Source organism: Rissa tridactyla, chromosome 14, assembly GCF_028500815.1.
Source record: "Rissa tridactyla isolate bRisTri1 chromosome 14, bRisTri1.patW.cur.20221130, whole genome shotgun sequence".
NCBI classification, from domain to species: domain Eukaryota; kingdom Metazoa; phylum Chordata; class Aves; order Charadriiformes; family Laridae; genus Rissa; species Rissa tridactyla.
Window position 1 is genome coordinate 3,271,348 of NC_071479.1, and position 142,796 is coordinate 3,414,143.

The 142,796-nt window shown below is 44.3% G+C and overlaps 3 protein-coding genes across 9 annotated transcripts; all 3 read left to right on the forward strand.

Moving 5' to 3' along the window:
• The first annotated feature begins 972 nt into the window (after nucleotides 1–972).
• Nucleotides 973–45,735, forward strand: CCDC187 (coiled-coil domain containing 187). Of its 7 annotated transcripts, XM_054220179.1 has the most exons (33): nucleotides 973–1,277; nucleotides 1,637–1,720; nucleotides 2,040–2,083; nucleotides 2,895–2,988; nucleotides 4,098–4,167; nucleotides 4,616–5,244; nucleotides 6,610–6,762; nucleotides 9,847–9,975; nucleotides 10,454–11,199; nucleotides 11,567–11,658; nucleotides 12,137–12,813; nucleotides 13,644–13,743; nucleotides 18,534–18,724; nucleotides 25,739–25,845; nucleotides 26,259–26,363; nucleotides 27,281–27,384; nucleotides 28,063–28,196; nucleotides 28,734–28,879; nucleotides 29,004–29,191; nucleotides 29,771–29,858; nucleotides 30,683–30,802; nucleotides 30,954–31,132; nucleotides 34,165–34,349; nucleotides 34,910–35,022; nucleotides 35,550–35,718; nucleotides 36,669–36,790; nucleotides 37,046–37,170; nucleotides 37,749–37,828; nucleotides 38,280–41,179; nucleotides 42,102–42,443; nucleotides 43,148–43,291; nucleotides 43,752–43,877; nucleotides 44,181–45,735. In XM_054220179.1, the coding sequence occupies exons 2-33, from the start codon at nucleotides 1,678–1,680 to the stop codon at nucleotides 44,334–44,336; spliced, it is 8,601 nt and encodes a 2,866-aa protein (XP_054076154.1). In that variant the 5' UTR covers nucleotides 973–1,277; nucleotides 1,637–1,677; the 3' UTR covers nucleotides 44,337–45,735. The 7 variants fall into 7 exon arrangements, with proteins under 7 accessions (XP_054076154.1, XP_054076156.1, XP_054076155.1 ...); XM_054220181.1 differs by lacking the exon at nucleotides 30,683–30,802; XM_054220182.1 differs by lacking the exon at nucleotides 1,637–1,720 and having other exon boundaries at nucleotides 1,204–1,277; nucleotides 2,742–2,988.
• Nucleotides 45,736–48,180: 2,445 nt separating this feature from the next.
• QSOX2 (quiescin sulfhydryl oxidase 2) lies at nucleotides 48,181–72,839 on the forward strand. Its single transcript, XM_054220188.1, has 12 exons — nucleotides 48,181–48,427; nucleotides 53,024–53,124; nucleotides 54,411–54,459; nucleotides 55,608–55,713; nucleotides 55,896–55,986; nucleotides 58,122–58,267; nucleotides 59,257–59,400; nucleotides 61,543–61,672; nucleotides 63,949–64,071; nucleotides 64,680–64,830; nucleotides 68,992–69,180; nucleotides 71,741–72,839. The coding sequence occupies exons 1-12, from the start codon at nucleotides 48,193–48,195 to the stop codon at nucleotides 72,289–72,291; spliced, it is 2,016 nt and encodes a 671-aa protein (XP_054076163.1). The 5' UTR covers nucleotides 48,181–48,192; the 3' UTR covers nucleotides 72,292–72,839.
• Nucleotides 72,840–78,898: 6,059 nt separating this feature from the next.
• LHX3 (LIM homeobox 3) lies at nucleotides 78,899–85,178 on the forward strand. Its single transcript, XM_054220194.1, has 6 exons — nucleotides 78,899–78,968; nucleotides 81,723–81,894; nucleotides 82,123–82,325; nucleotides 82,525–82,676; nucleotides 82,797–82,968; nucleotides 84,760–85,178. Exons 1-6 carry the CDS (start codon nucleotides 78,899–78,901, stop codon nucleotides 85,176–85,178), a joined length of 1,188 nt encoding a protein of 395 aa, XP_054076169.1.
• The last annotated feature ends 57,618 nt before the right edge of the window (nucleotides 85,179–142,796 follow it).

Sequence of the window (142,796 nt, forward strand, 5' to 3'; positions counted from 1 at the left end):
TAGCAAGGGTTTTTCTGCTGCTACCCATTCTGGGTTGTCTTTGACCAAGGTGACAACCACCATTCTTCTGGGTTGTCCTGGCGGAAACTGGGGCCTGGAGCCTCCCAGCACTGCGAGTGCTTCATCTCCTGTCTGTGAGCTGAGTTTGCCCTCTGCTGTTTGCTGAATAGACTGTTCCCTCTGGTTAATCCGAAATGGGAGGGTAAGAACAGCAAGACCTGAAGAACCAGAATGGTCACCCCCAGATTTTAAGAACTTAAGAACTGTGACACTTAAAAAAAGTGACACCCACAAAGGTGGAAAAGCCTTATCTGAGACTTTAGTGTACACTTACTTTATGTTCTCAAGCTTTTCTTTATAATCACAAAGACCAGAACCCTCCCCCCCCCTTTTTTTTTTATTCTTCCCTAAATAAAATCCAATACTTAGAATTTAGCCCCCTGATCTCTTGAGACCAGGGATTTGGGTGTGACAGAGAGTGCTGCTGACAAGAGGATCAAAGGCTGTATGAGCCCACAGAGGAAGGTGCCCTGGGATGACAAGAGGTGCCTGCAATGAGGGGAGGTGCCCTGTGATGAGGACTCAAATAGGTTTGCTTTCTCCCCCTGCTCTGACACCATATTCTCTCTCCATCCCTAAACTGCAGACCTGCTTCCATCTGGCTCCCAGGTTGGTTGCTGCCCTCCACTGCCCTGCCTTCTCTTCTGCAGCCATCCAGCCCCGGGAGCATTCATCGCCAGGATGCCAGACACCCTGGAAAGGACGCAAGGGCTTGTCAAGAAAGCTGCTGGCTTCTTGCCACATGTTTGCAAACTGAGATCAGCCTTCAGGCTCCTCTTGTTGCTGTTTGTTTTCTCCTCTGTTCCTAACAGCCTCTCCCTGTGCTGTCGCTACTGTCGCCCTGCAAAGAGGGGCACAAACAAAGGTGTGGCAGCGGTTGATGTCTGGCTGGGCTGGTGGGACTCTGCTGGACATCCTCCTGTGCCTCCCAGCTCTCATGGGCAGGGTAGGAACTGACCTGGTACTTGTTTCAGAGGAACTTCTGCATTCCCAGCTGGTGCCAGGGAGCTGGTGTCTGCGGGTGGCTCAGCCCAGGGAAGGAGCATCGACTGGGATGTTCAATGCTGAGATCTTTCTCACATCTCCCTTTGGAAGTGGCTTCTGGGACTAGCCACTGTAGAAAGACTGCACAGATCATCTCTAGAGCGCTTCTCTAGGTGCTTTTGTACAGCTCCTAGGTGGACACTTTGTTCCATGCGTGGACAAGGCTTCAAAAGGTAAGTGTTAACCAGGCAGTAACAGGGGGACGTGGGAGGGAGCTGACTTCCTTGACTCTCTGATCATACAGTTGTTGCCTCAAGTGAGCGCGCTGACTCCTGAGCACCCAGGGCAGCTCTTCAGGGTGTATTGACCCAGAGCAGGACATTTACCAACTGTGTCATATCCCTGTCTCTCCCCGAGACTCCCTCACTAGGCTGAGAAAATTAATGATAACAGGTAACATTTGCAAACACCACAGAAATGTAAATTATGAGGGTCTTTATGGGCAATTATAGATGAGAAAAAAAGGCATAAAAATGACCTAGGTTGTTCTCAAAGGGCAGCAATGACTATTCCTTTCACATGGTTATTTCAGACGTGGATATCAAGTAAGCAGAGCCCTAGCACAGCTGAAAGATGGATAACAGTTTTGCATCTGGAGAATCAGATCCTCTATCTGGTATGTGGATAATGAGCCTCCATTTTCCTCTGTACAGTCATAGCAAAGACTTGGATAACTTTATTTTAAACCAAGGATTTATCTCCTGCTGAAAGATTTAGTGCTTAGTTTAATCTGGATTGCATGACTTCAGACACAATGGAACAAATATTTTGAAGTTTGGAGAGTGTTGGACAGTTTTGTAACTGTGCTTGTAGCTCCTACAGCAGCACCAAAATTCCCCATTTCATGCTGCTTTCTAACAGAAACCTCTATTGTCTATAGTGAAGACACATGTGAAGAGATGCTAAAACATATCTTTTATCTCTCGCTTCCACAGATGTGGCCTTGGCTTGGAAGAGTCTTCTGAAAGCCAAAGCAGTGGTACGTGCGGTTCAGGGAACACTTGCTGTCACATATCCTTTATCGCTCTGTATCTGTGCATCTGTGGATCTGTTGCTACCTGTGCATCACCTCCATAGAGTTTTCCTTCATGGATATAATGTAAAGTGATTGTTTGTTCTTTCGCAATGAACATATAACCTCTTTAATCATTTGCTAAATGACAAAGAGAGGATAAAGAGAAAAGCAAGGAACCTTACCAAATTTCACAACACACTTCAAAATTAATGACAAGAACAGCTGAAGGTTTGCCTTGCTTGTGACTGAAGCCCTGAGCAGAATAATAGCTGACACTGAGCTGGGACATCCTCTGAATTCTCCCTGTCTTATTGTCCTCTTCATAGGAAACATAATAATTTTTATAGCAGGCACAGCAGCTGCAATCGTAACAGTGAAATTACTTGCATGAATGCATATTGTCTAAATCATGCAGTGTTGCTTGCGCAGTCAAGGCCTGACACTTGTATCACACTATTTAAGTTACTGTCGGCTGGGGTTACTTCCAGCTTATGCTGTTTTTAAAAACATGAGAGCAGCTCTGGTAAAAACCTGAGGCACACATACATACAAAGTGTAAATAATGGAGAGAGGTGATTTCACCTCTTATCTCCCCAGTCAATTGCATTCTTTCCAACTGTAGGAAATACCACATGGAACATGCTCAGACATGCCAGTATTTACAGAGTAACTAGGAGCTGCAAAATTAATCAGAGACGCAGTGTATGCCAGCAAAAGGCTACCATGGAAAAAAAACATATGTCTCCCTTCAAAAGAAAAATCTGCCTTTTCACAGCTACAAAGGATTGAAAACAAATTTTATCATCAAACGTGGAGTTGTGCCAAATCACAGGCAGCCAGAAGAAAGCTTTGGCATGAAAAAAGCTTTGGTGAGTTCTGAGTTACTGGGAAACTGCTGAGACAGGGGACTGCTTTGGTGCTAGAGGGAAGGGAAGGTGTTAAAAGATGGTGAAAGGTCCTCTTCTATTGAAGAAAGTGTATATTTTCAGCTATCTGCTAATGCTCCCAGAAGAATTTCACAATGCAGAAGGAGTCACACCTTGCTGGAGAAAGTTCAGGCAAAAGCTGCAGCATTAATACCCACCAGCTACAGCAAAGGAAAAGCCACTTGTGCCTGACCTCTGAGGGTTTTTTTTCTAGAGATAACTGAAGTGATGTAAATACAGAATTTTGTTTATTTAATTTTGCACAAAATACATAATATGTTTCAAATCATCTCTAAAAGACAAAGTGGGACAAGAAAAAAGCAGGAAATTGAACGAAATTACACAAGACTTAAAAACTAATAAGACTTCACTTGTTTTTATTTCTGTATCTGCTGGGTATTTTGTTTTGAGATGGTTTATTGTCTGGGAACAGTTTAAGCTGCCAGCCTTTAATATTTATGGGTGCTATTTCCTCTATACGCAGTAGGGCTTTGTACCAGGCTCATGGAGATGGCCCACTGCCTGGACCCCGGTCGCGGTAACAAGGATAGCAAGAGAGGTGTGTTGAGTTGATCTGTTAGAAGATTTTTGCACGTAAATCTTTTCTCTTGCTCCCAAGCCATTTGAAAAAGGGAAGGAAAGATGAGATGAATGTTTGTCACTGGGTTTAAATGACACGGGGCATGACGTGACCTGGTGGAGCACATTTTAACGCCGTGTACTACGGTACTCAAATAGCTGGGACACAGGCTACTAAAGGTAGCGTGGGTTTCTGTGCAAGCTAGTAGCCAAATCCTCAGTCTGCCCCACAGGCCTGGGTGGCATGGAGACAGCGTTCACAGAGATTTTTACACCAAAGTACAAACTCACTTTTCCACCCCAGAACTGCAATGCTGGCAGGCTCGTTACCAAGTGTGAAGGAAATTGTACACAGGTGTCCGAAGAGACAGATTTGGTTGGGGAATAGTCCCCAGTAAAATGAACTGGTTTAATTTAATGGTTAAGGAACCTTTTTGACATTTTGATATTGACATAATTTTGCTACGCTGTAGATGGGGAGAGGAACAGAGATGAAACAGCTATGAATGAGAAAAAGAGCAATGAGATTCCTCCAGCCTGCAGGTAAATAACAATCTTAATGTACAGCACTTGGCGGATGAGGAAGCATAGGCACACATAAAAGGATTTAAAATTCTGGGATGTAGGACTTTAGAAAAAGTTTAGCACCTTACTATTTATTAGAAAAAAAGAAAAAGTCACCAGACAATTTCACCCTCGGAAATGCTGACCAATAAAACAGTGGAACACGCCAATGGCCTGACATCAGTTCTCTGTGTCTGTCTGCCCGTGCTTGTAATAACTCTTATCAGACCATGGTTCGCTTTGTATTTTCCCAATATTATCTGCATTTGCCAAACTCTTGGTAATTGGCAAAACGCTGATCCTGTGGAGACACTGAGATCACCATAGGAGCATGTTCTAGAAATTCAGCTGTCACTCATATTAGCTGTCTATTGAATAATTTAATAATACACTCTACATGTTCAGTCTTGTTTTTCTTTTTCTTAAGAAAGGGAAACTGTGCTGCTCTCTCCCCTGCTTGGTCACAGAGCTGTTTCCTTGAGAGCCCTGCCGTGAGCTCTGGCCCATCCAGAATGACCCCTCTCTCCTCCCGGGGCGACTCCTGCTCAGCACCATGCAGCCCTGCCAGGAGGGAGGCTGAGGATGGTGAAAGCACGGCTGGGACACGATCTCCTGCAAAGAGCCTGTACAGACCAAGATGGGACAATTTCAGGGAGCAGTCAGATTCAAGAGGTCGCGCAGTAGAAAGGGAAAAATCTCCCTGCTGTCTGCATCACCCACCTCGCTCCCCCGCAGGGAGCAGTCTGTTCTCAGCTGTCCCACATGGCAGCCGGAGCAATGCTCCCATGCCCATGGCTGTCCTGCTTCCTACATACCACCTTCCATCAGCCAGCAGGCGCAGTGATCAGAAGCTGGAAGAGTTGTGGAAGAAATCACCCCAAAAGAAGTTAGAACAACTCAAGAAGAGAATCCAGGAGCAGAAGCAAAAGCAGCAAGCGGCCTCTCAGGAGCAGAAGTGCCTGACTTCTGCCTATGCTAAAGAGCCACCACAAAAAAGACCTTTGAAGAGGAAGGTGTGCAAAGTGGCGTCTGCTCCTCCTGCTCCAGCTTACAGAGGTCAGTAGTAGTCTGGCGTCTATGGAGAAAGGCTGAAACTAGCAGTGCTGAATAACTAACCCCACAGCTTCCACCTCACGCTTTGGTTTATGTTAGGCAGCAACCGTGTTCATGTGATAAATTCATTTACTTCTGCAGCCCTTGGGGGAGCCGTAAACCTCCCTGTGCTATACATATCAGCCTGCTTACTGAGTTCACTCCTCCAGTGGATTTACTCCCCAGCACGCACAAATTTGTAAATTTCTTTCCACAAAATAGGAAAGAATTTGCTGCAAATATATTCTTTTCTCCCCTTTCCTCCCTCATTCTTCCTTTTGCCAGATATAAAGCATGAAATGGGAAATAGCAGCACAGTAATTTGGAGAGGCATCACAGGTATTTAACGCAGGAATTCTGTAGTTCAGAGGCATTACAGGGGATTTAAGGGTTCATTCAGTGGAACTAGTGTGGATCTGAAAGCAAATATTATTAGACTTCCTTATCCTGCTTTGCTGCTAAATTTGGGGCTGAAGTACCATTCATCTACAGCTGTCACTTTAGTTTAGGGTGATTTAAGATCTCAGGTTGCTGTGAGTAATACATGGACTCGAAGAGTAAGGGCTGCCTACGGCTAGCCTGACTAGCCTGCCCGCTTGGCAGTCTTTTCAGCCAACGGGGGATTACTGAGGGTATAGTAGACTAGAGCAGACGAGCTGAAAAGCTGTACATAATAAATCTTATTGCTATAATAGCATTAGCATTAATTCATTGGGCACTATGATCCCTGTCACACACCACCAGCTTCCATGGGCTTAGATTTGCTCCAAATCACCTTTTACAACAATGTATGGAAGTATTTTATGGCGCTCACCTTGGGTCTGTGGGAGCAGACATCCGTGCTGCCGTCTCGCCCTTTCAGCTGAATCAGGCAGCAATTTCTGTCATCACTGCGCAGCGTTACCCCTCCTAATACCCAGGAGCCAAAGCCACAATCCCTGCTGAGCCTCTTCTGAACATGCTCGGGGGGAAGGCTAGTTTAGGTTGTTTTTATCCCAGATCATTTTACATAACTGAGTTAGGGAAATACCAGACAAACAGTTCAACTTGCAGAACAGAGGCAGCCTCTGAGGCTGAGGATTAACAGGTCCAGACACTCAGTTCGGATGCAGCTTGTTCAGCTTGTCTGACTGTACTTTACCATTGAAAAAAGTGTCCCAGCTGCTTTGCCAGATATTACCTCTGTCAGATATCTGCAGCCTGGCCTAGGAAGCCTGCTTCTGCTTTGCTTTTTTTCTCTGGGTTTGGTGACAGCAGTCATGTCTGCAGTTTGATTTTAGCTGCATACTAATTCTTTTATGTATTTTTTTTTTCCCCTTCTGATTAAAGACCAAAGAGAGAGAAGCTCAGCACGGAGAATTCAAATGCAAAGCCAGAGGCAGCCTTCACCCAAGTCCTCTGCTCTGGAGAGAACAGTGAAAGATAAATGTAAGGATGAAAATCATGAGAAGTTACACAAATTGATGGACAAAACTACTGGAGGTCAGTGGCATCTGAGCACTCACCTGCCAAAATCTTTAGCTGGTTATTAAAATAATACCAAATCCTAGGATCCGCAGTCAGGGACCAGGGCCTAGTTATACCAAGCAGGAAACAAAGAAAACCATTGAGGGAACAGATAAAAATCAGCATTTGTTCAAAGAGGCGGAAGACGACCACTGCCAGCACAAGGACACAAGGCTTGATGTCTAGGTTAGCTGCTGGTGAATTGTGCTGAGGCCCCCGGATGCGGTGTCAGACTGGCCACCTGATACCACTTTCTGTCACTGAAAAATAAGCCATACGGCCGAGGTGGGAAGAGCTGTCTGTCACTTATTCAGTTCTGTGTTTCCTAATGAATTAAGAGGGCCACCAAAAGGCAGGGATTTCCTGGCCTGCAAAATAGGGACCGAATCAAAGTAGTGAAAAGTCAGATGAATCATCCACAGCCTTACTACAAAGTCAATAGCAGGAACAGGAATCCCAGTCACTAGTTCTCAGTTTACTTTGACTGGTATGTCTAAGTGCAGATTTTCATTCCTGGTGCAATTTTACGCCTTTAACTTTGCATCGGAAATAGTTGCATTCAGGCTTTGTGGGGAGCAAGGCAAGTAGGGGAAGTGCTACGGGCACTGCTCACTCAAAGTGGTTGCATTTTACACTAGCCAAGGTACTAGATATGTAACTTGTGTGAAACAGAAAGAAAAAAATCCAAGCTATCTAATGCTGTGCAGATGAAATTATGACCATAGTGGCATCATGTGCTCTGCTACCTAAGTACTATTTAAAATGCATGAAATATATAATAATTTCCTTCTCCCTCCTTTTTTTTTTTTTTGTTTTAATGGATTGTTTGAAAAATGGCTTGATCTTCCTCTGAGAGTGGGTCATAATAAGACCATGCCACATGAAGCATTCATCATTGTAACTGCCAGTGTCATGGTGTCTTTATTGGCTATTAGTTTCTGTCAGTGAAAGAGCCAAGGCAGGGCTACAAAGAGATGAATGAGGGGCAGAGGTTAGAGCCAGAGTACTCAGGAATTTGATGAATTATAAATTTGCTGTAGTTAACAAAAAATTAAGTCACAACAGCTATAAAATATTCATCTGTTCATAGGTAGGAAAAAACAGGAGGATATTTAAATCAAAAAATTTCCTTCTAGCAAGTGTTTTCATCAGGAATACAGACTGCTCGTGAACTTTAGCATCATAGTTTCTGTAGTTAATAAACACTGTGTAGATAAAAAAAAGATTTAATTGAAATCAGGCAAGATGGTGAAGTGAAGACTGTTAGATCTACATATTAATTTGTCAGTTGCATTCAGAGAAACTAAGACAGCATAGAAATAAATACATCCTGCATTTTTAATACTGCTAAACTAGAAAACAAAGTAATTCAGCAAGGTGTTTCATTAAAAACACTGATGGATCTCAGCTGTCCCAAGTCCAACAAATTTTGGCAATTCCATCCGTGCTTCCTGCTGTCAAACACCAAAGAGCATAGGTCAAGTGAATAATCCCTTTGAAGGCATCCCAACTAAGTCCACGTGATTGTAAGAAGTGATTTCAGCCCTACAGAGAGTGAAGTTATTCCTTGTCTGAAAAACATAATTTCTCTTATGTCATGACCTAAACCGCACGATTAAGATGAGCCTCCAGAACATCTCAGAGTCTGCTGCAAATTCTGCTGACGTAGGTGGCTGTGACTCCTCCAGTGGCTATGGTACGGAGCCCAGGGCTGTTAGCGGAGGCAATGTTGCCTTACAGCTGTTGTTCACAAAGCAAAGGGGAATCTCAGGACAATCCCATTAGCCAGTCAGTCTCTAAAAGTGCTTTGTGTCCAACAGATGATTCTCAGAGGTGCTGCACAGTCAGCTCAGCTCACCGACAGGTTTACTGAACAGAAGCTAGAAAAGCTTGACTCGGTCAGTTGACTGAGTACTGAACCACATCTTTGAACTGAGGATGATACTGACTTAAGAGCAAAATCTTTTATTTAAAATAACAAACTTGAATATTTTTATTGGGAGAGAATTTGGTGGGGAGGATTTCCATGCAAAAACCAAATAAGTACCTGTTTAGTCACCTGCTGCTGGACAACCTGGCCCAGGTTGCCCAGAGAAGTAGTGGATGCCCCATCCCTGGAAGTGGTCAAGACCAGGTTGGACAGGACTTTGAGCGACCTGGTCTACTGGGAGGTATTCCTGCCCATGGCAAGGCGGTTGGAACTAGATGATCTTTAAGGTCCCTTCTAACCTGAACCATTCTATGATTCTGTTTGCAATAAATACATAATTATGCCAGTGCAAGTATTGGCATGCTGTGAATGCAATCTGAAATCATGAAGTAAAACAGTGATAAATATTGTCCATTATGTGACACCACCTATTAAGCAAGAATCATTTGTTTGTGCTGCATACTGTATCATTTATTTTTGCATTATACATTGTCTCTCGTCCTCTGTCATTCATTGATTCTTCCACACTGCATCCTGCTGATTCTCACCAGTTTAAAAATGAATTACTCTAGTGAGTTTGAAGTAATCACAAGGAAAATCACATTTTTGTTATCCCCCTCCCTCCAGTTCTCAAATCTGCTGGTACGCAGTAAGTACCAGCTGTCTGCAGCTGCCGTCATAGAATAAAGCTCTATGACACTCTCAGATCAACGTCCCGACCTCCTCTGAGTGTTCTTGAGAACTCTGGGAGTCAATGGCTTCTGGGTAAAGCTTGTAAGAACTGTGTGAACGTGCTACAACTGTTAAATTATATAAATGTTAATGGTAAAGCCTTAGGAGATCACTGAACCTTCATGTGTTGCCCTCAACTGATTCATGAACCAGCTCTCTGTCAGTCGGTGAATAGACACTAGCAGAGTGACAGCCTCCAAAGTTTGAGCCCTTTAAAAATTTTTTGGTATCAAAGTAGCATCAACTTTTTGTTTCAGCCTGCTCTGACTGAAACTTTTTAGATCTCCCCACACCTTGAGTGTGAATCCTGGAAACTGCCATTAAAAAGATTTATGATAGAGTTACAATTTTCTTTCAAAGAAAATGTGAGGGTTTAATTAACAAATCCTTTGTTTCAGGTGCAAAGTTACCTGGTGCTTCTGCATGGAGAGAAGGTCAGAAGTTAGCGAGAAAGTTGCTTGGTCCACTTCCTACTTTTCCAAATCTGAGGAGCACAGCTGAAGAGCAGACCACAGCAAATACCTTTGGTACAGTTGCCTCTCTACTACACTAGTTGTTTTGGCACACAAAGAAAGAGATACAGCATCAGCATCACGTCCTGCACATAGTAGCACACTCTGCTCTTTAGCTGGGTTGGTTTGCCAGACACAGCTTCCCTGGGTCTACCAACAGCTGAAGCTGGCCACTGTGTTCTCATTGTGCTACACTGACAAGCACAAGAGGTTTATGAGATAAAGGGTTTCACTGCCCATATATATTAAATTCTGAAGGGCCACAAACTGCACATCATTTGTACAAATGGCCATTGCAACTTCAAATTTTGCATTTACGGACCTGTCTTCTCCTTAGGGCGTTGCAGATTTTACAACAGACATACAAGCCTTGGCTACACATGCAAATAGGCCTCAGACCTATAATAGGAAGCAGGTTTTGAGATGCAGGATACAGGAATTGATACATCTCTGAAGTAATAACGCCACTGTTTTTTCAAAATGCTTCCCACAGAACCTGGTAGAGGATTTGTAGCAATGCCAGCAATGGAAAACAGCTCCAGAGAAAAGGGAAATGAACCTGTGGGGAAAAGCCCTGAATTCAAAAGCTATGCGGTGCCCCCCAGCAAGCCTATTGAAAGGGGCAGCAGTGCACCAACCAAGGGTACAAAACAAATACTCAGGAACCTGCATTTGCAAAGCCAGTGTCATGATGATCACAGACGTACCAGGCTCGTGAAAGACATTGCAAAAGGAAAGGTAGAAGTTCTGCAGCGATACCCAGGGATGCATTCTCCTTCATCTGGACCTCGGGGCATAACTCCCTCTGCCTTCAGGGGGGAGAAGGCACAATCTTCATTAATGGAAGATGGAGCCGAGCCCAGCCGCTTAGAAAGCTGCAGCAGGGGAAAAAGCACATCTCAGAGACAGAAAGGCTCAAGCAGCCCTGCAAAGAAAGGGTCTGAGAAAGAAAACCTTAAGCACCCTTCAAAGAGGAGGGTAAACATTAAAAAACCTCACCCCTACAGCCCTGAAATTGTTCAGGAATTTATGCAACGAAAGAATGAAGAAAGAAGGAAAAAAAGACTAGAAAAGAAAAAGTCTTTGGTGCAGGCCATGGAGATGAGAAATAAGAGACTGCAAGAAGTATACAGGAAACAGAAAGAAGCTATTGGAAAGAAAACGTGTTCTGACCAGCTGTGCAAGTTCATTGGGGAAACAGCACCTGCAAAAGAAAGTCCGCAGCCTAAACTTGAGCAAGTAAGTTGTAAAGGAGTGGCAGATTGAAACCCCTCCAATCTTGATTAGTACAGCACCATGTAGGAGATGAAACACTTCATACAAATGCTTTGAAATGCCAGGGAGAAAAAGTTTTATCTGGAAAAATAAAGCAATTAACTTCTAATTATGGCAAGAACTGCTGTGCTCATTAGTAAGGCTGGAACCCTTGACTTCAGGGTCAAAAGCCTGGAAATCTTCATTGCTTGAGCTAAAAGAACAGGTTTGTTGTTTTGTGCACGCAGTTTTCCAGTTACACAAACTGATTATTAAGTGGAACAAAAGCCAAATATTACCCTCATGTTGCCTAGCTATTTAGTGCTTACACTAATGGTCCCTTCTGTCTTAGGAGCAAATCAGTGGTGGAATCCTGGAGAGCAGTTTCATGACCTGTGTGGATAAAACACCATGTACTCTATTAAGTAAAGATCACAGAAGCAGGTACGCAGACATAAAAGGCATCATAGAAAGCCTCTTTCTCAGCACACATTGCAGACTTTTCATACTATTCTGTTGTAAACTATAAAAAAATAGAGTAATGGTCTACTGTACTGTCCTATCTAACCTTAAAATCAGCCTTACCCCAGTTACAGAATGCAGGAGCATCGGAGAGCGCTTTTGAGCGTGGAAGGACAGCGATGCTCTGGCTCTCCAGATTGAGGCAAACTTTTCAGCCTACTTTTAGGCTTTGTATTTTTAAATAATAATAATTCCTTGCCAGCCCCAGGCTGATTCTTCTCTGCATCTGTCAGCAGTTCATGCTCCATCCTGAATCTATCATTTGACAAATGTATCTATAGACGGGGAAATCTGTTTCTTTTTCTTTTGTGAAGCGCTTTAGCTGAGGATACTGGTCTGTGCAGAAAGCTACTGTTACTTTGTCTTCATAAAGTGACATTTCTCCTTTTTGTTTAAACAGGAATCAACTTCTATACATGGCTCAATCCCCTCAAAAAAGAGCAGCATTACCTTCTCCAGCACCACGGGAATCTGAATGCTGGTTTCTCAGTCCTCTGAAATGTGAAGACCTGAGGGACTGCTCTCCCCCAGCTCTGCGTACGCCTCCTCTGAGCTTTTCCCTTCCTCAGAAACATGCAAAATCTTACTCCAAGGACCTGACTTCTGGTCTTTCTCCATACAGAAGTAAACAGGACCGAGTGAAAGCCATACATAGTCTATCCAAGGAACTTGCAGAAAAGATTGAGATGGCAACTAAAAGACTGAATGCAGCAAGCTGGATTAAAGACTCTGCTGACAAAACATCAACAGAGACAACTTTGGACCTTTACAATGAATTATCCTCTGTCCCAAAGCCTGAGACATCCAAGGATGAGCAAGACAGGACAATGACTATACAAATGCTTCTGGACACCCCAGACCCTGATGTGTTACGTGTGTCATCAGATAGAGAATTTCATAGATGGGGCAGGATTAGCCTTGTGGGTAGCACCAAAGGAGCAACAGCCCTGGAGAGAGAGAAGGAAATATCCGTTCCTTTGCCTGGTGGGAGAGCAATGAGCAAAGAACTACCATGGACTCATAATGCAGGACAGAGGCATCTCAACACTGGGAAAGACCTGAGCAACACATTGCAAGGTAGATCACATTGACACGATGCAGCAGTGAGGCTCAGATGCCATAGCCCAAGTCTTTCAAAGCTACAAAGCAGTGTTTAAGCCTGATCTCCCCTTGGCTATTGGAAGTGTTATGTCTTGGAAAATCCCTGAGCAGTAGGTCCTCTAGGCTGTATCCGTACTGCTCAGAGGGAGCAGTCGCTGAAGCCTTGAGTGTTTGCAGGCTTGTTCTCTGCACAGCTCACAAGTTTAATGCCAACAAGAGTCACGGGTGCCCTCAGCAAGCAGCAAAGGCAGCCTAGGGACCCTCTGACAGCAGCAAGTACAAGCGCTGCACCACGTGCTGTTCAGTATCTTCAGATTAGTAGGGCAGAACCATGACATTTCAGCAAATCTCCTCAGATCAGGAGGTTGCCAGAATCTTAGTAGTGACTGACTTCTCTTATATATCTGTTTGATTAGCACTGAAAAGTCTGCCAGTCCCCCTGCGAGAGGAGAGAGAGGACTGAAGTAGAGGCTATCACATTAAGAAGTAATGATCTAACTTAGATAATGATCTAATTACTTTCTTCTCCTCTCATTGCACCTGTGAAACTACATCTCTTCATTTTATCTGTGGCTTTGCCATTGATTTTGGACACATCGCTTCACCTTCTGGTGCCTAGGCTTTCCCAGAAGCAAGAAAGGAATTATAAGCCTAACCCCACATACTTAGAAATCTGTGGATAAAAAGAACTATATGGAAGTTAAGTGCTCACACATAAACAGGCAGAGAATAGATGCCAAAGCTTGGGCCGTTTCATTTCTACAAAGAGCATATTTATTAAATGCCTTCATTTGTCTTTTTAAAAGGTTTTCCTGTGAATAAGGGCTCCGAGGTGGACATAAGCCTATTGCATGAAAAGCCAATAACCAGCCCAGCCTCTCCATCTCACAGATTCCTCACTAGAAGGTAAACAAATTTGGATATATTATTCTCTGCTAAATGCACCACACACACACACGTAGTTAAAATAAATAGCACCAATTCAGCATGGAGCCAGACTGCTCTTTACTCCTTACGAAGCGAATTGCCAAGTAGGCAGATTTTGACACAAGATATACTGAAAGAGGGAACCACCTATTTGTAGAGAGCGGGAAGATCAATAGGAAAGGTTCAGCTGGGGTTTTTTCTGGGCGAGATGAATCTCCCCTGCAGGAGTTTTGCCCTAGATGCAACCCGCCAGCGGCGTGAGGAGACTGGGAGTGGGGGGGGGGGAGGTTCTTTCCGCGTAGCCAAGCCCTGTCCCGCCTGTCCGGGGGAGCTCTGTCTGTCCCCCGCGCTGCGGACCAGGGACAGGCCCCGGGAGGAGGCGGGTCGGGCGGGGGGCAGTGGCGGCGGCGGCGCCGGGACTGTCCGCCAGGTGGCGCCACGAGCCCGCGCCCGCGGAGCCCCGCGGGCCAGCAACGCGTGTTCGGGAAGGGACACGGGGCTCTGCCTCCCTCCCCGCCCCGGTAGAATAAACCCCTCGGTATTTTAACATATGGCATTGGCAGAAGAATGAATTGATTATCTTTACGAGTGCCTAGTTGAATCTCCACTGATCTCTTTTTTTGCAGGGGATTAAAGAGTGATTTAATGAACTGAATACTATAAATTCATTTTTAATAATTGTTTTCACTCACTTTGCTCCAAAAGCGGGTGAAAAATTCTGATTACTGCAGCTCTACTGGTTGTGTGTATGTGGAACAACACCTACTCACGAACATCAAGTTTCCTTGAGCAGGACACATGTCGGAGCATGGTAATGATTATTCAAAATAGGTTTTGAAGCAGGAAGCTGAGAAAAAAGGATTATATTAATGTAGGTTGTTTTCAGTCAGCCTACGTTAATTAAATGTTTAATGTAGATGACAGCCAACAACAGAGAACTCTCTGCGTTTAGCCCGTGTCTTAGAGAGCAAAGACATATTCATGTAACTGCCCCAGGTGGGTCATCTCCGGTGACAGGGAGGACCATGAAGGCACCTGTTAGTTGAGACACAATCACTAACTGCAGACCAGACCCTGCCCCTGTCCAGCCACAGAGAAGGACAAAGCCAGAGTCCCGACAGGGGACACACATCTCTGCAGAGAGGTCTTCCCTGAGAGAGCAAATCCCCTGAGCCCTAGAAGACTAAATATGACCTGGACAGGCATTACCAAGAAAGGACATATGTGCAGCAAACTGGCCACCATGTCCCCAGCTTCCCGTTCAGAGCGAAGGACGAGGTGTCGGTGCTGTGGTCCCTGCCCAGTGGGATGGCGTGGTGCTGCTTCATGGGCAGTTTGCTGGTGCCAGGGACCAAGCTGGCTGTGCCAACCTGCTGCAGTGAGCCTGCAGAGAGCTCTAGTGGGAAGAAGAGCAGTTTTGTTAACTGAAGGCAGGATATAAGGCACAGCATTCATTTTTAAGAAGATTGTTTACAGCTTTACAGTGCAAAGTAAACAAGATGAAAATGAAAATTGGAGAGATAAGTCCAGAAAGCTCAGCTTACCAAAGTTATGAACAGTAATTACCGGAATTACTGAGAGTTAAACCCCTGTTCTTTGTGTGCAACTACCACATTCACAAAGGTTGGGCTGATTTCTTCTCCGAAAGATCAGTTGCAAGTATTCTGGAGCTGTTCTGTCACAGAAGATGGCAAATGTATAAAACATGAGCACTTGGCACTCAGAGTGTGCAGTGAAGAGAGTCAGAGCTGCACATGCACTGCACCTTAGAGAGCGCAGCCCACCAGGCTGAAGAAAACAGCGTTGTCCATTACTCTTGTCGTGATGCGTGCGTGGTTATATGCAACTCTAATTCACAGTAATGCAATGTAGGTGCAGAACCCCTGTGGGCCCCAAAGGGAATAGCTCCTCAGCTGTAATGGACAAGCATCAGACAAAGTAGAAATAAGACAGACTGCACCGATCTCCTGAACAATGCAATTACTGAGAAAGCAAAGCTCCTGTGTGTTTCAGCAGTGGAGTCAAACAAAGTCCTCAGAGCATCACAGAAAAAAACCCACCAATAAAATAAATCACAACCCTGTTGCAAGTGCTGTTTCAAAAGATGAGGAGAGCTAATTGCAGATAAAATACGGCTGTATTTAGAGATTAGAAGTGGAAAGCGTTGCTATGTTGTGAATGGCTCCAGACTCATCTCCTTGTGGGCTGAGGGCTCCCTCTGATGCAGCAGTAGTGACAGTAAGGGGACGATATAAAGGAAAGACCATCCCATGTCTAACCCTTTCTTAGCTACTGGTAAAGTAGATAATACAAAGGTTCAGAGTAAAAGCCTGTCTTTGAATTGTCCTCAGCTTTTACTTGCATATGATCTAGATTTGAATTTTGCACCTAGTCCTGAAGCCTGCGCGCTCACTCACGGGAAGCACAAGTCGCTGAGAGTCCTTCCGCACACAGCAGTGGGCAGCACACACCAGTAAGGACAACTTGAGGGTCCCTTGATCTAGCTATTCCTGAAGTTGTTCCAGTATCAACCGGTTCACATGCCTGCTGAGGGTACACAGCTACGATCTGATCGGGCAGAAAGCCCATGGTAAACGAGCACCAGTGTGTTAAGGAGGTGATTGAGGAAAACACTTTCCAGGGTCATAATTTCTCCTCCTCCAGACACATTTGCACTGTGAGTGCATGAACTGCCTATGGGGGAGTGTTAGTGGGGAGTGAAGGCAGCCTGTCTCTTGGTGAGCATACAAAGCTTTACAGCACTCTGGTAACAGGCGGCGATAGTGCTATGTTTTAGCCCTTGGTAAATCCGTGCCCGTAGAGCTCATCACCAATGTAGCTAGAGCAAGGTTAGAAAATACGATAGTAAAAGCAGCTGAATTGGGTCTATGCTCCGACTTCCACTGTTGCTACCAGCGGTAATGAGTTATGAGTCCACAGTTGCCTACAATAGATACTGTCTTCAAGAGTTCATCTAAACAAAGCCACCTGTTAAAAACTGACTGTTTGCCAGCCTCATTCACAAATACAAAACATCCAGCATTACAAAATTAGCGCTCTTGAACATGATCTTATCCACAGCCAGTTTCGACAGCACAGTTCTGTGTCTACATGTTTAATTATAGCTGCAAAAACAGTGACTCATGTTCATGCAAGAAACCCTGCAGGTGCCTCTTTCCATAAGAAATGTTCCCATTTCATGCACGGCTGCTCTGCAGTCCACAGGGGCAGCTGAGGGAGATTTGTTGCTAATGCAAATGATTCGCTGATGGGAATTCTCCAAACTGCCAGAAAATGTGTATGCAATTTCATCCTTATTTTTGATTCAATTATCTATGTAAGTGGCTTTCTATTACATTCCTGAGAGTCAAAAAGATTGTAATACTTTTGCGTAAATTCAGTTTTGAAAGTGCATGGGGCAGTCTCACAGGCTTAGGCAGTGCAAGCAGCGCCAGGCAGAGGTCTGACGTTCAGAGTTGTTAGATCACAGCTCCTGCTGTGGACCCAGTAGTGCCTTCTCTTTAGCCACTGCAAATCCGAAGAACCTCATCTGGGAATTGTGATGGTTTATGCCCACTGCAGAGCTGGTTGTGTCTGGTGGAGAGTGGTTGCTGGGCACCCCTGTTAACCCCAGTATTTTCTGTAGAATCTGCATTGACTTCCACTGGTGTTGGCAGTGGCCTTTCCTGGAAACAGGCAGGGTTGGATTTGGACCGTGGCATCAGTCTTTTCAAACAGAAGTAGGCATTTCTCAAGAGCCAAAGGAAACAGTGGCATTGACTAAAATACTAACACAACACAAATGCAGAGACAATACTCCATGCATTTGCCCAACAAATATTAGAACTGCTTTTTAAGAAGACCCTGTTACCTATTCTCTTTCTCTCTCATCCACCTTTGCTCCCGCTTTCTGAAGACTACATCCAAGACGCGTTAGTGGAAGCTGTACTAATCGTTTTAGCAGTTTCTGGGTCATGAAAAACAAAGAAAAGCTTATTAATGAGAAAAATGAAATGAGATTTCCCTAAGCTGATTGCTGATAAAAAAAATTTCCATGTTCATTTTTCTGTATAAAAAAGAAAACATCTGTCACCGTTTCAATGTGTCTCAGTGTCCCTGCCTGTGTTTCAGCTGAGGCTTGATCAGTAAATGCCCATTTTCACACCTTCCTTCCTAATCTTTTTAGTTAAGCCCAGATAGTTACAGATCAAAACAAAGTAAAACCAGTTATCTGAGATCTTCATCAGGACTGTGGGACCTGGTGCTGACATTGTTTCGAAATATTAAAGTATATATAACAAATCTAGTTGGGCCATAGCCATGTCCCAGAAACGCTGGAACAGAGACCGGTACTTTGTGTTTCTAAAAAGATTTCAGAAAACTTTGCCAAGGATCAGAGCTAGATTGTGCAACCAAGTCCTAACAATGGCACAGATTGTACAATGCAACCCTCATAAATTAAGCTTCAAATGGCAAGGTTGTTGTTTCTATTTTCTACCAGGTTGAAAAATATGCAGCTCTCTCAGAGAAGTATTTAGAGTAGGTAAAGACGAGTGTTTTATCTTTCCTGACAACATCGAGGTACAAGAAAGGGGATTTTGTACATTGGCAGGTATGACTTTTCAGTGAGTCTTTTGTTTCCATTTAACAAAATTGAATAAATGATAGCTTTGTTAAAATGAAATAACTATTTTTTTGTTCCAAAGATTGTTTATACTCTTGCACAATCTCAAAAACTCTGAGTAATTGTTGTTGTTACCTTGACACAGTCCGCAGAGAGAACTCACAGCTCAGAAGAATCACTACCAGTGTGAGACCATTTTCAAAGTTCAGAACCAAGAGGAAATTGCCAACTGGTCTCCCAGAGAGATCCTGAGGACACCGGACAGCTTCAGGTCACAGCCCTCTGCCACTCTGAGCCCTGGAGCTGAGACTCACCACAGCTTTGAGCAGGACTTTGGTAAGGTGGCATTTCCCAAAACATCAGAGCACGGTGGTTACTCAGTGCCCTCCCGAGGTACTTCTCATGCTATTGCAAAAGAACGAATAGTCCTTCATTGCAAGAGAATCTTTGCTAGTGGTTCTGATTGGGACTGAAAAAAACTTTTAGGGTGAGGGGGAATTTCAAATAGCTGGTTCGTGTTCCAGATTTCAATGGTGAAGAATGAATATATGAAAAATGTCCCCTCAACCTTCATATCCAATTTAACAGATACACCCCACTAAAAAATGCAATAGAAACACTTTGCCTTTTCCATGCAGTGCTGTGCTTGGCTGTCTCACAGGCGTGAATTCACCAGAGTGTCACCTCACAGGTTGCCCCTGTGCTGAGTGACACAGTGACAGCTACAGACAGCCCCCGACAGAACAAACCCCATTCGGACCAGAGCCATTTTCAGCACCTTTCATCTGAAGGTCTCAAGGAGCTTTGCAATTAATTCTTCATAATTACTACATCAGATAAGTGTGGGATATTATCCTACTTGTACAGCAAGACACATCAAGGCACAGAACATTTACAGGCGGTTAACAAAGGATGCAGGCTGAATGGAGAGATCTGCTGGAGGATCCCGCGGGGCTGGCCAAGGCAAGGGTGGGGTGCCGGGCATAACCGCTTCTGCTCAGAACAAATGTTTGCATAGAAACAAGGGAAAGTTTGTGGTCGAAAGGGTTAAAAGGCAAACAGTAGCATGCAGGCCGCCCTGTCTGAAGAGATCTCTGCTTGCTTCCTCCAAACAGTAGCAGATGGTGCATTGTTTTAAGGGCTTTTCCGAGACAAAAGAACAAGATCAGATAACCTTTCCTCAAAGAGGGTACTTACAAAAAGCCTTTGCTCTTATTAAGGATTCTTCATTGTTTTCCCCACAAAATTTTATATGTAACATTGGATTTTGAGGTGGTGGAGAAGCCAACTTTGTTTACTATGCTTCTCCCCATCCCCCAGAGACTAGGAGGGCATCTTACATGATTGGACAGTAAGTCTGTTGTCTGAAGTGTTTACCATAAGCGAAAGACATTGTATTTATTTAATATTAATAACTAAGGGCCCCAATTCTGGAAGGTATCTGGCAAAAAGACCCTGCCATCCACCATTCGCCACGTGAAAAATAGGAACTGCTGCCTGGTATCTATGCCAGGAGAAACCTTTACCTTCTCTGTGCATTTGCAGGAGCTGACAGCGTTTGAGTGAGCTCAAGCGCCAGGTTTGAGTGTGAGCCAGCAGTTCCACTACGGGCCATGTTGCTGCAGATGAGGCACAGAACTGTCACTCTGGAGACAATGTGGTTTTGAAATATGGGTCACAAGTGGATCTGCTCACCACTCTTATCAGGAAAAGGGTATTCAGACGCAAGGCTGTATTGTCTGCTACGATGCATCGCACCAGCAGTTGATTCTGTTCTCTTTCACAGAACACAGAAGTCACCATGCACACGCAGCATAATGATGTGTAATTACACAACTGCTGCGAAATATAAGTATTTACCTTTAAAAGATAAGTGCATCCCCTAACTGCTAATTATTATGCCAAAGACATGAAAAATTTTCTGTAGTAAACACACTTGGCAAAATGAGAAATTTCATCTTCAAACATAATAAAACACAGTATAAGAGGCAGATATTCATAAAATATTTGTAACTACTGCCTGAAGTAAAACAGTGAACCTGTCCCAAACTGTTGAATTTTCTTTTTAGACACAGAGAGTATAAAATCTGGAATTGCAAATGCTATAAGCACATGCTGTGATGAACAGAAATTGTCTCCACAGGGGTCACTGGGAAGTATTTCACATAGCTCTTATATGGATCCCTAATCATGTTAGGCACAAAGCTTGGTATAACCAAGCGAGCTGATGAGGACCTCCTTTGCACATTCTGCTTCTCTCAGAGACACCATTACACAAAGTCCTTCCATCGTTCCTGCCAGACCACCAGGTCTTTTCCACAGGGAGCTGAGAAGATGAGCTGTACTTTCCTTGATACTGCAGCACGCCCTCTGAATACAGCTTACAGTACCCAAGTTTCTGTATCATTATTAAATAAGGGAAGTGATCATCCCCCTGTACTCGGCACTGGTGAGGCCCCACCTCGAGTACTGCGTTCAGTTTTGGGCCCCTCGCTACAAGAGGGACATTGAGGTGTTGGAGCGTGTCCAGAGAAGGGCTACAAAGCTGGTGAGGGGTCTGGAGGACAAACCTTATGAAGAATGACTGAGGGAACTGGGGTTGTTTAGCCTGGAGAAGAGGAGGCTGAGGGTAGACCTTATCACCCTCTACAACTACCTGAAAGGAGGTTGTAGAGAGATGGGGGCTGACCTCTTCTCCCTGGTGACAAGTGATAGGACGAGGGGAAACGGGTTCAAGTTATGTCAGGGGAGGTTTAGATTAGATATTAGGAAACATTTTTTCACTGAAAGGGTTATTAAACATTGGAATAGGCTGCCCAGGGAGGTGGTGGATTCACCATCCCTGGAGGTGTTTAAAAAAAGGGTAGATGGGGCACTGAGGGACATGGTTTAGAAGTGGCTCTTGTCAGGGTAGGCTAAAGGTTGGACTCGATGATCTTAAAGGTCCCTTCCAACCTCAACAATTCTATGATTCTATGATTCTAAGAAAAGTAGGAGATTTTAAAAAAAAACATTTTGCCTGTGCCCCTTCCTACAGCCTTGCAATTGGACTATGAGCCAGATTGGACTAAATAAGCCAGAAAGCTCTTGTTTCCTTTTAGAATTTGAGAAATAACAAGATTTAAGTTGAAATTAATTGTTAAAAATGTATTTTCTACATGTTGAAGCTTAAGAACAGCTACTGGTTTAAAGTAGTTGGCATTTAGAAAGCAAATTAAATGCTCTCCATTATTCTTAAAATGCAGAATCTTAACCTGTATTACAAAGAAAAGATATTCATATGTAACATCTTTCCTTAACTGCTGATTGACACATTTTCTCATGTCACTAGAGGGAGCTGCTTTCTTGCTTGTAGCAGAGGGAGAAATGATTAAATTAGTGGAATCAGTGAAGAAGCGTAACAGCATGTTTTCAGCTAATTGCCCTCTGATTGATGGTTCTGAGATAAGACAGCTCTTCGTGTTTTGCTTCAAAATCCTACACTGTCTTTTGTATTTTACAAAGCTTCTGCCTGGTGCAGCTTCAGTGAGCTCCATCATCAGCCTTCAAACATCTCTGAAGGAGTCTGCAGTGACGGCAGCGTTGAAGCATAGCATGCCTCTTGACTCTGTGACAGGCAATACGAGAATTGCTCTTGAGAATTGCTCTCACTTCCTTTGATAGCAGTTTTCTCCCTCTGAACTAGTTTCTTTCCACACCCACAGATGCTATATTTGCACTGCTCATTAGCTGGCTGATAAATCATCCTATAGCCTATAGCACAAGAAGTCAGGACTTTGTTCCTCTCTGTGCTACTGCCCCACGGGGTGCTGTTACTTGTAAAATACCACTGCAAAGCATGTGCACACCTGTGTACATTTCTTGCTCTGTGGAGTGCAGTGTTGCTTTGCCGTTACAGGCTGGGGCTTTGGTATCCATACTGCAAGGGTAGTGGGTGGAGGGAATTGAGTATAACGGATGAGCGGTAGAAGGAACATTCCATGGACAGTCAGGGTTCTGCTTAGGCCCAGATTCAGGCCCAGCTCTCTCTTGCTCTGCTGCTCTGCATGTGACATTCCGCACGTGGAAGGGTCAGCAGCAGGGTGAGGTATTGCCATGTGCTGCAACATCTGGCTGGAAGCTGAACTCTGGCCAACCCTCCATACTAGAGGATTTAGATATAAACACAAAATATGCAGAGGACAGGAGCAGCGCAGGACACATTAATCCCCTTGTCTAGCAAGCAGCTACTCTTCAATGACAAGTGGGATATCAGTCGTATTTATAGAGGAGAGAAGAAACTGATTCAGCAGGCGCAGAAATACAGATTCTCCAAGGTACTCAAGAATGCGGATAAGCCCATTGATTTTCCTGTTTAAACAAGTGTAGCCTTCAAGTTCAGAGTCTCTTGCTTAGGGATCGCTCTTCTTGCTGAAAAAGGGCTAAACAGCCATCCTCATCGCCTGTACTGCGTATCTCAGTTGTGATCAGGAGTTAGCAAACCTCTTTTCTGCATCTCCATTTACCTGTCACCACCACAGCTCAGTTCTTGCATGCTAACAAAGTACTGAAAAGCCTGAGTGGTATTTCACCTGTCCCTTCCCTTACCTGAAGGGCATCTTAAAATAATAAAGCAATTGAGCTAGCACAGTAATTTTGGAGAGAGGAAGGATTGGGTCAATTCCTTCTGGATCTGTTGCTCCATTCCACAGCAGCCATTCAAGACTTTTTACACCCCATCTTCATACACCTCCTGGCAATAATGTAGTCAAAGTTGTGCTTACATCTAAACTTGCAAGTACAAATTTTTGTAATAACTGGTGTGGACTGATTGCTGACATGGGCAGAAAGAGAAAAAGCTGTCCTTGACTAAAGCAGCAGTAAGTGCTTCTGCCTAGCTTCAAGTGATTAGAAAAATGAGACTTTTAGCCCAGCTTTTTTAATTATATGTCACAGAGATTCTACAGGGCTTTACTGAGATTCTGCAAGTGCAGCGGAAAGTGATTTAATAAATAGCACTTTTTTAAAAAGACTGAGTGTATGTACATTGAAGCTATCTGGGTATGCAGTAGAATGCCATTCATCATAACATAAGAGGACATGAAGTTTAGCCAGATGGTATTTTCTTTAAAGCAGGATTTTGCAACACAAGAAATGTATCTGGAAATAGGCACATTTAGGAAAATTATGTTCAAAAGGAGTGAAAACAGATCAGAACAAACTTTTTATTCACTTTGAGATTGGTACCATTGGTCAGGCTTTGAGTAGAACAACAATAACATCATTCAGTTTGAGGCACAAAGTTAAAATACTTCCCAGTTTTCAACTATATCCTAATAGAATCCCATGCTTCAGAATGGCCCTGGTATTAGTATTAAAAGCTACTCAGACAACATAGCATCAATAAATTTAGATTGTAATTTTTTTTTAATAAAATGACCTTATTTGTTAGTATGGAAGGAGGCATCCTCATCTGACATTTGAAAGTGATGAGCTGTCTGTATACCCGTTGAAGAGCTACTCACTTGTCTTTTTTCTATTACATTCCTTAAAACCAGTAATAAAACTTCCCTGTAGAAACAACACCTCTTTCATCCACAGCATTTTCCTAAATATACCATTTCACAAAATCATCTCTGGTAACTGTAAGTTTTACAGAGTCTGAATCAGTCCTCAAAATTAGAAAGATTGGGGTAAAACTAAAAATCTTTATAAAAGGATGAACTCTTTATTGGGCATGTAATTTCTAGGTAATTCAGTATGGTTTTGCCTTTTGAAACAACCCTCCAGAGCCAGGAGATATGCATTACTGAAATAAAAGATAAGATTTTCTCTTGATCAATCAATCTCTTGATTCTGAAAAGGAGAGGGTTAAGAAAAGCCTCCTATATTAGTACTGTAAGAGGTAAGTGAAATTTTCAATCAAGCTGTTTATAAAAACACAGCAGCATTCTAACAGAAAAATCTGCATCAGGCTTGAAGCATTGACATTTTATTTCACTCACAACCACATAAACACAAAAAGCATCCTGGCATGCCAAGAAGCCCACATCTCCGTTCCTTCCACGTTAAAGATCCCTCAGTATTTAAAGCAAAAACAAACCTTGTGTGCTGTGGGCTTCTCCTGAGGCATGGGGTAATTTGGATTCAGACAATCTGGACAGGGATACAGATTTTATCTCAAGTTTCCAAGTCAAACCTATTTCTATTTATGACCCACACTTCAATTCATTTATGACTCTGGTTGCTGTGACCGTGCCACAGCATAGAGTAAACACGCAACCTGTTTGCATAAGCTTAGCAATTCATCTGAGAAGCTCAAAGCAGCCAAGAACATATCACTGGTAAACATTACATCACCTGTACTGTAAAAGACAGACAGGAGAGTTACAATAAGGAAGTAGCAGTGAAACAGGTACACCTGGAACAAGAATTGTTTTCCCTACTTAAAAGCGAAAGCTTTTTTTTATGGGCTTGTCTCCCCCATGACAAAAGAGAGAAATCAAGCCTGCACCCCCACACAGGGAGAAGCTACAAGATGGAGGGGGCATGTGCGGTGCTGCTAGAGTTCCCAGAGAAGTGACCAAGTGGGGAAGCTTTTCTTGCTTTGTAACTAATGGGTCTGATCCAGTTGGTGCAGCGAAGGAGCAGTGGGGACAAGAGTGGCCATAACCCAGGCTTTGGACTTAGAATGGGAATTGCTCCCCAGTCCTTCTCTTTCCTGGCATAGGACCTCTTGAGTCCTACCTCTTCCTCTCTCCCCAGTACATGTGTGACTTTATGCTAACAGATTTATTGACAAGATGTAAGTAGTGACATTTTCCTTCTTCGGATATGGTAGAAGAAGTAAATGTATGCAGCGAAGTTATTCCAGGAATAAAGGCAGATATCAGATTTAGGAGGCTTCCAAAAACAGGCCCAGAGAGGATTCAAAAGGAAGATGCAGTTAGGAACAACGTACACATCCCCCCTTCCCCTTTTCACAATCCCCTGTTTAAATCTATGTATTAGGGCTCAGGCATGTTTTGAGAGGTACAACCAGACCTGAAACACAGCAGAGCTGAGAAGCAGATGCCCCGGTACCACATTGAAAATATCATGATGCTGTTAGATTATTTACAAGGTGTACTGACCTCAACAGTGACCCAGCAAGCCAGCTCTGGTGTCAAAACACTTAAATCCCCATGGACTTTGACAGTGTAGAAACACATTTTCAAGGCAGCATCCAACTGGAATCTGAAGGAAATCTGCTTCCACTGCCTCCCTCTGGGAAACTCTGATACTTTCTTCAGCTGGCACCTATTAAATGGAGCACGGATGTTAAAATATTTTTAATTAACAAATGGTGACTGTTACCATCTATTTCCTAAGCTTCTGCAGGTGAAGGAGACTCTAGCTGCACAGAACTGGAAGAGAAACACAAGAGCCATCTAGACAATTTGAGGCAAACCTCCCTACTACTGGCTCACAAACTGAAGGTACAGTAAGCAACTTATGAAACGAGCAAAGAACAATTCCAGTTCTACTATCCCAGGAAAAAAGGTGCTAGCTATCCTGGAATCAGGTGTGTTTAGGCTATAATCAGTTGGCATCAGCTGACTCTGCATTAGGTTTATAAACCCCATGTAGGTGTAAAGGAGAGGTGCCAGACTTAATTTGCTATTTGGAGACGCTATTCTAGCACTGGCAGGCAAGAATGCATCGCTGTGCTGCAGCTAAGGCGAGTATTTGTACTGCTTTCCAAAGTAGTCACAGCAGGATGTGAGGCCAGTTGGCTGCATAATACCTGTTCTGCCTCCTCTTGGAGTTTGCTGCCCTTTGCCCCCCAGCTCTGAGAAGTCAGGTGACTTGGTTAAAAATATCACTTATAGCATGTCATTTCCTAATGCAGGTCCATCAGCTCCAGCAGAGGCTTACGGTGCTGAGGGAGAAAGCAAAACTAGAGCTTCAAGAAAGCCAGAGGTGTTTGAACAACCTGCTTCAACACAATTCAGAGGTAAGTTATCATTTCAGGTCCTGTGCTGTTACCTCTGGATTCAGTAAAATGTTCCTCCGATCCCTACTGGGTTGTTTTTTTTTCTCACTTAGAGTCCCTTAATCAAAAGGGATTTTTTAACTGATAAAAAAAATGTAGATCTGGGTAACCTTTTGGAAGTGCCCAGGTGTCTCAGTTAATGGAATCCCTTAGGTGGTCATTTGGACTGTTGATCTGAAATCACTTAGGTACTGCAGCTTTTGGTATCTATGGCTGGTTTTGCTGTAAAATCAAGAGAAGGGTTTTTAAGTCCTCAACAGATAATTACTGTGATGCTTGCTCAGACATGAGAGCCTAGTCAGATGCTAATCTTGACCAAAAAGTATCCTTCCAAAACCAAAAAGTTAGCATGCTGTTTATTTGCGCCTCAGATTCTGAATTCAGCTAGGAGCTGAAGGAGCTCGGTGTCTATTTGTTAGAATATGAATTTAGTCCCACATTCATAAACACAAGCTCAAACCCCATGTGCAATTCCAAGCTCTCGTTATGTTGTTGAGAATATTTGCTTTGGAGGATACTTTAGCTCAATTAATGTCTCTCAGTATGTTTGAACAACTCAGACAGAAGTCATCTCTGTATGGTTTTGTTGGGTTTTTTAAGCCCTTAGGATGAACATGGTACCCTGACTCGCATGAAAACAGCTCTAAATAAGCAACAGTTTGTAAGCTGTTACACGATCTTACATCCATATGCCCACACAGTTATTTCAGTGTGAGTAGTATCCAGCTCATTAGTTAATCCAACTCTTCAGGAGTTATTGGCATATGAAAAGCATTATCTACAATGAAGGGCTTTCCCAAGAGGATGAGGGAAGAAGGCTTAAAATTCTGCCTTTCAAATAGATCATTCAGGTCTATGGACGATTTCTGTGTTTGCAGGAGTGCAGTCGCTCCAAAGGCAGTTGTTATTTTGTGCCAAAGTTGGACCATGCAGAGCAAATGTGGAGAGGACCCCAATCAGAAGGCGACAATGCAGCTGGCAGGTACAGAAGGCAGTATACAATGAGGCGTTTAGCCAGTGTTTTAGCCTGTGGTTTGACTGTACGAATGACTCGCAGCTCTAGAGCATTTGTGCTGTGCATGGTTTCTAAAACTGATGTTCATTTCAAGTCACTTAAGAAGAGCTAATATGGCTGTCGTGATATCTTTAAGACTATGGCCTCACCATTTTACTCATTCAGATACCTGCTGTGAAGTATCCATCTTTGCAGTACAGGCTTTCTACTCTGATTTATGCACAAACCACAGTATAAACACCTTTAACACCTTTGAATGTTCATGCTTTTTTTTTTTCCTTTCTTTTTTTTTTTTTTTTTAAAGGTAGAAGCCCCTTTGAAACCTGTGGGGGAAAACATAATTTTCCTCATTTTGTTTTGCCATCGTATACCTTACTATGAATGGGAAAATTGTATGAGAACATTTTTATGTTCCTTTAAAGTGGCATATATTAAGGACTTGAGGATTGCTTCTAGAATCTTATGGATACAATTACCAGAAATGCGTCTCTGCACAGATAAAACTTTCAATATTGCATAAAAATGAGCATCATGCTAATTTGAAAAAGACTCAGCCTCCACAGAGGGCTTCACTATGAAAGCTGGGAATTGAAATAGTACCTCTGACTGCAATAAGAACATATTTCCTTTCTTTCTTACTGTCAGTAATGAAGAAACACATTCACTGAAGCAATCTGCATTGCAGACAGAAAGAGATCACAGTCCAGTGGATTCCAAAACAGTGGGAGAAAGAAAACCTTGGGGAGGAAGGGATTCGTATTGCTCAGGGCTTCAAGAAGGTGAACACTAAGTTAAAGGATTTGGTGGTATTGGGCAAACAACAACACTTTCTAGCATGACGTGAGAAACAGTGCAGCATCCAGGGGCTGGAACGCATATTCACAAATTTCACTAATTTTCTAATTGATTTTGAAAATTTTGACTTAAATACACAGATTCATTATGCATATTTAAACCATAACAATCTCCCCTTGTACTCCTGACCCTTCTACAGAAAATAATCCTGGCAGTTGAGAGTTATTTAGCCTATTTATAGGCCCTTTCTTTTTACCTGTATATAGGCCCTACCTGTTTACCATGATTTCACTCAAAAGGGGGGTTAGTGTTTATAACTTGCTCCTGTAAGTGGGCGGCTGTGGGGTGACTCTCCTTAGGCTCCTGCTGAGGGCCTGGCCACCAAGCCTTTGCAAAGGTGCCTTGAATTCAGGAATGGATGCTAACTCATCTATGATGGCAACCATTTTTTGGGGGGGTCTTTTTTCCCTTTTATTACAGAGAAATATTTTACTTACAGTGACTTAAAATCTTCTCCTTAGGATCTCTGCCAGTGGAGCACGGGGAGCCACTGCATGACCATCAGACCTTGAATCTGTTGTCACCTCTGATGAATCTGCCCCACGGGGAGACCCGTGCAGGGGACGACTCTGGAGACAGCAGCGAGCGGGCCAGCTCTGACAGCCAGGTAACACCAGCTCTTCTACCAGTGTCTGGTTTTTGTGGGTTTTTTTTTTTGGCTTTTAGTGCCAATGTCAAACTTGTCACCCACATGGCACTTCAATAAACATGATCCTCTGCTCTGTCCCCAGTGGAGTGAAGTCGGCCGGCACTATGGAGACTCCAGCACCTTCTGCTGCTTCAGCTTGGCCATGGTGGAGCAGTGTCTGAGGGGAGAAGAGCTGCGAGCTCGACACCAGGCTGCCCTCTTCAAGCTCCGCAAAAAAGCTCTCCGGGAGAAAGCCAGGGCCGAGCTGGCCTGGCTGGGCCACCAGAAATGGTGAGGGGGACATGTTGTGGGCAGGAGACCACAGGCGTGCCCTGGCTGGGATGGGTCCCTCAGCAGGAGGTGGAAGTGCAGCTGCCTGCTGAGAGGAAGAAAAACTGTCCCCACTCAGGGGGAAAAGAGCAAATAGAAAATCCTTCTCTTACATAGTAAATGCTGGTAAAGCAGGAGAGGAGTCTGCACAGTTTTCCGCTCCCCAGAGTGTGGTCGAGCTCTCTAGCGCAGTCTCCTTCAGGTGTGGTGCGAGCCCCTCCTCAGCGCTGACCGGGCTGAGGTGCCTTCAGGGACAGCGTGAGCCCTCGGTGCAAGGTGTCCCTCAGCGCTGACTGGGCTGGGGCACCATGAGGTACAGTGTGACCCCCCCGGTGCATGGCGTCCCTCATTGAGTACTGAGTCACTGTGTACCGAGTGCTCAGGGAAGTCCGGCTGCCTTGGAGAGGTCCAGGTGAGATGTCCTCCAGGTCTAGCAGAACTTTCTGCAGAACCTTCCATAGCTGCTACTGCTTTAGGAGGAGCTTCTATCTGTGGCATTTAATAATCTGATTGTGATCCCCATCCTTTTCTGGTCTCCAGCTGTCTGGAAAGCCTGCGAGATAGTGAGGGAGCCTCTGCCATGGCCGCAAAGCAGCACAAAATCCTAACGGAGCTGAAACAGGAGCAGGTAATTCTGCAGCAAGAGGAGCTGGAGTTCATCTTATAAACAGTGGGAGGATGCAATGCCGGGAGGTGGCTGGAGCTGCTGGAGCAAGTGGGGTTTGTTTTTTAAAAAAGTCACTGATGTCACTTTGCATGCATTATTCTGTTTTGCTTCTTTGCTTCCTACATTCAGTGAGGTGGTTTTTGTGCCAAAGCCTGTAAATCTAAGAGAAAAGAAAACACCTTTTTTTTAATTCCTGCTGCTCCACTGTTACTGTGGATTTTTCTCTTTGTGCCATAACAAGCAGGTCATATAATGTAGGTTTCCACTGATTTATGCAGATTTATCCTTCTGATGTTCAAATACATTAAATTAATCTGACAGCTAATTTTATAGTCTCAGTTCCCTCACTACTGAGAGGAATGCTGGGCTCATAATTAGACTTGGTAATCAGAAATTTTCTGTCCTACTCCTTATGTAGTACAAAGCCTCTCCTCTACTTCAAGGAATTCTTGTGCAAACCACAAGTGTCTTGTAGTTTTAAATGACCTGAAGATAATTCATTTGCAAAGGTCTCACCTCTGGGAGACACCCCAGCTCCCAAGCAGTGAAATATGCACTTACCTGCCACTAGTTTTCACAGGTAACCCCCAGCCAGCATTAGTGAAAAATAAAATTGCAAAAATTTAAAAAAAAAAAAAAGAGCAACAGAACCCGCACATTGAATTTTCAGCATGTTTTATGAGTAGTATTGCTGTATGTTAAAAAAGACTATACACAATTTTAAGTAGGTCTCTTTTCTGTTATCTTAACACTTCTAGGCTCCTTTCTTTTTCTGCTTTGTGTAGGCAGAAATCCAGCACTTGCAAAACATCTACAGGGCAGCCCATCAAGAAAGAAAGCTTTTATTAAAGCAGCAAAGAGAAATCTTAATGATGCGTCGTTCAACAGCACAACTTCAGGAAAAGGTGCATAACTTGGCTGGGAAGCCAGAGGTTATTAAGTCACAGTCACTAGATGTCTCAGTGGGGTTTTTTGAGTGGATAATAACTGAAGTCATAGCTGGCACTACAGCTAAGGAACACAGGTGAAACCTTATGTATTACCATTTCATTTCAGCTTACAAGGAGCCCAGCAACTGATGAAGGAATAAGGCTGAAGACAGTGGGACTTATTTCTAGCCCGAAGCTATCCTCCTCCTCAGCAGAGCCTACAGCCCACCCAGAAAGGCCTGATCTGTCGGGAAATAGAGAGAGTTGTGTCCGGCTAAAGAATAAAAAAAGCAAGAAATATGAGGAGTAAGTAAAGCTCTTTTCACAATGATAGCTGAAGATAAGAACCAATCCAGTGGAGAAGATAGAAGCAGTTATGTCCTAGATAATTGTGTGAGTTTTAAATACTCCCAAGAGGGAGTTTTATAACAACAAGTTTCAAAAACATCTGTGTTCAAGCATTTGATGCATCAAGATCACTGCTTATCATTCTGACCAATATTGCCTCACTGTTTATTCATGTGTCCTCCATGTGTCCAACCTACCATCTCATGTCCCAAATGGTAAGTTCCTCAGGGCAGGGACCAGCTTATTGTGAGGTATGTGAACAGCATCAAGTAAATCAAGGTGTCTGGATCTGTAGCTGGAGATCCTTTCCATACCACTTACTAAATTCTTCAGGTAGAATACATTCATGACTTCAATCTAACAATAAGAAACGGTGTATTTCTTTCAGATTTTTCCATTGTTTAAACAGGACCCTTATCTGCAGTCACAAATATTAACTTCTTCAATAGAACAAGCTAAATCTGAGCCTTAATCCTGAAATTTAGGGAGTCTGTGTATATGTATATATCTGTCTGTGTCTATATACATACATATAATCATGTAGTACTGTGATTTGGATTTATCATTAGAAGTTGGACAAGTCCGTTTCATGCTGAAAAAAGCCATGTTGATCTGCCATCATAAGCTTATTGCACATGGAAGGGGCTGCACTGTGTAATAAACTATTTAATCCTGCACGCAAAACGTGGGGTAATACTTGTTCCTGAGGCAGTTGTGCTTTCTGTAGAATGGCTCCAAGCTCTTGTATTCAGTGTCACAATCCTCTGTGCTTTAAGAAAGCCAATGCTCGCAGGCTTTATATATTAATTTTAAACTCCACGTTTTCCTGCAAGCAGGTAAACATATTTCACCATGATTATCTGCACTATGAAATGTTAAGCAGTATTATCTAAGTCTGCGGGACTGGGGCCTGTCATTGCAATGTTAGGAACGAATGTGGCTTTAACATCAGGCCTAGGCGAGTGAATTTACACAGCATTAATAACCAGGATATTTTTAAATTATGCCACACAGCTACTAACGATAATTCACATTTTCATGATGGCTTTTAACTACAAACTCAAAACACTCTGGAACTATCTATTAATTAAACTTCAAAATACCCATACCGAATGAGTAGAAATGTATTGATTTAATTGGTGAAATTCCCTCCTTTGTCATCCTCTGGCTCTAATCCTATGCATCACTTAACCCCTCAGAGCAGGTTTGTGTTTCACTTAGCATTTAACCACAGCAGGCTTTTGTACGACACGGGGCTTAATTTTATGCTTAAACTGAAGCACAGAGGTGTAATGTAAAATGCCCACAGCCAGAGGTAATTCAGGAGCTCAGTCAAACTGTTCTGAGAGAGCGCTGGCCTCCTGTTCCCCGGGCGCTGTATCCCCAGCATTCCTGTCTGATTCCAGCTGAGCAGTGCAGATGAGGACACAGCAGTATCCACACTACTCAGAACAGCAGTCTTCCAAAGCAAGCTCAGATGAACAAATATCTAGTTTGCTTCAGAAAAAACCCCCAAATGCAGTTAAAGACAAATATGTATCTATATGAATTAAAAAACCCCCTTCTCATTCAGTGTTACCCAGATCTTCAGCCGCCTGGTGAGTCAGGTTTGTGCATTTACTTAAGTTCCCATAGGGAAAAGCTTTCAAATAAATCCCTGCATGGAACTGATCTATAATTCATGGTGTTATTGATTACAAGTCACAGAAATCTTTAAAAGGTTTCTTGGCTGTGCTTTCACTTCTTATTACTGACAAGCCTGCTCATAGGAGAACTGTGAATATTAACGTCAGTCTAGAGCAGACAGGGCCTGGTGGAACTCGCAATGCACCCCATCTCTGGCTGCTGCTTGATGGTGTATAATCTCTTTGCTCTGTAAGAGTGCAGGGTGGTAACTATGCTATCTATCTACCAATGCAGGTATGTTCATATTTTATAATGATCTGCAAGATAGTTAGTAAGCAAGGCTGTAAGGGGATAGAGAGGGTTGGGAAATACTTCTAAACGTGAAAGCAAACTGAAATAATAAATAAATTTAACAATATGTAGAAAAAGCTGCTGGTTTGCAGTTTTGTTAATGGTTATTAAATAATAGAAACAAGGAATACGAAACATAATTATTACAAATGGACAAGCTTTTAGCTAAGAATTGGGACTATATCTTCTGAATTGGGACACTTACTTTGAAATCTGTAACATTAATGGCGTTGAATACTCTATAGGCCATCTTTTTTTCACATAAAAAATTAATATGGATTTAGCTTCTAGACACTGTCATATTGTTAGTTTTAATCTATTCAAGAATATGTTTAACTTTTTACATTGTTATTGGAGTAAAAAAACCTGCCTACAGACCCAATAAAACCAAATCAAAAAACTTACATGTAGGTTACTGGTTTTTTTTCTGGTCAGAATAACTTAGGCAACTGTGTATTCTAGATCTTGTACCACTAATGGAAAAGTCTGTGAGTATGAATTGTGTTGCCTTGTGCTTTTGCAGTAAGGAGACTGTTTAGAAAGTTCGAAGTCATCATCGCAATCAGTATTTGATGTCCCAAATGTCCATGAAGTTGTAATGCTATATTTAAAGTAGAAAAATTAAAGAAATCTGTTGGAATCTGATAAAGTATCACTGATTGGAAATGGAAGAGGCATACAGGTTCAGATTTTGACCTTAGTTTTGCCTTTTCAGTGCTGATGATTTCTTCAGTCTGCTCTTGTCTATGAAGATTAGAAACCTGATTTACAAAATACAGTATCAAGTGAGAGGGAGGGGAATGGGGAAATAAATACACCATTCAGAGTACTTCTGGCTTTACTAATTTGCTGGTTTATAAACATATGTGCATGGGAGCACTCTGCAGGTACTATCATGCACTACCAGAAGCATTTAATTCATACCTTTATTGACTTCATGTAGATTTGTCATGATTAGCTTGAGAACACAAAAACAACTCCCAGTCATTAATTCCTTGTCTAACTGTTTACAGCCTTTCTACTGAGAACAAGAAAACACTGGTACAATACCAGAAACAGGTAGAGGATTCCACAGGTTTGGAGCAGACCCTGGATGCGCAAGGTCCTGATGCGTCTGAAACTGTGACCAATAACATCTGTGGTGCCACCAGCCAAACCACAGGCTCGGTCTTTATGATTAAAGAATGCATAAACACAGGTACCCAATAAAGAAGACTTCTGCAGCAAACCATGTTTGTGACCACTTTGTCAAACTGAATGATTTAGGGCAAAAATTGAACTCTCTGCTGTTCTTTGCAGCAGTTCAAATGATCTTTTGGAAGAGCACTGTCAAGCTAATTGGCCCATGAGGGAGAACTTGTGACATTGATCTGTTCCTTGGTTACCTCCAGCATGAGTATTTTGTACCAGGATCTGTTCAAGATTAGCAAGAAGAAGGTGTAATAAGGGTGTAAGATGTTTTGTTGAGGTAGTAGCTATGCATAGATGAAGAAAGAGGAAAAGCGTAGAAATTTCTGGAAGTGGGTTTTACAATTGCTACCATGAACTGGATATGTAAGGTGATGATTGAATAAATAAGGTCTTGGTTCTTTTGGCTTCTTTTGATGTGACAAGGAATGTGTAGGGCGAAACTAAGTTACTTAAGCTATAAATATCTTTAAGCCTTTTTGACTGAGCTAAATAAAAAGCTATAGTCAAGTTATTAATGGAAAAAAATGCAGCATTGGAAACGTTGTAACTTAATGTTGTACCTTTCAGAGCTTAATGCTCAGGATCATGTTTTATTACCTCTGGAACATGCAAATTCATCTAGAATGGATGAGCCTATATCCACACCCATTACAAGAGAAAGCAGAAAGTATGCATTTCTGGTAAGGATCACCTCTGGAATTCCATTTCTGCCTACAAGAAATGGTGTCCCAGGTTATATTTGCCTTAAGATAGGGCCAGCATAAGACTCATTTGGTAGTTATGAATATCAAGTAAATATCAGTCTTGTGTGTTGATTATGTGCACTTCAGCTAAAGACTAAATTTAAACATGGGCTGGTTTACCACTGTGTTCCTGCCCCTTCCATTTTTTCTATGCTGTTAACTAGTGACAATGTGTTTAAGCCATCTCCCGTGGGTAAGTTTTGTGCTGCTCCAGGAGAAACTAAACCTGTCCCTGGAGCAGTAAATTTTTATCTGCCCATAGCAGCTGCAGAGACTAGTCTCTTTCCTATTTCCTAAATCAGTGACACGGCCCCAATGCAGGTATATATATGCACAGGAGTCCATATGCACTTACACATCTTAGCGTGAACAGGTAGATTTAATCTCTGATCTCTTAACTATTTTTTGTGCCAGTCCTTTTCTCTGAAGATATTAACTCTTTCTCTTAAATGTTTACATTCTAGGAATCTGTGCTGAACGAAAAGGCATTCATTTCAAACTCAAAGACAGATCCTAAAGACAATGAAGATATTAATCCATGCGACAGCAAGTTCACAGCAAAAGGCTTAGGGATGCTTTCTACTTTGTGTAACTTATGCCTGGTTCAGGCAGAAAATACTCTTCAAGGAACTGGTAAATCATATTTAATGCTATTATGTCCAATCTGTTTCAACCACTTCAATCAAACTTTAATCCAGACAGAAAGAGAGACAATATTCTCATTTATTACCTAAGTGTCTTGCTCACTATACCCAATATATAAATCACTGCTAGGCAAGATGGGGGAGATCTCTCAAAGGTTTATTATGAGATATGATTATACTGCTTCCTCAGAACAAAATCATAACTTATTCTGCTTGTGTCATTAACAATTTACTCTCTTTTGAGGCATTTTTTAAATAATTTAAGGGTGTTCTTTTTAAAAGGACATAGATCAGTTGAAGATAGACTTCAACAGGACATGCTGGAGTTATTTTTGTTTCCAGGTTTTATCCTCAATTCATATTTCTTGCTTTCAGTAGGATGTATGAAAAATAAAACTGGCTGTTTATATGTGAGCCTGTTATATCATTTATATAGTTCTGGGTATGCATAATCTCTGTATTATAAATATTTACATATTGTGGCAATATTTCATATTTGTGTTATTTTTCTAATGAACTAGCTTTCTGCATTTACTCCTAGATACCATATTGAGGGAGACTATAGATTTGTGTAATTACGACGGCATAACGGTGGTCTTAATGACAAAAGTTTGGCATAAACTGCATCTTAACTAGATTCTCAAGCATAGCTTTCAGCATGTGGACATCAAATTGCCTGAAGTAAATCCTGTCCCTCAGGCAAAGAGAAGTTTTTCCATGGACTTCAGTGGACCGCAATTTCACCATTACTCTTTTGACTTGATTTTTTTATATTTGGCAAGGAGTTTTGTGCTGTCTCATGACCTAGAGCATCAGTTCATAGGCACTGCCATAAACTCCAGTAGCAAGCCTTAGATTCTTGTAGTCATGGCTACTTTGTGTGACTGAGATAAAGAACGCTGTATTTCCCTTCTGTGCTGAATAATCTGTGTATTTCAGGTGATGCTACATTATCCTTAGAAGACCTAGAGAAAGAGTCCCTGATAGTGGAGAAAGTACACAAAGAGCAGAGAAGTCATAAAACTCTGAGAGAAGAGCAGGAGGTCTGCAGTCCGTTTCAGGCACGTGGCAAGCTTATAATTTGTCATAACTGTGTTTTTCTCACGTTAAATTTCAAGAGAAGAAATCTGCGCTATTTGCTGTCATGGAGATACTGTGCTTGGAACTCAGCTTGCAGGCAGAGAAGCTGAAGTTGTGTTGAGGTTTTCTTACACAGTTAAAATATTTCCCTTAAGTCTGGGTAAGTCCAGTAGCAATTCACTGGTATTCTTTAGGTTTCATGTATATTTAGTGATTCTTGATCACAATCTCTGCAGGCTGGAAAAAGGAAGAAAGATCTTTCTTCTGATGATGAAGATGGGGAAAGATCAGCACTGATTTCAGATGAAGCTACATCAGTGAAAACCCAGTTAAGAAAAGAACGGTCATCAGAAGAACAGAGGTACTGTGTCTGTCAAGGCCAAGACCTTCTGTCCTACTTTCCAATTCTTATTGATGTGTCAAACCTTGTCTAGTTTGTTTGATCCACGTGGTTGTAGAAAGAGCATGCAGACCTGAATGGCCTTACCCTGGTACATGTTGTCTTGTAGAACTTTAAAAAACAAAACAACCACAAACAAACCCAACAAACCAAACAAAAAAGACCAATCCCCCCCCCAACAATGCAAATCCCAACAAAACACAAAAAAACCCTTCTTTTTTATAAAAGGGTTTGACATAATACTAGTTATGTTCATCAAACGTTGTCTGCCAAGTTTTCTTAGGCAATGTAATTCTTTGGAGTCAGTTGAAGGGGTGTTGAAATCGGTTTTGGGGGAAAAGCTTGTCTTCAGAAGGTTTTGGGCTAGACAGACACCATCTGAAGTACAAGTTAAAACAAGGCATATAATTCTGCATTACACTGCCTGTAGGTAGCAAATAGACCCAATGAAATTCAATGGTCTAGTCAACATTCTTGAATGACAGTGCGTACTATACACTTCATAATTCCAGTTTAATCTAATTATGTTGTATTTTCAGGGTTAGCACAGACTCTGAGAAAAAATCAGAAATCACACATATAGATGAAAAAGCATCTTCTGAAATCTCTTTGCCAGAAGGTAAGAAATACCTTTTTCCAGTAGGGTTTCTATGGTTATTTAACATACATCTCGAGTATTAGCTCTTCCTGGAGTTAGTCCATAGAGGATAATAGCCTACCTCTTCTACCGTGTAGTGAAGCTACTTATTGGGCTAAAATAATAGACACCTTAATGAAAATCCTGTATCAAACTCTTCTGATCAACTACAATGGACACGATTGTATTTGTTTATTTGCTATGTTACTGAGTTCCTCATCTTTATTTGATAAGTTTATTTATTTTTTAATAATGATATTTCAGATAGTCCTAATCTTGACTGTGTATTTAATGCTATTGTCTTTTGAATGCAATTTACAGCTGAGGATTACTGCATTTGAATCCTAAGTTACCTGTCAGCAACCTCTTTTATAAAATAAAAAGATTTTTCTGAAATGCTGATTTTTTAAAATTTTTTTTTTTAATGTTCCAGTTAAAGAAGTAAAAGTACCTGTCCCTTATGAGATCCATCAGGTGGATGGTAATCAGTGTTTGAAGCATTTGGACCATATTTGTCATGAGGCTTCTGATGAAGAACTAAATTTAACAGCATTTTCCGAAGGATTAGCTTCCACTGAGTCATCGTCCAAGTCAAACAACTTCTCTCTGAGATGTGAAAGTGCCAAATCAGACTCTTCACTCCCAGAATTTCAGAAAGTGTCTGCAGTTTGGGTTGACATCTCAGGAAGCCTGATGTCAGACTCTGAATTAGAGCTGAAAAATGGAGAGGATACAGATGTCAGTATCTCAGAGGAGTTTGTCTATGACAATGGTGTTGTGTTTCCTGATGTTTCAAAAGAGAGGCTAATAGCAATAAGTAATGGAAAGGAAACATTGCCTAGTTACAAACATGATGAACACGAAGCGCCCACAGGTGATAGCACTGAGACTTCATCACACTTCCAGAAATACCCTGGAGATGTTTCAGGTCATGGCTGCAGTGATAATTTATTTTCTTTTGTTCCATCAGACAAAACAAATGCCTCCAAAACTAAGTCAGCACATTGTTCCCAGTCTGATAACTCTGCCAAGGGAATGGATGTGCCACATCTGGATGACTCAGAAAACTACAGTAGAAGTAAAACCCCTTCTCGGGAGATCACAAAACAGGGTAAAGATGCAGTTGCCAGCTTTTCATGCAGTGATGGTATTTATTCACCTAAGATCCATGAACAGCAGAAACCTAGTTCTCCAACTAGCAGCGTGGAAAAGGATGGTGGAATTAACACTTTATTTGTGGATCAAAATAGCAACCTAATGGGGTTTCCACTGACAGGTTCTTTGAAATGTCTAGATTTGGTTACTGACCAGTTTAGTAGCAGTCGTCCACCTGACAAAGCTATTACAAATGATAAATTATTAGCATGTCTATCTTCAAGAAACTTGTCAGTTTCAGGAGCTGAAAATAATCATGTACAGCTTTTGAATGAGAGACTCACATCCACCAAACTTGGTAAGATTGTATCTCTGTCTACGTCCAGGCCAGAAATTTTGAAGGAAGTCCATACAGAAACCAATTCATCAGAGTCTTCACAAAGGATTGCCATGGGAAATCAAAATAACTCAACAACTGAAAGGCAAGCCATAAAGGAAGCGAGGAGGGAACTGTTCTCTTCTGTCTCCTCAAAAATCCAATTGTTTCAAGTAAAGAACTGCTCTTCCAAAGGTGAAGATGATACAATTTTTATCAGTGACGAGGATCTCCCTCCGACTCATGAGGATACCTTGTCAGAAATACTGTCTCCTGTTGATGACGTATTGTCCTATGGAAGTGCTGACTTGCCGTCCTCTAACAAAAAGGATTTGTCATTTCCAAGTGAAGATCTTCCTCCTCCCCTTTTAAGTGCAGATGCAATGAAAAATGATGATCCTAGCTTCAGTATGGATGATTTCCCATCTCCACCAGAACAAATGACAGTCTCAGAGACTAGACAGTGTACGGATGGAGATATATCACTGAAAATGGATGCATTACCCCCATTACCTGATAACACTGTGCCTGAAGAATTTCCCTTGCTCAATCAAGAGATAACTAATGCTTTTTCAACTCAGGATGGTAGTCTCTCAGAACAATCTTTAGTTAAAGATATTTCCAGTGCAAAGGAGGGCTTATTAGAATACCAACAAGGAGAACATGAGACACCTTTGCAGCATTTGGAGTTTCTGCCTGTATCAAATCCTATTTCTTCTGGTCAGACCAGTAAAAGTCCTGACTCCATGATGAAACAATGCAAAACAAACTTAACACTGCCCAAAGCTGAGGAGGACAGTGATGACCCATTAATATCATTTGAAATTGGGGACAGAGTGTTAGTAAAGCAGACCCAACCTGGAACCCTAATGTTCAAAGGACGGACTTGTTTTGATAGTGGCCATTGGGCTGGTGTTGCACTTGACAAAGCTGAAGGTGATCATGCTGGAACTTACAAAGGGGTGAAGTATTTTGAGTGTGCTCAGCACTGTGGTGTCTTTGTCAGGCCTGAGGAGATTTCACACCTGTTGGGGGCTAATGAAAATGCATCCAATTACACTAGGGATGAAGACTCTGACTCCTTCTATGATGATGAATCTTTCAAAGGAGACTGCAAATCCTCTGAAGATGATGAGCAAGGAGGAGGGCTTACAGAGCGGAAAGCAGAAGACACAAACACTGTGGGAGGATCAGAAGTGAAAGAAAACCAGTCTAGGTTACATATTGCCTTGCTGTCTGGAAAAGGGCAAAAGCTTCCACGTTCTGACCAGTGTAAGTGTAATGAATTCCTCCATCAAAATAACTTAATGTGCTTGGGATTGGATAAAGATAAAACAGAACTGACACAAATAAAACAAAGGATACTTGCAGGTGTGCTTCCAATAAGAAGTAAGACCAGTAACACAGATGAGGTAAAACCAAGCAAAAATATTTGTTGCTTGGTAGAGGATCAAAAAATAAATAAACTTGCTGATGATATTGCAAGTGAACTTGCTAAGAAACTTCTGTTTGACACTTTAATTGCATTTTCTGAAACAGCTCAACACAAATATAAAAGTGCCTTTGAAAAAGACATGATGAATTATGGCAAAAGCCTAAGACAAGAAGACAATCAGAAACTGTTTCTCCTCAAAGAAAATTCAGTTGCTCTCTTATCTGAACAACCAGCAAAGGTTTCTGATGTTTTACTGCGTGATTTAGGTATGCTTAGCATTCATGGTTGTCACACAGTAGCAGAAAGAATTGTAACTAAATTTGTAGATGATGCGGTTAAAGAATATAAGAAGATTAAAAGAAAACACGGATCAAAAGCAGACAAGATATTTCACTCATCTTCAGAGACTTCTCCAACCACATTGCCAGTAAGTAAAGTCAAAAAGTTTTTGTCTACTTAAGTGTTGGACCTGAAATTGAGTCTACACAGGCAAGCATTTGTGTTGCCCAGAAGCTCTTTATCGTCCATAAAATTTACATCACGTCAACATTTGGAATCAGATTGCTCACTTAATCTGATCCATTCCTCATTTAAGGAATTATCCTGCAGGCAGTGGATAGCATGGGTATGGGGGGGGCAAAGATGATCCAGGCACAGGGATAAGGACTACAGTTACTCCAAATAAAATAAATGGAACCTTTTTTTCTTGGAACTTGTCAGTTAGTCAAACCGATAAATCTGCACAAACTTCAATTTTTATTAATTTCAGAGCAAACCTGGACAACTGTCAGCTCATCTGCCTAACTCCTTTGCAGCTCGTGGCTGTGGGACCTTCAGCTTTCTTATCCTGTATTAGCTCTGCAGGCAGCTTCTACCAAAGTCAAGACTCAGAGCCGCCAGACTCCCACTTTTCCGTCAGCCCCCTGGGAGACTGGCACCCCAAATGAAATGGAAACTTTTGATGCCTGCTACTTCCAATCCCACGGTGTTTAATTTGTATTTCCCGATGGACTATTTAAGATGTAATATCACAGAAAGTTAAAAAAAAAAATTTTTTTTGCTTTGGGGGGATGGGGAGAGTAGTCACAATTCAGAACAAAAATATTTCACAATGTTAGAAATTCTCATAGATCTCCAAATTTGGCATTCTTTCTAATTCTGAATTCTGCCAAATACAGTTAAAATAGGTATTTTTTGTGACACATAAGTAAGCCTTTCTTTGAGCCCGTGCGTAAGAAGATGGCTTTAAGTATAACCGTAATCAGTTGATAACAATCACAATACATCTAAAAATTGTGTAAAAATATGGAGTATATCACCTGGCTTTTTTTTTTTTCTCTCTACTAAAGTTCCTTGTAAAAATCCTTGATGCTGGTGTTTTTGGAAGCTCTGAAGACTTTGATCAGCCTAATTCTGATCAACATATGCTGGTGAGACAAAGACAAAAGCAATACTTGTACAAATTAGATCAGTGGCGCTCGGCTCCTTGGAAGAAAACTGCGGAAGTTCCTCTTGTGATACCTCATTACAGTTCATATGTTAAGAAATTGTCTGCATATGCTGTAGAAGAATTATGGACCCCAGAAAACATATATTCAAATTTCAGGAGAATCAGTGTGCCAAAGCACTTTGAATGTAATGATCTCCCAGGCAACGATTTGGAAACAGAAAGCAAGAGGATGTATAATCAGGTATTTTCAACACACTAACTGTTATTAAACTTTTCTGGTGTTCTGTAGGCTGACTCATATTAGCTAGTACTCAATATTATTCTAGCTGCTAACACTAAATATTGCTAAAGGAACACCAAAAGAGGTATTGCAAAATATTGCTTCTGATAATTTACTGCAAAATAATTCTACTAGAATAGATGTCTTTGCTGTGATAGAAGCCTTTTGCTAGAGCTCTTTAATCATAAGACCCTGGACACCTAGCCCAGTGTCTGGTTTGGGTCTGTTCAGAAAAAGCCAAGCTTCTTGGAAAGCTGCAGTCTAAAGAGTCCAACTCTTCTGCCTTGGATGTGCTGCTCAGTTTGGACAGATCTTCATGTTCCTCAGCATCCTGAAACTATTGAGTTTCATGAACCTCTGTCTACACAAGGAGATTAAAGGGTCCCATCAGGGCCTCTTGTATAAGCCATCTGTACTTAGTGAGTGTTCACACATTACTAGGAGTCCAATATCTTCTGCTGTACAGGTTTACATGCTCTTTGGGTCATGGTCATCATGACATCAGCTATAGGAACCTCAGTGATGCAGGTGGTGTTAGAAAATTTTGCACTGAGATGCAAACTTCTGCTGTCACCAGTTTAACATCCTTCAGAAGCACTAAGAAAACTCTGGAAAGGGTATCAGCGAGAGATTCACATTATGTTGGTACTGTGGTTTTGTTACAGGTTATATTTGATTTGACCCATGAGTTGCTATGTGCAGAATATCAAGTGGCTACAAATCCAAATACATTTCCATGGATGAAAGAAAATTTGGGATCTTACTGTTCCAGGCATCTTTGCAGAAGAACAGATGTCAATGAGGTCAAGGTACATTCTGGAAATGTAAAGTGTACAATAACAAGAGTCAGTGAAGAGAGCAGATATTGCAATGGCAAAATGAGAAAAATGTGAAATTTGGAAGGATTATGGCAGTGTAACTGAGGTGATTAGAGAAGGAAACAGCATTTTTCTGAAATACTTGCATAAATACAGACTGAGCTAATTAGTCTAAATATTCCAAGTGTATGGAGCTCTGTAGAGGAATGGGAATTAGGCTTCTGAATTCCGCTGGTTATGACTATCTTGGATGTAACGTCTAAAGTAATCTTACGTTTAAAATGTGTTCGTTGGCCAGTATTGATCAGCTACTTCTAGATCAATTCCCTAAACTTTGGGATGCTTCTAGATTTAAAGCTGGATCTTCATGCTGGCACCTGTCACACGTGCAACATTAACAGTGACAGAATTTCTATGAGAACAATTCTTTTCAGCCTTTTTTATTTTGTAGATGTTTGTTCAAGGTGAAATTATTAAAATAATGAACCTGGAAAAGAATGACTTAGAAATGAAAAGAAAATTCCTTAATATGACCAAGTATGGAAACTGTAAAAGAGACAGAGTGGACCTTGTCCTGGTAAGCAGACTTCCAAATGTTAATTTGTTTACTTTCTCTAGGTTTAAACTAGAAATTTTCATGCTTTTGCGAGAATCATGTTTACTTAAAAAAACTTCAGAACTTTAAATTACTGCCTTCCTTTTCAGTACACTTGCAATGATATTCCAGTATTTCCAGTTATTTTGAGTGGTTTAAATTAAATAAATTAAATTTACAATGCATATATAAAGTTGTTGCATTAGGAACAGTGTCCTAGTACCTTACAGAACAGACCCCGCTCTTATTCTTGAAGTAAATGTTCATATCCGTGTTATATTTTAGATTCAGGAGCTCCACAAAGAAGAATCTCAGTGGACTTACTATGATGATGATGAATTAACTGTGAAGATGAGAATGACTGAAGACATATTTGATAGCTTGATCCTCGATACAATCAGAGTTCTTAATAAGATTTATCTGAGAAAAGCCTGTGATTAAAAGTTTTTCCTAAAAGGCCCTAACAGAGCAATTTTAATCTCTGATTTTCTTAAGCAAGAGATGCACCATTTAAGAATTTTAACTCTGAACTTGTAATCAATACCTTGGCCTAATTTATATGTTCATGTTTACAATGAATGAAAGGATGCAAGCAGAGACTTAAGTAGACAGAAAAATATTATTAAAAATATTTGCCTTGTGTTTTGTACTTTGGGAATGCTCATTAAGATCAATATTCTTAGACTGATGTTACCCAGAATCCAGAGGGTGGAATTTTATTCTTGTCTCTTGTTTTTTTGGTCAAGATAGCATTTTATTCGATTATGCCTTTTAAGAGCACAATGTGTTTTAAAATTATATACAAGTCTATACAAACAGAGTTCAAAACAATTTATGTGTAAATTATCTTATTCTTTATTACCATGTTCAGGTTGTGAATCATATTTTGAAAATAATGTTCAGAAAATCGTAGGTGACTGTCTTAAGAACGTAAATGTGCAGACGGAATTAAATCTCATGGAAACTGAGTTGCTGTGGACCTCTGTTGTTTGGAATAAACTCCTCTGACTGGAACAAGTCTAAAACTTTTTCTGATGGGTACAGCAGAGTTACAAAGGTGATTGTGCACCATTTCTCATACACTGCGCACCTGGTTAAAAGTAGCCTGGAGATGGCTTCAGAGATGTGGCACAAGGAATGGTCTTGCCCTGGCAGGATCTAAACCCAGACATTCAGTTTTAATGTCTCTAACTTTATGTAAATGAGAAGAATACTGCTGTAATGCACTTTAAATGGGATACTTTGCTATCAGCAACTCCTGTTTCAGAAAATTAAACATGTGCATGTAATTAGGTTATTTATCATGCCATCCACAGCAGCCCTTTGAATTCTTACAACATCTAAACATAGGGTGCTGAGGGTGTACTTAGCAAAACAGGGGCAATGCATAGTCCTACTGTTTTGTATTGACAAAATTGGAAAAAATCAAGATTTTTAACAAGGAAATAGAAGCATGCCCTGAGCATGCTAATTGTTCTCTATGTATACTGCTGGGGTCTTCCCTATTTTGCATTAAGAGACGAATGATAAATTTTTACTTGTTAGTTTTTTTAAAAATAAATACTATGCAAATATTTCTTACTGTAATTCAGAAACTGTTCATTATTTAATAATTGGATGTAAGTAGATCTGATTTATTCAAATCCCATTCATTCAGGGTGTCTTTCAAATAAAATGAAAAGTAAGACAATTAAGTATAAATTATATATAAACTTATATTTGAAATCACAATATCTACCATCTGGTTTTGGTGGGGAAAATAGAAATACATTTTACCTTTATATTTTTAAATACTTATGGCTTAACTGTTTTCATACTGAATTGTTTTCTGAATAAACAAAATAAATCCTATGTATCATATTTGTATTTATTTTTACTGCAATTCTCATTGATTTCAGATTATATTGTATACACTGCTATTCTCATTAGCAAATGGGAGTAGTTGTTTTGCAGACAGCTCCTGGGGATGTTATAAAGCCCTGTCCTGCTAGCTGCCATATGAACAGAAATAAAAAGGCAACTTCTGCCCTAAGCGCATTAACTGTTGATCTTATCCTGTAAACTATTTTCATGTCCCTTGTGGTACGTTTTCTTAAGTCTCTGACTTTTATCCTCATTGACTAATTAATCCAGATAAGTCATTTGTTCTAAGATTAATGTTTTCTTGCTGTCAGTTTATAGTAGAATTTAACTCGGTTTTTTTTCTCCTGGACTTATAGACAAATAGTTGGATACAATGACGAATCTATATATTGAAGCACTACAGTTTTTCAGTTTATTGTCACTATGGTTTTGCAGAAGCAGCAAGATGCTTGTTGTGCTTGAAATGAAAGCTATTAAAAATATCACTTATATATGTGAATGAATAGAGGAAGGACTCATTTTACGTCATACTGGTGCTGTATGTTGCGCTATATGTTACACTTGAGAAAGATAACGATTATATTTGCAATTAGGTTTGTGAGTGAAGCCTGAACCCTTGCAAGATGCTATATACAGAAGGACACAGCTATAAAGTAAGTACTGCTGATGAGAACAAACTGTGTATACACAGAACATGTCAGACATATTTAATATCCCACACCATTCTGTGTTCAAAACCTTAGATTCTGGCACCCAGATATATTGACCTGTTCAGTCAGTGGCAAGACTTCAATATCGAGATTACTCTCCTTCAAGGTCTAATATTTTGTTTGCCTTGGTTTTGATCAATATTAACCTCCTGGGTCAATAAATCTTGATACTAGCCTCAGGAGGAGTCATTATCTTTCATAGAAAATGATTATTTCTCAGTTAAACCCTACATTTAATTTTCCTGTAATCCATCTCTTTCATCTTCACACATTTAACAACTCTTCTGAATAAAATGCACTCTAAAATATCTTAGGCACTGCAAATTTTAAAATTCTAATTAGCAGCTGCCACAAGATTGTTCAATTCTTTGAAGTGGTTGGACTCTGCTATTGTAACTACCTAATTTTGTTGCTTACAGTACCCAGGAAAAATAGAGACAGAAATCCCCTCAGCTGGGGCGTGATAGAAGCAACCACATAGCTTATAGCTATGGATATGGCTGCAAAAGATAGGCGACTGAAACCACTTCAGATATTAATAGTCAATAAAAGAAGATCAGGAAAAGGCAAAGGTGGCAGAACCTGTTACACAATTCTCAGAGGAGAGGATTTTTTCTGTATATAAAATTCCCACCTTTATACTGCCTATGCATTACTGGCCAGAAACAATGATAACCTAGATTCTAACCTCTGAATTTACACCAGTGGGCCTGAAGTAAGAATTTGGACCCATTCGTTTCCTAGTTATTCTTGAAGGATTAAAAGAAGTAATTATGAGGAACAGAAGCAAGAATTCTCTTTTTGGGGACTTCAGCCTTTCATTACCTGAGTTTTAAGCTCCTCTGAAGTCATCCTCTGGGGATGTTTTCTCCGTTGGTTTTCTACCTCTGTTCATGTAATGAGAATTCTTGAACCTCTATTTACAAATGAAAGGAGACTTTCATGCTGTGGCTGTAGCTATAAAAGGTGCTAAAATCCATTACTAGCGCACAATCAAACTAAATTTACTAAAAGGACAGAGTTTCTAACATCCTCTTCAGAGCTCACAGCATCCTGTCTACAGCCTTTTATCCCATCTTCAGTTTTGAGGAGAAATGGCGCTTTCCTGCCGAGTGATGTACTTTGGGATGAAACAGTTCTCCACCCAAAGGCCGTGCCATTTTAATCTCTTCTCAGTGAGAAGCGTTGTGAAGTTGAAACTTCTGTTTCTATAGCAGATTGCCCTATAAAATCGGCCACCAAGCTGCTGTTTGAACCTCAGTAATTTTACTTTTTTGCTTAGACAGACCCCCTGAGGGCAACGTGGCTGTGTCAAAGAGTTATTGGTGGTGTGTCCGTGTTACCAGGGTTTGGTAACACACTCGGGCGACAAAGGGGGAAGGAGCGAGCGATCGACCACCTCCCTCGCCTTGGGCCGGGGGGGTGGAGGCCATGTCGGCCGGCGGTTCCTTGGGGGGCGGCTGCCAACAGGTGCGTCCCCACTCGGGGGGAAAGGCCGTGTCGCCGCCTATGGCCGGTGTGCCGTTGGCGACAGCGGGCTGTGCCTCCTCGCTTCTCTGGACTAGGGGACCCCACTTCCTTCAGACGGGAACCGGGGCCGGGTCTCCCCCTCAGGCCACCCGGGCGGGACGGGCCGCACTAGGCCGCGTCTCCAGGGCCGGCGCGTTGCTATGGCACCGCCCCGCCCCGCCCCGCCCCTCGCCGCGCGCCGCTGGCGTCCCAACATGGCGGCGGCGGGCGGCAGCGGGCCGCTGGTGCTGGTGGCCCTGCTGCTGGCGGCGGCGGCGGCGCGGCTCTACCGGGCCGGGGAGGACCCGCTGACCGTGCTGGTGGCCGGCTCGGTGCGGCAGGCGCTGCTCAACTCCTCGGCCGCTTGGGTGGTGCAGTTCTACAGCTCGTCCTGCGGCCACTGCATCGCCTTCGCCCCCACCTGGCGGGCCCTGGCGGGGGACGTTAAAGGTGAGGCGCCGCCGCCCCCCTCCGCCGCGGGCTCTCACCGGGCCCCCTGCACCCGGGGAGCGGTCACCGCCGCCGCCCGCCTCTCCACAGCTCTGCCCGGCGTGAGGCCGGGCTGCCGCCGGCCTGATCCGCGGCCTCTCTCTGGGCCGCCGCCGGTCAGTCCCCGGTTGTCGGTAGCGGGACCGGGGCGCCCGTGTGGGCCGCAGCGGGGCCTCGGCGTATGTGGTCACCCGTGGGGCGCTGGGCTCCGGCGGGGCCTCGGCACGCGTGGGTGGCAACGGGGCCTCGGCTGGCGCTGTCACCCGTGGGCTTGGCAGGGCCTTGCCAGGCGTGGGTCGTGCTTGGTGGGTCATCCCTCTTCTGGGGTGGTGGGTGGCTATGAAACGGCCCACAGGGCAAAGCGAGGTGTGGGTGAGAGTAGAAAGTCTCCAAATTAAAACTCTCACAGGAACGCAGGGCTAAAACACCCTCACATGCAGCGGTCCAGCTGCGGATTTGCACTGTGTCTGCAAGGGGACGCACTGAGGCACAGGAGATATGTTTAGACTAAACTCTTTGAGGTAAGGTCTTTATCCTCTGAATGTTTTGTAAAGAGACCAGCCTGTTTTAGAGGCTAAATGAAAAAAAAATATTGTGGTACTGTGGTGGCCATGCATGTGTTTGATTTATATCAAATTCAATGTAGCGTAAATGGACTAGAAGGGGGAAAAGGACCGCCAGAAAATAATACAAAAATAAAACTTAGTGAGAGTCAGATTTTCAGATTTATCAAATGGTGACTTAAAAAGAAGTGATGGCCTCTGCAGTTTGTACTGAGGGAGATTTGCATCGCTGTTCCTTAGTCTGCTCAGGTTTTTTTGCAGGTTCTGAAGTGTTTTATTCTATTTGTAGATCTAAGGTAAGGAAACAAACAGGCCTCTCAGGTCAATACCTTTGGTGGGGAGAAGACCTGAGATCAGATTTGTAGGAAATGTTATGCTTAATGTAGTGGTGCTGAAGGCTTTTAAACTACTCTTAATTTAGCATTTGACATTCATTCCATCCACTTGAATGGAAACAACAGTTCAAATGCTTTCATATGGTTTTGGTTTGAGAGGGAGTGAAGAGCTCTGGCTTTTCTCTGGCGGCGCTGTACGTGAAAAGTATTGACGGTTAACGTTAAATGTAGGTGCAGTATTAGGTATACGTGGTTGTAGATATACGGAAATGGAGGCCTACCCAAAAATAGGTCCTGACAAACTTGTCACATGGTGAGGATTACTAACTGATGAGCAGAAACTCAAAAACCGAGAAACACAGAGCAGTAATGGTTTCAGAGCATTTCAAATGCTCCTTACTTGCATGGTTATTTTGTTTATAAAAGCAGTAGCTTTTTTCTGTTTTCTTTGCATAAGTTTGTGTAGCATTTTCACCTTCTCATTTGGTTTGCTTCTGGCCAAAATAGTATTAGATTTTCTTCTTTTTTGAAGAAAAGTAAGAACAAGGGGGTGTTTGAACACTGCAGAGAAAATCACGAAGAGCCTCAACTAACCAGAGCTTTTGTCAAAATGAGACAGGGGCATGTTTACGTATTACTATAGCAGCATGATACCTTTGTGGGCAATATTTTTTGTAAGTTGTAATGACTTCTTCAAACACTTTTTTTTTTCTCATCTGCAGTCATGATAACTTCAAATGGTGTTACGCACTTGTATTACTCTAACCAGTTAAAGGCCTGTATACTCCTTAATCCATTGAGTTTTTATGGAGGCTTTTACTTAAAAAGGGGATTTTTATGTTTGTGGACATTGGCACTACCAGCAAATACAACTGGCTTCTGGTGTTATTTGTCAGCAAAATGTTTCCATTTTAAAGTTGCATGAATGGCTTTTAGTAGGATACTGAAAACCGTCACACTTTTAGTTGGTAGCTTCATACAAAAAAACCCTCCAAAATGTTTTGTCCACTAGGCTGTCTCAGCATTTATTTTTCAAAAATGTTTACTCATCTGTTAAGATATTACAGCCATCTTTGAGGATGCAGACTCATCTACATCAGAGAACTCCTAGGTCACTGTGGTTGTATTTACTAATTTGGTATAGTCAGTTAAATTGGCGCAACTGCTTTGTCCATAAAAGGCCTGTGTTAAGTTTTATTTCATTTCTCATTTGTTAAGTCTTGGGAATACTATCATTGCAAACTTCATAGCAGAAGGTAATCCTCCTGAAGAACAGGAGCAGTACTTGCTTTTGTGTAATTTACATTTTGAGTTTGATACTCCCTCTCCTCTCTGAAGAGGCTTTAAGCTTAGAGACATTGCTGCTGCATTCCTAATCACACATTTAGTTTTATTAAAGTAGTGTCCAAAGTGGCCATTATAGTTATTTGTACTTTTTCTGTCTTAAAAGATGATTGAATCTGTCCACCAAAATGCCTGTGGGATGGGATTATATGTAGTAATTTTCTGTGTAGAAGTAACAAACCCTTGGAAATCTCATATACAACAACTCTTGAATTAAATGCAGAAGCAATCCACTCCTCTGAATTTGGAACAACTGTTCCAAATCTAGCAATTGTCCTTCCAAATCTAGCAAGAATTATTTCCTTCTAGAAAGTATTCTTTGAACACATTTGGTGGGGAACTGCAGAAACCTTGTCATTACTCGGGAAGCAGCCTATGTGTTAAAATACATAACTCTCAAGTAGCAGGCAGGGAGAGGTTCCTTGTGATCTTGTCTCCCTGACTGAAACTTCACACAGCATTGCATCTGCCTGCTGGAGGGAATACACAAGGTTTATGCAAAGAAAGTATCTTCCTCATAATGCACGGTGACTGGTGTGCTGGAATTCTGTAGCATTTCTTAAGTGGGAGGTTTAACCAACCCGTTGGATTTCCAGGTCGTCCAATACATACATTCCCGTCATTCATTGGAAGCTGTTTAGCATAAAGAGAAATAGTGTTGGTTAATACAGTATCATTCATCTACCCCTTTCATATAGTTTGTGAGTTACTATTTCAAAAGTACTAATGTTAATTTAAAATTTATCAGCATATAAAAAAAAAAACAGCGCAGACCACAGTGCCACTGTAAACTCACACAGTCTAGGCTGTGCACGCCAGCAACTTTGGCATCCTTTAGAAAGGAAAAGCTCTTTTTTTAAGCAGAAGCAAATGCTAAGCAGCACACATCCCAGCTGGTGCTCTTTAACCCAAGTATTTAGCTAGAGATGGGTTTGCATTGTTGCCAGTAGGCTATTTGCATTAGGTTCATAGTGCTTCTATTCATTGCGTGGAGGAGGATCGAGACAGGTGGAAAAAGGAGGACGAGTGGTGAAAGTTGAATGAGATAGATACCCAGAAGCCAAACTTTTCTTTTTTTTTTTTTTTATCTTGCATTTTATTTGATGAAATAGACTGTTGTATCTTTTGTGTTCCTGTGAATACATGCCCATCTGCTCTAGCATACTCGTAGTTACTCCTCGTGCCTGTTCAGTACAACTGAAATTCTCTATCAGCTGCCCCATCCTCCTCCAAAGACAAATAAAGGTCAAGCTAAATTTCAAAAGCCGCTAGGCATGCACCTGTCAATCAGCTTTTGAACTTGATGAAGCTTTCGTGCTCTTTGCTATAAAAGCAAGTTTAATTTTAGTGCTTTTTAAATTTTATTGATACTTTGGAATTGTGGTGTGCCTTCAAATTTTGCTTGCAGCTGTTTTGATTTAGCTTAGCTTTAAAAAGTAACTGTCTAAGGAGTCTCTTGCAGTGGTTCTTCCTTAAAGTGATTGCTGCAGTGGAGCATGGCTCAAAAAGATAAGTTCCTAGCAAAATGAGAAGGAAAAAGCTATAAATGAGTTGAAAACTTTAATAAAAGTTATATAAGGATATTTATAGAAATACTTGAACTCTTGTGGTTATTGCTATGAAACATTTATAAAGGAAACTTAGAGTGATGTTCAAACTCAACTATTTAACACTGGTTAAAACTCAGATATTTTTTGAGGTATACCTAATGTATTCCTGAACAGTACTAAGAGATAAAGACAACTTTCAGTAGACAATATGTGAGTCTTGGGTTGTGTGCAGTTCTGGAACTCTGAGAAGATTGTAAGTTTGGTAAACAGTGAGTCTCCGTTAAAACAGCTATAATACAAGATGCATCAAATTTATGGATTTGTAATTGACAGACATGTGGATGAGTAACTGGTGGATTAATTTTATTCAGTTATACGTATTTTGCTAGGTAATACAATCCAGTATCTTGCAAGTGTTGGGTTGGCCCCTATTTCATCTTCCTGGATTCAATAAAGCGTTTTCGACCCTGGAACTGCTACGTTGTGCGTTGGGATTCTTTTTTATTTAGGTGTACTGAAAATATTGATGCAGATAAGAAAAAAAAAAAACAAAACAGGGAGGTTTTAGTTATTTTAAAAATCAGTAGATTATATTACACTTGAGGATAGAAATGAATAGCAAATGAGAATCGACTGTGGGCATGATTTTTCTGGCATTGGAATCTATCGGAGTACTGCTGTTGACTTCCATGGGCAGCAGGGCAATTTATCAGCTGGGATCCGTGATCACTTCTGCCAAAAATTGAAAGATATCTTTGTTTTCAGACTGGGAATCTGCAATTAGAGTTGGCGTGCTGGATTGTGGGGAAGAAGAGAACTATGAGACATGCAAAGAATATGGTATTCACTATTACCCGACTTTTAGGGTAAGTGGCCTAATATATTGCCTTAGGTGAATAATACATGCTTTATAGTAACTAAAACCCTAACAAAGTTGCTTGCACAGAATGTTACGTGTAACTAGTTGTTCTGTAGCTGGACTTTTTCTTTACTTTTGCTTAGGAAGCTGCAGGGTTGATAAAAGATTAATTCTGTTTCTTCTCACTGAATGCAATAGCTGATGCAGTTATTCATAGCAGTAATTCGCTCCTCAGTTCTAAATCTGAAAAACTCTTCTTGAAAGAAGATACCATTCTAGAAGGAGCTATATTGTTAACATTTATATACACCTAGTTGTAATATATTCAATAGATAATAACAGTTTGTGTAAATATTTTTCAAATTCAAATGTTCATGGTTATTAATAGTGTTTTTAGTTTTGTTATGTGAAAGTAAAGATAATACATTTCAATTGTATCAATTCAATTCAAATCAGCTGATTTCATGACCAATTAAAAATTTACCTGTGATTGATCCTTCACTATTTTTCTAATCAATTTTGTAACTTGCTTAAACTGGCTTTTAAAAGGGATTTTGTTGTTTGCCAAAAGCATCTCCCATTGTTCATTTCCAGGTTTAAGTGCCACTTTTAACTTCCCTGTCTCTGTCAATCTGTACAATCGCATTATTAACCGTGTGAGCAGGATGTCATGGATGGAGAGGGTTGAATATGTGTTTCTTATGACAGGAGAGGGAGCAGGAGACATTTCACTGTAGAATTTGTGATGTTCTACCCTTAATAGAAACCCCACCCTGTGGGTGGTTGTGGTTTTTTTTAATCTTTAAAGTTTTGGGTGTAAATTGGAATGCACTCTTATTTTTTTTATAGCAGAAGGCAGTCAGGCTCCATTTTATATCCTGTTTAACCACTGGAGGGAGTTGAGAAAATCTTAAGTGTTCTAAGTATGTACACAGTTGTTAGTACTGATTTGGTAATCAGTTAATTCATACTTGGGTTAATGTTTGCAGTAATGGATCGATACACAGTATTGAATTATGCATTACAGTATTTTTCTTTTAAATGTTGGCTTTATTGCGTATCAGAGTTTCAACTGGTACATATGAGCCACCCTCACATAGTTGAGAAGCAGGTCTTTGGAACTCACAGGCTAAGAGGGAAAACTGCCTTCTGAACAGATAGATAAAAATGATTTGTAATTACAGCTGTAAAAAGTAAAAACTCTTGAAAGCTGTTTTTGTTTCTAAACTGAGCTTTTGTCTGATATAGTGAGTTCTTTTCAAAGCGATAATACTTTTTTTTTCTCCCACCTAGTACTTCAAAGCATTTACAAAGCAGTTTACTACTGGAGAAAATTACAAAGGTAAGAATATCCTACTGTAAGAAATCCCCCAAAGCAGTTATCCTATCAGCCAGGACTGTGTCATACAATAAGCAAAATCCCTTTGCCTGTCAATTAGTTTAGACAGCTAGAGATGGGATGGACAGTAAATAGTTCTTTAAGATATGATATTACAAGTACTGTATGAAAATGGAATGTCGGGCAAAATTATAGACAGGCAAAACATTTCTTCAAGAAGTTAGTGCTTGCACTCATTTTTTTTAAATGTAGTTCTTAATTTTCACAAATGGCTAGATAATTTTTTAAAATTCCTTTTTTTCCACCACACACCTCATCAGCATGAGATCCAATTTGCTCAGTCTTGACTCTGGTGCTTTTTGATCTGTCAGCCACGTTCCAGGCATCCTGAATCTCATTGGGAGAACCCCTATTCAGATGTTGACTAACTGAAAACAGGCTTATCCTGTGTGTCTGACAGGATCACAGCTTGAGGTGGTTTGTCTGGGGACAAAAGTAATGTTGTCTTTTTCAATGGATTAACGTTTAAAAGGTCAGAGGTCAGAAGAGAGACCACCTGCACCATTAACCCTTCATGTAGGAGCAGATTCTAGTTGTACCTGTTACTTCTTGGCATTTGTGAGAGCTGCTGCTTTTTAATTGATTTGTTTTAAAGAAAATAAAATATTCTCACACTTCAGTTATTTCCTCATATTGTTATGTGGGTTTGTAACCTCACCTGGCCCATTGGGTAAGAATGGTACACCTTTGCAGTTTTTAACGCACGATGAATATATTTATTGCAAAAAAGTACTGAAGTTGCCCACACCAACTATTGTGAAAGTGAGCACAGATTTAGAATGAAGCGTTCTTTGAAGAGAAAATCATCAAGGCAGGCAGATGGTTAGATTTGGAAAAGTCTTGAGCTTTTATTAATTTTGGGGTGGGATGACAGCTTTCAAATGTGATCTCTTCTCAACGTTAAAATGAAATCCTACAGATAAATCCTTGGTCCCTGTTCTTCAGCCAAACAGTATTCTGTTTTTTAAGTTCAAACTTAAAACAAAAACCTGACAGAGAAAAGCATGAGAGTGTATGAAAACCTGCATGTGAATAATTTTTTCCCACTTTTCTGAAGTGCTGTATTTTTTTTGTTAACCTGTACTCAGCAGGAGCAGATCGGGAGCTGCAAACAGTTCGTCAGATGATGATTGACTTCTTACAGAACCATTCCCAAGAGTTGAGACCACCTGCTTGCCCGCCATTGGATCCAGTTTCGTAAGTTCCTTTTTAAAATATGGCTGATGTACACTTACTGTATTAATTAAATAAAATGTAGGAGGTCCTACTAAAGATGAAGTAAGCGTTTTTCCTTATTATCAGTTCTGCTATGAGATCATAAAAGGAAATTCCATCAGTGGCACTCTACCTGTGCTAAATAACTTCTCTTTTCTTAAAAGGTCCAGTGAGATTACTTCTCTCTTTGACAAGAACAACCATCATTATACTGCCATTGTGTTTGAAAGTAATAATTCCTATGTTGGACGAGAGGTAATGTACGATTTATGAATGATATAATGAATATGAATGAATGTTATCATAACACAGCTGAGTTTTGTGTTATTTAGCCAAGCAACAAAATCTCTGATTATATGGCTGAATTAAAGGGCTATAAATGGCAGGTTGTGCGTATTTGAGATATCAGAAAGTCAAGGAATTATATAGGGCTGTTGTATTTAGTCACAAAGAGGAACTTGCTTACAGATGAATGAGATGTCACGTTAACTTCTTCCATTCACATTTTAGTGGAAGATTAATTTATCAATTTGATTGTTAGCACAATTCTCTCGTCTTTCTGTCTGTTCGGAAGATCGCAACAGAAATATTGTCAGATGATGTTATTGTTTTGTTACTGCTAGAGAACCATTCATAATATCGATTCTTCTGGGCAGCTTTTATGATTTCAACTGTTTATAATAATCTAAATCCTCTAGTTCTCTTTCTTCATGTATAGGTTTTAGGAAGTTATATTCTAAATTAAAATGATCGCATAAAATTATTTTCACAGCTCTGAGGCACTGAGGCAGTGGAAGTCTTTGGTTTTTTGCTTCCCCCACTCCCCCCCCCAATAAAATATTTGATTTGGCATCATTTCACCACCTAATGAGCCTGCGGTTAGCTTAGACAACTGTTACTTTTCTCTTCCTGCCAAGATCTAGGATAAGTAAAGAAAATAAATTGCATAATTATCTAGGCATAATCTGTGTAGAAACATCCAATGTCTGTGAAATGTTTCTAATTAGATCTGATGCTGAGATGGCCCAGTTGCATAAGTGGAGGAGGCTGTGCTGCCAAAAGCAAGAATCACTTTGAGAAGCAGGCTGCTTCCAGACATTTGTTTTCTGGAAGCTGCTGTGCTGAAACAAGCGGGCATTACTGAAGAGAAGAAAGGTGATGGTTATAAAGTTCTTTGGCATTTTATCGCACTCACTTTAATTTGATTACCTGGCAGTTACAGGGAAAGACTGAGTGTCATCTGATTAACAGAATGTGGAGTCTGCTTTCAGAAGAAAAAATACTTGCTAATGTTATGTAGTATTTTTGCTTTATAGAATAGTTTAGTGAAATAGAAAATAACATTGTTTTCAAGTTTACAGTATAAGACAATATGGACAAATCTGATAGAAGTCATAAGAGCTGATGAAAGGAAGACCATGCATTTATCGCTGATGAAAGGAAGGTCTCTTAAATTACAAATTTGAAAGTGAGGGGAAATGTAGCAAGGATAATATTCACCTGAAAGGGAAAAGCATAGTGGAAACTGTGAAACTAACAGAAAAAAAGAAATAGAAGCATCAGAGTTGGCAAAGAACTTTGATAGCTGAGTCCTGGAAAGTGTTTGAGGCACCCTGATGTTACCAGCTTCTGCTGCCTTCGCTCTTTGATGAAGTTTACACCTTGCAAAGAAATTTGTGCCCGCTCCCAGCTGCTCTAGTGCAAAAGCCCAGCGGCATGTTTAAACAGCTGATGAAGATTGGTTTGAGCTAAAATGCTGGACTGTGAGCTGGAACTTTTGAGATATAGGCATCTGTTCCTATATGGAGTCTCTGCTGTGGCGTTGGTAAAGAAAAAGAGCTGAACAGCCAGGGTGCTGTGGCGCCATAGACTACGCGGCTTGATTTGGCAGGGCTTGCAAGGCAAAGCCTTAGCTCCTGTAAGCCCTTAAATCTTTTCTAAGTCATGGACTTTGACATCAGAATTCCCTAAAGTAGTGGGACCAAATAAATGTTTCTTCGCTACCTGAAAATTTACCTTTAGAGTCATATATATAAAGTGAAACATAAACCTGTTGGTGCTTTTGGAATATCATCTGGGCTATTTTAGGTTTATGAGGACATTTTATCATTCATTCTTATGTTTTCTTCAGATGTTAGACTTCAAAGGGAAAAGATCAGTATACCAAGAAAAAAAAACAGAATATAGGAGTAAATAATTTCCAGAGAATGGTAAATCTTCTTTAACTGAAATTGTTAGTGTCCACGGAATACTTGTAGATGTGCTTCCTTGGTGAACAGCTTAATGAGACTCTTAAAGGATGATGCACTTCACCTATTTTTATGTCTTGCCCTACGAGATTGGATATTCCTTGAACAATGTATAATTCATGTCATCTTTTCATTATCCAGGTTATCTTAGACTTGATCCAGTATGAAAACATAGTTGTAAAGAGAGCATTGAATTTTGATAAGCCTTTTCTTGAGAAACTTGGTATTATCTCAGTCCCTTCGTGCTATCTGATACATACAAATGGGTCCCATGGATTAATTAACAAGTAAGTAGTTATCTGAGGAATACGGGGAAGTTCGCTTAAGCTATAAAAAGAATTTCCATAGCTTCCTTTCATACGAAGTAAATTATTCTATAACCTTCTTTTGCATGTATATAATGACATTGTGTCCTGGCATGTAATCAGTAAATTGTACTGACTGAAGTTGCGTGTTCTGTTCCTGTGTTTGAAAATTGCCTGTCTTGAGCACTCGCTAGCAATTATTAAATAATCTGGTGTTCTTGTTTAGTCTTTGTGAGCGCTTGTAATGCACAAACATGGGTTATGCCAGTGGAGGTTAGACTTCATCGGATAGCAGGGAAGATTAGCCAAAATGGTGTGGTGGCTAATTATATCCCTTGTGATGTTAGACTACAATAACAAGTTTATACTGCTGACAAAACTCACTTGTGAAGCAGATGACTTGAAGTAGTGTTTCCAAGTGGAAATAAAAGCTCTAATACAATGGTTGTTATATGGAGTTTGATATGCTGGGAGCAATGAGATGGTTGTTCTTAATGAACCATTTAATATTGTTACCTTTATTTTATAATAAGAGGCCTAACATTACTTTTGCTTACCACTTTTGCTTATTTGTGGCTTTAACCTATTACTGTGATACTTCTGAAAGGCAAACACTGTGGAATAAAAGTGGAAAAAAAAATTAACAAAGCATCAAAGTTCTTAAAAAAACTTGCTCCTAAGTCAGAATACTTGATCCATGTGCACATGGCTGGTGTAAGGCAAACTGACGTTTTAATGAACATGATGTGTTCTTATTTTGAATGGAATTTCCAACCACTAATCCAAATTATTATTATTACTATTCCAAAAGTGAACAATATTTCATTTCACTTTGTGTCAAAACATAACAGGTTGCACTAGGACTGTAAAACATAAAGTGAATATTTTATTTTATAAATATACTAATTTGCTTTGGGTATTCATTCAGTCTGATATTAAAAGTAATCTTTACTTTGTCCATTTATATGCAGTTTGAAGCCTCTACGGTCTTTTTTTTCTTCATATTTAAAGTCACTGCCAGGCGTAAGAAAAAAACTTCTTTTGCCACTTCAGCTACCTGTTCAAGAAAACAAAGAGGAAAGTAGAGAAATCAAAGTGTGGAAGGAGTTTGATAAGTAAGTGATACCCTCGATTTTCAGATCAATACTTGGTTATTAAAATTTGCTTGCAGTTTTTTCTTGCTACGTGGGAAGGTGTGCTGTAATTTATTATCAAATCCTAGCATAATTCTAAATTCCATCCCATGTGATGCACCTTGAGTTGAATAGGTTGGTCACTACTGAATGATCTGCATTCTTCTGCTGAGTAAAATTAAAGGCGTTCGTGCTTAATGCTGCAGAAATTATGGCGTCGAAGCTGTTGGTTCAACTTCATCCTTTTCTCAATATATTCAGGTAATACTTGTAAATTAATTCAGTTCCAGCATCAAGGTTACAACTTCTTTACAATTGTGAGCAGTGTTTCAAACAATTCAGAGGTAAAATTATTGAGGACTGCCAGTATTAGTTTTTTAGCAGCAAGCATCTGCACTGCTATGGAAGAAATGTTTTTCTCCAGAAGTATTGCTTAATACTTAATTGACTTAAAAATGCCAAGGACTCATTTCCCATTACCTGGGGTATAGATTACTGCTTTGAATTGTTGGAAAACTTCAAGTAATTGATGTGAAAAAACAAATAGTAAAATAACAAGTTATAACTTTGCTGTAGAAAATGAGAATTCTCCATGTGTATAATAGCGAAGCAGTGCCCGCTAAAAAGTGCTTGTCAAATGCAAGTATAATAGAAAATACTAAAGTCCACTGTAAAAGATGTTTATCATACAAAATCCGGTAAGGTTTATCTTCACCCTCTTTCCCTCTTTGTTTGAGAGAAGGATGCAAAGGCTTTGCAGAGGGATAATCCCTCAGCATCTTTAGATGGAAAAGATGTAGGACTGAGTGCTTTCATTTGGTACTTATTTTCCTTTCGTAGACACTATTAGTGTCATCTTCTTTCAACGACTATTATAAAATATTTTATATGAAACATTCTGTTATCAAAACAACTTAGTTAAATTGAGCTGTTTTCCAGCAAGACAGAACCTTGTTGATATGAATCTCCAGTCCAAGTGGCTTCTAAATAGGATCCTTTGGGAGAACCTCATGCATTCATATGGATGTCTCTTTACTTAAGAAACTTGAAGCAGAATTTTGCTGGTTTTTAAAATTTAAGCGAGTACGTTATTAAGGAGATAAATTCAGAGTAAGTCTGTAGTTTGAATTGTTAAGAATATAGATTATTCTGCATTTTAATATGTTATTTCCTGTGTTTTATTTGGGAAGTGGGGCCAGCCAGTTTCTTGAATTATTGTTTTTTAAATTCTGTTTGTTTTAGAAATAATACTGCTGTAAATCACTTTACAAGAAGTGTTAACTATGTGAACTTTTGTTTCTTCACTTACATTGCTCTGTATCATACTGTCTAAAGTTTGTACTCTGAAAGCATTGAAAGGTAGGGTGGTTTACGTGATGCGTTTATAGTTTGTAAAGTGTTTTTTTTTTTTTGTTATGAAGATATTTGTTTGTGAGAAGGAACTCTTAAAATCTTTCATTTGTTTTACTTGTACCTGTCATAAGGTACCTAATTCTATCTTAAGAGCTGGTGTGATTACAATTGAGCATTAAACTTGTGTGCAAAGAACCTACAGTAAAACTACTGCATTTGGGAAAGGATTTCTAGATTCAGTTCTTTCCAACATTGACCTTTTTCAGTCTTGTTTGCACTTCTGCTCTGTGTATAATCTACTTTTGTTCAACAAAAGTCTCCCTTTTTTTGTAGCATGTAATTGTTCTATTTGTGGTCAAAGCTGAAGAGAGCTATAATTTCTTTACACTAGCTATTTCCTTGCTGACAATGTCAGGGTTATAATTTCATTACAAGGCAAAACTGGCTGGGAGGCAAAATGTTTAGTCAAATATAAAAGAAGTTCTTGTGTGTGGCTATGCTTCATTTGTCTAAACTCTGAACAAATTGTCATAAAATTACTCTTTCTGGAGAGTACGGTGAAACTCATTGAACTTGACATTCGCCATACCAAGCACCTGAACTGACTGCTGTGTCTTCCCTTACTGGTCTGGGATATACTGCAATCACTGCAGAGTGGCAAATGTTGAGGTTTTAATGACACCTACTATATATCAATTTTACCTTCATGACTGGTGAGAAAATGAGCGAAAGAAACCTGCCACTTTATAACGTTATATATGTGTGTTTCAGATCTAAGCTGTACATGGCTGACCTTGAGTCGGGATTGCATTACCTGCTCAGGGTAGAGCTTGCTACGCACAAGACACTTGAGGGAGCTGAGCTGAAGACCTTCAAGGATTTTGTTACCGTCTCTGCCAAGGTATACACTTCTAGTCTTTGATTATTTGTAAGAATAAAGTGACTCTAACATAAAATTTATTATGTGACATAAGTCTCTCAAAATGTCTTTCCGAATGTTTAAATATATGCTTCCTCACTAGCCTCAAAAACTAGTTTTGTGGGTTTCTTTAAGTGTTATTTTTGAGTTATTGTATGCTGTTCTGACATACTTACAGGGCTGAAATGCATTTTAATTTAATCTTAGAGGGCTTGAAATTAAATAAAGCTTAAGTACTCTGCAGCATATTGAACAAACACTGTAAATATAGTCCATTTATCAGATTTTCAGGATAAGTAGCTATTGTAACTGAGTGGGATTAAAAAAACCTTTGTTTTTCATTCTTGACTTTTGGATTTTGTTAAAGCGTAGTTGACAAATGGTGTTCTGTTTAGAGATACTAGTAACTTCTGTCTAAATTTTTAATATAATTGAGGTATTGAATTTAATTGGGTATTTCAAAATAATTGAGGTATTGAATATAATGAAGTATTTAAAAAATAAAGATGCTTACATACTACATTTGAGTGAAGGGACAATATATGTAAAATAATGTGATATGACTTAAAGAAGTAAGAATTTAACTTTATAAAGTAAGCCTACTGAAATGACCAATGTCTCTTTAGATTTACTTACTAAGCAGCTAATGCTTTGTTTTATTTTAAAGAAAGTGAATCAATAGCTATTTAAGGGAATAATAAGGCCTATACGAACTATTTCCAAATATCTGGATTTATCTGAAAATCAGACAGACAGTTTCTTGCCCCCCCGCCCGCCCCCTGCAGCCATCAGAGGGCAGAAATCTCTAGCTGGCCTCATTTCTTTAAGAAAGTGTAGTGGTAATCTTTCCATCATATTATCCCTAAAACACCCTCTGGTCATCCTGATGGCTCCTGGCCAGCTGATGTCATTTGCTTCCCTGGCTATTAGTGCATAAATGGGGACTGCTCTCTTTCAGTTGTGCGCTCATCTCCAGACTGCCATTGCACACATGGGGACTGCTGTCCTCTGTTTGCATTCTCTTGTCACCTAATACTTTCCTCAGAGTTCTCCTTCGTGATTCTCAGGTGTTTCCGTTAGGACACTTTTTATACTATCCTCCTGTGTAACAGCATTTATAGTGATGATAAGTCCTAAGTGATGGAGGTTTCTAGTTCCATACTGGGGAAATTTTCGTTGTTGTAGAACTAGGGTTTTTTTACAATCGGTGCATAAGTCCATTGTTTTTTGAATCCTTGATGAGACTGATACCTACCTGAGATGCTATCGTCTCCTAGACAGGAGTAAGTGCAATTATAGTATACAGTCAGTAGTTCAGAGGTGTGCTGGTTTTTTACAGACTGTTTAAGAGTTGTCTTTTGAGTCCAAACAATGCATACAGCCCCTTGTGTTAGATGCAATACCATTAGCAAAAGGGAGTTAGATTTGCGTGGTATCAAGTAAGTGGTCTAGGAACTGGAAATATTATTGATAGTTGGACAGTGGCTGCAGAGAGACGTGCACATGTATAGTGTGTTCTGTCATAAATTCCTTTATGTATTTAATGTAGCAGACAGGAGGACTTTATTTCCCCATCTGTTGAAATACTGCTCCCTCTGGAAGGGTAATTAGAGGATGGTATGCATACTCTACTTAATTCTATGGTAATTACAACCACCACTAAAGCAAGATACCATTTATAGTGTAAAATAATGGCGTCACCTCTGATTTACACACTCATCTGTCAGACTCTGACTTCTTTAAGTTGCAAATTAAGGGAGTCACTATTTCTAAATCACTTTGGGAATCACTATTACACATATGAAAGGGAAGGTACTCTTCTAGATAACCATCATCTACACTTACAGAAATCTGAACCAATATTTATAAGAACTAATTTTTGTCATTAACTTTCTAAGAGTGAGAAGGATTTCATAGGATTTCATAAAACTTAGGTTTTATGCTCCTTTCTGAGCTGAATTACCTTAATGCAAAATTCTGTTATCTGCCAAAAGTTGTTCTGTAGCATTTCTGCCTGCTGTTGAGTGGCTTCATTAACATCTTGTGCATGCAACTTGGTAAATTTTATAAGCAGAAGTTAGTGTGAGACGGCTTTTTATGGAAAGCAGAACAAGTAATTAATTTGATCATAACAGAAGAAAATCCTAAGCAGTTTAAAGACAGGAAAAACACATTTAGATAAAGATAAAAGTGTCCTGCTGCTAATGAGATTTGTGCTTTAAAGTATGAGTGTTTTCTTCTTATTTTTTTTTCCTCAGCTTTTTCCTGGCCGTCAGCCTGTGGTCAAGTTGTTAGAGACCTTGCAAGAGTGGCTGGTGAGCCTTCCATTAGACAAAATCCCTTATGATGCTATCCTGGATCTGGTCAACAACAAAATGCGGGTAAGCTGTTAGTAGTTTCCAGCATAAAATACAGCATTAGTAAAGGATAGGATTCTATATAAATCTAAGACATCACTTACTGATGGTCCCTCAGTCATAATGGAGTTATAAGAAGGTTAAAATGAAAATAAAGTGAAATCATTACCAGAACAAAAAATCCACATGAAGGAATTGAAATGAGAGAACTGAAATATACAATCCTGTCTCAGTTTTACAATGAGCAAGCAATCGCTAACATATACGTGTTCCCTAACGTCAGCTTCAAATGACGCAAGATTCCCAGCAGGTATTTTTGAGCTGCCCTTGCTTGCTGTGCCTGCAGGATTCTCTTGAAGGTCTGAGTTTAAGCGATGGGAAATTTACCCTTTGAAATGGGCATTATTCCTGAAGAGTTTCCCAAAATACTCTTTACCAGTGACTGTATGTTGTATATCATGTAATACGTTTGCAAGAGGGATGAGTTTTGTAATGGTGCATCAGAGTATCTCAGACTTAAGGATTGTTATAAATTTAAAATGTGTTTGTCTTAAGCATGAATTCATTAGCAACAGGTGCAGAGAGTCCTTTACTGTTCTTTAAATACTTTTTTTTTTTTTTTTTTTTTTCAGATTTCTGGGATATTTCTCACTAAGAAAGTTCAGTGGGTCGGATGTCAGGGCAGCAGACCGGAGTTGAGAGGTTATACCTGTTCCCTTTGGAAGCTGTTTCACACTCTAACTGTTCAAGCTGCGCTGCGACCAAAAGCTTTGTTTAATACAGGTAAGCAGCAGTTATGCGAGACACTTGAAGGACAAAGCAAATACGTGCAGCAGTTCTGCCATGGTATAGAAAAAGTAATGGATTAGTGGAATTTTTTCAGTGTGTAAATACTCAACTAATACGTTGGTGGCGGACAGTGGCTTTGGAGGCTCAGCTTTCAGGTTCGTACCAGCAGGGGTCAGAGCCTAGCTTTACTGCAGCGGGAAGGCTTTGAAAGAAAGTGTGTCCATTTGTCCTCGCTTAGATATGTGGTAAATAAAGTATGTGGCCTTAAAGATGTGAGCAGTAAAGCGGAAAGAGGAGAGAATTTCAAGCAAAGAAATTTTGAACTATCTGAAGAGGGATGAAGATTGTTCAGGTTGCATGGTTAATTTAATTTGAGAAGAATAATATCTCACTGTACAGTTTAGTAGCTATAAAAGCTGTACAACCATTAGCCAATCCTGTAATTTTATTTCTTAAATACTGAATGTTATGACTGGGGTTTTTTTCAGCTGAATGTACCTAGTGCCCATTAATCTCTGCAGTGATATACTAATTTGCAAGCACTCTGTAAAATTGCTTATTTTTAAACTTGCAGCATCTTGTGAAGTAGAGTGTTTATATTCTGGTGATGATTCCTATTTAAGAAACGTGCTGGATACATAATCCATTTTCCTTACACAATAGAATTACTAATGCGAAAATATTTGGCTTCATATGTTTTTATTCTGGCTAGGACACTGCTTATAGTTCTATTTAGTTTTCATTTAAAGCCTTTTTAATGTCTTTTCCAAGGAATATAAGAATGCTAGGACAGAATGTTACTAGACCATTAAACTCAGAAATTTGCAATTTGTCAGTTGCTGATTGTATGTTTAAAAAAAAATATTTATTTGATTATTTCAAATTATGGATACATATATTTGTCCAGCATTACTTGCAATCACAGTGAAATGTCTCAATTATTAATTTTGAATCTTTTGCAGAATAGGGATTTTTTTTTTTTTATAGCTAATCATCCTGTTGTTTTTTGTTTCTCTCTTTGTTTTTTCTTGTTGTGTTTGTTATTCATGGGACAGTACCTTGAATCCCTTTAATTTAGTACTGTGCTCTGCCTGGTGAGTTTGGGGTTTTTTGTAGTGGGTGATGTATTAGCTGTTCAACAGGATCATGCATAAATTTCCCCTTTTGTCCTTCTGTGTTTTAATTAAAAAGTAAAAATGTTCTTAGTATTTATCTATACAAAATTGCATCTTAAATTGCTCCCATGTTTCAGGCGTGAGCTCTAGTCAGCCTGAAATTAAAAATACACTGTAGAACCTGAAAACTCTGGCACACTTAACCATTGATTTAAATTGGGACAAATATGTGATGATCACTTCTTATGGCGAAAGAATTGGGTCAGTCTGAGACTGTCGGATTATGTCTTGGGAGGTTTTCCTCTCCTTATTGCTTGTTTAAATCCCATCTACTAAAAAGCATGATGTACTCCCTAATCCTTCCCACCACAGGTAGGGTTTTATGGTTCTTGTCCACTTTAAAGATTAGGGTTACCCTGAATTGCAGTAGTTTGGGAGAAAAGAGAAAAGGAGGATTACACGATGATACATGGCAGATGTTAATAGAAGATTCATCTCTGGGCTGATAAAAGAAAAACAAACAAAATGAGCCATTTTGCAATTGTTTGTTTTCTTTTTAAAGCAGATGTATTTTTCTTGATAGTTTCCTCTACTTGCAGAATCTGGCAGTCAGTGTGAACTTGCTATGGCTTTCTTAATATAATGTTTTTATTGGTTTATATTTGACACGTTTTAATGTTGAACGGTGTAATTTGAATCTGCAGTGGGATCAGCATAAGGGAATCCAAAGGAAGCCTGAGCAGAACTGCTGACATTAGACGATGTATAAAACCATCCTAGAAATCTAGTCCCGAGCATGCTTAATTATAAGAAATGTGGTTTTAGGTAATAGGATCTATTGATGTGAATAAAACAGGCTCGAGGACTTTTAAAAATTATCTGAATTCTTTTTAATCTGTACTGAACTTGAAAGACTTCCCCACAAAATGAATTTTCAAGAGCGTAGCGTTACAGGGGAGAGAACAGATATAATTAAATTTGTGTATGAATCTTGCTTCCTCCATAAAGGAGTTGTTTGCTAGTAGTCACTTTTATTGTGTTTGTTGTGGTTTTTTGTAAATACATGTTTTAGTATACATGGTAAAACTGTTTTGCCTGAAATTCGTTTCAACTTTACAAAATTATTTTTCAGCCTTTCTTTTAATGCTGTAATTTAATCTGCTTTAATCTCATAGCTTTTATTTATACATGCCTATTCAATCACAGATATTGAATGTCTGAGTACAGATTGTTTGCTTTTAATGATTTCTTTTGTCTTTAAAGACTCTTTTTTTGTTACCATTTTTAGGAATATAATATTGTTGTAAATAAAGGTGTTTATGACAGTCTTCATGCATTTCTTATGTACATAACGATTAGGTACTCTGATAGTTTGAATAGGTTTTGTTGAGGATTTTTTTTCCAAGAAACAATGCATGTGCAGAGGGCATATGTGCTACCAAACTCTTTGTTATTCACTACCAGAATAGAACAGTGAGCAAAGCACCGTAACCCTTTACTACAGAACCTACAAAACCTGCGTTGTAAATTACTCATGCTAGTGGTGTTCAACTGCAGGAGTCGGTAATTTGATCAATCTGCATCATAAAATGTGTTTCATTTGACAAGTGTGTGTTTGTGATGACGTATAGTACGTTTGTAAGTACATTTTGGCATAATTTACTAGGTCAATTAAGCATGAATCAGAAAATCTGTGAGACAGAGATGAAACCATTAGGATTTTGACAAGTTTTATCAGGTTTTCAAGCCACTTATAGATGTAGGGACTACCTGCTGTTGCAGTAGGTGCTCAAGATAAAGTTCTCAATCTATAAAGACCTTAGCTTACTCTTGAATAAAATAATGATTTTTTTTTTTTTCTCTTGCACTGTCTTTAGTGTAAAAGTGTGAATGTTACAGAACGAATAATGTGTTTGTATTTATTTTAGGAGGAATTCCTGAGTTACTCTTGAAAGTTCAAATGTTGCTAAGTAGCTATTATGTGCATTCATGTGCCTGCCAAAAAAGCCGTGGCATTAATAACTGTAACGAGATTCTGGTATTCTGTAATACTTGAGTTATGGAGTAGCAAACAGATATCACAGGCACCTTGTGAAATACTTATCTGGGGGGTTTTGACTCGTGTTTTTTTTACTAGTAGGGTCACTATAACTTAGTGTCTGAACCTAAATGTAATGGTGAATGCGTAACATAAATACTCATTTAGTTATTGGTCAAGATATTGGAGAAATTCTGTGCTTCCAGAGGAATTGTGTGAAATATAGACAGTGTGGGACTTTGCATGTTTTAACAGTTTCAAAATGTACTCCTATAATTGGCTTCTGAAAAAAATTGAACGTCTGATTTCCATTTAGCTAACTTTGCTCCCCCCTCAAATTACAAGATATTCTTTGAAAGGAGGAATTTCGATGTAAAGCTTGACCTTTAACTCTTAATTTAATGTACTATTCAGGGTAACTTGGAAGACAGTTATATAGACTAAAGTGTTAGTATGTTTTAGTGTAAATAGCTACTTTGCATTTTTAATAACACTATCGCTCACCTAGCATTTTTTTTGAACCTTAGTGTGTTTGAAATAATTCCCTTGTAGTTGTGTCTGATATCCCAGACAACCTTGCCAAACAGTACGTTTTGCAATGTGCTGTTTGAGATCACTTTAAACTCTACATTAGAAACCAAATTGTTTGGCAATGAATAAATAAATTTCTTACCTCGACTACTTAGTGACAATATTAAGAATGTATTTTGTTGGGGAGCGGTATTTCTTCTCAAAACTGCGTGAAGCTTTTAATTCCTCTAATATCTTTGTGACTTACTGAGGTATAGGTTCTGTGCGATGGCACATGTCCTGTGGGTATCTTTAAAATATAAAAGTGGCTATTTTCTTATATCTGAAGTGGAGGTGTAAATTTGTATGGACCAAGAAGGTAGCAACATTTCCTTTGCTTTTCCCATGGTTCGCTTTTATGTACGTTGAAGTGCCTGTGTTGAAGCTGTGTTTGTCCAGATGGTGCTAAATGTATGTCATCTGTCTTCCTAGGTCTTGAAGACAATCCTCAAATAGTACTTCAGATCATGCGGAGATACATTTACCACTTCTTTGGATGCAAGGCTTGTGCCCAGCATTTTGAAGAAATGGCTAAAGAGTCGATGGATTCTGTTAAAACCTTAGACAAGGCTGTTCTCTGGCTCTGGGAGAAACACAACGTAGTGAATAACAGGCTCGCAGGTATGGAAGACCTGGCATAGGAAAAGCCACCAATGGTAGCTGTGTCTGAAAGACAAGGCTATGGCATGTTGTACGACGTGGTTTACATTTGAACAAAGAGAATGCAAATTAGGCTCCATAACATGAGTATAAAACAACAGTAACTGTTGTTCCAGCTTGACATTCCTTTATTAAATACTGACTCCAAAAGAGTAACTCCGCAATTACACTGGTGTACAAGAAAGGGTACTCATGTTTATAGCAAAACCCAGAGCATCCCAATCAGCTGTAACTCTAAAGTCCAGCACGCTAACCTTTGCATGAGTGAGAAAAACACACTTGAGGTACGCTATCCTCCAGTAACAGTTATCTTGTATGATATATAATGAAAAAAGGTCATCATTTTTGAGATGTTTGAGAGGTCATCATGTTTGAGAAAACATACTGTTTCTTCTGAGATTTCACTTGTTGCTTGATGAGAGGATCTTTCTGGAGTACAAATCAAAGCCTTTTCAAAAGGGAGCAACACAGTTCAGCTACTTATTGGTGGATAAAACATAATTAAATTTCTTTCTGTAACAGTTTTAAATAGATGTTAAAAAATGTCTTCATTTTATTCTGGAGAGGTGCTGTGTATAAAATGATAGTTGACCAGGAGACTTTCTCAGGGTAAAAGAGCCTAAACTATTAGCATATCAGCAACTGAATAAAATAAATTTACTGTTCCCCTGCTGGATTGCTATGTTTTCAGTTAGACTGAAAGTACCGTTAAAACACTGGTTGTATTTAATCCGTTCTGTTACGGGGATATCAAGTAACTAAAGCACTAAAGAAAATTGGTTTCTCTTTGCACTTAATCCCTGTCTGCTGTTATGGATCTGTGTAATGTAACATCAGTTACAATTTAAATATGCTGTATTGTGTTTATATTATAGTTATGCTGAATTCCCAAGATTTATGAAGTATTAAATACTGTTGTGAGTGTAAAGAGTTCGTCTCCTTTCTCCAAGGAGAAAAAAAGTAAATGAAGAGGTATTCAATAAAAACATCCCCCAATGTTTGTTACTATTGCCAGGTTGAACACAGAAAAAGGTAGTCCTCTTGACTTGGAAGTTGCTAAGTAGTGGAGCAATATACTTATTTAGAACATTAAGTTATTGGAAAACCTGCATAGATATTGATTTAGATGATGCAACAGCCAGCTAAAATACCCTTTTAGTAAGAAGTATAAACATACTGGAATAAATAATAATGTTAAATTATGCTTTTTAAGTTAGCTAAAATTTCTCTTTGGGACAGTGACTTATTTTAATCCTTAAAAGCTGCATCTGTATTTGTGGTAATGTGTATAGCTTTCAATCCGAATCGTGTTTGACAGGTCAATGAAAACACCTTGGCACAGCCTTCGAGTGTGGGTCGTGAGATTGTTGTGTGTGGCTCTGCCCTATTTAATTTTTTCCTGTTGCTTTAGAATGCACTCTTTTGTTTGTAATCTTACCATAAGATGTTTTATTTCTACTTTCTCTACTGAAACAAATTGATTACTGGCTGATCTTTGTTTAAGATATCTGAAACGCAAACTTGTGCTCTTACTTGTAAATATCAAGGAGACAAATATTTTTAAGCATCCTTTGAATCCCTGAGCAATATCTTGCTTAAAATCATGGGGAAGTTTCCTGCCTTTAAAAAGGATAAAAGTAATAATAAATAAAATCTGTATTTATTTCTGAAATATTTTAAGTGTGAGCGTACTAATAGCAATAAATTAGCTTTTTTTGACCAGGTAGAGATTTTTGTTCTAAAAATTCTCTCCATCCACAGTTTAAAATGTTATATATTTTTTAGAGCAAAGTGCAACACCAGCTGCAGCGTTCAGCTCTTTGCCATCAAGACAGAAAGGCAGCCACGGCTATGTGCGAGTGAAATGCTGAAATTAAATCGAGTTAAAGACAACGTTGTATGTTTAAATGCTAAAAAGCAAGCTGAAAAATACATCTTAAATATGATAATGGCTTTTAAAGTACTGAAAATAGTCTGCTATAAGGCGTGCTATGAAAAAGCGAGCTTAGGATGGCATGGTTTGTAATATAGAAACAGGAAAATATCTGCAACTCTTTGGCCTTGAAACTGCTTGCTGCAAACCACGCTTCAGGATTAAAGAGTATTGAGTGCAAAAGAGCAGTTTGTTTTGAACCATAATTCAAGTTAACCCCTGAAAGGCCCAGATGGTGGTGTTTTCATGCCTTTTAAAAACAGCAATTGTTGTGTCTTGTTGTATTAGAATTTGAACACTACAGCTTTTACTGAGAGTAAAGGAAAATATTTAAGATTTAGTGTTTGTATTTTGAAAGGGGAAGCAATACTTCAGAACATAATTGATGTGTCCATAAGGAAACTTATGTATTTCCAAATCTGTTCATGATTGTCTTCCATTTAATACAAACATTATTGTGCTGTGGGCATTTTTTGCCAACCTCATTACTTATAAGTGGAAAATGCTCTCTGTGGTTTCCAGTGAGTAATCTGGTTCAGCTTTCCTGGTTCATTCGCTTCTGATGGTTTTTTTTCTCCTCCCAATTAGGTGATTTGACTGAAGATCCAAAATTTCCCAAAGTTCAGTGGCCAACTCCAGACATTTGTCCGGCATGTCATGAAGAAATTAAAGGATTACACAGCTGGAATGAAGCCCAAGTTCTACAGTTCATGAAATATCACTATAACAGTGAAAATATTCTATATAAATACACTGAAGGCCAGACTGACTCCAGCGAAATTGAACAGGGAGATACAAGGGAGCTGAAAGACAAAAGCCTACTGAAGAAGCCAAGTGGAAACAGAGAAAATAAGATCCAGGATAAAGAAAAGATACTAGATTCAGAATCCAAGGTGTTAGATAAGCTCATAGCAAATCATGGACCTGTCAAAGATAGTGGTAAAAGCGCAGTTGAAGCAGCTAACCTTAAAGAGATGAAGCAGGCTGTGTCTTTCCTAGGGATTGGATTTTCAAACATAGACATGAGTCTGTGTGTCATACTGTATGTAGCATCGTCCTTATTTTTAATGATAATGTACTTTTTTTTCCGAATGAGGTCTAAACGGTGGAAAGTGAAGTATTATCGTTCATCCGTATAGAAGCTTAAATTGAAAACAAAGTTTTCATTGTGTGTGGCTGTTCAGTACCAGATACAGCTTTAATATTTATGATCAGGGATTTTATATACAGTATTCTTTGTTTAAAACCTCTTTGTTCCCGAGTCATTTCACAAGTGTTCTAGCTTAATATATGGAGCTTGCTCTGAGGACCTTAATCTTTAACTGAGGCACATAGCGCTATCATAAAATGTCCTCTGAAGTAAGCATTGCATTTTTCAGTTAAGATTTTTCCATGACTTACCACCTACATCCTTTACTCATTTTCAGAGTAAACATTACATTATGCAATCAACTGTGCCTGGTTTTAGAAGGAAATTGGATATTGTTTTGTGTACTTCAAGTCAGGTGTTTGTGTGTTGTTTGTTGTTTTTTTTTAATTTATCCAGAGCTGATTTTTGCCTACCAGAGTACTGAACAGTTATGCTGTTGCCTTGGCTGCTTCATTTGGAGAAGCAAGAATTCTGATTTTTTTTTTTTTTTTTTCAGGAAACAAGAGTTCTCTTCTGATTAAATCAGTTCTAAACCCATGTGACTTTATGAAGTATTATTTACACTGCATATTTAAATAGAAAGCATTGCATGTTCAAGTAAGTCTTCCATTCTCCCGTGCGTTCCAGCCAGGGATGTGTACGTCTCTGCTAGGATGAGACTTTTGGGGCGGTTTGTATCTCAATAAGCAGCCTGATTCTGGCTGCCAATGCTGTCATCTATTTTAGTGGAGTTCAGATGTAAGCAAGGCCAGACTCGGACCCAGTGCTTTACTTGCTCCTCTATTGGATGTGTTAACGGAGCATTAGATAACTCGCCTCGCTCATTTATGAACCAGAAAAGTAGCTCAGTAATGACTGTGTTTTCCAGATGGAAGCCAATTCTGATGAACTCCAGTAAAGGGAAACACCATTTTAGTGAGACTCTGTTTGCGTCAACATACCAGAACAAACTTACGGATCTGGAAATACTAAGTTTCTTAATGATGTTGGAGAACTCCTTTACAACATAGTAATTTTTCTTCCTGTAAGGTGGGGTGAACACTTCACTCGGTATTTCCAGTTCGGAGCTCTCAGAGAGTATCACCTGCTGGCTGCAAAGTTGTCTGCAGAGTACTTGGAAGAGCCCATTTCTCTTGCGCTTCTGCTGGAGTGCTCCTCTGGGTCAGGAAGGGTTTAACTACTGGTTAAGTCCGAGAGCTGCCCTGTTCTGGGATGTGGCAGCAATTGGGAACGTGGCAGTTGCCTTTGCGGATCTGTCTGGGGTCCTGGCTGGCGGCAATTAGAAGAAACCATGAAAACAGTTATAAAATTACCATTGGGAATAGAGTTCCTTTCTGATCCTAGCTGTGGGGGATAATTCACGTCCTGGATAGTGAAGTTTATAATCCTATCCAATGTAATTGAGCATGTTCTAGTTATCCATTACCTAATCTTTAGTTAATCCTAATAGGTTTTGGCCTCAATGTTTTCTTGTGGCAGTGAGTTCTACAGATTAATTATGTTATATAAAAAGGCTTTTCCTTTCAATTCTACATTTGCAACTTTTAATTTAATTGAATGTTTGCTAGCTCTTCTGTTATGCGAGAAGGAATAAATAGTCCCTGGCCAATTCATTCTATTTATACTGTTAGTGTGTCTTCCTCTTATTTCCATCATAAACCCTAGCATAAAAAGTTTGAAGCCTGACAACAAGAGTGGTCTAAAAGCACAAAAACTCAACGGGGATATTTTTCCTTAATCAAATCTTGTTTGTTCACAAACCTAAACATTTCTGACACGACTTTCCAGCTTCCAATTGGAATAACAAAATTGAGCTTCAAAGATTTACTGTCCCTTGTTCCTTGAGTTTATCAAAATAACATACACATAAAGTAATAACCTGCCGTAGTTATTGTAAACATATGTCAGAGGGAAAAAATCTCCATTCACGGGGCACTGATGTGCATAGAGGTGCGTTATCTGGGGTTTTCTTAAGCCATCGTCACTGTTTATTGTATGCACCCTGTGGCTCTTGCTCCAATGTGAGAAACTTGACTCTGTGCTCCCTCTCCGGGAGGCTGGGACCGGCTCCTGCCTGCTGCCACGCACGGATCTGCCGAGCCAGGAGCCCCTGTGGGCAACTGCTGCTGCCTGCGCTCTAACAAAAAATCTCTTCAATTTTGACATTAAGTCAGCTGGTGCTTTTTAAGGGCTCTCACTGTTCAAAAGTTCTAGCACAGGGAGCGATCATGGGTCTTTTTTCTTTAGGAATTTCTAAGAGTCCCTATAATTATCTTTACAGCACCTGGGCTTGAATGTTAAGATGACTCGTCAGCAGCTAGATTGGTAGTGAACCAGCCGTGGAGCGTGGTCCGGGCTGGCTGGTTGGTGCCTCTCGCTTTGTGCTGGAATCCAGCAAGAGGGGCCAGGAGGAGGCTCGTTAACAGGAAAGCCCAGAGTTTCCAAATTTAGTTTTGAAAACTGGCCAATTTTTAAGTGACCTAATCTGGGGAGATGTTGGTATTAGCCAACAAGCAAGGACACTTAGCTTCTCAAAAAAAAAACCCCAACAAATACCCCACACCACAAAACCAAAACCGCAGGATAGCAAGTATTGGATCTGGCAAACGTGCCCAGTTCCTGTGGGACTGCGGAACGTGCTGCTGCCAGTGTCGTTGCACGTTCAGAAGTTGAAAAATCGGTTGTTACTGCTGGTGTTCACAACTCCACCAAATACACAGGCCCGAGCTGGTTACCTTTGACTCATTCTGCTTATTTTCATCTGCAGAGGAAAACAAAAGGCTTTGAAGGTTTGTAGAGGTGATTTTGCCGTTAAAACAGCAGCAAATGCAGGTTTGGAGTAAAGTTTGGGGTTTTTTTGTTTCACACCATTAAGTTTCATGTTGCTGTGACCCTGCTGGAAACATGACAAAACGAACCGATGCTCAAACATCCAGTGGTGATCTTTTGTTTCCTAAGAGTGTAAAAACATGAAATTGGGATGTTGGTTATTCGTGTTGGTGCACTAACTCTGTCACCAGTTCACTGGCCAAGACTTTCCCTTTGACTGCTAGTAGTGACTGCGTCTGGAAAAGTTTTCTTGACTTTGGATTCCGCTGTGTAAATCTCGGTTTACTTGTTCTTACTTGCTGTTTTTATAATGGCAAATTCCATCCTTTTTTGTACTCTGACTGTGAAGACACGTTACGTCTGCTGGGGAATGCGCGATGCTGCTCTGCCGTGGCGCGTTATCGGCGGGTGAGTTACAAACAAAGTGTTTCCTTTTTAAAAATTGCCTCAAAGCGCTGTCTCCTCAGTCCTGGAAGTTTTATTTGTGTATTGTGTTGTACCGCGGAAGTTTCTGCAATGCCGCTTTCATCTGTGGATCGTACTGTGCTGCCACCAGTCGTTTCCGAGAAGGATTTCTTGGCCCTTTGTAATTCATGGAGCCGCCTTTGCTCTTCAGATGTTTTTAAAGAGGAAACATTAAACCTGCATAGACAATAAAAATGAGTACTGTGGAACGTACCAGAAGAGAAAGAAAAGCTGCAAGTGCTAAAGAAACCTAATGATATTATTCCTGAGAACTCTCAATTTTTAATTTCCAGCGGTGTATCCGTCCTGCTGTTCCTGCTCAGAACTGGGTGGGAACTACCAGCTTAGGGAGAGGTCCCGGGTGTTGAAAACAGTGAATATAACAGTTCAGTAATTAAGATGTTTTATTTATTTTTATTCAATAACTTGACATTTTCAAGTCTATTCTGGTTTGGTTGGTTTGTTTGTTTACTCAGTCTCCTACCTCTCTAGGAAGGAAAAGTGACCGTTTTGTACCAAACTGTAAACTAATATGCTTGTTTAAAATAAATCGCAAACATTTGGGCAAAGTGGTGCATTTTCGCTTTTTACCTATATTTTCAAGTTCTTTTTAGGTAAATGGCAGTGAAAGGATAGCATTTATACATGTCCATTTCAAACCATATTGGTCATTTTATGTAGGTACTTAATTTTGAAAAGTACCAGGAACAGGTAAATTTTACTCCGTTTCTGTCACTGTTACCCCGTAACTTTATCAAATGTGAGTGACTGTTTGCAGGAGCGATGGAAAAACTGTGGGTTTCTGACCAATTATTTGCACATTAGCCATATATGTACACCCGTACACAAATGGTGCAAACCTCCACTGGCTGCTTCTGAATCTTTCTGCACCTTCTGCTGGCGTCTGCGGTGCCACTGAGGAGGTGGGGTGGGGGATGTGTTAAAAATACTCACTTATCTACATGCAGAAGTACTCCAAGATATTTTTAGAAATCAATAAGATTTCTAAACTCATAGATAACATTCTTTGAACTCTGGCACCGCAACCTACTTCTCTGGGGAAACCTGCGTTTCCTTGCTGGCCTGTGACCTTGCCTGGAAAACAGTGATGTTCCCCTGAAGGGGGACCTGAAGAAGGGGCTCATCGCCTAAATGTCTTGAGGGCAAACGCAGACATTGGCCCTGCTGGGGCAGGGGAAGAGTGCCCTGTCCTTGCCACCCAAGGGTAATACATCTGCTGTCTTGTTTTAAAGAGGTGCGGGGTCTGATGCTGCTACATGGTGAGCAGGAGGGTGTGAGAGCATGCAGAGATCAGCCAAAGGGGCTTTTGTGGAAACCTGCTGAGATGGTGCCACAGTGCGAGTGACCTGTGGGGCTGAAAACATGAGGCTGCGCAGGGCTGGCATGTGCCATTGATGGTCCAGAGCGGGACATTGGCCACTGCCCTCCGTCCTGCAGAGCCACAACTGCCACCACCCTGCCCCGTGCACCAGGGAACAGCCACACAGACACACTTTCTTAAACTGCTTCCTTAGAGGATCAGACTAAAAATCCACTTATAAAACTGAGCTTAAAAGAGTCTATGTGGGTCGTCACTTGCCTCCCCAGAAGCTGTTCATGGCCCTGGGGAGGGTCGAGGCGTCCAAGTGCAGCCCGTGCTGGTGGTACACAGCAGGACTCGCCGCGGTACCCAGTGTTTCTGCAGCACGGTACGGATGATGCTTCACCCGTGCTGTCCCCATACCCCAGCCGAACTCCAGCCTGACATTTCTAGGTACTTTAGTTGGGGGACCCCAGATCCTGGTTCCCAAAATATCTCCCTGCATTCTTTTCCAGCCGTACCGGTCTGAGCTGTCCCCAGGCTGGGACCCGTCCCCCGGTGAACCATCAGAGGGGGCAGTCCTGACCCAGCCGTCGGCCCCTGCAGCCCTGCGCTGAGCAGGATCCGGAGGGGGCAGTAAGGCAGCCTGGCACCCAGGGGTGCTCAGTAGTTGCTGCGGGGACAAAGCGGGTGCCGCCAGGTCGCGGGGCTTGAGGGGTCGGCGCTGGACCCGCTCCCCGGCTGCCCCCACGGGCGGGCGAAAGTCCCCGTGCTGCCGTCCGGCAGGAACATATGTGTGTTTGGAGGCTCCCGCCCCTAAGCTGCTTTTATTAATTTGTAATCCCCTGCGAGCAGGAGGTAAAGGGATTCGGGGGATTAACAGGCTCACAGTAACAACCACAATTATCAGCTCCGGCTGCCTGGGGCAAGCGATGCACACACGCACGGGGCTGCCCCCCCCGGCACAGCCATGGACAAGCACACAGACACGTGCACACACACCAACGCCGCCGCACACGCAGACACACAAGCACCCGCGGAACGGAGCAGAAGCCCCCCCGGGCACAGACACAGGCACGCACACCCGCATGCACACAGAAACCTGCACACCCCTACTCGCACACCCCCACGGATACACAGGCTGGCACAAACCCCCTTGCGCACACAACCACACACCCAAACGCCGTACAAACGAGCGCACACCCACGCACACCCACGCAGCTACACCCGCAGCCCTGCGTGTGCGCGCCCCTGCGCCCCATGTGCACACTCGTGATCCAGCGCGCACCCCCCGCCCTGCTTGTACCTCCAAATACACACATGCACACTCACACACGCACGGCCACGCAAGTCCATGTCCAGCCCTGTCCTCAATTAGTGCAATTAACCTCCGCCAGCCCCAGGGCGCAGATTGCCATGGGTCAGAGACAACTCCTCAGCCGTTACCTCCCCGCGCTCATTAACTAATTACCGGAGGGGGAAGAATCCCTCCAGCTCCCCACGGGCGGCGTCGGGGGAGACCCCCGCCGCGGGGGCAAACGAAATCCGGGCGCGGGGGCGGGCGGGGGGCGGCCGGTCCCGGGGGGAGGCTGCCCCCGACGGCGACTCCCTCCCCCCACTATTTGCCGCCGTCGGGGGCTTTGCGGGGGCCCCGGGGCCGCTTTGCGCCCGAGGGCGGCGACTGCAGCCTTGAGCCCACGCGTCGGGCGCGGCGACCCCGGACACGAGTGGGACGCGGAGGGGACAGTACCCCCCTCCCCGTCTCCTCCCGCTTTTGTGATGCTAAAGAGCCCCGCGGTGAACCGCGGCCCAGCTGCGGCCCGGCCCGACGGCGCGGTGCCGCCCCCGGCCCGCCCCGCTCCGCCCCGGGCGGCGGCCAGCCCCCGCGCCGCTCCCTGCGCTCCCCTCCGCGCCGCTCCGCCACTCCTCCGCAGCCACCCGCGCACCTCGGACGGCGCCCGGCGCACCCGCGGAAGCCGCGATGTTGCTGGAGCGGGTCCGCGCCGGCTCGGAGAAGGCAGCGGAGCTCTGCCCCTTCCCGCGGAGCCCAGGTGAGGGGGGCGGCGCGCAAACTTCCGCGTCCCCCCGCGGAAGCACAGGTAGCGGCTCCGGGAGCCCCGATGGGAGCGGGCCCGGCCGTTCCGCGCTCCCCGGGATACCGTCGGGTCCGCGGTCGGGGCTGGCTGCAGGGGAGGGAGGGCGGCCCGACGGCATCGGAGGATCCATCCCGGACCATCCCGCCCGCCCCACACTCCCTCTCGTTCTCTCCTGCCTCGTCCCCGACATCAGAGACAATCCCGCTGCCCCCCGCATCCCGGGGTGCTCTGCCCCGCACCGCGGAGCGGCGGCTCCTGCCCCGGGGTCCCGCCGCTCCCCGCGCAACGAGGACAGGAACAAAACGGGGAGTTTCTGCCCGCCGGCTCCCCCCCGACGGCGGCACCCCCTGCGCCACCCCGCCCGTCTCCGACCCGGCGTTTACCCCCTCTGGAAAACCTCCCGCTAATTCCATTCCTAAATTTTTTTTTTCCCTCCCGTTTAACGAACGAGACAGCACTGTCGGGGCGGGAAGAATGGGGCCGCGCTCCCCTGGCGTGTCCCGGACGCCGGGGCTTTCACCGAGGGCGGCAGAGCCGCGTCCGGGGCAGTGGGTCCGGTCCCGGTGCGGACCCGTCCCGTTTCTCGCCAGCGTCGACCGCGCCCGACGGGAGCTTAAAACCGAAACAACGAGGAGGCGGGGCGGGGGCCCCGCCGGTGTGCGGGGGCCGAGGTGTCACCGGGAGCGGGACCTGCCGGGCAGCCCGGCAGCCCCCAGCCGTCGGGCCGGTGCCCCCGGTCCTGCCCGGCGCTTGTCGCCCGATTTAGTCTCTCTGGGGCTCTCCGCGGTGCCGTCACAGCAGCCGCGGTAATTGCGCATTTGACCCGGCAATCAGGAGATGCTTTTGCTATTGGAGGGACCGAAAGCGAACCCCCGGTAGAAGGAACGACGCGAAAACGTCGTTTTTCCGCAGGACGCGAAGCCCGTTCGTGGCACCGCGGTCCCCGGCCGGGCTCCGTCGGGGCCCGGGGAGGCAGCGGGAAGGGAGCAGCGGGGCTCACCGGGGCTTACCGTGGCGGAGGGCCGGGGCAGTGCGGCGGCAGGACCGGGCCCGGCGGGGGTTTCGTGCCGCCGGAGGGGCCGAGCCGCGCTGTGCTTTGCCCGGGCCGGGGGGAAATACCGGGGTTTGCGGCTCAAAACGAGCTCGGGGCATCGACCGGCGCTGCCTCCCCCGCTCCGGCGTCCCACGGCTCGGGCCCCCGCCCGCCCCGGCCCCGTCGGGGGGCGGCCTCGCCCGGGTTTCGTTTATCAGCGCCCCGAAGCCGTCACCCTCCCGCCGTGCCCAACCGGGAAGGGGCGGCGGGAGGGGATGTACCGGGGGGGGGGGGCGGATTAAATACAGTGCGCCGCGGTGCCCTGCCCGGCGCTTCAGACCGGCACCGGCGGGGAGGGCCGGCAGCTAAAAATAACCAGCTTTAGCGAATTAAATCCCCGGGCCGCGGGGGTGGCAGTGGCCGGGGCGGGGGGGGCAACTGCCGCCGTGATTTGGGGAGGTCGGGGAGGGGAACGCGGCTGTTCCGCACCCCGGTCCAGCCTCGGCAGCGACGGGGCGGGGGGCGGCGACGGGCGCGGGGCTGGGGGCAGTGGGGGCTGCGCCCGCGCCCCGCGGAAGATGAGCCAGTGCCCGCGGCCCGCCTGAGGGATCGGCGCTACCGCGGCCCGCCGAGTCGCCATGCAGCGTAAGAGCCGCGGGCCGGGACCGGGCCGGGCTTTACCGGGACCTTGCGGGGCTGTGCCGTGTTACCGTGCCCGGGGCTGTGCTGGGCTGTGCCGCGTTACCGTGCCGGTGCCCGAGCCCGGTCTTCCCCGGGTAGCCCGGGGCCGGGGCCACTGTCTTTAGCGCTGCCGTTATTGGGGTTATTTGTTTGGACACGGTGAATTGTTGAGGAGATGATTATATCTGTAACGGTATCATCTCCACCTCTACCCTTACCCCACAGCTATACATCTCTATATATCTCTATACAGTTATCTTTATATATAGATACTCTTACGTCTGCATCTATCTATATCCATACAGCCGTGTCTATGTATTGCTCCGTCTGTATCTATACCGATATATCTATATTTATGTACCTCTATATCCACATTTTTACGTACCTATCTATATCTATACTTGTATACCGATATCTATATATTTATGTCTATATATCTATACATTTTCGTTTTCTATTGTATCTGATTATTTTTGTATCTCTGTTTCTCTGTTATCTGTATCCTTCTATCATCTCCGTCGGTATGTGCAGGGCGACGGGACGAGCCTACTGCGTTTTTATTTTCAGTGCAATTCTCATAATTTTTAGCAGTTTCTTTCCCGACCCCTCCCTGGCTACCCCGCCGTTATTTGCAGGTGACTTTTGGAAGTGTATGAAAAGGAAAAAGAACCTGAAATAATTGCGTTGCAACTTTGCCGGCGGCTCGGCCCGGCCGTTAATTCCGTTCCCTTCACTTCCCTTCTCGTTTTCGCCCGTGCCCCTGGGCTCTTCTCCCGGCGTGCGCGACCCGCGGTTCCCTGCGCTCCGCGGCGCGGGGAGCGGCTCACACGTCGCCGCGCCAACGAATTTGAACGAATACTGATATTTTTCGGGCCGTTCCCCGGGCCAGCCCCGCGTCCGCCGTCGGGCAGCAGCAACCCCCGGGGGCGGCGGGCCGGGGCGGTCCCGGGCGGCGGCGGGAGGCGGCGGGGCTGACGGGGGCTGCCTCCCCGCAGAGATCCCGCTGTGCGCCGGCTGCAACCAGCACATCGTGGACAGGTTCATCCTCAAGGTCCTGGACCGGCACTGGCACAGCAAGTGCCTGAAATGCTCCGACTGCCAAACGCAGCTGGCCGAGAAGTGCTTCAGCCGCGGGGACGGCGTCTACTGCAAGGAGGACTTCTTCAAGTGCGTGGGGACAGGACGGGGGATGGCCGGGGACCGGGAGAAGCCGGGGACGGTGGGGGTGACAGCGCGGGTGGGTGTCAGCACCGCGCACGGGCACGCGTGGGGTTCAGCACCGCGGAGAGCGGCGCGGCGGGAGGGTTCAGCACCGCGGACAGCGCCGTGCCGGGCAGCCGCCCCCTCCCTTCCTCCGCCGCGCTCAGCGGCCGCCGCTTGTCCCCCCCCGCTCAGGCGCTTCGGGACGAAGTGTGCCGCCTGCCAGCAGGGCATCCCCCCGACCCAGGTGGTACGTCGGGCCCAGGACTTCGTTTACCACCTGCACTGCTTCGCCTGCATCGTCTGCAAACGGCAGCTGGCCACCGGCGACGAGTTCTACCTCATGGAGGACAGCAGGCTGGTCTGCAAGGCAGACTACGAGACGGCCAAGCAGAGAGGTACCCCTTGCCCCGTCACCCCACTCCCCAAGGGCAGGACGGAGGCGGTCCGGGGCCCGCGGGGACACTCTCATGTAGCGGGCGGGAGGGGCGCCGGGAGCATCTGCCGTCAGGGGGTGGCTGGAGGGAGGAGGGGGGGTCGCACGTCCCCGGCGACGCTCCGGGGTAACTTCACCCCTAACTCGTACCGTGTCGGCAGAGGCTGAGTCCACGGCCAAGAGACCCCGCACCACCATCACGGCCAAGCAGCTGGAAACCCTCAAAAACGCTTACAACAACTCGCCCAAGCCGGCGCGGCACGTCCGGGAGCAGCTTTCATCGGAGACGGGGCTGGACATGCGGGTGGTGCAGGTGAGCCGGGGCGGCCCTGGCCCCCCCCTGCGCCGGGTCTGCCCGGGTCTCGGGGCCGGGGGCGGCGGGGAAGGAGCCGGCCCCGCAGAGAGGGAGCTCCCCGGCGTGCCCTGCTTTCAGGTCTGGTTCCAGAACCGCAGGGCCAAGGAGAAAAGGCTGAAGAAAGACGCGGGGAGGCAACGTTGGGGTCAGTACTTCAGGAACATGAAGCGGTCCCGGGGGACCTCCAAGTCCGACAAGGACAGCATCCAGGAGGAGGGGCCCGACAGCGATGCCGAGGTCTCCTTCACAGGTCGGTCCCCAGAGCCCCGTCCCCCGCTGGGGCTTTGCCGAGTGCGGTCGGCGCCCTCCCTGCAAAGCTGCTGCCCGTGTCTAGGCGGCTTTCACCCTCTCGCTGCTGCGTTAATATTTTTCAACCATAATACAATGAGTGAAAACAAGTGCCCGAGGCGGGAGAAGTGCAGAGTTGCGGGATTTACCGCGGTGCGGCCCCGGCTGCCCCGTCCTGGCAGGGCTGCGGGGGGAGGAACAGGAGCCGCGGCAGCGAGGGGCAGCCGTGGCTGAGGAACTGCAGGGGAAACTCCGCTCTCCCTCCGGGGAGGCTGTGTCGGGTCCCAAAAGTTGCAGGGAGAGCAGGGGGAGAGCTCCCCGGGCGGGCGCTGCGGGAGTTAGAGCCGCTGCTCGTACGCAGTCTTTGCAAGGGACCCTTAGAAATATAAAAAACAGAGTCTGGAATCACTGAACGTTTCTATGGGGAAAAGCGTGTAGAATTATTATTTTTTTTTCATCCTATTTAGGGGTGGTTTCAGTTGCGTAGTTACTAGTTAGGACTCCCTTCCCAGTTCTGTGGCAGCTGTTACCTCTCCACTGTGCAGTACAAGGGAGATTGCTGTATGTCGGGAGATTTCTGCGTCGGAGGGTCCCACTTTTGGAGCGGAGATTTCTGCTGATAAATCCAGGGACATACCTCCACTAACTCTTGTCCTGCATAGCCTCATCCCGTACTCTCCAGACCCCAGGGCATCTGCTGCAGGGGCAGGATACGGCCCTGTGCTGGCTGAGGGGGGACTGGTGCCTGCGGCGCTGTGTGGGGGCACCTTCTGCACGGCCCCAACTCCAGCCCAGAGCTGCCCCAGGGCCAGGTGGGCTCTGCCGGCGTTACCTGGTCCCTGCTGCCGCAGTGTCCAAACATGCCTCTGTGTGTGTGTATTGTTTTCAGAAATACAGGCGAGGAGCTGAAATGCAAAACTCTGTGTACATATTGACACAGACATATGGCTATAATGCATGTATGTTTATACACACACCGCTTTGCATCTCAGCTTCTCTCCCGTGTTCCTAAAAACCATTTGATTTTCAGGCCTGTTTATACACACTGTGCATCAGCGTCATTAAATATGAATATACTATAAATAATAACTAAAAAATGTTGAACAATTATTGATAGCTTGATGCCACAAACAGGTTTGTATCCTAGGCAACCGAGCAGCTCTCACTGTCCATAAAGCCCCTAACGAATGCAAACAATTTTTGCTGGTAACTTAAGAAATATTGCCCATTTTTCAGAAGTGTTTCTCGGTCATACAAATACATTTCATTAGCCTGTTCCGGAGCAGACAAATACTGCTGAGATGTAATTTTTTTTTTTTTCCTCAGCAATGGAGTGTTTTTCTCGCATCTGTGAGCGTTCAGGTAGCTCTTAAAAATGATAGAAAAATTCAGGATAAACCTCAAACCCAAAGAGAAACGCAGAACAAAAGGTGGAAAGACATTGAACTCACATTCTGCTTTATAGGATTATTTTTAAATCACAATCTTATATTTTAATATGTATTTTTAATGCATATTTTTAAAATCCCAAATGTATTAGATGTTTATACTCAAAAAAAAATAATAATCCTGTGGCCTTCTATGCAGACCCGTCACCAAGGACAGGAATAATGAGTTACAAGTGGCAAGTGCGTGGCTGCTCAGCTCCCATCCGTCTAATGCGTTTATACCCAGAGCTTGCAGGAGTTCCCGTGTGACCGCTGCCAGCCGTGGCCGTTGCTCTCCCAGTAAAACCAGTCTATTTCCCTTCCAGATGAGCCCTCTATGTCCGAGATGAGCCATTCCAATGGGATTTACAGCAATCTCAATGAAGCGTCCCCTGCTCTGGGGAGACAGGCTGGGACCAACGGGAGCTTTGCTCTGGACCACAGTGGCATCCCAGCTCAGGACCAGTACCACGACCTGCGATCCAACAGCCCCTACGGGATACCCCAGTCACCAGCTTCCTTGCAAGCACTGCCAGGCCACCAGCCTTTAATCTCCAGCTTGGTTTACCCAGACAACGGCTTGGGCATCATGGGACAAAGCGGACAAGGGGTGCCCCAGTCCATGAGGGTCCTGGCTGGGAACGGACCCAGCTCCGACCTCTCCACCGGCAGCAGCGGGGGATACCCGGATTTCCCCGCCAGCCCGGCCTCTTGGCTGGATGAAGTTGACCACGGTCAATTTTGATACAGGGTCCACTACCCTGCAGTGGGAAGGGAAAGGACTCGGTGCTGGTAAACATCGTCTACTCTTGGAAATAAAGGAGGGATGAACTGTGACTGCTGAGCGGGGCAGGAAAGCGTGGCGACACGGAGAGAGCGGCCGAGCTTTCGGAGGGCGACCCGGCGGCGGGTTGGCAGAGGACGGTGGGCAACAGCAGCCGCCCCGCAGCGATTAACATACGGAGCGTCCAAGCGAAACTGATTATCGTGTCTTTACTAAACACCAAGACTTGTGCTTTACAGATTTGGTATAAGGTATTTTGCTTTCTGTTGTCAGTGCATTCTCCAATGCAAGGACTTTGCTTCATCACCCATCCACACCGAAACCTTTTTAAGAGAAAATAAAGTCCTCATCCACGGTAAAAGGTGTGACAATGTCTATATTTCTATAGGAGAAATGTTAATAGTGAATCACTTCAGAAATCCATGGTAGAAAACTTCTCTGTTCTTCCAGCAGATTTTTTAAAAAGTGCACCGATGCGGTATGTTTTGTTTTATTTTGAATTTACATTAACTTTTCTAAAATGAAATGCTCTTTAATATGCCAATCATTTATCAACAACCCTTTTCCTTTGTAAAATGAAAATCGTATGTTAGTTCTGCTTCTCATCTTTTTAATTTGTAGATTGCTAGCTTCATTCTTCCATATAAGCATTAAACGGTGAATAGATGTATTTATTACCAAATAACTACGCTTTCATCACGAGGTCAAGAGGCGATTTTTTTCTTGACCCAGGAACACTAGCGGCTCTGGGTTGTGAATTTTATGCTTTTCTTTCACATTCCTTTGCAACGGTTTTACTGCAAATTGTCTCAAAAATCACCCTGATGTCTTGTTGCCAAATACCTTCTCGGGGGGGTCTCTCAGCGGGGGGGTTTGGCTGGTTTAGTTCCAGCCGCTCTGCAGGCACCGCTGGGAGCGTGTCGGGGCGAGCGGACACTTTCCTGGCGACACTTCTCTGTTCCCGGCGTTTGTGTGTTTCCGCCAATAAAGCGCGAGCTGATTGTGAGGAAAAAGGCAAGACACTATGTATATTGTTCTCTGTAAAAAAATTATCGAATTAACTGTAGATTATGTGAATGTCCAGTGTCTTTTATTTATATTCTCGCTTTCTCTCTGATGATCAAATACTTCAAGATTACAAATAAATTTGTCAGCTAAACTTTAAATAGTCTTTTGCTAAATTCACATCTAAAGCATCAATACAGGTAAATGCAATACCTGAAAATAAAAGGAAAAGCCCTCAAAACTCGATGTCATGGCTCAACAAAGTGCTGAAATACACTCTTCCCTTTAAATACAGGAGCAAACCCACTGATGTAAAAATGCTTTGATAAGCTGAAACAAACAAACAAAAAAAAAGACGACAGTTTTAGAGGCTGGCAGTCCTTGGGAGATGCAAACAGCATTGCTCTGTGCGTGCACAGGCTTGGATCACGGTCAAGCTATTTTTGACAGGTCGGGGTTATTTTTCAGCATTCAAGCAGAAATCTGTGCTGACAAAGCGATAGGAAAGAGCAGAGTCTGATATTGTCTGTGTGTGAACAGAAAGTCAGATATTGGACTATTTCAAAGAGAAATCAGAAAGGGAAGGAAAAGACCCTGAGGAATGAAGCTTGACGGAACGTTTGCACCCCGTGTGTGTACACACGCGAGAGGCACGTGAACAGGCGCATCTCCGCATACCAGCCTGTGTCCCGCTCCTCGGAGCAGAGTGAAGCACTTCGCTGAATTCTCTGATTTAAGAATCAGATGGGAGATATTTTTTAAAGCACACGGGCTTCGAGTCTCTCACTGCCCTGGGAAGTCAGGCAATTTTTTCGCCAGGGTCTTCCACGTATCAAGCATCTTTGGAGCGTGCGAATTTGATACCAGCGGGGATGCAGCTGCCTCCGTCCCCGTCCCCGCGGATGCTGCTCCGGCACACACATCCCGAGCTTTGCACCCCGAGGGGACCCCCGGGAGGAGCTGTGCTGTCCCCGGGCGGCTGCCGGCACCCCGGCACGGCACCGCTGCCCCGGGGACTCACCAGATGTCAGGCAGTGATGCCTGGAAAGCCCAGGCTTTTATTCCTTACCTTTTCTAAAGGATACATTGCCACTGCTGGAACAAGGTGACGTTGTCCCTGGTCTCTTGCTATAATCGCCCTCGCCGTTTTGCAGCTGCGGGGGGACGTGTGCTTGCCATAACACGCGGCCGTCGCTCCCCGCTTTGCTCGGCGAGGGTGGGACACTGACGTCTCCAGAAGTGAGCAGGTATTGACAATATTTGCAGAAAGATTTGGATTTGCAAAATCCTTGTTAACCACCAGCATCATGCAAGAGTCTTTACAGCTTTCCCCCCTCCCGTTACACACACGTTGCACCCGAGGAGAAGAAAAATGTCCAGTTTCTGCCCTCAGTGAGCTAGCAGAGCCCTGCCCAAAGCAAACCAGGTACGTGCACACCGCCTTAGTGCTGCGATATTCACTCAAGAGGGAAATCCACTCTTTTTTTCAGGCCGCCCAGTCCAAGAGCTACGGCAGGGAAGGGAGAAACCCCACTGCCTGACACCATGGGGCTTTGGGTGTAAAAGCACCGCACCAGCTTGGACCTGGGGATGGTATGTGCAAATTCGCTCATGTCTCTGCTCCCAGGGGATTTCTCAGATGGGTGAAGCTGCGTCTCCTGCGGCCACGGCAGAAATTCACCTCCCTGGGGTCTGAGCTCTGGAGCCTGAGCCCAGAGCTGGGCTCGGCAGCAAGAGCCTGGGGCTGCTTTTTCTTCCCTCTCCAGAATTGAGTAATAAAGAGACAACTGTTGCTGAGAGCCCATAGATATATCAGAACGACAACAAAACTTATGGAGTAATTAGAAAATTATGGTATTTTTTTAAAAGCAAATTACAAAACTTCACCCAAACAGAAAAAGAGAGTTTGTGTTTTTGGGAATTCCGTGGTTTCTTTTCTCTTGCCCTATGATCTGGAAACACCTCCACCAAATCTGGGTAAGTGTTTTGCATCAAAACAGTTTGGCAGTTCAAGGATAAATAACATTTTCCTACAAAAAAATAAAAAAGACTATAAAAGACACTTATTTCCTGAAAAAGCAGGAAATAAAAAAAGAAAGACAGAAATGTAGTTGATTTTAGGATACCGATGCTGTTATAAAACCACTGTCTAGATACTGTAGTAATTGAACACGTATGTTATAGATCTTTTTTAGGTCGTTGCCCTCCCAGCAAATAACGGGCGCTGTTGTTCCTCTCACCCTGGGAATTCCCGGCGGATGGCTGAATTTAAGAAAGGAAGAAATGCAAATTTCACGCTCTGCCTTTGTGCTTTGCTCTGAAAGGCAGAAGGGGCTGGAAGCTGCCGGTGCTTCTGCTCGTCTGAACAAGGAGAAGAGCTCCCCAAACGTCCTGATATAAAATTCCGGGATTGCATTTCAGCCTCTCCTTTCAGGGCTGAGGGCAGGGATTCCATTAATATAAATGCTTTCTTCCCGTTAAAAAGAAAACCAATTTGAAAGAAGCAAATAAAACTAACGCTACCCGACTGACTGACAGCTTGTAAAACCCAAACAGAATTAGGAAGCGGGGTTTTGCGTTGCTCAATTTGCAGGTGAGCTTTACAACCTCCGCCGATCTGCCCGAGTGCGTGACATGGGAGGCAGGAAAGTTTTCATGCTCTTAGCGAGGAAAATCTAATGTATGAAGCTTTTCTTCTCAACAGCATATTAATCCTTTAGAAGCAGTTGTGCCTAAACTTGCATTCCCTATAGACACAGGAAATTATTAATTTTGTAGAAAACAGTGGAAATCACTTGTTTTTTTCTCATTCTGATTCCCTGTATGAGGCCAGTGAGAACAAACCCCTCATGCCAGGAGGGAGAGACACCACCTTACTCTTAAATATTTTCTGGAATTTCCGCGGGGTGTCAGCTCTGTCGGGGACCCCATCCATTGCTGCCGGTGCTCGCAGTAACCAAACGCCCGTGAGCCCGGCTGGGAGCGGGGAGGCCAGCGGGAGCCATGTGCTGGGAGGGCGGATAATCCGCCCGGCTCCGCTCGCACAGCTTCTGCGGCAGCTACTCCTTGAGCAGCCGGTGCCAGCCCAGCCACGCAGGGATGGGGTACGCGGGCTTTATCCAGCCTCATCCAGGGGAACGAGGTGGCTAAAGGGGGTGTCCCCTGGTGGGGTCCTAGGGCTGGCCTGGGGACAAACCCAAGGTGCAGGGCTTGGGGATCTTAGTGCCGCTTTGGGGACATTAGTTCCCCTTTGGTGACATTAGTGCCCCTTTGGGGACGTTGGCCAGGTGAAACCCCTCCCCCACGGGGAGCAGGGCAGGTGGCTGGGGTTGGGTCACCTCGGGGTCCCCTCCGGTGGCTTCTCCCAGATGTCAGAGCATCCGAGCAAAGGTGTTCTCACCGCCCTGCGCGTCCCGCCTTGCCTCTCCCTGCAAGCACCAAGGTCTGCGGGAACAAGGCAGGAAAGCAAAGACCTGCATGATTTATACACTGAAGTAACATTTAAAAGCAGCAAATGACTTTGTTAAGACCTGACAAGAAAACCAGCAAAAATATGCTGAGAAAAAAAGCAAAGGTGTTTAAATTGTTGTGTTTTTTTTTCCTTTCTGACATCTTTACTACTACGCATTTTGCACTAAACCACACGTGCAGGCGTGTTTGTTGGCACCCGTGTAGTGGATAGGGAACAGAGCCTGGGGAAAAACATTGATTTAGGATGCAGAAAGGACTGGTTTTGTGCTCAGCATTTTGCAATCTGGGGATGAAAAATAATTTAATAGCCAAATATGCAAGGCTTCTGGATTTAAATGAACTTTTCCATGTTAGAACACAGTCAGTTTCTGCATATTATTTATCTTGCAGGATACAGATATATATATATATATAAATGCGTATGTGTGTAACAGAAGCATTAGGAAGGTATGTGTAACTGCCTACAGAAAACACAGGCTGTGATCCCCTGGCAGAAGATGCTATTTAAATCATTTTTTTTGGTTTATAAGCAGAAACTGCATATTGGCTATCAAGATGTTTTGTCTTCTTCCCATTTTGAATGAAGACTCAGGGAATTTCTAACAAACAAATAAAGGAGACTTGGTGTAGCCCGGGGGCTACGGGGCCAGGCAACCAGCAGCGGACCAGCACTGGCCAACACACCCTGGCTGCTGTTTGGGGGGTCTGGGACAGTGATGCTCCCGAGGGAGCAGTATCCCAATGGAGGGGACCTGGGTCCCTTCCCCTTCTTCCAACCGACTTGCTGTGTGTGAAGCGCTGAGCTTCTTGCTCTGAACCCAGGGAAAACACAGAGGAAAGCTAACAAACGGCTCAGTCCTGACTCACTGGGGATGTTTTTTGACACTTACGTATGACCCGGACCCTCCTCCCGCAGCGCAGGCAAAGCTGCTGGCTGGGGTGAAGGAGAGATCCCAGAAATTTACACTCAGAAAATATTCCAGCAAAGATGCTGCATTTTTAACAGGTCGCCAGCAGCTCCCAGTTCAGACAGAAACAAACTCCACACCTTTTTTTAGCTCCCTGCTTATTTTTCCACTGGGGTCTGAAGAGCATCTCTGCCTCCCCGGGGAGGGCAGGGCCACTTGCTGCCAGTATCTGGCTGGACACATATCCGTGTCCCGCTCCCACCCGGGCACTGGCCTCTTCCAGCTCCTACACAGGAGCCTGTGAAAAGTCTCCGAGTCAGCTGGAGGCGAGTAAATCATTCCTGACAGCTACATCTCTACAGGGCAGTTAGAATTAATGTAACAATTTGGCGTTTAATGAAGCAACAACATGCTGGGCTGCAGAGAATAGCTGGGACCTGCTGCAGTCATATTATAATCCCTGAGGGACCCAAACGGCGGAGACTTCATCAGATGCCGACTTGTTAGGCTGAGCAAACTGCCATGTGGGAGGAAAGCGGCACGGCCAGGAGCCGGCAGCCCCCTCCAGCTGGGAGGTAGCCAGCATGGGCCAGCCGAGCGTGGCTCGCGGGGACCAACCTGCGGCTCCGAGCCCAAAAACCCTGTGTCCCTGTGCTGCGGGGATGGGCATCGCTCTGAACAGAAGGAGCAGCCCAAGGGACGCCAGGGCACGTTGGTCGCGCGTTGCCCGTGCCACGCTGCGTGTCGAGGGCGGCAGGGAGCTCCCGTCCTGAGGCAGGTCACAGGGATGCTGAATCAATGTTGTTTGTGTAAAAAAAAATAATAAAAATAATCTTCTGAAGCTTGTTGGAAGAGTAGAGAAAATAAATCAGCGCTGGAGGTGCTGGGCGGGGGGGAACTGGCAGAACAATGTTTTGTAAATGAAAACCAGCTCGATCAGGTGCTCTGCACCCAGAAGTCTCTGATTTCTGCAGTTGTGGGTATTCCAGCCGTCTCCAGGATAAGGCCTTTTAAAAACACTCGCTGCATGAGGGAGGGAGGGAGGGAGGGAAGGGACAAACGCAAATGCTGTTGGAGACAATCTCCTGTTTCCCATGTATATACATATGCTCTCAAAGCATCGCAGCTTGCAGCAGCTCGTAAGCTTTAAAATAAATCACACAGTGCATTTTTTTTCCCTCCTTGCTTTTAAATGAAACCGTAGCACAAAACAACATCCCCTCACTTCCAAAACCGTCCACGCCGGTTCTCCTCTCCGGGGCTGGCTGGTGTGTGCGTGTGTGGCCATAAACCTCGACGCGTTTTGTTGTGAAGCCTCATGGTCACCGGCTTTAAGGGCTTGACAGGTTTATAAAGTGCTGAGTGTCCCAGCGGGACCGCGGCACTGTTTGCAGAGAAGATGAAGCGTGCCATATCCAGCTGGTCTAACAAGGCAGCGGGAAATCTAAATTAATTCAGGAATCACTTCTGTTTTTCCGAGGGAGGATGTTGTTCTCAATCTATGGAAATAGCACATCAGAATACTTATTAAGGGCAGGCGCAGGGGGCGCGACGCCAGGCTCCCCTCTCTCACAGGGGTGTAAATCAGGGACATTTAACAGAAGTGCAAAGCAGCAGAGGGAAAGGGGGTCCCCAGGGCTGTGTCCTCGCACAAACACCCCGCACAGGGCTGGGCAGGATTTGGGGTAGAAGGTTTATTTCCACTTGAAACAGCTGATTTACTCAAAACTGCCTGTACCGAGGGATTGGCCTCAACAAGTCCCACCTGGGCTCTGCAGGTGAGGCCAGAGGGGAGTTATTTAATGGCTCCTGGCTGCCCCTCTTCCAGGGTTGTGTCCTTGCTGATTCCTGGCTTCTCTCAACCACCATGAGGTCACTCTGTATTGAACATTTGGGACCTGGGATTGAACCTTCTCTCTGAGCTGAAGGTCAGTTGTGAGGCTGGTCTGGGGGGAAGTTGTTGCAAATTCATGGGCTGGGGGGATGGTGTCATCTCCAGAACATGGTGCTTGGTGCTTCTCCAGGATCTATCCTTGTATTTGTATGTCCCATAGACTAAGCAGTATGTGTTTCTTTATACCCATGGGGAGGTTGGTTCCCAAAGTGTCATTGTTTTTGCAACTAAAAACCCCAAAACAAAGATGATCTCAGCTTGATGAACAACAAGCCTTTATTTCAACACAGCCTGGGTTTGAGAGGATGGAGTTGTTTGCTGGCTCCTTTTTGTGAGGCTGCAGAATGCTGAGCTGTGGCCGCTTCTCCTTCTGCATGCTGCAAGTTGGACTAGGATTTGTTGGGATTTGTTTTGTTTTCTCAAATGTGAATTATAATTTGAAACTCAAAAAAATTTCTGTAGGCTGGATGCTGAAATTCCTGCTCCTGGAGCAGTCCTGCCCTGGGTCTGCTGCTGCCTCATCTCTGGGGTGTCTCGGTGTGCTGGGGATGGGTGGCTCCTGGCGAATGAGAGGGACAAACCAAGCTTGGTCTGTGTGTGCAGAAGAGGAGGGATGGCCATTCCCTTCTGGCTAAGGAAGGGCTAAATGCTGTATATCACTGCACCAGAGCCGTCGCTTTCTCAGGTGTGGTGGGATGGAGGTCCCACAGCCCAGCTGGTGCCTGATGGGCTTGTCTGAGGATGATGGAGCCAAGCTGGGCTGTGTGTGCTGAGCAGACCACGGTGGCAGAAGGAGGGTGTGTTAAAAAGATATTTGTTGTAACTATGCTCTTTGGAAAGTGAAGTTAAACATCCTTTGTAGTCCTTGCTACCCAGCTCATGTTGGTCAGCACATGGCCCTTCTGGCCAGCAACTGCTCTGATGGCTCTGAACAGCCCTAACCCAGAGCCATGGGGAGCCTTTAGCTAAATGAGGGAGGATTTGGACAGCAGACCTCCGTGTTTGGGAGCTGGGCTCCAGTTGTTGAGTTTATCATGTTGAATTGGCTTCATATTAAATGAGGCTTTTATGAGAGCAATTGAGAAGCAGCAGAGCCAGATCCTGCTTCTGTTCCTTGCCACCAGCAGTACTTAGCGCAGCCTTTTCATTTTCATTTTGTGAACATACCCTCCTCGCTGTGGCCTGTTTCTGACAGGAGGCTGCCATGAACTTCAAAATTAATTTTCCTGGACTGTCCTAATCATTCTAGTTGAAACATCCCCTTGTTATGCTCTTGTTGGAACTTGGCTCTGGGGGATAAGGAGGATATCGGGATTGGCTCTTGATGAACCTGCCTGATGTGGCAAAATTAAAACTTATTCTGGTTTTAATTTGTACTAATCATATACTCAGAAATAAAGAATTGGTCCCCCAAGTGTTTTTCTGGGCTAAAGGACCAGGCTCACTTATTTGCATGGATTAATATGCTGCATGTTAATTGTGGGATGCTGATATTAGCCATACTGCAGCAACAGGGGAAGCGTAACCAACTGAGTCAGTCTGGAGATGTAGCCGTAGCCCAGATCCATTGAAATACAGATTTGTGCAGCTTTTATCACTAAACTTGCCAACAGGAAAATCATCATTTTCATTATAATTTTCAGAAATAAATTCCCTTTTGTTAGTTGAAGCATCTCATTAAGTTGGAAGAACACTAATTGGGCATGCTTTGATCACCTGGGATATTTGATTCCCACTTCAACATAAAGGGCAGTGGGTTATGTCCTATGTGCAGGTTTAACTGTTCAGATCGAGCACAGCATGATGTGAGGGGCTCCTTAGCAGCCCCCCAAGAAGCAGCATCCGTAGGAGCAGTCACTGAAATAACTGAGAGCTCAGCTCAGATTTTTGCAGCCTGGTATCAGGCCTGGCTGTGGTGTGCTGCCGTAAGACATGTCCTTGTGTCCCAACGTCCACCCTGGGAGTGGGAAGCCCCCCCATGCTTGGGGGAGAGCTGCAGTGCTGGGTGAGGTCCCTCTGCACCTTGTCCTACACCCTCGGTGCTGCAGGGAGGCAGGAGCAGGATGGCAGGAGAGCTGGGGCCGTGGGTGCAAGGATCTGCGCTCTTGTGTGTTCGCAGGGTTTTCATGCCCTGGCATGGCCCTGGAGTCAAGGTGAGCCTCTGTTTCTCCTTCAGGCCTAGCACAGCTGGAATATGAGCGCTTTTGTGGCTCTGCAGGTTGGCACATCACTTGTCATTAATATTATATCAAGCCCAGCAGAGATCAAGTTGCAGTGCATGGAGCCTTGATGCAGTTGTGTCATCCCTGCTGTGCCCAACAGCCTGCAGGGGGAGGGCTGGGGTGGAACTGGGCTCCCTGGGGTGGAACTGGCAGCAGGTATATAATGGCAGTCTGATGAAGGCTCATGAGCCATGGCTGAGTCTTACCCCATTGCCCCTGGCTTGCTGTGTCTGTGGGGACAGGAGTCACTTGGGAGTCACCTCCTGCTTCCAGCATGGCAGATGTTTTACTTTCTGCTAGTCTGGGCAGAAAGACCCAAATGCTCAGCAGAGGATGGAGGAAGGGAAACCAGAATTATCTTTATTTAAGGCCATCCCTCCTCCTGCTGTGAGTTAGTGCAGGGAAGGTGTCAAACCTTACCCCAGGGAATGGCTTTGTAAAGTCACAGGTCTCTGCACCAGCAATCCTTAGGGCAGAGCCCCAGGTGTCACATACTGCTCCAGACTGTGTTTGTTATTTGCCCCAACACACTTGTGTGCAAGTGTCTTTTCTAAAAGACTTCTATGTAGCTCTATTTGAGCCTACAAGTATATTAGATATAAGATGTACACTGCCTGCATTGGGCACCATGTGTTGTGTGTAGGCCACAACGCTGCCCCTCACCAGTGGATGCTCCGGTTGCAGATGGAAAAGTAAAGCCAAGACTTATCTTGGGTATTTTTCGGCTGTCACGGACCAACCTGCAGCCTGATGGCAATCGTGAGCCTGGAGGTCAAACCCCTCTTTGAAAAGTGGGGTTGAAGGCACATACGCTTGAGGCAGAAAGACACTGGTGGTTAAGAAGCCCAACTGGCAGGTTGCATTAGCTGTGTTTTGGGAAGCTGTGTCACTTCCACGGATCAGCCAGTCGTGCTAATGAGGAGGCTGGCTCTGAAGTCACCTCTCCTCCATTAATTAAAGCTGCTTGGTGTGAAGCAGTGAAGAGGCGCTGAGGAAGGGCTCTTGATGCAGTTAAACTTTCCATAGATGTTGCTGGGTATCCATTATGGCCCGTGAAAGCCTTGTCAACATTTTTCCAAGGAAGAATGAAAATGTAAATAACTTTAAAATGATTCAATGTCACTGTAGTATGGAAAAAGGTCATGCTGCTGGAGACCATTTATCTTTTTGCCGATTTAAAGAGCTTTTTTCCTATTACATTTTTTGAAATTAATGTTTTTAAACATTACCCAAAGTAATGTTAACAATCATGGGGTTCATGGGATTGATCGTTATGCAGCCTGGGATTTAAATTGAAAAAGATTTGTTTTAGGTAGTTGTTGCTGGGGGGTTTTAACAGACTCTTTGATTTATTGCTTATAAAAGTGTTTGCATGATTTAATGAGAAGACAAAACCAGATCCTGAGTTTCCACACAAATATAAGGGTAGAATACTCTTTGGAAGTAAATTTGGGACTATGGAAGCAGAGCTCGTATGTGCACGTAAGTGTTAAAGCGTATGAATCTGAGCCTGAAGGGACAGGGTCCTTAACAGCAGATTAAGGGTTGGAGGGAGTATAAATTGGGGACTTAATTTCCCCTTAGCCCTATGTAGTGTTGCTCCTCACTGCTGTGAGAGTGTTTGGACCTCTGTGCTCTGTGAACCTGGTAGTGCAGCAGAAAGTCTGTACATGTAGAAGAGCCAGCCCAAAAGAGCAGCACAGAGCTGGAGTTCAGCTGCGTGTCTGGTGTCCCAGTCAGCTAGGACATGAAAGATCTCTTGTGGGTTTTGGTACCTGTTACCTGCCAAGCATCAATACAAGTGCAAAACACTGCACGGACACAAAGATGAGGCCCCCGATCTGAGGAGAGTGAACCAGCAGGGACCATGGAAATAAGGGTTAGCTGTTAAAAATGAAGGTTCAGGCTTGTCAGTGTGGCCTAAAGAAAAATGCTTGGAAAGAAGGGTGTAAAGATGCTCTTGGCATCCAACGAGGGAAAGCCCCCCATCTGTCCCCAAAGGGCAATAGTGCCAGCGATGGCAGACTGTCAGGGAAGAGGGGACACAGCTACCTGCTTCCTGCGGTGGCAGAGCACAGCCCTCATGACATCTCAAGGAGGGCCAAGACCTTGTTAGCTTGTCTGCTCCATCTGTCCTGCAGCAATGCTGACTTGAAGCTAATCTCCCCTCAGGTCACTGCTGACTAGGAAAACAGGTGACACTTGTGAAAGGCTTTCTGCTTCTCTGCACAGGAAGAATTTCAACAGTTCTGAACCTTGGTTTGGGGAAGGGGGGAAATAGCTCTGCTCTTAATAGAAATGCTTGGCCTGCTGAGATGTACTTGCATTTTTCACCTCTGTTCCCCCTGCAACATCAAGTGTGAGGGAGCAGGGGATGCCACAGCTGGTGCTTTGCATGTAATTTTCACCCTCTTGTTAATGACCTTGCAGGGATTAGCATGGCCTTCTCCATATGCCAGTAGATTATGTCTGTTGGCAGCTGCTACTACTGGAGCAAAATGGGATAGTTTTCATTAGGAGTGCTTGACACTAGGTTGCCCTGGGTGTCGTCAATCCTAAACTGTCAGTGCCTTTGAATAAAGCAGTGTACAGATGTGATTTATTAGATGTGCTGCTGCTTTGCTGAAAATGTGGCATTTTCAAGTCAGCAAGGTCTTGCAGAAGTGTGAAAGGGACCTTCTTGCTCTTCCCTACTCACTTACCCTCCCACCCTGCAGGGTCTGTGGGTCCAGCAGTGCTGGATGGAAAATCTGCCCTGAAATGACTGAGTGACATGGGGACTTGGATGAAATAATCCCCCTTCCCTGTTCAGTGTAGCTGCTCACTAGCAAATACATCTGTGTTTGTGTTTAGAGGAGGGGAAACCGTGTGTTTTTCAACAGCTTTAACTTGCGAGTATGTTCTGAATGAGCATTTCTATCCAACTTGCATGGGGGGTGGGAGGAGCAAAGACTCTATTCTTCAGTGTTGAAATATGACTTGACCTTGAAATGATTTTATTTTGATGATTAAGAAAATATTCATGTCTACCACACAGACCTCTCCCCTTGCTAACTCAAGCAGTGCAGAGGAAAGTCAAGTTTCAGTATTACTCCTTCCTATAACTGACTCAGGGGCATATCCTAAGCCGGCACAATATTTTTATGTGGGCTGAGGGGGACACAGCTCACTTCTGCTGGGGACACAGTTCCTAGGGTGCAGAGCAGGGCAGGAGGGAGGTGAGATCCTCATCCAGCTGCTGGGGAGAGATGCTGCGGGGGCTTCCCGCTTCCCTTTGCCCTGGGAGGAACCAGGCTCCCCATGTTCTGCAGGGATATTAATCCTCTGTTTATCCTGTTTTAAAATAAGCAGTTTAAAGGAGGCTGTCAAAGATGATAGGCCACAAATCCATGTCATTCTTCTGATTTGCAACAGCAAAGCTAAACCCTCCTGTGTCCCTCCCTCAATAGAATGAGGGCTTGTGCTCCCCGGCATGCTGCAGTGACACCCCAGCCCATGCTGGCCGGAGGAGACCCGTTCCTTGGGCAAGACTGCTCATTTGAAAGGGCCTAGGACTATCTGGATGACATGGGGAGTATCCAGACAGCTAGCCCACAGAACTCAGTGGTGTTCTTTAGGGCTTGTGACCACCTGACAGACCCATCCATCACTGATGGGATGTGGCTTTATTGAACAGCAGACTTGGGTAAGGGACCAGCTGTTGTGGGAGAGTCCCGGAGCTCTTTGCTCTGCTTGACTCTGTGTCCCCTCTCAAGAATGGGGCCACCAGCCCTTCCAAGCAATACTGAGCAGCTTCACTGCAGTCCCACTACTTAATCACTCTTTTTTGCAAGTTCAGTAATCGCCAATTAACTATTTAAGGCATGCCAGAGGAGGATTGAGCTGTGTAATATACCAGGTATGATTCATCTTCAGTAAATGCCCCTAATAATCAATGGGTAATTATTTCATGGAGCAGTAGTTCTAATTAAATCTCAATCAATTGTGTATGTGGGACATCTGATTTAAAAGTGGTAGTGTAATGTTAAGTGAATTTTGCTCATTGTTTATTGCAATACAAAAGCTAGTGTTTGTAACAGCAGAGCTGGACCAGCCCAAATGCCCAACAGGCACTGCCAAAAAAAAAAAAGGAAAAGTGAGAAAAACCTGAAACTTGAATCAAGCTAATTTATTGGCCTGTATAGTCTGAAAACATTCATAAACATTGTCTATGGGCAAAGCTCCCACTTCCCTGGGGCTGAGGGAGGCCTTTGCAAGTCCGTATGAGCTGGGCACCGGGGGCTGGTTTGTGCCCAGGCCTCCCCCAGGACAGCTGAGCCCTCTGAGCCCCCGAGCAATTCCCTAGTCAGAAGAAGACACTGAGGAGTGGTGAAAGGGTGTGGGCAGGGGATGATAAATGAGGGGGAGGAAAAAAAGAAGCAAGAAGGGAGAATGTGAAAAGAAGTGCTTGAACTCTAGCTGCAGTAGCTTTACACCACAGATGGGTTTGACTTCTGTATTCAGCAGTAGGAATAAAACATCACCCTTGATGATTAGAGGCAGGATCAGCACAGCTAGCTCTTGGGAGAGGAAAATAAACCAGGTTAGTTAACAGTGGTAGTTCTAAAAAGCCCAGGAGGTAATTAGAACAGTCTTTCTCATGTAAAAAACAAACTGCAATGCCAAAGTACAGAATAAAAGGTAATAATAATCATAGCTATTTTCTTGTCACATGTTACAGTACCAAGTATGTGAATCCTATCAACATGTGACTGTCTAGTAATGTTGCTCAGGATTATGTGAATGAGACTGCAGCTGGGATCCTCGCTAGCTCCCGAGTTTCTCAGATTTGTGGCTTTGGCTGTTTTGCGGCTGTGTGCCCAGGCTGGGGAAGGCTCTGGTCTGGTGTGGGGTGACAGACCCACCCCCAGTCACCCCCATCTGATGTCTGCCAGCTGGGCCATGCCCAGGGTGTCATCCCCTTGTTAAAAAAAAAAAAAAAAACTGTTCCTTTTCCCTGGCTTTCCCCTTGTTGGAAGTCCCATGGAGGTGTTAAAGTCCAAGTAAAACCACCTGCTGTTCTCATGCCTGGGAATGGCCCTTTGCAGCCAGGTTGGAGTGCTGTGAAAATATCCTGAAAGAGGAATGTGTGTTTTACTGTCTGTGCTCATGGAAGGGCTTCTCGCTCACCAGTGGTCTGCCTGACCTCTCACTGCACCCAAAGCTTTCTCTGAATGGTGCTGAGGATGCTTTGCCCCCATTCCCAAATTCCCTGATAGAGCAGGGCACTTCAGAAGGTGTAAAACAGGGCTGACTGATTGCTCTGCTGACCCACATTCCTGTCAGCATCTTGAGGATGTGAAGGAGAAAATAGAGTTTTTACCTGCCTTGTGGTCCTGCAGGCTGCGGCTCACACAGGTGCTTTGGCACCAGGTAGATTGGGGGCTGAAGAAAATCTGGGGATAAAATTGTAATGCTCCTGTTTGCCAATTGGGCTGCTCTGCACCTTTCAGGCAGGTAAAGGTTTCTGTTTTCTCCTCCAAAAAATAAGTGAGGCAGATGAAAACTGCTGTAGGAATGTAAGGAGCAGCAAGCTTGCTTTCTTAAAAACATGGATGTAAAATTTCCATTGAAACATTCTTGCAATAGGATTTTTGGGGATTTCCAGCAAAAGGTGACAGTTACCGACAGCTTCTGGGGGCTTTAGAATTTAATGAGGTAAGGTAGCTTTCACTATTCAAATTCCTTTTTTCATTAAACTAAGTATTCTATTAGTTAAAACAAGGACATTTTTGAATATACTGGTATTTGCAATAGGAAAATTAATAGTCATGGTAGGAAAGTCTGACTGCTTTTTTTTCTCCTACTTTCATTCTGCTCTCATTAGAGAAAAGCTCATTCCAAAGTTTAGTTAATTATTTAGACTACTGATGTAAACCTTGCTGAAAACATTCTCTTGACATCGTAAGTCTAAATTAGAAAGAATTGACATGAAAACTACTTTAACATGTTGGTTGTCAACACCTGTTAAATATATGATGTGATTTTTGGCATAGTTTACATTCTTGACACCAGGATCACGAGCAATGTGACATCAGCCCCGAGAAAGATGTTTGGGCGATGAGAGTGCCTCTACCATAGAGAGACAGAAACCCCAGTTTAAAGCTGTTGAGTGCAACTGGTGTTCACAGCCTGGCCCAGAAGCTGGCCAGCCACCCCGTGACAGACCAAGGCATGTGGGGGGACAGCAGGGACAGAGCCATGCGGGATGGCTGGTGCTGCCGCAGCTGTGTGTCCCACAGTGCCCACACTCCTCTGCTCCCCCCGGCCTGTGGAGCCATGGTCTGTGCTCCCCAGACACCGGTGTCCTGCACCTGCCCTCGCCAGCCTCACCCCAGTGGCTCAGCCTGGCATGGGTTTACTTTCTGGTGCCAATTTTGGCTGTGTGGTGGGTTTTTTTTCCTAGGTGAGGGCATCTGGCACTCCATATTCTCATCTGGCCTTTGCGATACCTGTGGCTGAGCTGGGGGGCGTTAGAAGGGTGACTGGCTTCTCCCTCCGCATCCCAGAGAGTGTTTGGTGTGGATGTGGGAGTAGCCTCCTTGTTACAGTGTTCAGGGATGATGCTCCAAATGCATCCTTTCCAAGAATTCAGCACGTGACATTTGCATATTACAATTTCAAAGGCACACAGTTTCTGCAGTTAAGTTTATCAGGAATGAAAACTATTTAGTAGAATATTAGGACGGGGAAAAAACAACTCCCAAATACTAGAGTTGCCCCCCAAGGCACTGCTGGGCTACAGCCTATGCCAAGATCTCCTGACAGTGTGAGGATGTGGCTCGCATGGGCCCGCTCTGAGGCCCTGCAGTGAGTGATCCCTTGCTTAGCAGGTACAGAGGTCCCAGTTTCAGGGATTAATTAACTGTAATAACATCTGAATTCAGATTAGTCACAAACATGCTGAGGAGTGGATATTTCTGTGTAGGAGCGAAACCAGAGGGTAGAAAATCTACTTTCAAAAACACCCAGGGACCATCAAGTTAGTCATGACACTCTTGATTCTTGACTACATTTCTTTTAATGAGGTGCAAGTCTATAACCAGAAGACACTAAAAAGCAATTGCATTAAATCAAGAACTACATCTGACTTTATGGATTGTTTATGGGATCTTTCTTTTATTAATTCTTTATCCTTTAATATTATAAAGGATTTGTGTCTACAATAAATAATGTAAAGTTACATTACATCCTCTTTGGCTTAAAATTTTAATATTCCTATTGCCCATCTCCATAAAGAAATTGTATTTGAGGTCATTGCATATGTACAGCTGCAGTCATAACCCTAATGGAATTACTATTCAAGCACAGGCGAGATTAGTATGAACGCCAAGAAACTACCCGTCTGTCAGGGGAAAAGGTAAAAGTTCAGAGTTCAGCTTGCATCCAAATTATTTATCTCCCTAATAACTTAATAGATTGAATATATTACTTGTCAGTGACCTTGATGTACAACAATAAAGACCCCTTGGTTGTGTCAGAAAATATATGAGACTATAATAAGTAGTACTTATGTAGTGGAATAAAAACATATTCTTTATGATAATGAAGTCTCTTCCCACAAGGACATCACAAGGACACGAAGGCATGTAAACATAAACACTGGCTTGCATTTGACTGCAGCTGGAGAGTGGTTTCTCCCCTGAAGTCAGCTGAGGAGGTGCTGGTGGAGGCTGCACCCCACAGATGCCCCAGCATGTCTGCCTGCACAATGGGTCCCTCCCCACGCGGCGAGGGATGGCTTATGCCCTTTGTTGCTTGTCCAGACACACGTTACATCCTACATCCCCTCTTACAGCCACTCCATGCAGAGTTAGTCCCTTGCTTTTTCAAAGAGCCCCGTTGACTTCATGCCATATCTAATTATTTCCATTCTGGATCTCCCAAGCATTTTAAAAGAATCATTTTAAATTAGAGTTTAGTATCAAAGGTAATACCGCAAATAGGCATGTTGTAAACATGCCTAAAAATAGGAAGGTAATTTCCCTGAGTGCCGTGGTCTCTGTAGCAGTGCAGCACGGTGTCTCTATTTAGTTCTGTTTCTATGTCTATTTTTCAAGGGTTCACATTATCTAAAGGGGAAAACAAAAAGCCCTCGAAGGATATTGTTCTTTAATAAGGCTTATGATTATGGATTTTTTTCTTCCTCAGCCAGCACAGAATCACCATTAATATACTCAAATGGAATGAGTCTCTCCTCTTTAACAGGTCATTTTAATCATATTTTTAAAGTTTCAGTTGGAGATGGAGGAGGAGGGTGAGAGGGAAGACAGAAAAAGAGGAACTTATTTTGTCTGTTGGATGTTTTCCAATTAATCCTCGTGGTGTGCCCTCCTGTGCTGCCTAAGCCAAGCTGAATGCAGTGGTGGTTGCACAGCTGTCTCTGATATGTGCTGGGAGCAGTCCCCCTCGCCCCTGGGATACCGTGGGTCTGGACTGTGTGGGAACTTGGTGTCCCATGTCCAACCCTGACCACCAATCTTGGAAAACACTGTGACATCTTGTCTTTGAGGACCCTGAAGCTACATAACCCCCTTTCCTCCTCCATCAGCAGTGCTGTGTGCCAGGCTGAGCCTGCAGCCCCCTCCCCAAAAGCGCAGGACCCAACCTTGGGCTGAGGAAGGACCTGCAGGCGGGTCCCTGCTCCCAGGAAGCCCACTGGAGCCGGCATGTGTGCGGTTGTGCTCCCATTCCCCAGCCACTTATCCCAGCAGCCTCACATTTTTGATTGTATTTATGGCCACTTAATCTGTGCTAGCAGCCAGGATCAAATATATCTCCAGGTATTGATCAGCTTTAGGCTGATAGAAGTTCAAGCTCATGAGGTCTCGGTCTTTGACCCTCAAATAGGATATGAATCTCAATCCAATAGACTGATATTCACACGCAGAGGCTGCCCAGGGTTGCAGGCTGCAAGGGAAAAATCAATGAAGAGTGCTAATGATTCACAATTTATAGAGCAGCTGCCATTTTAATATTAGAATAAATGTTATATTGCAAAGGGATGGGAACATAGGTGGTGGCATGGAAAATATTTCTTTGGAGCCTTTTCTGCGAGAAAATGATGTGCACAGGATTTTATGAAGTATAATTTATTGGCCTCATTTAGACTTATAATTTAAAACTCCTTATGAAAAAGGTATTTAACTAGAGTGGATTGGGTAAGGAAATGGCAAGGGCAGAGCAGGCTGTCTTAGAGTGCTTCAAGGGCTTGCTGGTGGGGGAAAGGAAGCAATATCCTAATATATGAGACTGGATGCAAGAATTCCTCTTCTGTTTAAACACCCCTGCAGCATCTGGCAACAGAGAGGCCCCATTCTCTGACCTGGCTCTTCTGAGTCCACTTGTAAATGGAAAAAAAAAATTAAATGTGCTGATGAGGTATATGGAGCACATAAGATTGAATAATGGATCATGTCAGAGTGGAGTGGTAGGGCAGAAAACTCTGCTGAATTGGTGCATGTGAGGGATAGGGAGAATTACTGAAGCCAAAGAGAAGGGGCAGGTTGCAAGACAGACTTCAAACCATGGGAACATAAGAACTCTCTGTCCAGACTACACAGGTTTTTTTGTACTCTCAAATAACTCGTTTCTATTTGCAATGAATTACAGTTTCCTTTGAGGTTTCTTTACAATAGCTCATGGGGACAGGTAACTGTGAGACTGTGGCAGGAATGACAGGGGGAGCTGTCACAAAAAGAATGGAAGGTAAACTGCCCTTTTGCCTCTTCCTTGACCGTGACAGACGGGGGACTGGAGCTGTGAGACTTTCTGGAGAGAGCAAGAGGGAGGGAAGGAAATATCTTCAGCGGCTGCAGTTCCCTGGATGACCCAACAGCTTGGGCCAGGCTGGTGTTGGTGAGCTGAGCCCTTCCTTGGGCTCCACACCAGGGGCCAGAACTGCCCTGGGAAGCAGCATTGCTCCTGATCATCCAGCACGATGTCCTGGAGGATGGCTGCCAGAGCTCTTTGTTAGGACACAGTGCTTCTTACTTCTCTGTAGAGAGCAGCATCTTTATGCTGGTTTGCAAGCCACCCTTCCTGGACAAGAAAAGGCTTCACCCTGGGAAGATGACATCTTTCCCTCCAGCTTCCAGCCAGAACTGTACACTCTTGCTTCTCGGTTCTCATGTGTAGTAAGTCTTCACCTGCAAGTCCCGTTCATGGGGTACTATTTCAGTGTATAATAATGTCTTTCCCTGCATGGATGTAAATGGTAAAAGGATTTTCAGTACAAAGAACCCAGGCTTTTTAGAACAGACAAGAAAAGATGGAAATCCTACATCAAAACCACAATTTATGGCATCCGTTTTGGCCATCTCTGTATTTATTCTTTATAGAAGCAAAAAGAACTTAAATAATTCATCTGCCTGAGAGCTCATAACTCTCTGGCCTGTGTAGAATATCTTTCATATATCTCATAACCTAGAGCCTATTGACAAACTGCATGAAAAATAACAGCCCTTTCACTTGCAAAAGCAAAATCCAATTTATTGATTGTGATAGTCTAAATAATGGCATTCCTATTGACAAAAAGGTATTGCCCAAATAGGAGTGAGTTTACTTAACTCAGGGCATGAAATGTCCCATGCATACCATCATAAAACCAAAATTTACTTGAGCCTTTTCCTTCCTTGGTTATACTGCCACTGTGACCAAACTAGTCTACAAAGAAAGTTGACGGGTGCTTAATGAAATTAAACCCAAGATCTTTTGGGGGTTGTGATGGGAGGAACAGACCCAGGGCATGAACACACTTACTTTTTTTCAGTCCGATAAGACATAGCAAAAGCTTATCCATAGTATATGCATACAGCTGCTGTAGTAACATTAGGTGCTCTGAATTCCCAGGCTGGAGCTCCAGGGGCCCACCTGCAGCTGTTGGGTACCATCACTGGTCTTGGGATCCTGTAAACGGGGTGCAGTTTGAGTGGAGATAGCTGGAAATGCCTGAGAGCGTCCTTAAACTTCTGCTGGGAAAGGCCATGGAAGAGTTCACACAGTGACTTTCTGAGATAAATTTGTATTATCCATGTAAGTCTTTCCACTTCATCAGTTTTCAGCTCTCTGGTGCTGCCTCTTTGGTTGGTGGTTAGACAGGGCTCTGGTGCTTACTGGGAGACTCTGGTGCCATGCTAATAACAATCCAGTGAAAGCAAGAATCTGTTCTGCTGCCATTAGGGTGACAGATGTAAGTCCTGGAGTTTGCACCCAGATCTCACCCTAGAACTGGCCGGGTTTGTTCCAGGGTCCTAAATTCGCTCGAAGTTTTGCTTTCTTTGCATCTTGACAGACTCCTGTTTTCCTTTAGTGTTTTTTCTCACTCCCTGTCAGTGTCTCTCTCCTAATTGGGCAACAAAGAGATTGTTACAGCCTCATAAAATACCGAACCCCCTTCCCCATCAATTCTGCCTGTTGGAAAATGTTGTTCTCCAATCCCAGTCTTGCATACATTCTATTACTTAATTCATAAATGTTTAAATAGGGGTCTAAGAGATCCCAACTGTGTCTTTTTACATAATGAAATTACAAGGAGTCATATGTTACTACCATCCATAAACTTATTGTGCACTTTACATAAAATTCAGATCGGGTGGCTCTTGCATGCATGCATATTTTACATTTTCAACTTTATTAAAGAAATGAATAGAGTGCTGGAAAGGCTGCTTTGCTGTACGGTCAATTCAGATCCTGGGGGCCATAAATCTGAAAGCCTATGATTTGTTGTTCTTTGCTCACAATAAATTAAGCCTTTCTTGACGGAAAGGTTGGCTACATTTGTTGCAGTTTAGGTCACAGTATTTGGACAAAGATACATCTGGACCTGCCGGGAAGGGAGTTTGTGCTGGGTCCAACGAGGCAGGGAGGATACCGTCATTTTTATCAAGTTACTGGAGCTGGAACGCACAGCTAATTCTGTGGCACAGGTTTTCAAGTCAGGATAACTGAATGATGTGATTTTCAGCTGAGGGCTGATTGCATTTTTAAAGGCTTTTGATGTGTTCCTTGGAGCTTTTTTGCCTGGATGAAGCAGTGGCTTAACCAATGGGGAGAAAGCCGGGGCTGGATGCAGGTGTGATCTGGGTGAGACAGCCATTGCCTGCCCTGAAAGATGCCACCAGGGTGGTTCTCAGGAAAAAGGAAAAGGTCTCCTGGGTAAAGCCAGCCCTGTGTCATACACGTGGCCTGGCATGGCAGGGACACATGGGCATTATACTAATACAAACATGTAATTTTATTGCCACTGCTAGTAATAAGTGTCCTCAATTGCTATTTAGTGATGTCTCCGCTGCGTAAGGAATCAGTTGATAGGCAGGGCCTGGTGAAGCAAAAAGCATTACTATTTCAACCATGAAATTGTAATATCATTTAAAAACAAATCATTTCAAAGTGCTTAAGTCTGTCATGTCTAGCATGAAGAATGATTTAGTTGATAGTTGCTTATACTTTTCCATTAAGAGAAAATAATCACTATTACTAGCTTTTTCTTTCTCATGGAGACTTAAACCTTCTTTTAGCCAGAAAGGAAAAGCGTTCTTGCCATTGAACAAGACAAAGGGCTGTTCTGTTGAAACAGTAGCTCATTTAGAAATAATCTCAAAGCAATGTTGAAATAAGCAGGTATTCTGCAAAGCCTAACCCCAGAATAACCAGTGTCCTCTGCCACAAATGCAGGTTAGCTCACTGTAGTATGTTCCTTTTCCTTTTCAAATTTTCAAATCAATAAAGTGAGATGAGCTGCAAAAATGCAAAGGAAATAGTGCAACTACCATAGTGGCAGGGTCTTGTGCTTAAAGGAAAAAAGAATCCGAGCAGTGACTTCCTTTTATTTTTTTCTTATCTGGGATAAGATCAACGTTGGGAAAGGTGACATGTGACAAATACAACGTTCCCAGCTTATTGGTCTCAAAACCAACCAAATATAAGAAAATCAGACATAACTGCTGATAAATTGGCACATAACCTTTTTCCTGTAGATGCGCTGTTTGGAAACACGGATATTGGTGTAATTCTATACTAGAAAGAGATGCGTATGAGAACTCACAGGCATTTAAGAATTCACTAAACAGCTCAGGGATATTGGCATTAATTTTACCACACTAAAACAGAAAGGAGTTTAATCTTTTCTGTCATATTACTATAACAAAAGATTGGTAGGTGTGGGTGGCACATTCCAAATCTGCTGTGAATAAATACTGGGTGAAGAATATAAATTTTGTTCAAGTGAGGAATAGACTTCAAGTTTAATAGTAAAGTGGCCAGGCCACCTCTGTCCTCCAGGCTGGAATTCAGCCTCCCAGGTAGACAGTACTGTCAATTCGATGCTAATCTGTATTAGATCCCACATCTGTTCTTTATCAGCATGTTCTCCTGAATGAAAGTTTAGCCTTGACCTGTTGAAGCAGTGTCCATGCTGAGGAGGTCTGGCCATCCTGTGTCTGCGTAGTGCGCTCAATGCGGGTGAGAGATCCCTGCCAAGGCTTGCAGGGCTCTCCTGGTATCTTCTCCAGCTCACACTTCATACCACTACCTAAAACTCCCTGACTAAACTCTTGCGCAAAAGGCCTTAGCTAAGTGCTGCCCAACTGTGGCTCTGAGATGCTGACATGGCAAATCTGCTCTGCATTTCAGCTCTGGCCAAGGACTTTACCTGTTAATTGGCAGGTACTAATTGTCTGGCAGGTGCTGGCTGAGGGAGCTGATGTTACTGTTAACACCACAGAAAGAATGGATTGATTAAAATAAAATAAAAAAAAAAAAAACAGAAGAGAAAAATGGAAAACCTGAGCTGGTACCTATGAGATTTTTGTGAACTTATTGTGCCCCCGGTGCCAAGGGAAACCTTTTCTGACCTCTACAATCTGCATACCTCCAGCACTAACACAATGCACCTGACAAACTCTTCCAAACACCAGCCTGAACTTGAGGGGAATTGCTTTTGCTGAACAGCGATTATAATTCCTGCTGTATATCCAGATTTTGACAAGTAAATCTCATATTTTAAACACAGGATTAAAAAATTTTATTACTACAGTGGGGATTAAGTAGTAAAGCCTCAGAATGTAAGTCTGCAAAGTAGGAAACACAGGAAAATAAAGTGAAATCTATTGTTCAAAATAACTCGGGCTTAACCCTTTGTCACCTGGTGCAGACCAGATTGCAATCGGTACAGCCCTGTAATAATTATCCCCGGGTCTCTTGTAACATTTCACGGGACAGGTAGGGGATATGGAATTTCTTCCTGTTGTTTTTCAAATCCCTCCATTTCCAGACTTGGCTGCACCACCACACTCAGAAATAACAGCGGCATTGAAGAGCATCCGAATGAGAAATTCAAGCCAGTCAGTCTCATTTGCTGCACTGACTTGTCTGATTAGGCACAGTTCATTTCCATTCCTTCTTGTTTGTTTTTAGAGGAAAGTCTCTTTATTAAGAGCTCCATTGTAAAGGTGCAGCAAATACAACAACTTATCAGCTGACAAGTTTTCAAGCCTTTGAGTGAAACCCTGACCCCACAGGAGCCAGCAGATATCTGGCTCTTGTTTTTCAGTGAGCCTGGGATTTTATCTAAAATGTCTAATTCTAGCAGGTTGTCTAAAATGACAACCTGCTCCCTGGAAGGGTGATCTTGAGAATGAAGCAGAGGATGGGGAGCTGGGAAGTGTGGGTTCTGTTTCCCAGCTGTGCACTGGCTCTTCTAAACCTCCCTCTTCTAAAATGATGGATAATAATATTTCTGTACCTGCCAGGTGGGAGTTTAATTCATCTGTGGCTAGTCAGTGATTTGAAATCCTTAGCTGAAAGCTGTTATGGAAATGAAAATAATAATTCTTCCAGGATTATTTGAATGCACAAATTTAGACGCTGCCACCTCACACCACCAACTTCAGAAAGTGAACTCGCAAAAGGCACTGTTATCACTCTGCTCAAATTTCCCTCCAAATATTCCCATCCAGAACAATGAAACGCTCTAAGAGAACAGTGAAGTTTACCACAGGGAAAACTGTAGCTGAAACAGGTGCCAGTAGTAACTATCTAACAGAAAAAACATTCCCTTTTTGGATAAATATATTGCTTGATGTTTACCATGTCTCTTCTCTCCCTGAGCTTACACATTTGATAAATTGCTTTTTTTCCTCAAAATACTGGATGGCAGCAGCTGCTGGACTCAGGACTGCTGTGAAGTTTAGGACTTGATGTTGTGATATATTGTGTAAAACCCTACCGAACCAAGAGCTCCTGCTGTTCCAGGGATGTAGCTACTTTCTCCCAATACTGCTTTTCTGAACAAGTAATGAACACCTAGTATCCAATTAGCTGTCTGTTCCTCCGGATACAGCTTAGGAATCTAATAAAATCATGGGCACCATCCTAAGTCTTATGCATCTGAAATCCTTACTCTTGCTTCTTTCACACAGTGAGAATTTGGACAATTTTTTTTTGAGTCTTCAAATGCATGTTTGTGTCCCCAGCAAGGCCATATGGGCTTTTCCACTTGTTTTTTTAGGATTAACTGTGAAATTGTTGATAAATGTAAGGCCTCAGAGATTCCTCTGCTTTAAGGGAGGTAAATCTATCTAATCATAGGTTAATTACCAGCTATTTTCACAGTACCAGAACATTCTTAAAAAACAAATCAATGTCTAATAAATTATTTGTGTGTATCCAATAATTAAAACCTTAATGTTCGGCACTCACCAACTTCTACTGTGCTGAAACTGTCAGAAGATGCTACTTCATTCTAGTGGTTTCAGCAGCGCAATCCTTTTACATAACCTACTGATTTATGCATAAGGAAATAAAATCATTGAACATATGATTACTTAAACCCTTTCCATGCTAAGGAGCTATAATGGTTGTTGGCATAATAAATGAATACAGAGTTATTTTGCCTTTGCAATACCAGCTAGGTTCCTATTTTTCCAGGCAAAGAACACAGAGAGATTGGGGTATGCTGAATACAAAAGAAAGCTGAGGCAGGAGTAGAGGTCATTCTGGGGACAGAGAAATTTTAAGTTTTTCTTTCCATGTAATTTTAGACTTCTTTTGATATGGTTCTTAATTAACTAGTAAACTTGTCTTTTTGTTTCCAATTAAATGTATTGACGGTGCATTCTGACTTGGTTTGTAATCTGCTATTTTCCCTTTGGTGTAATCAATACAGAGATGCCACAAAGCTACAGGTGACATTAAAAAGAACTTTTCTTTATCCCACATAATTAATTGCCTCTCTATCTCTGTTCCATTATATAACCGGTGTAACAAAATAGCCCAGAAGGCTGTCTTAGAGGAAAGGTGGGCTGAATTTTTCGGTAGTACTGGGCTTCCTGGGGTGAAGCAGAGCTGAAGTCCTGCAGTTTGGAAAAACAAAGCTTATTTCTTTTTATTTGAGATGGACTTTTAAGAGGAATGCAAAAAAAAAAAATCTGTGAAGCCTTCCTCTCCCCTCACCTAACTTTTGTGTTAGTGAAATGTCCCGTCACTGCTTCAAAACAAATGCAAAGCATGTGGCCAGTGGGCTAGTATCCTGGGCACGTTCAAAGCCAAGACATGCAGCAAAGGACAAGGCAGTAACAACATTTCTGTCCCAAGGAAAGAACCTGAAGTCGGTGAGCAGCCCTGGTTTGCGAGTTGGGCATGCAGCAAGTAGGTGTAAATTAAAGTTGCATCCCTCAATTAGTGCCTTGACACTGCCTCATCTCCCTGTGCTCTGCAAAGCCTGGTTGCCCTAGAGGAAGGGCTGCTGTGCAATGTCAGAGCCCATTGCGAGGGGATGCCTGATGCAGTCTGTGTAACCAGTTTCAGAGCTTCCATTCCTTGGAGGAGCTCTGCCATGGCAGGATGAGGGGCTCCACGTGTGTGCGCAGCATGGTTATGGGCATGCAGGGGCTGCTCTGCTCGGTCAGACTCTCGGCTCACCAAGCCTGGGGACCTGCATTTGTTTCAGAAGCTTAAACTCATTGCAGAGTTGATGCCAACTTCACAGGGGTGAGATGGGGCTGCGGTGAGTGGGAAAACAAGGTGTGAAGCTGAAGTTAATCCTTCAAGATGAAGGATTTAGCTTTGCTTGCAATTTATTTTATCAGAATTAGCAGCTATGGTTGTAACCGATAAGACTGAAATCCAGGGATGGTTCTGGATGCTGGAGCCCAGGTTAGCTGGAATTGAAAAGCGATCGGAAAAAGTTCAAATTCAGACATCCTTTATGTTTAGGGGATGATTGGGGGTGCAGCCCCAGTTACACAGCCCTTCAGAAAATTCATACAAGATGGGATGGAACCAAGTTGTTCAACAGGTTGACTTCATACTGCTTTGCTTGTCAACTCTAAAAATACTTGGTGATAAATAATAGATAAATACCGGAGGATAACGTTACTCTGCTGTCGTGAATTGCACAGAGCTTTTATCTCTTAATGCATACTATGTAGTGGGGCTATTGCTTGGGTAAACGCTCTGGGATTTGGCACAACAGAAGGAAAGAACAAAAGATGACAGAAAAGGCAAGTGGAGGTTACAGTTTTTGTTAATTAACTTCCTTCTCGGCCTTTACTTTCACTACCGCCAGCAACCCAACTCCCTGCTTTGTCCACAAAGCCCCGTAGTCCCAGGTGCCTGATCCTGAAGGGAGTTTATGTTACATTTAAGATAAACGTAAGGCCACAGGTAAGCCAGAGGTAATGAGTTTGGAACCACTCCCTGAGCAGCTGGGAAAGGGGAACTCCACCATGAATCTGGGGGGATAAGATTATCCAGCAGTAACGAAGGCAGCACACAAAATGGGGCTCACTGAAGAGTTGGGCCGTGGAGAGCGGAAGTGACGGGCTGCGCAGGAGGCAGATGGAGATCAGGAGAGCTTGGGACCTGATGGTGGAGATGGGCGCTCCAGGCCTGGGGGCTTTCTCTCCCTCCCTGGTGCAGGGCCTGGCGGTGTGGTGTGGTCCCTGCTGTCACCACACCAGGAGTCGGCGTGCTGAAGGCCTGTCCCCAGCGGCCTCAGAGGCGGTGGCGGCTGGGGGGGTGTGAGAAGGGGGAGCAGGCAGGCTGCCCCCCGGCTCCCACAGAATCCCTCAGAAAGCACTCGGGCAGCAGGGCAGGCTGCCCCCCCTCACAACCCCTCCTCAGGCACAGGCTCTGCCAGGTGACGGGCCGGGGCAGCGGCGTGCCCTGAGGAGGGGTCAGGAATAAAGCGGAGAGCGAAACGCGTAGCGGGGCAGAGCGCAGCCGCTGCCCCGGGGAAAGCGCCTCAGGGCCGCGCCGTAACGGCTTTAACGGTTTTTAACGGTCCCAGCGGCCGCCGTCCCCCAGGCTCTGCTGCCCCCTGTCGGCCCGCGGCGCCTCGGCCGGGCCAGGCCCGGCCTCGCCTCATCGATCGGGCCGTAGATTACCCCGGCGCTCTCTCGCTGCCGGGGCCTAAACCTCGGGGTTTTAGTACAGGTTCACCAAATTGTCAATTAAGTGCAAATCAATCCTCAGCCATTTATCACGGTGTTAATCCGCCCGCGCAGTCCGAGGCGAAAAATCGATCGGTTCCTGTCACCGGGGACCAATCGAGGAGAGCTGGAAGACCAACATCTGCTGTATCAGGGCAACGGCTGAAATTTATAATCTCGGAGAAAAATTGCTGCTTGCCAAGAGGCCCATTAGGAAGTTGGGGAAGTTGAGCGCACGCGGGGGGAAGGGGCCGTGACAAAGAGCCTGCGCAGGGCGGCACGGCCGGGAGGGCTCCTGTCAGCCCCACCGGGAGATTTCGGCCTGAGGAGCCGCTGATTTATCGAGGAGAGATAAAAAAAGATTACTGTTAACTCGGAGATCAATGCGTTAATACATGCGGCTTTGGGGCTCCCGGAGGTATTTTCAGGGCTGGTGCGGGTATCCTGGAGCGAGGGGTTCCTCAGGACCCCCCCTCTGGCTTGGGTCCAGGGAAGGGGGTAACAAAGAGGCCTCGGGTTCTGCCACTGCACCCTGGCAGGTATTTGCATCCCCAGAACGAATCCCTCTCTGTGACATCCCTCATTCTCAAACATATTTGTAACCACTACGGTGCCATTTACATAAAGTACATAGGCAACCTTTCTCAAACTGAAGTAATCGCAATCAGGGTCATTCAGCAACACGTGTTTTATGGATGGTGCTCAAAAGCACAGGATGAGGTGAATGTGCCTCTAGTATCGCTTTGGCCACCCGCTGTCCCCCTGTGGAGACACAGTGTGTGGGGAAGCTTTCCCAGTGTCCTGGTTTTGGCTGGGATAGAGTTTATTTTCTTTCCAGTAGCTCCAGTGTTCTGGATTTAGTAAGAGAATAATGTTGATAAACCATATTGTTTTAGTCATTGCTAAGCAATGTTTATATTAGTCAAGGACATTTTCAGCTTTCTATAGACACCGAGAGGGAGCACAGGCAGGACATGCCATAGATGTCATGCTCAATATGTAAATGGGGGTTGGCCGGGGGGCAGGAATCTGTGATTGTTGCTTAGGATGGGCTGGGCAACCGATCATCAGGTGGTCAGAGTGACTTGTATCGCTTTATTTTGAATGTCCTTTAACCATTATTATTATTTTCCTCTTCTGTCACTGTTCTATTAAACTCTCTTTATATTAACCCACAGATATTTTTCCCCTCTTCTCCCCACTCGACTGGGGTTGGGGGGGACTGAGCAAGCGGCTGTGTGGTCCTAGTTGCTGGCTGGGGTTGAACCATGGCACCCAGTCACACAAAAGAGTGGAATGCCCAGAAAAGAAGGGCTGGAGGAGGCAGGTAGCTGTAGTGGCAACTGCACTGACTCGGTGTGCACTGAACAGCATCAGTTGGGTTGAGGTCTGGACAGATGCTGACTTACAAGGGGTTCATCTGGGCCCTTCTAGGTTCTCTTCATCGTGGAAAGATTTCTGTCCGATCAGGCCAGCTCATTGTCATCTCTGTCATAAGTTTTGCCTGAAAAACATGTACAGTAACTTCCCACTGATGGGTGGGAGGTAGCCAGCATGCCTTTGCCGTGTGCCGCAGAAATCCATGACCATAGGAACATCTCAAGGGCTCTCTAGAGCCAGCTGCTTTTAACACAGAGCAGTGTTAGGAGCATCATCATGGTTATTTTTTAAAGTGCTCACAAAACGAGCACAGTTTTTGTGAGAGGAAATAACACTTCTTAATTACTCTTGTGTTGGAGCTACCAGGATTGCTAGAAAGGATGTCAAAATGCCCTCCCTGGAGGCTTGCCAAAGGTCAACATAGGCAGAGCCTCTTCTGTAAGAGTTCATGAAGAGAAGTGACTGTATTGGGGACCTCGTTTCTTGAGCTCCCATTAGGGTCTTATTGAATGTAAAGCTTGAAATAATAAGCACAAGCCAAGAGCTGGGGAATTAAAATGGTGAAGTGATTATTAGCTTAAAGAAGTGAACACACGGTAATTTCCTCTGAAAAGAATGGCTGTGTGCTGGATGACAAGCTGAGACTCTGGAGATGTGGGGCCCTGGGCTGATTCCTCTACAGGACTTTGGGGCTGTGATTTTTTGACAACTGAGGTTGAAACAACTTCCTCTGTCTGTTTTGGGGGCTGTCATCGCTTCTCACGAGGAGTGTAGAGCAGCTAGCGTAACTGTGCTCTCGTATCAGCTGGGGTTCCCTTGGTACAATACTGAGAATGAGAGAGAGAAATTCAGCTCATAAAGGGAAGTGGGACTGGTCAAGAAAAAGCGTAGTCAAAACTTTTGTGGTTTTTATTCCCTTAGTCCAAGTGAAAAATCTACCCTTTTTTGTTTATAGCTGCATGAAGGTCAAGAAGTTTGGTTCAACACTCAGATAAACAATCACAAGACAAAATTTTCTTTTAAAATTTTATATCAGCAATTTTCACAGCTGTAATCAGGCTGTGTTGCAATATGAACCTAATTCAAAACTGCCATTATGTGTCTTAGTTTGTTTCTTGCCAGCATCAAAATTGCTTTGGCGCAGTTTTCTTGCAGAAAGGAAATCTTTGTCCAATCACAAAATTGTGATACAAATGAAAATACAAATGTATTTTTTGGCGATGCTGGCAATCTGGCTACAGATAAAAAAATGGCTGCTGAATATATTATTGAACTGTTTAGAAAATGCTGTATTTCAACTAAAGAAAAAGGTACTTGCTAGCTTCTCCTGCCACACAGATGCTCTTTATCCATAATGCTGCGTAGTTATTAGGGTTAATGGGAGCAAGGGAGAGTCATGTGTGGATCTTCTCACGTCCAGCAACTTTCATTGGAATGAAAAAAAGTATTGAAAAGAAATCAACCCCTGTTGGGGGATGTATGTGTGTGTGTGTGTGACGTTTTTCTTGTAAAATCTGGCAAAATATCATTCAGAATCAGGTTGGTTGGTCTTGGTTCCCAGATTAAGGAATTAAAGATCGACTAAACTCTTCTCAAGTATTTAAGAAATGAACCATCTGTATAAGAATCTAGGACAGATTACACTTAACCTTATTCTGAAGCAAGAGATTAAGATGAGAACAGCTACTGTAATTAAGATGCTGCAGATGCTGTTCACTAAATATTCAGCAAAGGAGATCCTAGACCCTTGTGCTGCAAGAGAGCGAAAAATAACACAGGATCTTTTCTAAAAGAGCCTCCATATTTTGTGAAATCCATCTCACCCCAATAACTCTTGACTGAACTGGTTACATTTTCTCAGGCAGTGCTGTGCTGGTGATTCACTGCTGGGCTCACTTCCCATGGGCTGTGAGAATATTTGCCACCAAAGTCTTTAAAACAAGGCCAGGTGCTGTCAGGAGGTTGTTCTCTTGATCAACCACTGCAAAAGCTTCTGGAAAAGGGCTTTCGTCCTCTTGTAGGAGGTCAGAGGAAATGGGCAGGCTCTGCCAGCCCAGCTGTACAGCTTATTTTGGGATTCCTAGCTACAACTGATCCTTCTCTCACCTTTTTTTTAGGCAAAAGTTATAATGAGGGCTATGACTCAGACGGGAGCCCTTGAAATTAAGATTGGAAGAGAGTTGGGTTTTTTTTTTTAAGTTGTCAGTATTTAAGGGTTAATGCAATAAAAGGGTTGTCCTGAAACCTTTCTTGAAAGTAAAGTAACTAATAAGTGACAGTGTGAAATATTCTGTTGTGTGTAGAATCTCTCTCTCTCTCGTATTTTGCTGGACAAAAGGACTCCTTGCTGATGCCTGCAAGAAGTCCAGGCTCCTCCTAACTGCAGAGAGCTACATGAAGCGTCTCAGACCAGGAGTACATGGTTCTTGCTGATTCAGGGAATTTTCACGGATACACATGAAAGTAATTTTCTACTTGACTGTTGTATCTGGTAGCTAAGGAAAGATTTTTGGCTACGGTGACTCTTGGGCATAAGGTGAAATACCAGACCATCAATCTGGCCTTGAGAAAACCACAAGCTGGTTCCCACTGGGAAGCCCAGGCCTGGAAGTGAGCAGAGTGTTTCCAAGTGCTCATCTGTAAATCGTGTCATAATGCATCAGTCTGATGCTTAATGAAGTGTTTATTATACAGCAAGCTTCCAAATCGTACCAGTAAGAAAGAACTACATCCCTAGCAGTCTTCCAGCAACTTGGGCTCCCAAATGAGGCAGGAACTAAAAATAAAACCAAGACGCTTTTTTAAACTTGTTTACCAGCTTTGCTACAAAGATCCAACTATTAGTAGTAAGAACTTTCTTTCACTTCCCAAGTGGGAGGTTTTCATTAAAAAAGAGAAAAGACACTGAACTGTTCCCAGAAGGAACTGAAGTTATTCATCAAGTGAGTGAAATTCAGAGACATCCATTGCACAGTAGTGAAATCAACCTGGGAGAATGACCAGAGGCTCACGGTCGGGTGAAATTGTCTGGGATGCTCACATTTATCAAGTGAGGTTATCTAGTTAAGTGTCACTTTTCCTGCTGGCAGGAGAGCTTTTCCCCACTAATAGACTTAGTCTACTTGAATATTGTCAGGGAGCGAATGTTTTCCTGATCCTTTCCTAGTCCAACAGCAACCATTGCCCCTTAGGCCAAATGTGCTTCCTGGAAGAGAGAGGGTCCATTCCCGCGGTGCTTTTGGAAGCGCCTGCTGTGATATGTTGTTTGTGCAGCATTTTTCATGTGTTGCTAGTTCTAGAAATGCAAGTCTCTGGTAAACACCCTCTCGAATGGGGTGGAGTAGCTGCTATACCAGCGCACAGCCCCAGGGAATAACTCTCCCAGCTGCCTTTATGCCAAACGTGGAGCTTTTCCAGTCCTGCCTGTGCTTTGTGGACGTTTGCCCAGCCAGGTCTTGGTCCGTGCTGTACCAGGCAGACCTGCGTTCTTGTGCTTTGTTATTCCAAAACCTCACCTGAAAGGAGGGGAGAACATCTTCAGAATATTATCCGCGCTTAATAGAAAGTAACACATTTGAAAGTGCTCCAGAAATGAGTTGTGCATTATTTAAAAAGGGAAGAGTATTACTACCTTCCTTGGATCTCACTCTTCTTGCCTATCAGATTATTTTTTTTTACCCTGGGATGGCAGGGAGTTGCTTAAAATGAAAAATTGATCACAGTGAACAGCTGAAAACTGGTTTGCATAAGTCACAGTTATTATTCAGATATTACAATGCAAGGCAGTGAGACCCATGAATACTCACATGGAAGCATTTAAATATAAAAGCTTAGTACTTCCAACCCCAAACAATCCCTGCAGCCTGCCAACAAACGAGAATCTTACTGGAATACACATAAATCATCTTGTTTCTGACAAATCCTGAAGAAGCAGGGGGAGGGGGAACAGAATCCCTTGCTAATTCCCCCAAGCTGCTGTTTATTGAAATTAGGCAGCAAGGATAAACTATAGCTGGATCAATAATTATCTGTCTAATATAATCAAGTGCCTCCTATGAGAGTCTGCCATTAAGCACAACTTCCTGCCAAACCCTTGGACAATGTTTCATGCAATGAACTGTCGGGCGGCTCAAATGACGGGAATGCAAACTAGGATGTGTCTTGCTGGATCGCCGTGTTTCTGGAGAGGGCAGCTCCCATAAGCCGATGACCACTTGCTTTCTGCTGCTGCTTCTGCAGCTATTGCTCATTGTTTGCGTGGTGACAGCGCGGTGCTGGGTGCAGTACAAACACAGAGGGGGTGACAGGCAAAGGCTGATGGACTCCCAGGCTATGAATCACCTTGATCCTGCAACAGGCTTGCAGTTGGAGCAAGGCAGGAGCGGGCAACCCCTTTGCATAACATAAAAAGCTCATTTTTCAGTCTGTTTTTCTGCCTTGCAGCCCTTCTGTCCATTCCTGCTCAAAGTCTGTGGTCTTCCTGCCACCAACTTGCATGCTCGCTCAGAGGGGTAGGTTTGGAAGCCTGCCTTGGAGCAACCAGGCACTGTGATGGAGGGCAACTTTATCCATAGAGATAAGGATAGAAACAGGGAGTGCAGCTGCAAATCCTGAAGCACACTGCAGTTAGCCAGCATTCCCATCAAAACAAATGAACTGTGAAATGGAAATAAGCAAGAAACATTTCCTATACTGAGAAAACGAAGGGCAAAATCCATTTTGCTATTTTCTGCCCACAAAACCCTCTCGCTTGAAATTACCATATTTGCTATTCAGATAATGGAGTTGCTAAGACTGCAGAAAAAACAGTGATTAGATAGCTGTACAGACAGAGCTAATTGAAACTCAGTGATGAGGATGAAAGCAGAAAAGTATTCTTTTAGTTTTCTTCTTCTCTAAAATGCTTTTAACGTTCATCAAGAAGTTCTTTGCATTTTTTCTGATTTTTAAGCTTCCTACTTGAAGTTTCATATCTGAGAGTTATTTTGACAGACAATCCAGTTAAACTGTGAATTAGGCATTTACAAGCAACTTTCTTCTGTTTCCACAGTTCAGCTGCAGAATATTAAAGGCTTGTAGGTGTTACTGATAGTCATATATTGCAGCAATAATGTGTCCTACTGCTATGAACGTCACTGCAGAATTCATCAATTCCATGAAAAATAGTTCCACGTGCACGAGTGTGTAAGTTCACTGCAGTGCTTGTGCCTGGCCTGTGCCGACGCTGCTGACGGCAATAGACATAGATCACTTCATGACACCGCTGAATGCTTCCCCGCATGCATATGAAAATGTCTCTCTGAAATGGAATTCACAATTTTGGACCCTCCCCAACACCCCCACAGGTACATATGTTCTTGGAGCAACTTAATGTATGTTCTGAGAGGCACAGCCTTATCTTTAATATCTTCGTTTAAGATAATCCTGCCTGCCTGTTCTCAGCTTGGATCAGAGTGTGATGCAGGGATGGGGTCCAGAAGTTTTGCGTTAATAGAGGGATTCTTATTTCTTTTGGAAATTTGAGTTTCTTATAAATGAAAAATAACTAATGAACATGAAATCAAAATAAATACACAGGCAGGTATACACTTGTTCAGTACTCTGGGCGGTGTCATCTGCAGATGCTCACTAGATCCAGTCAGAATGAGGACTCTGTAATTAAAAGCTTTTATAGCTAATATCATAAGCTGTGAATGATCTCTCCTGTTGAAGAAGGCCAATTCTAATGCAGACATCCTTTCTTCTGAGAGCTCGCGGTAGGCATTTAGGCTTTACTAAAAGCAATAAGCTAATACATCTCTATAACACGTCCTAGGTGGTATTTGCATTTCAGGTGGCAACACAAATCAGAGTAGGCACAACAACATTCGGATGCAAAGTCATTTCCTAGCTAGCTAGCAACAGTCTTAATTAATTCTGTACAAAGTGGTTTATTAGACCTGCTTACTAAACCTCTTCCTACTCTGCTCTTTGTTCTAGAGGGAGAAAAATAAACTTGGATCTCTCTCCAATGAAACAGCAGTTTGGTTGTATAGATACCATGGAAGCAGCCTTAAAACTGTAGTACTTAGACCTGATGATTTGTGGTTCTGCTGTTCTGAGAGCTCTTATGCTCAAAGTGCTTTATACAGCCAGAGGTCAATCCTGGCTGACTTCTAAGAATATAAGTCAGCAGCAGTAATATGTAAACTGCGAGAGATTTGACCTCTGGACTGTACTTACCGAAAGGCAGAGGGCACCTTCGGCTGCACCTCCAAGCAGGAATGTACAAATAATAGGACACGTTAAATTTAAGCCCGACAGTCTTTCACTACTGGAGCGCTATACTGGCTTATACTGAAAAACCACTGTGAACGGAAGTCCTGTTAACAATAAAATAACTGAGCTCAGTCGGAATATGTGTAAAGTCAAACTTGCACATGTATATTTAGAGGGTTGAAGCCCTCCGCAAACATCCCGTTCAGTGAATGCAGCAGTTGAAGCCATGAATAAAAGATCTCCATTTGGCTCAGTGGTCTCTCCAGGCTAGGTTCATTTCTACTTACTGATTATTACTCACCAAATGTATAGTCTATGGAAATCCAACTAATTTGTTGTTGTTTTCTGGTAGCTGCATCCTGCTGAGTTATTGATTGTCTGGACTCAAGGTATGCATGTTATTGTAATAGGCTCCTGAGCTGTTAGCACACCATTGATTCAATATTTCTCTGGAGCAAAAGCCTACTGCCAAGGAATTTCCAGGCACTGGGAGGCTGTAACTATTTCGCTATAAATTTTATTCTTAGCATTTTGAACTTGGAAAAAACTCTTCTAGCTGTTGCCAGAACAACATTTCTCGTTATTAGCGGTAGAAGCGGGAAGCTGATTAAAAAAATGAGAGCAAGAGAAATTCCTCTTCTGAAGGGAAGCTTCTAAATGTGTTTCACTGACCGATCCTGTGTTCTCTCTCTTACCAGCCCCTAAGCCAGGGATGCCGGACACCCTTGTGACTAGAGTGCAGAAGCAGTAAATAAAAAAACCTCAGTTTTGACCCACAGCTCTGACTTCAGCCGGCTCTGTGACCCCAGAGTCAGTCCCACTCAAGCTCTTGAGATCTGAGGTTACTCGTTATTTTTCCCAAGCCTCAGTTTCCTGATTTCCTGATCAGAATCCCGATTCTGTGATTCCCTGACCACAAACGGGGGGTGAGGAGCTCCCTGAGGAGCTATGCACCGTTGACTGTTGAACAGTCCTTAAGCACATTGAGTTGGAGGGGGGTAGAAAAAGTCACTTTGCTCTTTGTTTTGCCCTGCACTTCTCTAATTCTGGGAAGGAGCCAGAGCTCTGCCGTGGAACTGCTCAGCAGGTGAAGCACAGACCCCAGCGACCTCCCTTGCTGGTGGGATTCTCTCCCTGCCTGGCTGTTGCTAGTGGTTCTCCGCAAAGTTTTACTCCCGTTTCACAGGAACACTCTCTGGGCACGGCCTGAGCAAGGAGAATGAGCAACCCTTGTGCGCTGTCGTCTTAATTATTAGTGAGGTACACAGGGAACCAGGAAACATTTAGAAAATGAGTGTCTGTGTGTAACACATTGCTTGCAGGATCGTGGCTGAAGATTTTCTAACTTCTCACATATACACTCATATTCAATTATGTGCTTGACTTTTCTTTTTTTGGATGGCAGAGTACTTCTTGCAGGGGGTGTAACATCTCCTGTGGAATAAGTGACAATGGGTGGGGTGGGGGCTTTATAACCATAAGTAAGGATCAGCTCGTATTTGTCGGCATGGTTAATCCCTTGCCTGTTTCATCACTGATTCTCCCAGCTGAGCAACAAAGCCTGCAAGGAACAAACTTAAAAAAAAAAAAAAAAAAAAAAGCTGCATGAAACTAAAGGAAATCAAAAGCAAATTATTTTCCAGATTATAGCCCTCCAGAGCTGCTGAGATATTGCCCATTTTTCACAGCAGACAAAAACATTTTCCTGGGGATCAATTTAGCTTCCAGAAGTCGGCTCCTTTCAACCCATAATCCATCATATTTCCCCATTTGCAATCTCTCTGTGTCTGAGTGTTTTAAGTTTCCTATGAATTATTTTATAAAGAGTATAAAGAGGCCTTTCTTCCTGCTGAAATGAGGGAGTTGCCTTTCTGCCCTATCAGGTCAGATACCATTAGACTGTTGTACAAGGGGGCCCTGCCATCCATACCTCCATATTGGCAACTACCTTAGTAGGCTCATCTGTCAAAGAGATCTAGTAATCAATCACCGCGGTGATCAATATGCAGCTTATGCATTCATCATTCCTTTGAGGAGACTATTAGGATGAAGTTGTCAGTGAAACAGGAACAAAGGGAGAAATATACTGAGATGGCTGAGGGGTGTGAATGTGTGTTGGGGCAAGGGAGAGGAGCTTAAAAAGAGGAAATACAGCCCTACTGAAAAAGGGGAAGAATTTTGCACCTTGAGGGAAGGAGAAGTTTGTGACAGATTTATCTAGGTGCCCGGGAACGTGGTGCAGAAGGTGACTCATCTTTCAAGAGGCAGAGTGGTGTAAAAATTTCCGGATCTCTTGATTGGTGTGTCACGATGATTTGTGGGCTGCTCTGCCAAGGTAAAATGGGTACCACGAGGAGCTGGGCACAAGCAAGCCGAGGAGGAACACGATGCAGGAAAGCTTGCGAACGAATCCATGGGAAGCACGTTGAAGCAGGGAGAGGACTATTTATTTATTGCTCTGAACTTGTGCCTTTATTCCATTTAATCTGAACCAAGGAATTATTGCAAACATTGATGATCACTTCTGCCTTGAAAAACACACCAGGGTCCCTCCAGGTCTCAGCAGTGGAGGCGCTTGGAGGCATTTCTGATGAGCATAAGCTCCCTGCCCGGGGCACTCTGACCACAAGCCCCCAGAAGCATGCGTTAAATCTGCCTGTGAGACAGGACTCCATTTCCATGTTTGCCCTGTCAGGTGATGCTCTGTACCCACCCTGAGCTCCATGTCCAGAGGGCCATGGCATGTTTTGCACATTGGAGGGGAGAGAGGTGTCTGAATTGGTGGTGTTGGGGTCGATCCCTTCTGGCCGTGCTTCCCTGGGAGATGGGTGGCCGGCTCGGACTGGTTCTGTGCCTTGGAGAGAGGGAAATAAAGGACACGTCGTTGTGGTCTCGAGCTTGGCCCTCCTCAGTCAGGTGAAATGCTGGCTCTGGGCAGTACAGTGCGTTTCTCTTCTTCCTCTGCTCCACCCACATCCTTCCCCGATGTAATGAAGATCTGGTGACTCTTCTGACCTTGCTGTTGAGTTATGCTGTAACAGTTGGGATCTCGCCTTCTTCTCTAAGTGTCTTCTGTTGAGGCAGCGGAGCCCGGCAAGAGATGCAGAGAGGAGGGTGTTTCTTAGTTGGTGACTGGAAGGACAGATGCCATGTTTGTCAGTAGGCAGTTGCAGTTACTGTGATCGCTTTGGTGTTTCCCACACCTCCATGGATCGTGATAAGGGCATTGGATCAGGCAGACTTGGCTCCCGCGGTCAAAGGAGCAGGGCTGGTACCCAGCTCTCATGCCAGGTCCAGTGGAGTAAGGGGTAAGGGTTAATGCAGTTGGACCTTGGGAAGTTGCAGGCTCACTTATGATTATTCCCTTATTCGATGGCAGAGCTATTATTTAGTCACTGTAATAATTTACATTAATTGGATGTAATGCATAATAAATTTACGAGACTGGGGCTAGGCTCAGCTTTTGCATGAAACTCATCATTGTGATGTGCTGACCCAGCACAACGGGCTCAGATCTGCCAGTCAAAGGAGAAGCGGTGCTGGCCCGCGTTGCCCGGGGCGAGGAGGGAGATGGGCTTTGCCCTGGGCCAGTGTGCAAACAACATCTCTGCATAGCCAGGCCACGGCCCCTGCAGGGTCATCCCGGGGAAAACACAGGCAATGAATCTGCTTTTATACACCTGCATGTTGCTGAAAACTCTTCACCTGCAGTTGGTGTGGAGCCCTTACCACCATTCCCAGTTATGGGTACGTCTCTCCAGCAAACAGAAGCAGTATGTGAGAGCCAATAAAAAAAAAAACCAACAGAGACGTGTGTTCAGCACAATCCTTTAATATCAACTCCATACAGATAATTTTTGGATATAGGTGTGTATGAGGACTGCCATGAAGAAATGGCATGCCACACTGGAACTCTGATTTGGGGGAATCATATTTCCTTCCCAGCTCTCCACATCCCTTTCTTCTCCTGTTGTGCTGAGCTGCAGCACAGCTGACACCATTCGGAGAGAGGAATACAGTTGTGTTTGCCATAGATTGTCTCCTGTCTGGTTGCAAATTGAACTGCAAGAGGAAGAAACCCGGAGGTTTCTCCAGCGTCTGAGCTAAGGCAGGGCTCTGTCAGGCAGGTGACTGCAAACAAGTGGTGACTGGGCGGCTCTGATCCGGGGTCAGGGAGGACTTGGAAACAAAGAGAAAAGGGAAAAGCCTGTGATGTGATCCCTGGTGCTAATTAGCTTGACCCCAGTGATTGTGTCTTAAAGCAACACTGGTGACCTCTGACCGCAAGGTTCTTCAACTGTGATCCAATAAAAGTTGCAGGAATGAATTTTGCTTTGCATGTGGCCCCAGGGTATTTGTCTCTTAACTAATTTGTAAGAAACCTGGGAGAACATAGAAACCTTCCATTAACCTTCATATCCTTCCTTTACAAGACATAGTTTCCTTCTCAGACCTAATGACCATTCATAAAAACATCAGTCACCTCTAACCGCACAGCTCGGCAGCAAGACACGTGCACAGGCACGGGCTGCTCTGCCGTGTGAGGACCATGTGGACGTGACAGATGCTCCAATGTGCCCACCCAGGGAAAACTCCTCCAGAGGCTCTGAACTGACTCTTTTATGGGACAACAGTTGGCAGAGGTGTATCCCTCCACCCTGAAGTCCAGCATGCCCCAAGGGCCAAGTCCTGCTGCAATGGTGGCCAGTTCCATTTTGGGGGCTTTCCTTCCCCTGGTAACCCCGCTCTTTTCCTTGCTGGGGTCTCCCTGCGTTGACTGTTGACCCCAAGCTTGAGCCACTGTACACTGGGACTAGCAGGAGCAGAGCTGGCTCTGGAGTCAGCTCTTTCTGGAGGTGCTGTAGCTGTCGGCGTCGCTGTTCTTGCACACAGAGTTTACCTTCTTGTAGCATTCCTCAGGCACCTTAAGGAACTAAGTGATTAGTTAGCGTTAAACTTTGTGCTAACTGTAAAACTAACTTTTATCCCTCTCTGAACTCAGTGCACTGATTTCAAGGGCTTGGATTTTTATACCTTGCATTGCTCCTCTGAAGCAGATCCTGAATGAGGAGCACCCTGTTTAGCAGCAACAGTCCAGATCTTAAAGTGGTGCAGGCAAAATCGCCACACATGAATCGGATAGATTAGGATTGGAAAACAAGCAAAGCCTGCAGATCAAGTGGTACAAAGTGTGCATCTTTTGTGGACACTTCTCTTTTGTGTTGAGATAAAAAAGTCATCCTAGCATTTCTCTAGGCAGGATCCCTGGAAAGCAATGAAGGAAACTGTCTGGGCTTTCTCTGAGGTCTGGAGCAGAATTGCCGTTTGGAAAAGCACCGATGTCCCCAGCAGGGACAGACACTGTCCCAACTGCAGAGCACCACAGAAAACGAGGAAAGGATCTGGCATCTCCTGCTCCATGATGGTCCAACTGGTCACCAAGAGTCTGAAGTCCCTCTTCGCTTGACAGTCTATTCCAGGGTGCAATGTACCTTCGTCATTTGTACTAATAATTTATTACAGAATTAAGTGTATTGCATAGGAAGCGTGCCAGTAATGCTATGCCAGTATATGTACAACACTTTGTTAATTAAAAGTATTAGGCAATATAGACTCCATTGTTGTGAATTAATCAGTTTAATTATGAAGAGGATTAAGTATCATAGTTAAAATAATAGCTTTTGTCATACACCAAGGTGAACGCCTGGTATGTGATACGTATTTTTTTCCTTTAAATAGTAAGTCATTGCCTGTGTTCATGTTTTCCTTCCCCACCGCGCTGTGGTCACCAAGCTGCTGCCAAGGGGGGAGCACGGCGGGGAGGAGAGGGAACACGCCCCAGTTTTCCCCTGTCTTTGGCGAACCCAAACCCTCTCTGGAGTTGCTCTTCAAAGGATGAAATCCGCTCTGCCCGTTTCCTGGGTGCAGGCTGAAGGCTCAAAGGTTTCTGAGTGTTTTGCCTGTTCCGGCGAGGTGGCTGTAAGTTCCGGCTCAGGGAGAAGAGGTTCAGGAACAAACCCCCCCACCTGCACCGTGCTGTGCAGGGCTGCTCCTTCCCTGGCCCCGTCTCTTTTGTCCGCCCTCCTTCTAACCCAGTAATCATGGCCATAGACCTTCTTTATTGGGAATAGTGGGATCTTTTTCACTCTAAGAGGAAAAGATCAATTTGCTCTCTTCATTTAAAAAATGATTTATCCTCCTTTTATTTCCCTCTCATAAATCAACCCTGGCCCAGGCTCCAGGAGGACAGGCTCTGGAAAGAATAAAATGCTGAAGCTGGGGGATGTAAATAAAAGCTGAATCCCAAACAGATTCCGGGCATCCTCTGGAGCCAAAGATTCATCTCAAAGAAGAATAGGAGGATGGCATGGGTTCAGGGCAGTGACAAGCCCCCGAGCCGTGATGCCGCATTGCTTGTGCGAGCAGTCTGCAGCTGCAGTGGCTCTGCGCTGACCCTGCTGTCCGTCACTCCAGAGCGTCCCTGCTGTCCCCAGGTACGAGGGAGAGAGAAAATGACTCTTGGTGCGGGAGAGCAGCACTGTGGACCCTGCTGCACCCCAAACCGTGCCACTGCAGCCAGCAGCCACCTTGCGGACGCTGAGCCAGGGCAAGCCCTGCTCTACCCAGGGAGACCCATTTGCTCGGGTAGCTCTGCACACCCAATTCACAGACACGACCCGTGCGACAGCAGTCCCAGGACTTGCTGATTCGGTAGGAGCTGGATGTGCCTGGGATTGCGGGGAAATGTGAGAACAGGGAGCAATCCTGGGGTCAGCACAAAACCAGAGGCTGCTGCAGCCGGGAAGGGCCAAGTGCCACAGGCAGCCCAGAGCTCTCGTTCCTCCCGCATCCTTGTCGGACCTGCTGGTATTCGGGCAGAGGGCTGGGAGCCCGTGAGACAATCTCATGGGGCTGCTGGAGGTATTGAAATCTATTTCCCTTATTTATTTGGGGGATTACTCTTTTCTCTTGTGTAGGAGTGGAGCGCAGGAGGGTTGGAGGAGGCTTAATCCCCCAGACAAGAGGAAACCTTCGAAAAGGTTAATTGCTGGGCTTTGCATTTTGTGTAGCGGGGCTGCTCACGTTACGGCAGCGATGCCATCTGCTCAGCACAGCCCGCTGCCCTGCATAATTCACCAGCTTCACATGTCGGTGTTCTGCTGAGCGCTTGTGGGCTATTATTCATGAGGAAGTTACCTTTAGGCAGAGCTCAGGTAACTGGTTACCCGACACCCCAGACTGACTTCTGCTCTCTTGTCCTTTTGCCCTTATTGTTCCTGCCCCCGGGTTGTGGGAGTTAATAGCAGGGGAGGAGGCGGTGGGGGAGCCTGCTGGGTGGTCTGCTCCCAGCCACCTCCTGCAAAGGCACAGGCCACTGTCCCCATCCCTGTTCCCTGCCCAAGCATCGCCTCCTCGATGCAGCCACGCTTGAGTCGCTCGTTTGGACTGGAATGGCAGGATTGATGCTATTCCCCCCCCAAACCCATCTCCCTTCCCTGTGCATGTGGGGGCATGGACACATGCTGTGCAAGGACACTTCATTTTTCTTCCCCCGTTAAAAGCCTGACCCATTTGAAAATTTCCTCTTGCTTCCGTAACAGGACGAGGGGTAACGGGCACAAGCTGGAACATAGGAAGTTCTGATCAAATATGAGAAAAAACTTCTTTACGGTGAGGGTGACAGAGCCCTGGAACAGGCTGCCCAGGGAGGCTGTGGAGTCCCCTTCTCTGGAGACTTTCAAGACCCGCCTGGATGTTGCCCTGAGTGATGTGCTCTGGGCAATCCTGCTTTGGCAGGGGAGTTGGACTAGATGATCTCTAGAGGTCCCTTCCAACCCTGAAAAATTCCATGATTCCGTGATTCTTTAATGGCCACAAGCTCATGCAGGACTTCACCTGCTGCTAGAGGTGCTTTAGGGCTCCAGGCTGCCCAATACTCCACTTTACCGATCTCATTGAGGAAACTAATGTACTTCAGCAGCACAATGTGATCAGGACTTTTTCCTACCGCTCCATGCCGAGGCCTTATGTGGGGTAAGCCATTTCCACGAGGGTTTTGAACTTGATATTGAATTGGTCTCCTCTGCCAGCGCACCCTTCTCGTCCCCGCTGTGTAACCTGAGTTCTCGCCCCTAGTTTAATATCTACCTCTCCATGAATATTTAACCGAGGATCTTAGCAGATGAGCTCCAGCTAACATGTGGCAAACAGATTTCCAGTACAATAGGGCCTACTAAAACGATGATGCATAAAAGAAACCCTGGAAGGAAAGGAAAGGTTCACGTTCTGGAAAGGGAAACGCAGTTTGTACATGGCGAGCTCCAACCGGCTGCTCTGGTTATCAGGGAAAGAGGAGCACTGGGGGCTCTGGCAGAGCACGCAGGGAGTGCACTGAGGAGAGACAGAAACAGCTCGGGCAAATAAAATTGAGCTCTTTTGGTTGGCCTTAAAGCCTTATCTACGTGAGTTCGGAAGGGTTTAATTGATATCCTTGCAAGATATTGCAGCCTGCCCTGTGAGCATCCACAGCCCAGGAGCCGTCTCTAACAAGGCGGCAGCAAATATAGAGGGGAATAGTTTGAGAAAAGGAGAAAAGGGCAATTCTGCTGTTCTTTGCTGCCCCTCCAAGCCCTCGGCAGCCCACCAACTGGAGACCTCCTGAGTTGAAAGCAGCAGGTGGAATATAACGTACAAATTCTTTTTCTAGCTTCTTCATAGTGATAACTTACCCAACATCCCCCAGCAGTGAGTTCACAGTTCATTGATGCTCTAGGGCAAAAAATTCAACCTGATAATTCAACTGCTTGGTAATTTTACTGTGCGCCACTTAATTCTTGTATAGAGAGGAACCAAGAATAATTAATTTTTGCTCCTTTTTTTTGGATACAATCTTGATTATTTGCGGACATCTACTGTATACAGTTTCTCAATATACTCTACGCAGGTAAATCTGTGGTTCTGAGGTTCATTAATCATGAAAGTGAGGATTAATTTTAGATCTAACGAGACATTAATTTGGCAATTTCCATCCAGCAATGAGGTGAAAACCAGCAGTGCTGTCAATAGCAAGAGGTCTTTCTGCTCTATCGAACAGCCTGAATATTAACAATAAACTCTGCTTCAGCCAAAAAAGAGATGCTCTGACCCCCACCCCCCAAGGACTCAATGATAAAGGGCCCAGATTACCAAATTAAATGGAATTACTTTGACCCAAGTAAGGGCAACATGGTTTGCATAAACCATGGCCGTGTTTGTGCCTGAATTGCTCTCCAGTCCCATGCCCGGGTGTGGGGCTCAGAGGACACCGAGAGGTGAAGGTCTCCAGAAGTCTGTGTGCTGCTGAAATATTGGTTACTTCCCCGGGTTTCCCTTGTGAGAAGGATGAGCAGGATTTACAGGGCAGGGCTGATTTGAACTGAAGCAGCCATTTGCACAGAATAATTTCCTTTTCAAGCCCTAAATTCAGACTTTATGGCTTCCCCTTTTGATCTGCCATGTGTTCTTCCCCTGTTCCCACTCGCCATTCACACAGCTTGAAGCCGAGTCTGAGGAGAGATGGCAATAGCCCGCACTCACAGCCTGGCAAGTGTAAATCAGGACGCTCGTTCCAGTTTTTAATCCCTGTATGAGCTTGTATTTCAAGAGGAAATACACCACTGAAGGCAGGCGGTGAGAGCTGGGGGGCTGGAAGCTTGTAACAGAGCTGGACTTTGGGCGTGCGAATAGATACACAGCTTCTTGGGAGAAAAATCCAACAATGGATGAGATAAAGGCTTGGCCTCCCCTTAGCAAGTTCAGGCAGGAAAGCTGGCACAAAGCTTAACTTCCACACTTTGGGACCAACAAGACTCTGCCTCCTAACACACACTTGCAACAGGATTTAAAACAAATCTGTTATGAGAGTGATCAGGAAATCCCTTAGGAAAAAATGTGAGGCTTTGAAAAAGGAGCCTCAGCAGTTAGGGCTCTTGCTCCAATATAAGGACGGTAGGAGCAGAGTTGGCAGGGTCAGCCTGCTCCTACCCCCCTTCCTCTCCCAGGGCATCCTTTCTCCTTCCCAGCTGCTTGGTTTCCCCAGGGCAAGGGCTCCTCCAGGGCAAACCAGGGTTCCTCTGCGCCGCAGAGCCCGGGCTGCTGCCGTGGACGGCCCCACAGCGAGATGGGTGCAGGCTGCGCCGGGAGCAACTTCTCACTTTGTGCTAAGCTCTGCAATTTATTGGTGTTAGTCAGGTTAATGTACTATTACTTTGCATATTAATAATATCTTATTACATTTGTTCTTAAGAGTGGTATCATGTTGAGGCAACGAGGATTAATGGCACCTCAGTAATATTTACATATTTACATTATTAAAAAGCAATACATCTTTTCGACAGCGCCAGGCATGGTCTAGAATTGCAGATGCTCTTCCCAAACCCACCGCAGCCATTACCCCTGGTACCCATCCTGCTCACAGCCATCCGTCCCGGGTGCTCAGTGGGTTTAGCCGCAGTGAGGAGACATGGGTGCTGCTGGGCAGAGCCTGTGGCTCCCGACACCCACCTCCTGCCAAGCCCACCCATCTGCCTGGCCATACCCCTCGTGTCATCCTCCTACTCCATGGTCCCAGTGAAGACCTCAGCTCTCCTGATGTCTCAGCAAGGGGTGCCCAAACCACCCACCCCCTCAGCAGCAGGGTGGGAGGACACAGTGGGATGGTGGGTCCCTCCCTGGCGTGGCTAAGGACAACAGAGAAGGCAGCAAAGGTTTCTCCCTCACAGCAGCCCCCGTCGCAGGGAAAGTCTCTAGGACTCAGCTGGAGGCTCCCAGTCACCTCTACAGTCCTAAACTTAATTAAAGCTGCCAGCTTCTAATTAAACCACTTAATTAAGTGCCACATTGTCAGTAGGTAAAGATGGAACAGACTTAATTATTTAACACAATGACATAGAAGAAAAAACCCACTTTAAAAGCATGACACCTCCGAGGTGGGCAGGAGCCCACCCAGCATCACCCTGTGCCACCCCGTGGTGACAGCAGCCCCGCCAACGGTGCCAGCAGCAGCCTGATGTGAGCGAGGCCTTTTGGAGCTATTTTGGGTTTCTTCAGAAAGGAGACATCTAAAATTTCCAATAACCACACTGTACCACCCCTGCCTAGGTCCCTCCAAGAGGGGTCAGTACCCGTCTTCTTGCCATCTTCTTGCTGTCTCTCTGTGCTCCCAAATCGCCCCCAGATGTGGACCATTAACCCCAGAGCACGGGGGTGGCATCCTGACCTCACTGAATCAATGAGCAGAGCCCAGCTGCCTCCCCAAGGGCAGGTCTTTGCCTTCACAAACTCACCAAGGCTGTTTGGTGGACTCTCTCCCTGCCCCAGGGCCTCGCAGAGCATCACTGTGCTTCACCTACTGGCTACTTTGTCTTATTTCAATCTTCCTTTTAAAATTTCTCTGGCTAAATGCTCCTGTCTGAAGGGGTGATGTAACCTAAGTGACTCCCAGGCTGGCATTCTGCGGGGTAAGATTAATGGCAATGTCTTGTCAATAAATCCATAAAGACCCCAAACCCGGTGATGAACGTGCAGAAGGTAAAGGCAATGGTTAATGTCTTCAAAATAGGCCCCAGAGCCTTTGAGTGCAGGGAAAGAGGAAAGCACCGGTGACCCTTGTTAATCTTTTTATTGGCTCCAGCAGCTATTGGCACCTTTTCGCTGGCCAGAAATTTGCAAGTCTTTGGGGAGCAATGATTTCACAGTCGGGGTCTCTTTGAGAGAGAAAAAAAATCCCTTTGCTCCTAAAACGGGACCATTCTTCCAAATGAAAATTGACATTTTGGTTTGAACTTCACGACCTCCAGTAATCACACTAATGGCCTTAGCTGGCTGGCTGGGAGGGAGCTGGCTGTGGCCAGGACTGATGGGACCTGTATGGATCGCTGGAAATGGGCCGCAAGATGAGGACAGGAGAGGCTGCTAAGGGTGGGCTCTAACTGGCCAAGGCGCTGCAGGTTATTTCTGACCTGCTCTCGAAGCTTTCAACTGCACCAGGTATGATCACGGATATTGGCGAAGACGTTGGGAAAACAGTCACTGAGTGCTCTCAGCCATCCATCCGTGCACCGAGCGCCCATCCATCCATGCCGCACCGTTAAAGCTAACGAGCACCCATAGAGCTGTCTGATTAGCAGCAGCGGTGTCAGGAGCAAGGCTAGCTGGGCGCTGTTCCTGATGGGCCCTCACTGGGGGGCAGACCATGGCTCCCAGGCTCTCTAGGACGCTGCAGAGGTAGCATCCAAGGACAAGCAACGCTGGGTGAGGCTGGAGAGGGGGTCCCTGCCAGGCCCCGCGGTCCGAGCCCGGCTGTGCACGGCGGTGGCCAGATGCTGGTTCCCACGGCTGCGGTATTGCTGGGGCAGCCCCTGCCAGGGCGAAGCTGGAGGCAGTTTCCCTTTGGCCCCTCTGCAGACACGCTGTGGGTGAAGGACCCCCTCCTCCTCCTCTCTGACGTCTTCAAGCAAATGCACTTTTCATGAACTCTTCTCTTAAAGGAAGGACAAATTGCTTAGTCAAAAGAGTTGCTCCCTGCAGTAATCTGTAAAAATGAAGGGGGAAGAAACACAATACGCCAGAGTTGAGAGCATAAACCCGACTGACCAAGCCCTGAGCAGCCCCAGCCAGGTCAGCCCAGCTGGACAAGTTGAATTAATATTGCTCAGCACGTAGCACTTCCCTCCCGGCAAGGTGTTTTCCAGGTTATTTTCAGACCTTCAGTGTATTTTCAGTGGGAACATGGGAGGCTCTTCTCCCTGCTATGTTTTTTCTTTATTGCTGATTTTAGAAAAGTCACATAAAGATATCTCTCTCTCTCTCACACACACAGAAAACTCCAGAGCAACCCTCGGCAGCCGGCAGCAGCACCAAGGTCCTGCCCGCAGAGGCTGCCAGCCTTCCCGCGGCGTGGCCTCGACTCAAAAGACTTCAGGGCGAGGAGGAGACACTTCTATAGGAAAACCCTCATCCCTCTGAAACCGCTCCGGTTTAGAGCTTGTCCATGGGTTGTAAAATTGGAAAACTTTAGCACATGTTATTCTTTGGTTGCAATCCACCACGGGCTGCCCCAGGGTCACCCTCCAGCGAGGCAAGAGCGGTAAAGCTCTCACCTCTTCCGGACGCCGCCACCGTCACAGGAAATCCAGGCGGGTGCTGGTGTTTATTGATGTCTGTGCAGCAATGCCAGCGCTCGGGGAGGTGGTGGGACACGTGCTACGGAGCAGCCGCTTTGCCTGGCTGAAGCGTTTTATCCTCCCGGGTGCTGGGGAGAATGTCAGCTGGGCACAAGCAGATCTGGAGGTGACAAACGCAGCCTTGGGTTAACTTCCCCATTCTCCGTATTTTCCTGGGTGCAAAGAGGGGACCCGTGAGACCTTCCTGAGCGAGGTGTCACACGTCTGGGAGGAAAAGTGATGCTATTCCCACTAAAAAGGGGGCAAATGGTTTGGGAGTTGGACAGGAGGGAGGCTTTCACCCAGCACAGCTCCTCCACCGACATGGGCGACCTCGGGGCCAGGGCACTGCGTTTCCACAATGATGCTGCCAAGAGAAGAGTTTCTCCTTCCTCCTGTTCTCACAAACCTCCCACCCATCTGAAGTGTCTGTCCATCAATCTGCTTAATACAAAGGACTGATTTTTAAGTAGTATTGAATAAATTTAAATTAAGTTGCGGCTGTCCGAAGGCGTTATGTAGAGTGCCTTGAGCCGGCTGCTCCGAGTCTCCGGATGGATGGATGGATGGATGCAGTCCCACGGTGGCTTGAAAGGACCCAACACACCCCACTGGGGTAGCTCTGTTCCTCCAAGGCTCCTGGTGAAGTTGAGTTCTGGTGTCAGATAAAAATTCTTGGACCATTCAGATGGAAATCCCCGCGGATGGCACGCTGCCGTTATCCGCCTGCATCGTGGTAGCCGGGGTTGGGAATTGGCTGTAACTAAGAATACAAGAGGGTCCTTTTATTTTATTTTTTTAATACCTCATTTAGTAGGTTAATATTCCATGTTATTTTAGGCTGCTTTCTCTATACATCTGCCACCCAAGCCCGTACAGATGTTTTAGGATTCTTTAATCCTGACAAAGGACTTAGTGTTAAGGAAAAATGGGTTACATAAAGATCCTTATCTCCTTAAGAAATAAAGCATGTTTTGGGCATATTGTGTACAAAACAAGACTAAAATAGAGGCAGAACATTCTGGGGCCACTTACCAGATGTCCGGGTTGGAGGAGGTGGGTCTGCTTTGCCTGCAGTGCTCCTGCCTGTCTCCTGGAGCAGCTGCTGGGGCAGGCACTGCCGGGGGGAGAGAGGGGCACGTTTTTGTAGGAGGCAAAAGTAGCAGCTGGGGAAATTCTTGAGCTCTTATAACTTCCCGCTGACAGCGGCCTCCTGGATTAAGATGGCGGGAGTTTTCCTTGGGAGAGGACTTTTCCCAGGGCAGCTCCAGCTCCGGCAGATGCTGGTTCCTGCCCAGGGCAGGCAGGGTTCACCCAAGCCTCTCCCTGCCCGGAGCTGCCAGAGTTTCCAGGCTGACGTACAGTATTTCATCCCATAGAATTGACAAAGTTCTCGCAGTTTTGTGACTCCAGTGATTGATCCAGCCCATGTAAATTACAAAAAGGAGTTGCAATCCTCTGGGGTCTGTGGCAGAATATCAAAAGAGCAAGGGCTCATGCTGCTTTAATTAAAGCTTAGTTTAATTAAAAACCTTGAGAGCTTTATTAGACTCAGTAATTGATTTAATTTTCTTGTGGAATTCTATTACAAAACACTTCCTTCACGTTGGCTTTGGGATCCTGGCTCCAGGACCATCCTCCTCCCTGGGCGGCACCTTTGCCCTCTCCAAGGGGTAAAACACAAGCTCCTTCTTGGCCAGCCAAATCCCTGAGCCTCCCGGGGCATTCCCGCTCCATGGGGGTCTGATGGCAATTCCCAGCTGTAACGGGCAGCAGCCTCAAGCTCTCCCCCTGTAAAATTAAGTAGCTCCCTGCATCTTGGCTAACAGTGAGCCAAACTGATCTCCTCCTTCAAAAAGGAGCCAGGGCCATAGCTGCTCGTGAGACTCCCGCCCTCAAACGTGCTCTGATCTCTCTGAGGTGACATGAGAAACCCTCCGGGGTCTCTCTAGAGCTGTGCCTACTTGGGCACTCTTGGATAACCATGTTTTTTGCAAACAGACTATTTGTAGGGTGAAGGTAGGAAGCCCTAATCCACATCACAAAAGAGTTTTTGGCAATTCCCAGAGGCCGATGCCCGATGCCGCGTTGTGCTGCCCAGCGGGGCTGGCACGCCAACACTCAACTTCGCTGCATTCCCTTTTGGCTCCCAGCTCTGCTCTCCACTCGCTGCCTTAAGCTGAAGCAGGTGGCTCAGTGCTAGGAATCAGGAGCCGCATTTCGCCCCAGCCCAGGCTGTGTTTCTGTGGCAGAAAGGGCTGGCAGGGGGGGAGCTCTGTGCTTTGCCCCAGCATCACCTCCCTGGCCATCTGACAGTAGACGCTCCAGAGAGATGCCTGGTGTTAAAGCCTTTCTGGCCAGGACAGAGGGAATCAAACTGTAAAATAAGAATAATAATAAAAAAAAACCACCACACAATGATTGTCTGATCTATATTTATTTCATAACATCCAGAATTAATAGGATACAGGAGTTAAAGCAACCATGGCAACTGAATGCAGAAAGGGCTGTCCTTGTAAATAAATGAATTCATAAATAACTCACAAGTGCTGATATAAAAAGTCATGGGAATCTAATGCAATGCTAATGCAATTCAAGCCTTCCCTTTTTTACATGCAGTATTATAATATTAGGTGCGCCTTGCTTTGCTCTGTGCTACAAGTGTCATTCTTAAGATAATAGAACTTGCTAATTGTACCAGGAGCCAGGCTGTGATTGATGAGGGCTTTGGGTTTTTGTCTCCTCTGTGTTCTTGCTTGCAAAATGTTGCACCATGAAGTTACAGGCTGATCTGTCAGCAACAAATTCAGGAAAGTTAGGGAGAAAGGAGCACAATTCACCCTGCTGCGCTCCAGCCAGTGGACGTTAGTGTTGCATTTTTGGAAGCAATGTTCTCAGCTCTTATTCCTGTGCTCCGCGCAGTGATAAAATGATATTCTGTATTGATGGAGGTGCAACTTTGCCATGGAGATCCACATTTCCCCAGTTTAGAGGTAATTATAAGGAGAGGGTCAGTGCTCTGGTCTACAGCAAAACCAGCTTTATCTCATTGCAATGCTTTTCCCCCACTGCTATTAATTGTGGATATATTTGAAGATATTTTTCTCCTTGTAAATCCTTTGTTCCTTTTTTCTTCATCATTTTTGTTGATATGGATGTTGCTGCTGTTATAATGCTGGAAAGTAATTTTTTCCTTTGCACTACACAGCCTAAGCATAAGCAACGTCAAAAAGACTCCTGAAATGTATTAAGCACCAGAAGTTTCCCTCAAACTGTCAGCAAAGCATTTTTCTAAATTGAGGCCAAACTCTTCCTCAGACGCCTTGGGCAGCCGGTGCCGATTCCCCTGTGAGCGCAGGGACAGCATCCAGCTCAGCAAAAGGGACAAAGGGCGCAGTTTGCCTGAAACAAATGAGGGAGTTTTGTTTATCCCCCAGGAACTGGAGGCAGAGATGGCTCGGGACAGACAATGCAGGGGGTTCCCATGCACCCCATTCCCATCGCGTGTCTTTGGTACATCAGGAGGGACGAGCCATGACACCTGCCGCCCTGGGACTGGGCAGGGGGGACCATGCCCGGTGAACACCCCTTCTCTGCAGAGAAGCTTCGCAAAGCCCGGGAGAAGAGGCTTCGCACCGCGTAACGCCCTGAATTCAAAGCTTTGCATTTTCTTTGGAGTTGCTTTATTTTGATTTTGCCCTTCCCTCCCTGCTGCTCTCTCGCTGCAGCCGCCGCAGCATCCCTGGGGCAGGAGCACCGCCAGGCGGGACGCGGCCGCAGGCACAGCCCCGCGCTCGGCCACGCCGCGGGGACGCCGGGGCTGCCCACGGGCCTGGGGACAGCGGGTGACACATGGCAGGGACCGCGGGTGACACCCCGGGGTAATGCGCTTCCCGAGACGGGAGATACTGCGCTTGAGGTTTCGGCGTGGGGAGTCACTCCCCTGCGCTTCCCGGCTGGTTTTAAAAAAAATAATAAAAAAGAACTCTTATAGTAATTTACCTTAAAATATTATGGACGTATTTTGTGCACACTGCTGGATTCCTGGCCCAGTGAACCCCCTAGTGATGAAAATGATGCCATCACAGCTCATCCCGGCGAGTGGGGGGCTTGGGCACTGACGGATGCTCTGTAGCGATGCTTAAGAAATATGGGCAAACTCTGCTTTCCATTGATCTCAGAAAAATGAATGCTGTCTCTAAATTTGACATTTAGCCAATGCCCAGAGTAGATGGCTTCATTGATTCACACCGGAGGGACGGAGGCGGGGGGGGAGCTCGGGGAAATACACCTTTGCCAAGCGAGGGTTTGTCTCCGCGCTCTCCCATCACTCTCCATCTTCCCCGAGCACCTGCCCTTTCCCCGAGTGCAGGTGGTGGATAACTTAGGCTTAAGCCTTGGAAGAGGGATGGAAGGAGAACTGGCTGGGGCAAAAGCTCGAGTCTGCCCATATATCTTGGTGTCGTTTGTGTTTTTTCCTCACCATCTGTTTTTCTCCAGCAAAATGTTGGGGAATGACAGAGTGAGATCTGGACTGTGTTCCTCACCGGAGAGCTCAGAGTCCCCACTTTCTGCCCAGTGCAGGGCTCCCAGGGTGGTCCTTCGCCTTTAGCCGCTGCTGGTGCTGCTATTTATCTTGCAGAGCCACGGCGTGCTCCTATCGCAAACTCCCTGCCCCAAAGCCTTTCTGCTCTAAGTGCCGGTGTGGTGCCAACCACCCTCCTGGGGTGTTAAAATACCTCTGAAAATAGAGACGGGGCACTGGAAATGCTAGAGACGAGGCACGTCCCAGCTCTGCTGCTGACCCTAGGGCAGATACATCTCCCGATGGATCTATGCAATGAGCTTAAGAGGACCTGTCTGCTACTACCATGATACGATTTGAGATCAGTGTTAATGGAAAACCAGGGAACTGAGATTCCCAGAGAAAATGTGTTACTTTGCCCTGATATATCACCCCCTGAGAAGTGCTTGGCAGAGCCAGAGGAGCTGAGAGGCTTCCCGAGCCTGCCCGCCAAACCTCCTCTTCACCAGGCAGATATCGATGGGCTCTGCTTTAACACCTCGTGCTTACGTTAGACCTAGCAAATGAACAGAAGGCAATAATGACACTTCTCCATGAGAGTTTTCTGCATAATAGGCAGTTTCTGACATCAGCCAGATCGGGGCTGGCCAACATGATGCAGCAACAAGCTTTGGCAGGAGTCCTGTCCCTGGCAAAGCAGCCCCTTCTATTTTCATTTGTTTTAGAGACAGTTTCTCACCCGCCATATGTGTGCAGCTGGCTCCCGCTCCAACCCCCGGAGGTCAGCAGGAATCTTTCCATGACTCCAGCATCTCTGAAATACCTACCTTCCCAATCCCCAGAGGTGAGGAAGAGCTGGGCTAGCGAGGCTCTGTCTTCCGCTATGTTATCGGGGCAGTTAAGCATCCCCACTATAGGATGACACGCATTTTTAACGTATATCGAGTTTTTGTGGGCTCACTGGGATCCCACCTATGCTGGCACTGCTCGTTCTCCTTCTGTCCCATTTCCTGGGGTGGGGAGGGAGCATTTTGCAGGGGCAGGGGGGAGGCAGGCGGCCCTCAGCCCCCCCGAGCATCCCCCGGGGTTTGCCTGTTTTTTAGTGCAGCGAAGGCTGGCGGCAGCACCGGGCAGATTATTATGCCAGAAAGCACGCTGATGTGTCACGTATATTGAATCCATCAAACATTACTGTCTCACCGTGCCCCACACCAACCGGCTATCATTTATTTCTTTAGAAACTGCAGACTGGTCTAGTTTTATATTTCGCAAGTCACCTGTAAAATATATATCCATAAAGGCATTACAGGAGCCAGGATTCCTGCAGGGACACGGCAGCCTGCCCTCATTGTGCTCTGCAGCTTTACCATCTGCGCCGGGGTCTCCGTTTGTACCTGGCACTGCTGCCTTCCAGCTTCGCAGCCTGTGTTTGAGCTGGGGGCGCGGTGATGCCTGTGCATCGCTCACCCCCTCCGCTTCCAACGCCCACGAAACCCCCCATAACGCCACAAGCCGAAGCTGCCGCTTTGCAGCCCCGCTGACCTCCCGGGGCTCCGAGTGCTGCTCAGGGGCTGCGCGTGGGTCTTGCAGCACTGCAGAAGGGGGGGAATTAGTTCCGCTTTCTGCTACACATATTTTAATTTCATTAGTGTAATATACTGCATTATTATTTAGCCCATGCAAATCTCTTCAAACTGATTAAAGCTGACATTTCAGCTAAGAGATGAGATCTGGAAACAAGTAATAAGGAAAAATTATTTCACAAGCTTTTGGACTTTAGATTTGCAGGGAGGATCGATTGCGTTTAAAATTTAAGGCCCAGACTTGACCCTAAATCTCCTTTAAGGAAAAGGAAAGAATTAATTCCTTAATTTGTTATATTTCAGCTTTACAGGCTGGCTCGGCAAAGCCCAAGGGAATTTGCACAAGATGCTGTTGGTTTTGAATGGTGTTTTTGGATACGACTGGAAGGCGGCAGTGAACGCTAGCTTGAAAAATATCATGTTAACACATTTATTATCTTTAAGACCTTAAGAATTATGTGTATCTCTATTGCTATAGAATACTGCGGAAGCAGTTGTTTCTGGGTCACCGAAGGAAACTTGTTAGCTGTCTTTCTGGATATAATTTTCAGCACACAGATTTTTATTTACCGATTTCTGCTGGTGACCAAATAGTGGTAGGTGCATTTATAAAGCACAACCAAATAAAAGGTGACAAAAATGGTCAGTTAGCCTCTGGAAAGAATATTTTGCAGAAAGAGGAAGAAAATAAGAAAGACAGAGAGAGGGGGAGAGTTTTGCCAGGAGGAGTTCATTCCTACAGCTGCTATAGGGACATCGTTAATTTTTGGAAAATAGGTGTAGAAAGGTTAAAGACCAAATAAAGGTCTGATGTTCAGAGGTTCAGGTATTATTTAGGGTCAAATACCTTACAGCCTCCTTCGCATGAACCTGTAAATGGGAACCTCTCCATAAAAGCTTGCTTACGCTTGCAAAAATGAGATGTTTAGCTCTCCACAAGTAATAGTATTGAAAGCTTTTTCTAGGCAGGGGTCAGACCCATTTTATTGTAAGTGCAGATCCATTCAAAGCGCAAACGGAGTGAGCTAAAGGACATCTCAATATTACAGGGTTGTTACTCCAGCTCCAGCCCAAATGACTTGACCGAGGCCAAAGTATGAATCAGTGCCAGAAAGCAGGGCTGGAAGTCGCGGTTGTTCAGAGTAGCCTTGTGTGAAGATCACATTCCCAAAATGAGTAAAAAACCACGGAGGGAATGCCTACACAGGTTTGACTCCTGCACTCCTCCGTGGAGATTGCCTCCGTGGGCTAACATTGAAGTCATTCAAACAGACAAGGTCTATCCATGACAGGTGTTTAAAGTCTGCACTGGAAAAATTCCCCCCCCAAAATGGGAATTAGAAGATATTTCCATTATAAAATGATTGTGACGACTCAGCTGTTACTCTTTTTGCCCTCAGCCTAGAAAGCGTTTCTCGCATTCTTGTCTCAGCACACTACCTTCGCGGCCCTTCATGTGCAGCACCATAGTAATTTATCATTACCCGGTCTCCAAATTATTCTAGTGTTGATTAAATTAGTAAATGCAATCACAATCTGAAGCAAGTTAATTGAGAGAATTTATTTGGCCCTGACAGTTTTATGCATGTTTGATTAAGTATTATAAGGTTTGTTTTTGATTTTGCATAATTTAACTTTAAATCCTGCACTGGGGGGGCCCATCAACTATTAATGACCGAAATAAACTCTTTTAAGATGCATATATTTATGATTTATTTCAAAAAGCAATATCTTCCAGATTTTTTTTGTTCTGTTGCCAAAGTGACAAATATGTTTAAAGTAATATTTTGAGCCATTCGGTTCATGCTATAAATCTTGTGAAATGTATACAATTCATTAAAAGTTTTGAAAGAAGTACAAGTTAGCATTTATATTGCAACAAGTGACATATAAATGTGTATGTTTGTCTTCGAAGCGTGCCATAAAATATATCAGCACTAGCTGGCCGCTGTGACTAGTACTAATGGCCCGCTCTCTGGGCTGATGATAAGTTTCATCACAAATCTTCGACGCTGTCAACACAAAACTGTTCAATCAACAGGAATATGAGTTGTGTCTTTAGTAAAATTAGCACAGGAAAGAAATACAGCCCCGAGCGCTGCCGGAGTGTTGTGGGCGGGTTCCCTTCGGGCTGAGCTACCAGCGTTCTTTCAGGATCTTACCTCTTTGAATGTCAAAGCTTCAATTCATGCCTGACCTGAGGACAGTTTATTTTTTATGAAGATACACATTCATCTAAGCAGCGAAGGGGTCAAAATATTTCAGGCAGAAAACCGGATAGGGCCGTCTCGCTTTTTTTGTCATCCTGACCTAAGAAATTAAAAAGCTGTCTCAGCACTGCTGCCGCTGCGTCGCACCCTCGCACACACGGGTTTAGGTTGTGGCGTCGCTCAGTGGAGCTGCCTGGGTCTTTCTGGAGGCTAGGAAAGCCCTCTTTCACCCCGAGCGGTTCCTGCAGGATGCCAGGAGTCTCCCCTTTGCAGCACTTGCATTCAGCAGCGTCCCCGTAATTCTCCAAGGCAAAGCTGGAAAGCCAAAGTACCTTCATAATTTTGTTGCTTGGGCTGAAATTCTCGTCTCTGGGCTGTGGCTCCAGTCCGAGGCAATGGCAGAGGGAAATAAATGGAACAGGACTCTCCTGCATATTTAGTCACCGAACAG

What these genes read in the sequence shown, in the direction of transcription:
- CCDC187 (XM_054220179.1), top strand. Translation starts at nt 1,678, where the DNA reads ATGGATAACAGTTTTGCATCTGGAGAATCAGATCCTCTATCTG. An exon ending in TGGCTGGGCCACCAGAAATG is followed by an intron (nt 29,192 to 29,770) that starts GTGAGGGGGACA and finishes TCTGGTCTCCAG; the next exon opens with CTGTCTGGAAAGCCTGCGAG. An exon ending in GCAGAAAGTATGCATTTCTG is followed by an intron (nt 35,023 to 35,549) that starts GTAAGGATCACC and finishes TTTACATTCTAG; the next exon opens with GAATCTGTGCTGAACGAAAA.
- QSOX2 (XM_054220188.1), top strand. Translation starts at nt 48,193, where the DNA reads ATGGCGGCGGCGGGCGGCAGCGGGCCGCTGGTGCTGGTGGCCCTGCTG. An exon ending in TTGTTACCGTCTCTGCCAAG is followed by an intron (nt 61,673 to 63,948) that starts GTATACACTTCT and finishes TTTTTTCCTCAG; the next exon opens with CTTTTTCCTGGCCGTCAGCC. An exon ending in TGGTCAACAACAAAATGCGG is followed by an intron (nt 64,072 to 64,679) that starts GTAAGCTGTTAG and finishes TTTTTTTTTCAG; the next exon opens with ATTTCTGGGATATTTCTCAC.
- LHX3 (XM_054220194.1), top strand. Translation starts at nt 78,899, where the DNA reads ATGTTGCTGGAGCGGGTCCGCGCCGGCTCGGAGAAGGCAGCGGAGCTC. An exon ending in CGAGACGGCCAAGCAGAGAG is followed by an intron (nt 82,326 to 82,524) that starts GTACCCCTTGCC and finishes CCGTGTCGGCAG; the next exon opens with AGGCTGAGTCCACGGCCAAG. An exon ending in TGGACATGCGGGTGGTGCAG is followed by an intron (nt 82,677 to 82,796) that starts GTGAGCCGGGGC and finishes CCCTGCTTTCAG; the next exon opens with GTCTGGTTCCAGAACCGCAG.